Source organism: Notolepis coatsorum (assembly GCF_963971535.1).
Source record: "Notolepis coatsorum genome assembly, chromosome: 7".
Taxonomy (NCBI): Eukaryota; Metazoa; Chordata; class Actinopteri; order Aulopiformes; family Paralepididae; genus Notolepis; species Notolepis coatsorum.
Window position 1 is genome coordinate 114,713,938 of NC_140171.1, and position 119,604 is coordinate 114,833,541.

Genomic DNA, 119,604 nt, shown 5'->3' on the forward strand with positions numbered 1-119,604 from the left:
GGATGATGGCACTCAAGGACATTAATCAACGTTATGGCTGGCACTGAAAGTGTTAAGAGTCACATTAGTAAAATAACGTGAGCATCAAATTGTGTTTTTATTGCTGTTCACATAATATGACCTTTTGTTCAAAACATTCATCATTTATCATCAGATTTAGAAGGCTAGTAACGATATAGGTAGATTGTGAGTGGAAGGAAGCATTATTTTTAAATGTATTTATGAGTAACTTTTCCCTAAACTAAGAAAAATGGAAAAGATAAAAAAAAAACATTTTAAATATTTAAGCACTTTGAGCTGCAATTCTTGTATTTCTATATATTGTAAAGGTGCTATACAAATAGGTATTGTTAAAGTATTTTGTTAAAGACTATTGTGCATTTGAATACAATATATTTCCTCTTCTTATTGAAATCGGCTGAAATAAAAGGAGAGAAGCAAAGAACAAAAGCTGCAGTCAGACGGTGGCGTCAAGTCCTTTTCAAACACCACCGAATCTGACCAAAGAGGAAGAGGAGGATATGAGAGAAGCATCCAGCTGCACAGCCGTGTTATTTTTTTTCGTAGCCGCAGTTTGCGGAGACGCTCTCTGATTGGCCACTGACGTTTCTGGTCATGTGACATGTGCGCCCAATTGTGTGACACCTGTTTCTTTCACCGGTTAAGCTTAGGCACTCTTTCGAAGTTGGTTAAGGTTAGAGTTTGTCTTAGAGCAGGGCGATAGAACACCAGCCAAACTTAAAACCAGATTCTCAAACATAAACATAAAGACAGACAACACGCTCATCACAGACGAGCTGGGTGTAGCCAATTACTTAAACAGTTTCTTCACAAACATAGCCACAACACTGGTAAACAAACTACCCTCCCACTCAGGGCATTATGGGGTAGAACACATAGTAGCATACTACAAGAACCTAGGGGTCCACAAAGACTACTTCAAACTGGAAATGGTAACAACAGATGAGGTACTCAAAAAACTGAGCGCCCTCCAACCTAACAAGGCCACAGCAGCCGCCATCACCCCAGTCATCACACGCATAATAAACCTCTCCATAAAACAGGGACACGTCCCCAAGGACTTCAAAATTGCGAGAGTAACACCCCTGCACAAAAAAGGCAGTAAATTAGACTCAGGCAACTACCGCCCTGTTTCTATCCTTACCTCCATCTCGAAAGTCATGGAAATTTTTTTATACGAACGGGTCGAAAAATACCTTGCGGGAGAAAATCTAATCTACGAATTCCAATCTGGCTTCAGAACATCCCACTCCACTGACGCATGCCTTCTCTATTTAAACGACCACATCAAACAAGAGGTGGACGCGGGTAAATACTGCGGCATGGTCATGCTGGACCTACAAAAGGCCTTCGACACTGTCAATCACACCATTCTGATTGACAAGCTAAAAGCAATTGGTTTTGATAGTCTTATCAGTGAGCTGGATGCAATCCTACCTGGAGGGGAGAGAGCAGATGGTGGAGGTAAACGGTACCCTATCCCCCCCCCCCTCACAGTGAGCTGTGGTGTTCCACAAGGACGCATACTAGGTCCGCTACTGTTCCTAATTTATGCAAATGACATGTAGTCAGCTTGTGACTGCAACTTGTTCCTGTTTGCGGACGACTCAGCCCTGCTGGTCTGACGAGAACAAGTTACAGGTTGAAAAAACCCTTGGCTCAGAACTAGGCAAAATCTGCATATGGCTCGCTGATAACAAACTATCATTACACATGGGCAAAACAGAGTCCATTCTCTTCAGTTCAAATAACAAACTCAGCAAGACCGACGGCTTCTCAGTTACAGTGGGTGACAGAACTAGGCAAAATCTGCATATGGCTCGCTGATAACAAACTATCATTACACATGGGCAAAACAGAGTCCATTCTCTTCAGTTCAAATAACAAACTCAGCAAGACCGACGGCTTCTCAGTTACAGTGGGTGACAATATTGTCACAAGGAAAGAAGATATTACCTACCTGGGTTCCATCTCCTCACTGGTAAACAAGAATACCCTGAAGACTCTGGCAGGAGCACTCATTCAAGGGTACTACGACTATGCTTGCACCTCATGGTACCAAAGCACCTCAAAGGCGCTAAAAACAAAATTACAAACATCTCAAAACAAACTGGTCCGACTACTGCTTGACCTTACTCCTAGAACCCACCTCACCCCTGCCCACTTTGACAACCTAGGATGGCTTAGAGTAGACGACAGAGTACAGCAACTTGCAATGGGCCTGGTCTACAAGATACACTACACGACCAAGGTACCCATGTACATGTCAAAATACTTCCCAAAGGTCCGTGAATACCACGATCACAACACCAGAGGGAGCTCCACAAATCATGTTAAACCCAGATTCGGCTCAAACAAGGGACTAAACACGTTTCGCAATTATGCCACATCAATGTGGAACGCCCTACCCAAAGCTGTAAAGGAATGTGAATCGCTACCCACTTTCAAAAACACTCAAAACACCTACGGGAGACTGCAATTCGAAACTGGCCCCTGCAAATGTCCTAACACAACCCCCTCCAATGTACAGTAAATTACCAAGTATGGTCTTGTCAATATTCCAATGTACAGTTTTGCTTGTACAGTTGTACAGTGTCCCCCACCTACCCAACCTCCCCCCACCCACCTCCAATGTACAGTGTCCCCCCCCCCACCCAGTGGTGCAGTCCTAATATGGGAACTGGTAACACGCCACGTGCACACGCGCGCGGGTACGTGCATGCGCACAGAACTGATTTATACACACACGCATGCACACACGCACACACACACAAGCGCATATACGAAGTGCAATCTTTCTATCATACAAGCTCTTCTTGCTCTCTATTTGTGTGAATGTGCGCGTGGAAAGCTGGCGCGCAGCACAGACGCTTGATTCAAGATCATAAGCAGGTAGACCCAGTGGTGCAGTGGCAAATTGACAGTAGGTCAAACGCTCCACGCGCGTGCGCGCGCATGCACAGTTTTTTGGGCTGCTCTCGTCCTGCAGCTGGATACTATTGCCTCACAGCGCGGCCGTCAGCGTGCGGCCCAGAGAGCGCCGCTGGCTCTGCGGCTCTGCAGCTGCATGCTTCTCCGGGAGTCCGGTTGGATAATGCCATGTAAAAAGCGATTGCGCGTACTTCAGCCTCAGTGACCGAGGTATAACGCCGTTATACCGAGTTATACCAGCACTGCACCACTGGGTAGACCCCCCATCACGAATTCCGACCCACATTAGTATTCACCTCCACTGCCTGTGTCACACACAATGAAGGGGGAGATGCATTCAGATAGCCAACACCCAGACACTTAGTCTACCTGCGCTTTTTGTTATGTAAAACGGTGGCCGGGTACTAGTCACAACGAATGGATACAGCGCATTTTTGTATGCGCGTACACGCGAGTACACATCTGTGCGCGATCGCGCGTACTTCTGCCTCAGTGATCTGGTAACACGGCGTGTAACCGGGTGTGACCGCGACTGCACCACTGCCCCCACCTACCCAACCTCCTCCAATGTACAGTTTCTACGTCAAATGTATATACTCTTTTTTTCTGGACTCTTTTCGTATCACAAACAGTACGAGGGTAAACAATCGAAAGTACCAGAGGCCTAACTATGGAAACCATACCACTAGCGTAGTATAAGAACTGAGGAGGGCAGTAATACGCCTGAGGGAAATTCAAAAGAAGAAAGAAGAAGAAGAAGAAGAGCTCATCAAAAGAACTGCGGAGGGCAGTAATACGCCACGATGCGTCTACACTGCCGGAAATTCTAAAGAAAAAGAAGAAGATCTCAGATTGCAGAAGACCAAGTGAAGATATCACTTGTTGTTTCAGGCTACTTGTCTGTAAGCTTGAATATATTCTGTAGATACAATTTAAAATCCCCACATGGAAAAGGAAACAATGTCCTGTACAATCCTTAATGAGCTGCCTCTGGAGGGAAGGTTCTGTGATGTGGTGCGGCGTGACTCAGGGGTAGAGCGGGTCGTCCAATGATCGAAGGGTTGGTGGTTCGAATCCCGCTCAAGCCCATGTCCATCCCACTGCCGTTGTGTCCTTGGGCAAGACACTTAACCTACTTGCCTCGTATGAATGTGTATGCATGTGAATGAATGTTGGTGGTGGTCGGAGGGGCCGTAGGCGTTGATTATTCGCCACGCTTCCGTGAGTCTGCCTCAGGGCAGCTCTGGCTGCAATTGTAGTTTACCACCACCGGTATGACTGTGTATGAACGAATAATGGACTCTGTAAGCGCTCTGGGGTCTCTGGGGTGTCACGAAGAGCGCTATATAAATCCAATCCATTATTATTATTATGTGGACAGCGACTCCTACAGGTCGGTTGGTGCGCCTGCGCAGTAGAATCAGGAAGTGTCGGGGGCAGCGTGAGCCTCCCACGCGTTACTCCTCGCCACTGAGAGATCGAGCTGCGCAGGTGAAAAGATGCGACTGCTGTTACCTCAAGTACCGGAGGGGACTTGTGCTATGTATGACTTAGTCCACATTGCAGCCGGCTTGTGGGAGGCAAGAAACAGCGTTCGTGACAGGGGAGGGTTGAATTGGATGATACGAAATTGGGATGGGAATTATTTTATTTTCTTCTGTTTAATGTTATCTGTTCTATGTGGACAATGACAATACAACAATGTATATATACAGACATATACTTATAATGTCTATGTCCTCAAAAAAGTATAATAAACAAAAAAGTGAAAAAAAAAGAAATTGGGATGGGAGAAAATATAGAAAAAAAATGGGAGAAAAAGTGGATTAAAAAAAAAAAGTCCCGGACTATTCTATCTATCATTAGAGCCTTTAGCACAATATATAAGACAATCCCAATCCATAGAACCAATCGTAATCAAGGGCACACAACACAAAATTAGTTTATATGCGGACGACGTAATACTGTTCATGCAAAACCCCAACACCGCATTGCCTCATCTTCTCAAGTTGATTGAGGACTTTGGAGATTTATCGGGATTTAGGATAAATTGGCCGAAGTCGGCCTTCCTCCCACTTAACGCCCCTGCAAAAAGAAATATAACCCTCCCAGAAGAGATACCGATGGTAAAACACTTTAGATGTTTGGGAGTTGAAATATTCCCTACCATAAGCCAAATGGTGAAGCACAATTACATAAAAATCCAAAACAAAATCAAATACGACCTTGTCAGGTGGTCAACTTAAAAACTCAGTACAAGCACGGATATCAATAATTAAGATGGACGTCCTACCTAGAATCAACTTCTTCAGCTCAATGCTACCGTTACCCCCTCCAAAGGGTTACTGGAAAGAATTACACTCCTCCACATACAAATTTATTTGGAATAACAAACCACCACGTATAAAAAGATCCACCGCACAGAGAAACAAAGCAGACGGTGGTATGGCATTTCCAGATTTCCACCACTATTTTAAGGCATACACTTTAAGACCACTGACAACATGGTTTGATCCCCAAGCATCAGTATCCTGGAGAAATTTAGAAGAAAATATAGTAGCTCCACATAGGCTGAAGGACATAGTGTACACCAAATTATCAATTAAGCAATGCGAATGGAAATTTGGCCCCATAATCACTCATGCAATCCGGATATGGCGTGAAACACAAAAAAAAGACTCTATCCCACATAAATGGCATAATCATACTACCTTATTCAATAACAATGCACTCTTGATTGGAAAACAACCAATAAGATTCCCTAGATGGGAAAAGCAAGGCATACACACATTAGGAGACGTTTTCAACAAACAGGGTTTTTGTAGTTTTGATGAGATATGCAAAAAATTTAATCTCACCAAGTCCTCATATTATTTTTACGCACAGTTATTGGCATGTTTGAAGGCTCACGGTGTTCCATTAAGGATACCAATTGTACACCACAGATACCACAAATTCTTCTATGAAAGAGAGACATCGAGAGGTTTTGTTTCAGATTTTTATCATCAATTACTAACGGCCTCGTATGAAACCCTACATCTAGACTCAGTCTGGAGGAGGGATATACCAGACCTGGAGATAGACTTTGACTGGCAAGAAGCCTGGGCAAATGTACGCCTTGCATCAAGGAACCCGGACCATCAACAAATCAATCTTAACTATATTCACAGGACATACTTAACTCCTATAAGACTGAACAAAATGGGTCTTAAACAAGACTCCAAATGCTCCTTATGTACAAATGGGGACGAAGGGACATTTATGCACATGTCCTGGGACTGACCACCAGTTAAGATATTTTGGAAAGAAGTGACCCAGCAATTGTCAAATCTCTTAACTCTGGATATACCTGTACACCCCTCTGTATTACTGCTGAATGATGTCTTTGAGCATGCAGTACCTCCACAGCTAAAGAGATTGGTTTTATCCGGTATCACAGTGGCTAAAAAGCTGATAGCATCACGATGGTTTCAACCGGAAAAAATGTGCCGTAAGGTCTGGATTCTTACATATCTCGATGTGATTTATCAAGAAATATCAACAGCTAGAATTTTGGGTCTCAATGAATCCAAAATGGCAATGTGGTTAGAAGTGGTGGAGAGAATAAAAGCCAGCATATAATGGTAGTGTCTGGTTAGGAACAAATTATAATGGTTGAATTATCCAATGGGGGGTCCGGGAGAGGGGGGTACGAGCTGGAGCATATGTGTATTTGTATATCCTATTGTGTGTTGTCATGTTTGTTTATGTGTTTGTTTAAAAAATAATTAAAAAAAAAATACAAAAAAAAAAATGTAGCAGTACTGTCTCTGTATGTCATGTGATGTATGTCATATTATGTTACGATGAATTGAAAATGGGGGACCCTGATGTAAACAAGACGAAAGTCTTTCTCTGGTCTGCATCCCCTTAACAATTGTATTGAGCTGTACTGTACTAGTCTGTACCCATTCTGCAATCTGTTAATAAAGTTGTCAATCAATCAAGCCCTGATTCCAAACTCTAACCTTAACCAACTTCGAAAGTCGCCTAAGCTTAACCAGTGATAAACTAGGCGTTTGTAGTTTGCATGCTGTTCGAGGCGGAAATGGGCAAAGACACAGCTCGTCACGCGATTCGGCGCACATGTCACATGACCAGAAACGCCAGTGGCCAATCAGAGAGCGTCTCTGCAAACTGGCTACGAAAGAAAAATAAGGCTGCACCGCTGGCCGCATAGATATCTATATAGAACATATAGATATCTATGGCTGGCCGCGCTCTGAGGGCCGCTCAGCAGCGCCACCCACCCAATGGCTGAATTGGTTGGAGTATAGAGTGTTTGCACCGAAAACACTCCATTACAGCTTGGTCTCTGTGCGCGAGACTGTAAGGGATGCGCGAAAACAATCGAAACTAAGTAACGTTACGTTAGCATAAGCATAACTAACACTTGAATAACTACAAATTAATATAAATATAGGAGAATTTGACAACAAAATTAACGATATGATTCCGCAAGTACTAATGGCACTGACTTCAACGTAAACTTTGTAGCCTAAGTAACTTGCAGCCCTGCAAAACTAATTGTTAGTCCAACATTAGTTTAAAGTTCTGTTATATTTCAATTGCCTTACTTTACATAAATATAGGGGAACAGTATACTTTTGCTATGCTATACACTACAGTATGTGGGTATGATGGTAATTAAGGAATGGTGAATACCGGTATTATGTTTAATGTAAATATGTGTATACTGGCTATGAACAGCAGTATTATAGGCCTACAGCAGTATTGTACAGCCAGAAATAGTGTGCATTATTATACATGACTATTCTATGCAAGTAGGCTATCTAAGCTATTTTACAGTAGGCCTATTATTATTTCTGTCTCTCAGGGGAAGGAGTCGGAGTACCTGGGCACTGCATAGCTGTTCCTCCATCCATCCACCTCTATCTATTCTTCCCTACCTCCTTGTCAATAAAGAAATATAAACAAATAAACCTGTTCCGTCCTCTGAGCTTTTAAAATTGACAAACTGGTTTAGGCAACTTAGATTACAAGTCAGTTTGGGGAAAGTTATGTGAACACAGAAGAGCTTGTGATAACGGCTGCAGTGGCTACTTTTGTGTTAGTGTTAAGATATTGTGTGAGCAAATAAAAAGAAAAATGCATTTTATGAAGTATAGTTAATTTACTCATACAGTATGTACATCCTCTGGCCTGTTTGTAGAACTTCCCTGTGTTGTTGACAAAGCTGAAGTCTAATGCGGGAACATGAGAGGATTCAAGATTGTTTATCGTCATGTGCACAGTTAACAGACAGTTTGCCATACAATGAAAATCTTACTTTGCTAGTCTCTGTTCAGTATTGCACTATACTGAGTTATTTGCTGCTATGTTTTTAGCATGGAAAAGCAAAGAAACGTGATTGTCAGTTGTGTATTTCAGTTTGTGGAGTGAGTCTGTGGAATGGTTTGAGTGTGGAATTAAAACAAAGCACAAATATAAATTACTTAAAAAAACATATAAAAGGATTATATCTCAAAGGTATGGATGAGGAGGCGTTGTGTTGATCGCTTGAGCCCTGGCGTCCCTGTCCAGGGTCTAGTGCTCGGCGGGATTGTCAGTAGTATAATAATTACTGATGACTGATTTTCTTTTCATAATATTTTCTTTTCATTGTGTGGACATTTGGGTTGTATGAAAATGAGCTAATGAGTTGCATAGGATAGTGTAAAGGGGGTAGGAACACATACATTTACACTTCATCCTACTCCTTTTCGAACATTACTGTTTTGCTCATTTGTTTTTTAATCTCTATTACTTCATTGTTTTATAAAAAAAAAAAATCATTTGTGTTTAACATCCTCTGGCCTGTTTGTAGAACTTCCCTGTGCAGAACTTCCCTGTGTTGTTGACAAAGCTAAACCCTATTGATAGGAAGTCTACCGTTGGTAAATCAGCCACCCCAGGCGCTCAGATGTGAAAAGCGCCTCCTATCGTCTCCCAGATGGTAATTCACCCTTTTGGATTGGACTCAATGAAAATCGATGAGAAAAAAAAAACCCGAATCCACGTTTTACTTCTCACGCACGTAACCGGCGCCGATCAGCTTCATGCTGGACCCTCAGCACAGCGTGGTTACTGTGTTTTACAGTATACGCGTGGGATCAATAAAAGGATCGATTTTTGGAATGGCGATCAGGAATTGGAATAATCCATTTGGATACCATCTGATCTCGGGTAAGGAATCTATTTTACCAGTCTTGGGATGATCAGACCCGTTTTCACAGAGATATAAGCTTTTCCCATATGTGTCCCCCAGGCTGTTTGACTGTGCGAGCGGTCAGGAACTAGGAGAATCGATTTTCAGCGCGCGGCACCAGCGTGCATGCGTACACATATACTATCGATAATCTAGCGTTTATTTGAAAATGATTCATAAATAGGTCGAAAAATGACAACGTTCTAGAATATTACAGTACATCAGTGTTTATCAGGGATTCTTTTTTTTTCTCTTGAAAACGAGGGATTTTCCAAATGCTAGAAAATGGAAATGAACCGATAAAAAAACAACCTGCTTCGACAATGTTGACTGGAAAATGAGTCTTTGATAAGCGACGGGCAGATTAGACACATAGCCATAATTTAAAACATAGATTAGGCGATATTAACGTTAACATTGGAGTGGATGGTGGGCATTCAAGCACTAAATGTGCGCCCCCTGCTGGGCACTGAAAGTGTTAAGATGACACGCACGTTATGAACCATGGATTGTGGTTGTGGTTTGGTCGACAAAATGTTTGATAAAAACGCTAAAACTGGGTAAATTTCAATACTTTTTTTCCCCCTCTTCATGAAAGTCACCGTTGCCCTAGTCACATTATTTATTGAACAAAAATACAACCTGCAAGTTGGCCTTTAAACTCGTTCAGAATAAGTAGGTCAAAGGTTTGCATTGCTCATTAATTTTCTCAAGTCACGTCCACGTCATCAAATCAAACGGCGCATCTCCTCAAACATTTTAATCCCAGTTACAATATCACAATAACGTGTGAGTGACAGTGACAATTCAACAATCGACATATTCAGATTCGTCGTAATTCATATCCACAATCCACGCATGAAGACTTCAATTTATGCTTGAATGAAACCAAATCCAGGCGCTCCGTTAAACATCCACAGCGGAGAATATGAAAGGAATCAGCCAAACGAGCGATGGGTTTCATTCATTAAAAACATCCCCGCGAGATTCACATTTGCAATGCTGCGCGTTATTAAAATAACCACATAATGTGTATATCGCACCTCACGAGCGCCGTATGCGTATATAACGTGCATTATTTAGGAGAAAGTTAATTTAGTATCAGCATTTTAGGTCTATTATTTTACATTTCAAAAGCCCCCTCTAGAAAAACGAAGCACAAACATAATTCAGAATGGTATAATGGGATCTAGACTGTGAGAATTATTGCAGGAAGCGAGCTGGGATTTCTTTGCGAGGGTGTGGCCATGCAGTTTATCCAGCTAACTGAACTAAACGCGCGGCCAATCAGATCGTGGAACCCGAACGCGGAACTGCAAGTGTGTTGGTAAAAGACTACACGCGGCCGGGGCCTGTACTGTGCATCGGGGCCTGTACCGTGTGGTGCACTACTGCGCATGCGGATGATGGTGGGGGGGGGGGCTCTCCCTCTCGCTACGTGTTACTGGTGCGACATTAGCGCATTTTCAATTCATAATGACATTTATGACATACACAACATACGGATATACAAATATAAGAATCTAATCTACTCATCTAATCTAATGACATTTATCATATGACATACAGATACAGTACTGTTACATTTGTGATTGATTGAAAATTGTATTAACAGATTGCAGAATGGGTACAATACAGAGTACAGCTCAATACACAATTGTTAAATTAAGGGGATGCAGACCAGAGAAAGACTTTCGTTTTGTTTACATCAGGGTCCCCCATTTTCAATTCATCATAACATATATGACACACACGACATACAGATAGACAGTACTGCTACATCTATACATTTATGACATACCAGATTTGCAAATACAGTACTGTTTGTGATACAAAAAGAGTCCAGAAAAGAGAGTATATACATTTGACGTAGAAACTGTACAACTGTACAATATGGTTAGAGTTACATAGATGAGAGATTAATGAACTGGTTAGAGTTACATAGATGATTAGAGTTACATAGATGAGACTAATGAACTGGTTAGTTACATAGATGATTAGAGTTACATAGATGAGACTAATGAACTGGTTAGAGTTACATAGATGAGATTAATGAACTGGTGATGAGTACCAGTCTTCTCAGACATAAAATCAGTTTTTCACATTAGGATCTAACATCCCAACAGGCCACCTTGTTTATGGTTTGATTCAGTTTTAGTAGAATGTGAAAGACATGAATGACATTGATGTGACATACTATAAAATCAATTTATTTACAGTGCAATGAAATAGTTCTGGATTACTGTTACTGTACAGTTCAAAGTCATCATTACTGTAACTGAGGGGTTACAAAACCCTGACTGTATTAAAGATTGTGATAGATTAAACCACTGCTAGTTATGTACTTTAATTACTGGCCAGACAGTACATCAAATATAGATGAACACCCACAAGAACACGGCATTGACACAGAAATACTATTGGAGGGTAATTTATTATTATTAGGCAACGTTAGGTTACAGAATGAGAATTAGGGTCGCGCTTGTATGGCGAAGAATATACGTAAAGTCAGTCAAGAGCATAAGTCACTAAGAATAGCAGGAATCCTATGATGGGTCTAAGCTGACGCCACCTGTTGTATAGTAGCAATTATATAGGGCAACACCGGTACCAACTGGAGACAATGGGTTCCCTCCGGGGTGTAAGGCCTGGAGGGTAGAGGAATGTTCGGGTACTCCGTCTGATTCAATGGGGAATAAAGAGACTCCAGGTACAGGAGTCGGTGCTTGTACTCCCTTGATCAGCAGACGAAAGCAATAGTTGTAATCCAAGATGCTCGACAGCATTGACGACAGCTAGCCAGCCCCGTCCACGAGGCTGGCCCGAGTCGTAATCCTCACGAGGTTAAATCCCAAACGATAGTGGAAATCAACGGTGCTCTTCTCCGGTAGTCACGTCCCAAATCAATATAATCCAACCAGGAATGGTTCTGCAATCGCCGGCGCCGATTCTCCTGTGTACATGTCCAACGGTTTTCGCCTAGGACTCCTCGGGTGTGGGCGACGTATTTAGGCCACACAGCCTGGATAAGTGCACTAGCTAAAGACACGACGAACCGATGGGTAATGCTACACACGGAAGAACTGTGGCCGCACGATATACAATAAATGATCGACTATTTACTTCACATTAGATTAAGTCGAACTCAACGTTACTTCATTAAACTCTGACACTTTAACATTCTATTCGCACGCGGTTCTCAATGCTCTATTTAGACGCAAGGTTGCTCACTTCACTGCACGTTGACTCGTGGTGAAGGTGGGTAAGGTTTAGGTAAGGTACTGCTGTTTACACCTGCGCCGTATTTATACTTAAGTGAATATCTAGTCCCAACCTCAGTCCTTGTCTCGTATTACTACGCTGACTCTGGGCATGTTCTGACATGCCTGCAGTTGTCTTTGAACTTGCCGTTGGGGGCTTGCGCGTTGGCGCCTGGGGGCGCTGTCCAATAGGAGAGCGAATATTACTCTGGTCTGTACGCAGGTAAAGGGATATTCCGTGTATATATATAAATAATATACAAAGTATATCAAACGATACATATATCTATTCAGTTTAATCTGGCCCTTCACAACAGCCGCCTCCTAATTAGTCCGCACCTAATTAGTTAAAAGGAAGACAGATTAATAGTCCAGTCAACTGCTCAATGTCTGTTGTGGGGAGTAGGGCAATCTACAAAGTCAGTGGGTCATGATCGTCATCAAGGGAGTCAGGGAGCCTCGGCAATTCTATCAGCCTCGCCACGGGTCGGGTGTAGGTCCGTCCCTGGACAATAACTTCTGCCGCTCTGACCTTTCCGTCGGCACCAGTGATCACTTTGCTTACGCGGCCGGCCGGCCACATAGCTCGGGGTAGTGACTGGTCTATGATCATAACGACTGTGCCCACTTGTAAGTTGTCTCTATCTTTTACCCATTTCTGGCGGGTTTGGAGAGACGGTAGGTAGTGGAGGAGGAAACTGTTCCAAAACTTGTCAGCCAATACTTGACTGTACCTCCACATTCTTCGGCCGTTCGCTTCTTCGGGTCTGTACACCGTCTGTGGAAGCGCAGGGTCCAGCCGCCCCATCAAGAGTGTGTTGGGGGTGACTGGGTCGACATCTGCTACATCACTTGAGACGTAACCGAGGGGCTTTGAGTTCAATACTCTCTCGATCTCCGTGAGGACTGTCGCGAGGACTTCTTCAGCCACGGTCTGGGCCCCAAGCACGGCGTACAGAGCTGTCTTTATGGAACGTACTTCTCTTTCCCAGGTTCCCCCGAAGTGAGGGGCGTTCGGGGGGTTAAACTGGAAGTCGATCTGAGAAGGAGCGAGGTGGGTCTTAAGTTCTGGACCCATGGCTTGGAAGCTCTCTCTCAGCTCTCTTTCTCCGCCTTTGAAGTTTGTCCCGTGATCAGACAACAACGTAGACGGTTTTCCTCTTCGCGCTGTGAATCTCCGGAAGGCCATGAGGAATGAGTCCGTACTCATGGTCGGAAGGAGTTCTATGTGTATTGCTCGGGTGGTCATGCACTTGAATACAATGCACCTCTTCTCCGTCCCTCTTCCTTTCTTCACGTAGAGCGGGCCGAAGCAGTCCACGCCAGTGGAGTGAAAGGGCTTATCGCCGAGTCGGAGGCGACAGGGAGGCAGGTCTGCCATCATGGGTATACTGGGCTGTGCTCGCCACTTGCGACAGTCTAGACAGGTCCGCTGGAAGCGTCGTACTGCTTCTCTTCCTTGCAGTATCCAATAGCGACGTCGGATCTCAGCGAAGACTCTCTCTGCCCCAGCGTGGTGCACATCCTCGTCGTATTTCTTTATGATGAGCTCAGTGACCTTGTGTCGGCTGTTGAGGACTATAGGAAACTTGACGTCATCCGTTAAGTCCGGGGCCCGTCTCAGACGACCACCCACCCTGATGAGGCCATGGGTGTCGCGCTCGGGGGCCAAGTGGAGCAGTCTGCTGTCTGACGGGACTGGCTTTGTTCCCTGCAGGCAGTCTAGCTCGTCGGGGAACAAGTCTCTTTGGGCTCGCTGTAGCAGAAGGAGTTCTGCCTCTTCGTAGTTAGCTGCGTTAATGTCGGTAGTGGGGGGAACCTCAGGGTGGTGCCACAGGAATGTCTTTAGCTGCGCACTCTCAAAGGTGAGGCAGTCGTCTATGTTAGGGTCAGTGGGGGCTGGGGTGTGCGTCAACCCACAGAACATAGATTTCTTGATCTCTGCCTCCTCTTGACTAGCCTCCCGAGGGGTGGGGTTAGGCCACTCTTCTTCCGGGAGCTTGAGGAACTCAGGACCGTCACTGTAGATATTGTGACATGTGAGGTCATCTAGGGACATCCCCCGTGTGATGACATCTGCTGGGTTCTGTTTCGTGTCCACGTACCTCCAGCACGCTGATCCCACTAGGTCTTGGATCTCTGCGATTATGACTCCCACGAAGACCTTGTATCTACAAGAATCGGACTGGATCCATGTGAGTACGGTCATGGAGTCTGACCACAAGATTGTTCTTTGCACCGGGATGGTGAGTTCACGTTGGATTAACGTGGCGAGTTGCGCGCCTACCAGAGCTGCGCAGAGCTCTAGACGCGGGATCGATTGTTGCTTGCGGGGGGCTATCCTTGAGCGAGCCAGGATGAAGGCTGTGTGTATTTCTCCTCCCTCCTCTCGGGCCCGCAAGTAAGCCACCGAGCCGTAGGCCACTTCTGAGGTGTCGCTGAAGACGTGCAGGTCCATCTGGCACGTCTCCAGCCGCACTGTGGGTGGGAAGTAGCTTCGGCGTATATTCACATTTTGGAGCGAGTTGAGTTCTCTCTCCCACTCTCTCCAGGTGGAAGCGAGGTGGTCGGGTATGGGGTCGTCCCAGCCCTGTTCCTTGTCCCACAGCTCTCGTACAATCATTTTTGCCCGGGTGGTGTAAGGTAGGATACACCCCAGCGGGTCGTATTGCCTTGCGAGTGTTCTGTATATGCTCCGTCTGGTGGTCGGTAGAGGGGTCGACCTTCCCTGCTCCGTGGTCAGGGGTGTGTATTTGTAATGGAGCGAGTCTGTTTTGAAGCGCCAGACTAGGCCCAATGTCATTTCCTGTGCTTCACCTGGGATGGTCGCCATCCAGGTCTCGCTGCTTGCTGCCTTTGTCTCTGGGGAGAGGCTGCGAAGTACTTGAGGGTCACTGCTGGCCCACTGCCGGAGATCAAAGCCGCCTTTGATCAGTGAGGCGCGGAGCTTGAGTAGGAGGGCTTCGGCTTCTTCTGGCGTCGAGACGCTTTGCAGACAGTTGTCCACATAGAAACTCCTCTCTACACTTTGTCTGACCTCCTCGTCAGCTTCAGGGTCTTCTGTCACATGTTTTTGCAGTGCGAACGTAGCACAGCATGGGCTGCATGTGGTTCCGAAGGGGAGGACCTCCCATTGGTAGATGGATGGTTGCTCATCTTTGATCCTCTCTCTCCATAGGAACCGCAGCAAGGACTTGTCCTCCTCCACTAGTCTCACCTGCAGGAACATCCCTTTGATGTCGCCGCTGATGGCCCCCTTGTCTTGGCGGAAACGTAGTAGTACGCCGAGTAGAGAGGGGCCGAGTGTTGGGCTGGGCAAGAGTTCTTTATTCAGATTCTGTAGTCCGATCTGGTAGCTGCAGTCGAATACAATGCGATCCTTGCCGTTGTGGTGGACCTTGTGGTGGGGCACGTTCCATGATTCGATCGTCTGGTCGGCCTCTTGAATGTCAATTTTCTTTATGTGTCCCGCTGTGATCAGCTTGTCGATCTCAGCGCGGTACACAGTGGCTTGAGTGGGGTCTTTGGCTAGACGCCGCTCGGTGTTCAGTAGATATCGCTCTGTCGCTTCTTTTGAGGCGTGGAGGGTGGGCATACCCTCTCGCCTCAAGAGTGGAGTTGCGTATCTCATCACTCCATTGACCTCGACTCTCTTTGTCCTCTGCTCGAGGAGGGTTATGGCATAAGTGTCTTCCTTTGAGCGAACGAGTTTCTTTTCATTCTTAAAGGGCATCGCGTCTAATGTCCATAGCCTCTCGACGTGCTGTAAGAGGGTGGTGTCTTCTTCGTTTATCCTTGAGTGGAGGCAGCGAGTGGCTGTCGGTCGGTTGGAAGACCCGGAGAGGGGGCCTTGTAGTGTCCAACCCAGGCGGGTCTCGACCGCTGCTGGACAGCCTCTGGGCCCGATGTGGACCCGGTCCGTTGGGACGATGAGGTGTGCGTGGTCGGATCCTATGAGCAGGGTCGGGGTGGCGTCGTCGATGAGCGGTATAGGTAGTTGACGTAGGTGCACGTATTTTTCCATCAGCTTTGGGATGGGGTAGGTGTACTGTGACAGGCCTATGTCGTGGCTGGTGAAGGCGTTAGTAATGCTATACTGCTTCTCGGGCTGCCCGACCGCTGCTATCGTGAAGGAGACATTTTCACCCTTTATGGTCTTCAGGTCTCTTCTAATGGTACGGATTGTCATTGTTTCTTCGCTCCCCCGCAGACCCAGCCGGGCTGCGGCGGATGCGAGGAGGAGAGTCTTTTCTGACCCATCGTCTAGGACGGCGTAAGTGTCCATGACCTTGTCCTCGTAGCTTAATATCACTCGGACCCCCTTCAAGAGCACTCGGGAGCTCCCGCTCTTCGCAGGGTCTATATACATGACGTTCACTCTCGAGCTGCTTGGGGGTACGGGTTTCTTCTTGTTGCTGTCGTGTAGGACCTCCAAGTGGACGCCGTCGCACTTGCTGCATTTCTTCTTTAAGCGGCACTCAGCTGCCATATGGCTGCGCGCGCAGCGGAAGCAGCGGCGGTTGGCTTTGATCCACTGACTCACCTCGTCAGCGGTCAGCTTCTTGAAAGTGTCACATTGAGACAGCCAATGTTCCTTTTCACAGTACTGGCATACAATCTTCCACTTCCCCTTGGTCGGGGGGGTGCTGTGGTTCTTGTGCTGCGGCACTGACTCGGCCTGGTGCATAACGGTCACTGACCGGCGGTTATCGTTGGACCTCCGAGGTCCATCTCTTGGGCTAGATCCACTCCACACGAATGTGTCCAGTCGTAGGCTGCTAACTTCCCTTGCGAGGAAAGCGGCCAGGTCTAGGAGGGATGGCTCGGGGCCGCCGGGATCACGGTGGTCTCTCTGCCGCCGAAAACGCTCTTGGCGGGCTGGAGGGAGCTTCTCCAGTATTCGCTCCACATTAGAATTTGCATACAGTTCATATCTCCCCTTCTCCTTTTGGGACCCCAGCATCCCTACTAGGGATTGTACCTTGATAGAGAGGTCATCCAGTGCTCTATTGTCTTTGGCTGGGGGGAGGCGGTCGATATCCCGTATTTCTTGGATCACGTAATCCCATATGCGTCCATAACGCTGGTCGAGGGCCACTAGAGCCGCGGAGTATGGGGTGCTTGAGTTGGAATATGCCAGCGCTATGTTATGCGCTCTGGGCACCTTGAGATGCTTGAGGAGGATGGCATATTTGTACGACTCGTCGGGAACGTCGTACATCATAGTCTCCAAACACATGCGTAATTCCGTGTACTGTGCTCTGTCCTCGCGCGTAAAGTCTGGGAACGTCGGTGTGCCAAGGTACGATGCCATGGATGGCTGGCACATTGGTGAGCGTAGGGGAAGAGGCCTCCTGGGCGAGTCTCCCCGTACGTGTGGTCGTGGGTTAGTACTTGGTGGGTACCAGAGGCCGGGTCCCCAGGTGCTGTTCCTCGGTGCTGACTGTACGTCAAACTCACCCGTGAGTTGAGTCGGGGGTTTGTAGTGCAGTGACTCGGGGCTGAAGTCGGGGCTGTACTGGGCCTCCTGGTCCAGAGTACGTTGCTGCTGGTGGGCTTGACATTCCTCCTCTTCCTCTTCCTCTTCTAGGTCCTGGAGTCTTCTAGTCAGTCTCTCGGCGACGTAGGCCGGTTCTTCCCGTTGGCTGGGTCTCGTATGGACCGGTCGGGGAGGGGGGTCGGAGACGTAGACAGGTTCCTCCTGTTGGCCGGGTCCCGGGTCGCTTCGTCGGGTAGGGGAAGGTGCCCTAGACCCTTGTCGTGATGATCTCCGGGAGCTCCGTGCGGAGAGAGGGGGTGTCTCCCTGGCAATCAATTGTTCTATCATCTGCGCCTGCAGCCGGTCGCGCTCTGCTTCGCGCTGGGCATTGGCGGCGTCGTGCTGTGCATTGGCGCGGTCTCGTTCGATGTTCTCTTCCGTCTGAAGGCGCCTCTCCTCCAGTCTTATGCGGTCGTCCTCACTCCTTTGCTGCGCCTGGAAGCGCTCTCGTTCAGTTGCAGAGTGTTCGCGCTCACTAAGGGCTTGCGCTTGGAGTTGCGCGTAAAGGCGCTCTCGTTCCGCTGCAGAGTGTTCGCGCTCGCTTAATTGTTGCGCCTGGAGGCGCTCTCGTTGTTCGCGCTCGCTCATCTGTTGAGCCTGGAGGCGCTCTCGTTCCATGGCAGAGTGTTCGCGCTCACTTAATTGTTGCGCCCGGAGGCGCTCTTGTTCCACGGCAGAGTGTTCGCGCTCACTAAGGGCTTGCGCTTGGAGTTGCGCGTGGAGGCGCTCTCTTTCCATGGCGGAGTGTTCGCGCTCACTAAGCGTCTTTGCTTGAAGCCGGTCGCGTTCGGTGGAGGCTGTCAGTGTGGCGATCAAGGCTTGCGCCAGTATCTGGTCCGCCTCGCTGGGGGATGACACTGACGGAGGTGATCGGGTGCTGACAGGGCTTGTTGGAGATCTGTTCTCCTGGCGCGCTCCGAGGTCTATCTCCTGGGCGCGGTTCTCTTCTCTTGGTTGTGTGTCGGGTTCTATCCCTGGAGCGCTTTCTTTATCCTGGAGCGCTCCGGGGTCTATCCCGGTGACGCTGTCTGGAGGTATAGTCATGTCCCACCTGGTCCCTCCCGTGAGCTGAGTCAGTTTTGTTTGAACCCACTGGGGTCTCTACTGGCAGGGTCGCCAAGTCGATAGGATTGGACATGCTTAGACTATCCGCTTTATCCGTATTTAACGTCTGTTTAGATAAGCTAGGGGGTAGAACGAAAGCGAATTCCTCCAGATATGGAGGTGGCTGACGTTTGCGCTGCGGGCGTTCTAGCTTAGGAGAGCCGCTTGGGGAGTGTTCACCGCTGGCCATGGTTAATATTAATATTATATTAAATATTACACTGATACCATCCGGCTCGAAGGACCAATTGTAACTGAGGGGTTACAAAACCCTGACTGTATTAAAGATTGTGATAGATTAAACCACTGCTAGTTATGTACTTTAATTACTGGCCAGACAGTACATCAAATATAGATGGTGAACACCCACAAGAACACGGCATTGACACAGAAATACTATTGGAGGGTAATTTATTATTATTAGGCAACGTTAGGTTACAGAATGAGAATTAGGGTCGCGCTTGTATGGCGAAGAATATACGTAAAGTCAGTCAAGAGCATAAGTCACTAAGAATAGCAGGAATCCTATGATGGGTCTAAGCTGACGCCACCTGTTGTATAGTAGCAATTATATAGGGCAACACCGGTACCAACTGGAGACAATGGGTTCCCTCCGGGGTGTAAGGCCTGGAGGGTAGAGGAATGTTCGGGTACTCCGTCTGATTCAATGGGGAATAAAGAGACTCCAGATACAGGAGTCGGTGCTTGTACTCCCTTGATCAGCAGACAAAAGCAATAGTTGTAATCCAAGATGCTCGACAGCATTGACGACAGCTAGCCAGCCCCGTCCACGAGGCAGGCCCGAGTGGTAATCCTCACGAGGTTAAATCCCAAACGATAGTGGAAATCAACGGTGCTCTTCTCCGGTAGTCACGTCCCAAATCAATATAATCCAACAAGGAATGGTTCTGCAATCGCCGGTGCCGATTCTCCTGTGTACATGTCCAACGGTTTTCGCCTAGGACTCCTCGGGTGTGGGCGACGTATTTAGGCCACACAGCCTGGATAAGTGCACTAGCTAAAGACACAACGAACCGATGGGTAATGCTACACACGGAAGAACTGTGGCCGCACGATATACAATAAATGATCGACTATTGACTTCACATTAGATTAAGTCGAACTCAACGTTACTTCATTAAACTCTGACACTTTAACATTCTATTCGCACGCGGTTCTCAATGCTCTATTTAGACGCAAGGTTGCTCACTTCACTGCACGTTGACTCGTGGTGAAGGTGGGTAAGGTTTAGGTAAGGTTTAGGTAAGGTTTAGGTAAGGTACTGCTGTTTACACCTGCGCCGTATTTATACTTAAGTGAATATCTAGTCCCAACCTCAGTCCTTGTCTCGTATTACTACGCTGACTCTGGGCATGTTCTGACATGCCTGCAGTTGTCTTTGAACTTGCCGTTGGGGGCTTGCGCGTTGGTGCCTGGGGGCGCTGTCCAATAGGAGAGCGAATATTACTCTGGTCTGTACGCAGGTAAAGGGATATTCCGTGTATATATATAAATAATATACAAAGTATATCAAACGATACATATATCTATTCAGTTTAATCTGGCCCTTCACAACAATTACCTTCTGTTTGGTATCCACAGTTTAAAACCTGACAGTCTTCCCTCTTGTCTGACACCCACTCTAATGGTTTATATGGTATATATCAGTAAACACAATGGGTTTGATAAGCGATTGTTTTGATAAGGACCCCACAGAGATGCAAATATTCGAATCCAGGTACTTTCTGTGTGGAGTTGGCATGTTCTCCCTGTGTCTTTGTGGGTTTCCTTCAGTTTCCTCCCCGCAACTGACTGTGGTGTTTTACAGTTCAGACCGATCTATAGCTCTGACTGTGGGGTTTTACAGTTCAAACATACACAGCCTCCATCAGAGGAGAGGATAAAGGCTCTGTCGGGCAGCTGACCATATCTCCTCCATCACACACAGATGACCAGATACACATTCCACACGGGTTCAAGTTGAAGTTTAATTTTAATGTACTGAATAATACAGGTACTTAAATGAATGTTCAATTCATCAAGACATTTAGAGACATACAAATATACAGTACTATACAATAACAGAATGTGCCTCTAGGTTCCATCCTAGAGGCAAGTCTTTCCTGTGACAAAATGGCATCAAATGTAATAAAAAAAGTCAACCAACTAACTAGATTCTTGTACCGGATCTCCTTTCTGGTAAACAAGAATACCCTGAAGACTCTGGCAGGAGCACTCATTCAAGGGTACTACGACTATACTTGCACATCATGGTACCAAAGCACCTCCAAAGGCGCTAAAGACAAAATTACAAACATCACAAAACAAACTGGTCAGACTACTGCTTGACCTTACTCCTAGAACCCACCTCACCCCTGCCCACTTTGACATCCTAGGATGGCTTAGAGTAGACAACATAGTACAGCAACTTGCAATGGGCCTGGTCTACAAGATACACTACACGACTAAGGTACCCATGTACATGTCAAAATACTTCCCAAAGGTCAGTGAATACCACGACCACAACACCAGAGGGAGCTCCACAAATCATGTTAAACCCAGATTCGGCTCAAACAAGGGACTAAACACGTTTAGCAATTATGCCACATCAATGTGGAACGCCCTACAGCTGTAAAGGAATGTGAATCACTACCCACTTTCAAAACCACTCTCAAAGAGCACCTACGGGAGACTGCAATTCGAAACTGGCCCCTGTAAATGTCCTAACGGTACCCAACCCCCTCCAATGTACAGTAAATGTAACCCAATAATACACAAGACCCTCTTCTTGGGACCAAGTACGGTTTCGTCGATAATTCAATATACAGTTACCCACCCAACCACCTCCAATGTACAGTCCCCCCACCCCACCCACCTACCCAACCCACTCCACCCCACCTACCCAACCTCTAATGTAGTTTCTTTTTTTTTATATTTGATATTTTTATTAGTTTTTTTTAGACATTACAGTAGACAATACGAACGTGACATACATACACTTATTGACAAAAAAAAAACAGACTAACACCAAAAAATATGTAAAAAGAAATATATATATATAATAATAATATATATAATATATAATAATAATATATATTTTTTTATATATAATAATAATAATAATAATAATAATAATAATAATAATAATAATAATAATAATAATAATAATAATAATAATAATAATAAAAAATAATAATTTTTTTATCCACTTTTTCTCCCATTTTTTTCTATATTTTCTCCCATCCCAATTTCGTATCATCCAATTCAACCCTCCCCTGTCACGGACGCTGTTTCTTGCCTCCCACAAGCCGGCTGCAATGTGGACTAAGTCATACATAGCACACTTACCGGTGGGTCCTCCGGTACTTGAGGTAACAGCAGTCGCATCTTTTCACCTGCGCAGCTCGATCTCTCAGTGGCGAGGAGTAACGCGTGGGAGGCTCACGCTGCCCCCGACACTTTCCTGATTCTACTGCGCAGGCGCACCAACCGACCTGTAGAAGTCGCTGTCCACAACGCCCGATCCCCACCCATCAGTTTCCCACCCCCTAATACGGCCAATGTGTATTAGTACGGACAACCAGCTAAACTGAAAGCAAATGTGGAGCGCTGGGCTCGAACTGACGAGCCCAGCGTCTCCAGCATTTCGTGGCGAGCGCCTTGCCCACTACGCCACGTAGCCGCCCTAATAATAATAATTAAATAAAAATAAATAAAGATATATATCATATATATATATGAATTAAAAAAAAGATCAAAAAATAAAAAGTTCTCAGAGTATTTCGTGTTACAGAGTCGTTCCTATACAGTGTCCTTGTTTCAGGAGGTGAGAGACGTAACGGAACGTAGGCCAAATGCGTCCACATTTTTATAGGATTCTATCACATTTTCATAACAATAGCACCCTGCGCTGTTTTCATTGAGGTTTCTTACAAATTAACGATGCTCTATGTTGTCCTTTATATGCCGATTATCATTAGAATCTTAAATTGTGATTGATTGATTGAAAAGTTTATTAACAGATTGCAGCATGGGTACAGTACAGTACAGCTCAATACATATAATTGTTAAGAGGATGCAGACCTGAGAAAGACTTTCGTCTTGTTTCCATCAGGGTCCTCCATTTTCAATTCATCAGGACATATATGACATACATGACATACAGATAGACAGAACTGCTACATCTATACATTTATGACATACCAGATTTGCAAATACAGTACTGTTTGTGATACAAAAAGAGTCCAGAAAAGGGAGTATATACATTTGACGTAAAAACTGTACATTAAGATTAAGATTAAGATTTGTTTATTAAGAGGGCGGCTAGGTGGTGTAGTGGGCAAGGCACTCGCCACCAGTGTGGAGACGCTAGGATTCGCGTGTTCGAATCCAGCTCTCCACATTGTTTTCAGTTTAGCTGGTCGTCCGCAGTAATACACATTGGCCGTATTACGGGGAGGGAAACTGAAGGGTGGGGATCGGGCGTTGTGAACAAGCGACTCCTACAAGTCGGTTGGTGCGCCTGCGCAGTAGAATCAGGAAGTGTCGGGGGCAGCGTGAGCCTCCCACGCGTTACTCCTCGACACTGAGAGATCGAGCTGCGCAGGTGAAAAGATGCGACTGCTGTTACCTCAAGTACCGGAGGGGACTTGTGCTATGTATGACTTAGTCCACATTGCAGCCGGCTTGTGGGAGGCAAGAAACAGCGTTTGTGACAGGGGAGGGTTGAATTGGATGATACGAAATTGGGATGGGAGAAAATATAGAAAAATGGGAGAAAAAGTGGATAAAAAAAAAATTTGTTTATTAAGGACAATGCAAATTAATGAACATCATTTACACGAGTGTATGCATAACATCACAGCATGATAAGGACGTAAATATGCCGGGAATAGCACAGGGCTAATTTCCACCCGTAGTCCTAACATAAAACAAACACAAAACGGACCATACAACGTTCATTCATAACTGACATGACCACACTAACATGACATTCAGTCAGTACAACATCACTAACATCCCTAATGAGTGCATATTTGGCTGTCTAACAGCCATTTCCTGAGTTGGCCCCTAAAGGTGGACAGGGTGGTACATTCCCTTAAGGGGACCAGAAGGATGTTCCATGTTCCACTTCCCTTTATCGATAGAACATTTTTGCTGAAGGCGGTCTTTCTAAAATGGACCTCACAATCCCCTCTGGTGTTTGACCTAGTGGCTAATCCAGTGTTCCTTTTCTCGTGGATAAACTCCTTGAGAGGGGGAGGGGCTAATCTGTGCTGGCATTTATATACAAAGCAAGAACTTTTATAACGTCTGAGGTTTTCAATTTTTTTTATTTGATGCTTATCCAGGATTTTACAGTGGTGGTATGAGTACTGTTTCCTGTCATATACCTCCAATGCTCTGTTGTAAAGTTGTTCTATGGGTTTCATGGCTGTGGCCCCAGTAAATGACCAGTTTAGAAGGCAATATTCAATGTGGGAGAAGACCACAGTGTAGGTATGTCTTTGCGGCTTCAAGTGTTAGGAAGGGCCGTATTTGTTTGAAGTTGGAAATGTTGAAGTTGATGGTGTACCTCACTTTCTTTGTGTTTCTTAAAGGTCTGGTTTGAGTCCAAGATGACCCCAAGGAATTTGAAGTGGGAAACAAGTTCTAGTTATTTCTTCCTTCCCTCCTTCCTCAGGAACACATTGGACCGCTTGATGGTTTCTGGACACTTGCTAAAGAACATGCACACAGTCTTTTTCGCATTAAGTAGGAAACAGGTGCTGTTTAGCCAGCATTGTACCGTGTCTAGTGCGCATGTGAGCCTAGATGTAATCAACTCTATGTCCTTGCCCTGTGTGTAGATGACTGCGTCATCAGCATACATCTGTACATTGAGTTCGGGACACACATTTGGCAGGTCATTGATATACAGGGAGAATAGCAGGGGCCCAAGGATTGATCCCTGAGGCACACCTACAGGGTTGTCTAGATATGGGGACTTGGCGCCATTGACCGTGACACATTGTTTTCGGTTTGATAAGTAGGATCTAAACCATTCTATTGTAGCAGCTGAGAAATTGAAGTGAGTTAGTTTGGTTAGGAGGATATTATGGTTGACACAGTCGAAAGCCTTGCTAAGGTCTAAGAAGACAGCACCAACATACTTGTTGCTATCTAGTGCACTCTTGACCTTTTCAACAAATAGACAGTTGGCTGACTATTGAGTGAAGGGCACGGAATCCAAACTGCATTGGGTTAAGTGGGGTGGGGCCCAAGTCGAGATGTTTAGTCATGAGATTCGACACCCACTTCTCTGCAACTTTGGATATGACAGGAAGTATACTGATGGGCCTATAATTGGTCACCAGTGCCTTGTTGCCAGATTTAAAGATAGGGGTCACCATGGCCATCTTCCAGGATGATGGAACTTCCCTGGAGGTGATTGATTGATTCACTAGTAGAGTGATGGGTTTAATGAGTGCATCAGAGTTTTTTTTTTTTTTTTTTTTAATCTTTTTTCCCCCTCCTTTTTCCTCCGATTTTCTCCCATCCCAATGTTAGTCGTTATGCCAATTCCCAATCCCCTTCCTGGTCGCTGCGCACTTACCCCCCACAGTCGGTCTGGGAGAGTGGAGGCTATCACGTGCTTCCTCCGACACACGTCTAGCCAATCAACCGCTTCTTTTCACCTGGCAGCGCGGACTCTCACTGAGAGGGCGTAGCGTGTGGAAGGATCACACTATCCCACTTAGATCCTATCCGCGCTTAGCAGGCGCCCCGACCGAACTGTAGGAGTCGCTGTTTACAATGACCCGGACCCACCCCGCCAGCTTCTCCCACCCTCTAATACTTCCAATTGTATTAGTGTGAACGGCCAGCCAAGCTGGTGACAACCCCGGAGCTGTGAGCTGGATTCGAACAGGCGAATCCAGCGTCTCCGGGGTTGGTGACGAACGCAATCTCCGCTACGCCACCTGACCGCCCTACATCAGAGTATGTTTTGAGGAAATCAGTGTCGAGCCACGCCACCTGACCGCCCTGCATCAGAGTATGTTTTGAGGAAATCGGTGTCGATCCCGTAGGCGTCCTTGGCTTTGGAGCCTTTCAGAGCCAGAATGATCTTTTTCACTTCAGGCTCTGTTATCTCCTCCAGTTCAAAGAGGGGCTGGGTGTTGGTTACTGGGTTTGGTAGGATACTGGAGGGGGCAAAGTGTTTGGTGCCGTCTAGAACACTATTTAAGAAGTGTTCGTTGAGGGTGCAGGCCAGTATGAGTAGTATGTCATTCACATTCAGTTCTAGGGGGTCTTTTTCCCGATTGTGGTGTTTGCCTAGGAGTTTATTCAAGGTTTGCCAGATTTTTTTGCCGTTCCCTTTTCCTGCTTCAATTATACTAATAAAGAAGTTTGCTTTGGCCTTTCTGAGGGTCTGTGTGACCTTGTTCTTAGCATGCGTGAATCTCTGTCTGTCGATAGACAGTCCAGACTTTAAGCTCTGTTTGAGGAGTGAGTCCCTGTCTTTCAATTGCTGTCTGCAGCTGTGATCTAGCCATGGGAGGTGGGTTTGTTTTTAGACTTTTTGGCTCCCCTTCCTAGAGAAGGAGGCCATCGTCTCCTTGATTTTTGCTGTGAAGAGGGTGCAGTTTTTCTCTGTGGTATTGGAGGATAGTATCTCCTGCCAGTCAAGCTTTTTCACTGCATCCTCAAAGCTCTGTTGCAGGTTTTTTGGGATGTAGTTTGATGAGGTGGCAGATTTTTTGGATGTTTTTAGAAAGCGAGTTTTATTGAGTTTCCTGGTGAAACAGATGAAATTGTGGTCAGATATACCGGTCAACATGTTGGTCTTAGTGATTCTATCCGGTTGGTTGGTGAAAACTAGGTCTATTTTGGTCTGGGAGGTTTTGGTAATTCTAGTTGGCTGTTTGATTATTTGTTCAAAGCTGTGGGCATCCATGGATTGTTTTAAGTTTTTTCTAGCCTGTTTACTGTCCCAATTGACATTGAAGTCACCTATGATTATTGTTTCATTATTTATTTATTTATTATTTGAGGGGGTTGGGTGGGTAGGAGGGGTTGGGGGGGGGGAACACTGTACAACTGTACAAGCAAAACTGTACATTGGAATATTGACAACCATACTAAGTAATTTACTGTACATTGGAGGGGGTTGGGGGGGGGGACACTGTACAAACAAGCAAAAACCGTACATTGGAATATTGACAACCAACCATACTAGGTAAATTACTGTACATTGGAGGGGGTTGGGTTGGGACATTTACAGGGGCCAGTTTCGAATAGCAGTCTCCCGTAGGTGTTCTTTGAGAGTGGTTTTGAAAGTGGGTAGTGATTCACATTCCTTTACAGCTTTAGGTAGGGACCCTGATGTAAACAAGACTAAAATCTTTCTCTGGTCTGCATCCCCTTAACAATTGTGTGTATTGAGCTGTACTGTACCCATTCCGCAATCTGTTAATAAAATGTTCAATCAATCAATCAGCTAGAAACTCATACAAACATATTTGCGTGTAGTGCTCGCACTATGAAGCCCCGCCCAACATCGCATGCGCAGTAGTGCACCGCACAGTATAGGCCCCGACGCACAGTACAGGCCCCGGCCTGCGGCACTGCAGATTTATCCTACTCCATTTTCCAGCTAACGCGATTGTCGTATTCAGTTTAGTTCGATGCCTTCGGTTCAAGCAACCTTGCATCATCGTACCGTATTTGCACGTTCACAGCTGATAAGAAAGTTTATTCGAGTTTCACTCTAGAACGAGACTTTCGAGAGGCCTTCGATGTGCAATTGAACCTATATAAGTCAGTGGATTGAAGCGGTCTGAGCATCCACACCAGGTAAACAATCTAGCTAGCTACTGGGTTCATAATATTATGACCGCAAGCGAATCTAAAGTCTACTTGCGCTGTGTTAAGTTTGAGTGACTATCAAGTCAGTCACTCGAGCTGCCTGTTTTATAGCTGGGTGACGCTAGCTAGCTAGATGTAACGTTAGCTTAACTCGTTTTTCGACTGCTAACTAATGGTTTTCCTGCACTGCATGTTTTAGCTTGGTGGCTAGCACAGGCCTTCGTTAGGAAACATTAACGTTGAAAACAGGCAATGTATCTCAGTAACACCACCCACACTGACACTGTTTTTATGTGTCATTATTGGGTAGCCAAACGTTACTCATTGTACTGGATGCTAACTAGTACGCCAAAGGACCGATCTGTAATTTATTTGACTGATTAATTTAGGCAGTATTGTTGTGGAAAATCCGGAGAATAAGAGAAATTGAGATCGAGTCAATGGATAAAAGGAATAAAAGATTCTGTGCACAGAGTCTGATTGATTGAAAACTTTAACATTGCAGAATGGGTACAATACAGTACGCCTCATTAATTAAATACACACTATTGCAAACCAGAGATAGTCTTTCCTTTCGTCTTGTTTACATCAGTGTCTCCCATTTTCAATTCATAATGACAATTATGACATATGAATGAATTAAAACTTTATTTAACAGATTGCAGAATGGGTACAATACAGTACGGCTCAATACAATTGTTAAGGGGATGCAGACCAGATAAAGGCGTTTGTCTTGTTTACATCAGGGTCCCCCATAGTCAATTCATAGTGACATTTATGACATACACAACATACATGACATTTATGGCATAGGGACATACATGACATACATATAGTACTGGTAATGATAACAAACTATCATTACACATGGGCAAAACAGAGTGCATTCTCTTCGGTTCAAATAACAAACTCAGCAAGACCGACGGCTTCTCAGTTACAGTGGGTGACAATATTGTCACAAGGAAAGATGAAATTACCTACCTGGGTTCCATCCTAGAGGCTAATCTTTCCTGTGACAAAATGGCATCCAATGTAATAAAAAAAAGTCAACCAACGAACTTGATTCTTGTACCGGATCTCCTCTCTGGTAAACAAGAATACCCTGAAGACTCTGGCAGGAGCACTCATTCAAGGGTACTACGACTATGCTTGCACCTCATGGTACCAAAGCACCTCAAAGGCACTAAAAACAAGATTACAAACATCACAAAACAAACTGGTCAGACTACTGCTTGACCTTACTCCTAAAACCCACCTCACCCCTGCCCATTTTGACAACCTAGGATGGCTTAGAGTAGATGACAGAGTACAGCAACTTGCAATGGGCCTGGTCTACAAGATACACTACACCACTAAGGTACCCATGTACATATCAAAATACTTCCCAAAGGTCAGTGAATACCACGACCACAACACCAGAGGGAGTTCCACAAATCATGTTCAACCCATATCCGGCACAAAAAAGGTCTAAACACGTTTAGCAATTATGCCACATCAATGTGGAATGCCCTACCCACAGCCGTGAAAAAATTTGAATCCCTACACAGTACCCACCTTCAAAACCGCTCTCAAAGAGCACCTACGGGAGGCTGCAATTCTAAACTGTCCCCCGTAAATGTCCAAACACACCCTCCCACCCACCCACCCCCTCCTAATGTACAGTTTCCTCCCCCTCCTATGTATATATTATCTGTTAGGATCTCTGTTTAACAGTACTGTATTGCATATCTTGTATGTCACAAATTTAACGGTACTGTATACCAGTATGTCATGTATTGTTGTCATAAATGTCATGATATATATCTGTATGGCCCCCGTAAATGTACAAACACACCCACCCCCTCCTAATGTACAGTCTCCTCCCCCTCATATGTATATATTTTCTGTTAGGATTTTCTGTTAGGATAACAGTACTGTATATTTGCATATCTTGTATGTCAGAAATGTCAAGATATATATCTTTATGTTGCGTATGTCATTAATGTCATTATGAATAGAAAATGGGGGACCCTGATGTAAACAAGACGAAAGTTTTTCTCTGGTCTGCATCCCCTTAACAATTGTGTGTATTGAGCCATACTGTATTGTGTACCCATTCTGATCAATCAATAACTGTGTGGGATGAATACTGATAAGCTTGCACCTACAGCAGGACCTGGGTGCCTAACATTTTGTTATGCGAGAGTTGGTCGTTCCATACGAATTGCTCTCTGTACGCTAGATACTGTAAGCTGGTTTATCTTAAATGGAGTAAAGGAATATGCCTAATACAAAGAATGTATGAGGGTGAACATGTGATTGTTCCACAATTGTATTCAATTGCAGACATCTTGGTGGTGTGATCACATCTTGATAGGTGATTTATTTTTAAATTACAACCTGTATGGTCATGATATTACTATTATTAAATACAGATTTGTTTTAAGAGCTCACTCAATCAATTTGAGAATGGAAATCTTCAATCCCATTTGGTTTTCAGTGGTGGGACTACTACTACCCATTTGTTTTACATTTGCATTACAGATTGCCATAAAATGCAGTCATGGACAAAGTCAATCTGTTGGTTAACCCCCCTCACATTGACCTCTTTCTGATATGCAGTGAGTACTAAAACCCAGAAGTAAGACCAATGAATTCAACTGACCAGGAATACTTCGACTGGAGACAACGGAGAGACATGGACTCAATACAACAGTGGACTGGTTTAGGGGAAACCGCTGGTAATGCTCTGAGGACTCCCAACGGCGCAGGGAGGACTAACAGAGACTGGGAGCAGCGCAGCCCTTCCTCCCAGAGGAGATATGGTGTGGACTCTGCTGCCTTCACCCAAGACATCAACATGGACCCAGACGGAGAGCCTGTGACGGACCCAGATGGAGAGCCTGTAACGGACCCAGATGGAGAGCCTGTGACGGACCCAGATGGAGAGCCTGTGACGGACCCAGATGGAGAGCCTGTAACGGACCCAGATGCACACCAGGAGCTGGCGAGAAAGAGAAAAGAGCTTCAGCTGATAGAGGAGCGGATCCTCCTCAAGAAAGGTTCCATTGCTATGAAAAAGATTGTGCCGCTGCTACATGCGGACGCCATATATAAGGTCTTTAATTTGCAGAGGGAAGAGGGCCTTTCACACAGCGAAGCTCCCGTTGCTCCGCAAAGCAATGAGCCATCGATCCGTTTTTTTGGAGAAAGAGAAGCGGAACTTTCCTATGATAAACGGCCCGCTTCAAACCACGATTTACCTGTTCGTAAGGGGGAACCTCTGAAGGATAGGGTGAATGGGATTTTGCAGCAAAGGAGGCCTGCTGGGTTTGCTGTTGGTTTTCTGAGAAAGGTGGGTAACGTTAGGTTGATCGCAAATATTTCAAAGCAGTCCTATCTCAAACCCCGCCCTCTTTCCTTGATCCTCCAATTGCAACTGATGCTTGTGATTGGAAGATCAAGAAAAGAGGGCAGGCTTGAGATGGGTCAATTGTCTTAGATCTGTGGGGTAATGGTATGTCCTACATTGAAGATAAGATTGTGTTAATAATGCACTTCTTTTGTTTATTGAGCTTGTTGAGTACCATCAACTATAGTCAAAATATTATGTTTGACCAGTAGGCTATTTTCTCCTGTGTAGGTCCACTCCCAACCATCTGACCACATGTCTCTCGTTCAGCCCCCCAAAGTGGCCAAAAGAGAGAGGATGAACAAATATATCTCGAGCAAAGATGTTCCGTCATTGGGCGACCACCCCCTGAAATGCAGAGTGAAGGCTTTGATGACGCAAAGACGTAGTTACGCCTGTGTATCACAGTCAGACGGGAAGGTTTGTAGCCTTTTTCATATGTTAAACAACAACAACAACAACAACAACAACAACAACAACAACTGTTGATTCTCTTGTGCAGGAAGAAGGCATAAGGAGACCAAAGACTAAAATCAGTGGAAATATATTTTGGCACAGATTATCCCTGCTTCATATTGTAATTATAGAGCATTGTACTGTGTAAAGAGTGTTGGGGCTATTTTTGGCATTAGATAGAATGTGGCTGCCCAGATACCTTTTTGAAGCTTGCTGCATTTTTTTATTAACGTGATGCATGTCTTACACTCCATTGTGAACAGTTATGTCTCTGTATATCTTTGTTAGGTCCCTGGTGTTGAACCACCTCCTCCCAGCCAGACACTTTCTCCCACTGCCCTGAAACGGAACGCAGTTGCCAGGGGCTTGGAGCGTTTACTGAATGTGCTCGACAAAGGGGTGGATATCAATTTGGTTTGTAGCCTTTTCATATGTGAAACATGAACAAAACTCGTCGTAAGAGATACTCTTTTAAGTCAAGTGTTCCTTTATTAATCCCCTTCGGGAAATTAAAGTGTCATAGCAACATATGGGGGGGGGGGGGAGTACAGTTAGGGTGGGTACATAGAATAATAGTGCAAAGGCAAGTAATAATGACAATAGTAATAACAGTGCTACACCAAGGCCCCAGTCAACAGCTTCACAATGTGGCCCGAAAGGCGGAGCGAATTGGGCGCATTCGTGTGTGTGATAACGTGAATGTGTTTGTGTGAGGCCATCTTCAAGGCGGCGCACGAGCGCTAGCAAGGGAGCGGAGGCATAGAGGGAACGCTTCAGCAAATACAACATCCTTTTTTTAAACTCTGGGTCTTTAATAAAAAAAATATCATTATTTTTGTTCTATGCATGCTCTTTAAATAACACAACCTAGTTAAAACTAAATGGAAATGCTATGAAAAGAGTTCAAATGTCTGCTCCTGGCTACATTTGACCAGAGATAATGCAAGGCAGACACCATCATTTGTCACATAATATATGGAGTCAGGCCTCTGTATCCATTAATCAAAACTATGCACAACCAAGCTTTGGAAACTGATCAAAACAGATGGCATCATTGTTGGATATTGAAAAAGTTCTGACATTTGGTGAAAACATGAAATCACAGTTCAAAAGTGTATCCCTGTAGCTCTATGACGATGCGGATTGCACTCAACTCATAATGCCCACTGCACTCCAACCTGCTTCTGTGTCAGCGAAGCTGAAGGGTTAAGATAAATGTCATGTATAGGTATTTCTTTATTAGAGCTACGCTCCTTTGCTCAGAATAACCCCTTCCGTGCCAGCACATTTGCGAACGATTAAACTATATCTTAAATTATGGCTATGGGTCTAATACACCCGTCGCTTATCAATGACTTGCTTGCAGTCAACATGTACGAAACGGATTGTCTTTTTATCAGTACATTTCCGTTTTATACCGTTTTGAATAAGAGTATAGTTTGAGATTTCTAGAAAGAAAAAAGGATTCCGTGGTAATGGCCCTTTACTGGAATACACAACACGTTGTAATTTTTCGGATGATTTATGAATCGTTTTCAAATAAACGCTAGATTATAGAGTATTTGTGTTCTTATGCACGATACAAAAGCGGGCTGAAAAATTATTTATTCGTGACTGGCTCAGTGCCTAACGCCACACACACACGCGCACACACACGTTGTGATCGCTGTAAAAAAAAAAACATCTGATTAACCCTATACTGGTAACATAGAGTCCTTACCTCAGATCAGATGTTCTGCAAAAAGATTAATCCAATTCCTGATAGCCATTCCAAATATCGATTGCGTTTATTGATCCAACGTTATAGTCCGGAACAGATAATCGACGCTTCTTCCAGTCCCCTCAGTGAATGCAATAGTATCCAGTTGCATGCCCCAGAAGTAAAACGTGGACCGGAGTTATTTTTTCGATGCACATTCTGAGCCAATCCAATCCAATGATGTGCAATACCATCCGGGAGACGATAGGGGGCGGTATTTGCCCTTTTGCGAGCTCAGACCCATTCCCAATGATAATATCAGGTTGGATGGATAAAAATGAATGGATATCGCTAATAAAATAAATAACGGGGGCGCCCCAGTGGCGAACCACATAACGCGCTTAAAAATAACGATTAAAACACGACTCGTATACTCGTGATTGGCACTGAACCGACCGTTAACCCGACTTTACTTGTGGTTGGCACTGAATGTGTTAATGTGATACAAATCTAACCGTTATGTCTCTGTATATCTTTGTTAGATCCCTTGTGTTGAACCACCTCCTCCCAGCCAGAGACCTGCTCCCACTGCCCTGAAACAGGACACGGTTTCCAGGGGCTTGGAGCGTTTCCTGAATGTGCTGAACAAAGGGGTGGATATCAACTTGCTCACTAAGATAGTCAATGAAGACAGCGTGGTTCCCCCTGTGGTCGGGGAGCTCCCCCCGCTTGGCCTTTTGGAGAACGGGCCCGACCTCGCGCTCTGTAGAAAAGAAAGCCAGGAGTCCCACGGCAGAGTTCCACAAGGCCACAGTCGGTCCTGCAGTTTAGAGAGAAGGACCGGATCACCTGATCCAAATGGATCCCATACACAAATTCCGGGTGTTTCCGAGGCTAATGAGAAATCTCTCCGGAGTGACGGCCGAGGAGTCGGACGCTTGGTCTCCGGCGGTAGACCTGTGGCTTCCCCGGACGGGGTGGTGGAGGAGGAGAAGGAGAAGGAGGTAAAGCCGGAGAACCTCCAGCTCCAGAACCTCGTGAAGACGCTCGGGTTGAGCCTCGAGCCGGAGGAGTTGAGCAAACTGACGGACCGGACTCAGGAGAGGCTGTACGGGAAGAAGACAGAGGAGAGGAAGGAGGCGGAGAACGCGAGGGAGAAGGAGAAGGAGGAGAGACTACGCGAGCGCCTGCTGAGACTTCACAGGGGTTCTTCTTCATCTTCATCTTCTTCCTCATCTTCGGGCAGCTCTAGTGCGAGCCCTCCTCCTCGCCGCCGCTCGTCCTCCTCCGGCAAGGCCTCCGGGCCCAGCCGAGAACGAGGGGCAACTGTTGAATCCAGCCGCGGGGACAGGGAACGAGCCAAGCCTGACAGGGAACAAGCCAATCACGTCGGGGACAGGGAACGAGCCGAGCGGAGAAGAGACATAGACGAGGAGAGAGCCGGCGGCAGGAAAGGTTACCTCGGTCACCATCCGTACCCAGAAAACACAACAAATCCCTTTCCCCGCCCTGCTGCTGGGTTTGCTGCTGGGTCTGCTGCTGGGTTTGCTGCTGGGTTTGCTGCTGGGTCTGCAGTAACGGGTTACTCTGCACCCGAGGTCTCTCAGTACAGTGCCTACCACAGCAGCACTTACAACGGTGCCTCACCTTGGGCGTATGATTCTGCTTCTGTAGCCCCCCTGGCCTCTTATCCCCCTGGATCTTCTCCTTACATTCCCTTATATTCCCCACATCACCTTCCCGGCTCAATGAATGTATCCAACCCTATTTTTCAGACCAATTACAACTATGCGCTTGATAATCCTCTCTATCTGCGTAACCCAGACCTGTCGACGAGCGAGGGCCAAGGAAATCCGACTTCGGCCTCCTACTGTCTGCAGGTCAGAACTCTTGCGCGTCCAAAGGGGAGCAAAAAAAAGGCTTACTTGAAGTGGCTTACAAATTACGCCTGGTAAAATCACTGTTTATTTTCTCTTTTTACATAGTATTACATTCCTATAAACAATCAAATTCCCACCATAAAATCTATGGCCTCATACGGGTCCATTAAACCTTGTTGTTTAGCGTATTTCTTGTCTTGAACTGAACTGTCAAACTGTCAAAAAAAGTGACCGCGATAAAACACTGTTGTCTCGCGACATGGATTTAAATAAATTAAAGTCACATACACATACATAGGCTTCTATCAATTCTAATAATAAAAGTCCTGGATATTCCTAAACATTAATTGACATAGATCTCTATAAAACCATCCAACACATAATTACAAAAAATATAATTACTCTAAAAATAATAAAATGTTCATGACGTTATTTACAGTGAACATCCTCCTGTGAAACAACGTCCTGTGAAACAACGTCCTGTGAAACAACGTCCTGGGAACCAACGTCCTGGGAACCAACGTCCTGTGAACCAACGTCCTGTGACGCATCGTCCTATGACCCTTGTGGTGTTGTCTAGTGTCCCTGCTGACGGTGACCAAGAGGTGGAGCAGCCACAAGAGGTGGAGCAGCCGCAAGAGGTGGAGCAGCCGCAAGAGGTGGAGCAGCCGCAAGAGGTGGAGCAGCCGCAAGAGGTGAAACAGCCGCTAACGGAAGAGCAAATCAAGTTAAACCTAAAGAAAAAGGTGCGTGGAATTTGTAGTATACCTCTTTCTCTAATGCCAAAAGGAAATCTCGTTATCTCGTTCTCTAGTCCATATGAGACTGGAGAATCAATCAATCAACCCATCACACACGCTTGTCTGCATGTACTACTTTCATGTGCTACTTTAATTCCAGGCGGTGCTCGCCTCGGGCTATGTGCGAGGAGAACTCGTAGCGGATTTACTCGAACACGTGACATTTACTTGATCTACTATCAAACAATGATATGTTACAATGTTGTCCGTCTGTTATTTCATTGTAGCTGTCAGTAGAATGGTGTATTTTCAAAGCATGTTTCAATGAACAGATTTTTATTTTTTTTATTTATCCTGAACAGATAGAGGGCACAATATAACTATGATGACGAGGAAACATAGTCTGGAAAAGAACACGAACAACGCCAACTTGCTAAATTAAACAGGCTAAGGGCTTGTGTCCACAGCGGATGTTTTTTTCAAGGCGGACCGCTTTGAAAATCTAAAATATGCATGCTCAGAGCGTTTGATGAGCGACGCTTCTCTCCAAAAGTTGAACTATTTTCAACTTTATGCGCTGGGAGCGCTCCGCCCAAAAACGCTTGCCGCCGAGAGCGCTAAAACGCAAAGCGCGGCGCTGGGAAAACGAGCGCGCCTGTCGCGTCTTTAGCATAGAAATGAATGACAGAAAGGAGCTGGCAACTCATAAAAGGCTGGCTGTCGACACGGCCCCTTAAGAGAAGTGTTGATTTTGAGCTGCAACCCACAACGGGCCGAAAAAACTTGCCGGGTCAGACTGCGCATGTATCGAAAACGGCATGATTGGTATGGTTGAGAAGGATAGGCCAAATGATGCACCTACTTGAGCCAGTGTACCATCCCATCCTGAGGCACAATTGCCTCGCGCACCGGTACACTGATGCCAAGTTCAGAGTTGCTCACGCAGCTAGCTAACGTTACCGCTGCTCGCAAGGTTGACGACAGACTGCTGGACTGCCCTGACGACCGAAAACTGTTACGTCACTTGCCAGTTGCCGTTGTTGCTAACTAGAAGTTTACCAGGTCGGCATATGGCAGACCACCTCACGTTAAAAGAAGCCATTCCCCATCCCTGGATAAAAATCTGACTGACTGGTGGAAAGTCAATCCGCTTAAGGTCGACACAAATGTGTTTTAATATGTCTAGGCCTCTACATTTCTATATGTTTCATATGCCATGCTGCAATATGTCTCTGCTGTGGAAATAAACCTTTTGATTGAGAAAACAAATATATTTTAGTTATTGGTTGTTAAATTTGGTATATTTTAGTTCCAATTACTTGATTAATTCATCGTTAACGTTATCAATGATCGAGTAAGGAACGTGCTTACAATTTGCAACCCGAATCGGAATACATCTGAATGTATTCAGGCCATTAATTAATCCGTTTTGTTTCTGCAATGTTCAGCTTGAAGCCTTCAACCAGAAGATGAAGCGAAAACCAGCGAAAACCCCAGCCATCAATGTAAGTAAAATATCTTAAAGGTCCCCTGTTTTGCTATTCCTTTCACTATTTGGGCAATTTTACACAATTCCTGTGAGTCTATGGAACACATCTGTAAGCTTTTCCCCCCAAAAAAATCATTGTTTTGCATTTCTAATCAAGTACTCTAATGCAGCATTTTTCCACTTCAAGATTTCAAGCTGTTTTGGGCTGGGCTCCACCCATACTCGCAAAGTGCTTTGAGTGACGGTCACCAACCAACGTTACATCCAGCCTGTTTGAAAATACTAGAATCCAACATAGTCTGGTGAAAACGCACCTTATGTTATGGATGGATCATCACTGTTTGTCCTCTTCCTCTTCATAATAATATTCAATAGTTCGCTCTAGCAGGGCTGTACACTGCGACGAGATTATCGCAAATTGCCCCTTAATTTGGCCCGTGCGAGTGGAAAATAATATTAGGGCGCAACCTTGCGAGTAGTGATTTCAACCCTTCATTCGCATTTCACTCCTAAATTAATCCATACAAATTGGATAAAAAATAATAATAAAACATTAGCCTACAACCAGGGCTGTACAGTGCGACATAATGTCACGCCGGTGCTATGAAAGAATCTGTCGGCGATGAATGAACTTACTCCAATAGCCTGTGTGGAAAAAAAGATTTGCGTGTGGAGTGAATCTGGGCCACGCAACTTTGTAGTTGTAGTCTATCGTGCAATTAAATACCATTTCCCTGTCTGGTAGAGTCCATACATCCAACACCAAATCCCATAATTCCTAGCGAACAATCTAAACGAAACTGAATGTGGGCTATTGCATCGCCAAAGAAGAACTTCCTTTCAATAAGTTTAAGCCGCTAATTTTGCTCTGCTAGAACAATGGAGCGGATATCAGTCCATCTTATGACAACCACGTCCGATGTGGAGAGATGATAAGAGACCATAGCCGATTAAATTAAGTCTGATCTGGCAGTGATGATTACAATGACGGGGACACGGACACTTCTAACGTTCAGCCATGCATTAGGTGAGTCGCCCACAGGAAATTTTTCAATACTTAAATACTGTCTACTTAAATTTCACTCCGGGGATCAATAAACTATCAACCTATCTATCTAATAATGAGACAATATGCAAATAAGATAATACTAATAATTGTCACGGTTCCCCGTATGAAAGTGGCTTGCAACTTACTGCTGGTAAAATCACTGTTTATTTCTCGTTCTGCATAGTATATTACATTCCTCTTCTATAAACAATCAAAGTCCCACCGTAAGAGCCTCATACGGGTCAATTAAAGCTTTTTGATTAGCGTCTTTCCTTCGAGCTGAACTGAACATTTCACTGTCAAAAGCACAAACGTAAACAAGGTTGCGTTGCAACACGGTTTTCAAAATAAAGGTCACATATTCACATACCATAGTAGGCCTCTCAATTCTTATAAAAAAAAGTCCCGGATATACATTAACATTAATTGGCATAGATCTCTATAAACGGCCCAACACATTGATCACTTTAGGCACACCCTGAAACCAGTAACATCACAAATATGATGCGGGTAATTACCCATAAAAATAATAAACCTTTCATGGGGTTATTTACAATAATAACACTTTCTTCGCCAGGCTTATGTACATCATTATACCATCCTCTGCCAGCTCTATTTGTCTATGGAGAAGTTCCCCTTCTTTGCAGGGCTATAACTTTTTAAATTGTATTGCTAAATTGACATTACTAACATCAAGTATCTATTGTTCAGGGTGTGGCAACGTTATACTTTTTCATTCACATATTCATACCAAAATACGGTCTAAAGTATAAATATGTTTTTATCGTAGGGCGGCTACGTGGCGTAGTGGGCAAGGCGCTCGCCACGAAATGCTGGAAACGCTGGTCTCGTCAGTTCGAGCCCAGCGCTCCACATTTGCTTTCAGTTTAGCTGGTCGTCCGTACTAATACACATTGGCCGTATTAGGGGGTGGGAAACTGATGGGTGGGGATTGGGCGTTGTGGACAGCGACTCCTACAGGTCGGTTGGTGCGCCTGCGCAGTAGAATCAGGAAGTGTCGGGGGTAGCGTGAGCCTCCCACGCGTTACTCCTCGCCACTGAGAGATCGAGCTGCGCAGGTGAAAAGATGCGACTGCTGTTACCTCAAGTACCGGAGGGGACTTGTGCTATGTATGACTTAGTCCACATTGCAGCCGGCTTGTGGGAGGCAAGAAACAGCGTCCGTGACAGGGGAGGGTTGAATTGGATGATACGAAAATTGGGATGGGAGAAAAATATAGAAAATGGGAGAAAAAAGTGGATACCAAAATTTTTTTATCGTTTTCTGCAGCTTTCTGCAGAACGTGATTTATAGCCCTAAATGCATTATATTGATGATTGTATACAGTTTGATAGCGATCGGCGAGAGATAAAAAATGTCAAATTGACGTGCTTCTAGAAGTTACTACTTATCATCTGATGTTGACCGGATGGGGGGAGGGTCGTTTATAATTCCGTGGCCAACGTTAGATGATTCATCTAGTGTGGGTGATATGATCATTAGAGCAGTTTGTATCGAACACGGTAAAAAGAACGCTGAAACTCACCCCAGTCTCCTCGGGCCGTTGGGCGATCAGCGTGGAGCAGAAATATTCCTATTATGGGATGTTGAAATATGCGATCCATCTCCAGGTTGTATAATAGTATATACGTCCAAATCATGTTGTTTATCGAGTTATTGGTAACGGATTGCTATCCATTGTGTCTAGCTTGAGTCCCGGGACCTATAGCGAGTGATCGGACCGAATTTGGATGAGTTTCCGGTTTGGGCGATCCGCCGATCGGCCACCAGATGGCGCTCTTGAACCGTTGGAGAGTTGAGAGGGGATCAACAGTAGATCTCAAGTCTCCGCGGGAGAAATATGATTGCGATCACAGATTTTTGAAATATTGATCTCAATGACGTGTTACGGCGTCATTGGCAGAATTAGCATGGCGGGGAATGACTAGTTTAGGCGTCCTTGGCAGAGAAAGTGATAATAATTCATTTTATTTATAAAGCACTTTTCATTGTGAAACAAAGGTATGCAGAGTTTCTTGTCCTCCTGATTAATGCAATGGTGTGTGTGTGTTGTGGTAATCTCATTCAAGGAGCACTACAAGCGTGTGCACACACACAGTTTGTTGTTTTTGTTCTATTAGTGATAACGGGACCACTTGGCGGGTCAGGTTAATAAGACATAATCACACATATTAAAGGGATACCTTGAAACTTCAAATTTGTCATTCGTCTTCATCAGGCGCTTGTCACTTTTGCTGAAAAAAAGTTTCTACATTGGTTAAATGCTGATTTGGTTTATTGTAAAATAATGCAAATAATGTACAGAGCTAAAGCAAAGTTACTCCCGGACTGTGTGCAACATTACTTTTCAATACAGGAGGGCAAATATGATTTGAGTGTTTGTAAGTGTACTGTTCAAAAAGCTAAGGAAGGGATTAAAATTAGATGTCTTTCTATTGTTGGGGTTAACTTGTGGAACAATGCTGATCTAAATTCTAAGAATAAGTCATTCGCTTTTGGTTTTCAAAAAAAATTGTATAGCTATTCACAAATGTGCATTTTTATTTAGTAATTTCTTTGTTTTTGTTTTGCAAGCTCAATTTGATAAGAATACAGAACAGGCATATATAAGCATTATGCTTCAGACTGTACCTTTTCAGTCACTGCCAAAATCAAAGAACGTTGACATTCTGGAATGGTTGTTGTGCATTATTGTATTGTGTGTGATGACTGATTTCTGCGCCAATACACACTGTTTTAATGCAATGTTACCAGTGCTTGGATATAAAAAGAATTCCAAGAACTTGCTTTAACAAATTTGAACTCTTCCTCCTTTTTAGATGTTCGCAGAGCTTCCTGACCTCCTTAATTTTGACTCTACCACAAAGCCCAGCTAGACCGTGTGGACCTTGTTGAACTGCATTCACGGTTTGATTCATTGAAATTTGTATTAACAGATTGCAGAATGGGTACAATACAGTATGGCTCAATACACACAATTGTTAAGGGGATGCAGACCAGAGAAAGACTTTCGTCTTGTTTACATCAGGGTCCCCCATTTTCAATTCATCACGGTCTGCTAGAATGCCTCAGACCTGTTACCACCCCAATCTAGTCATAGGTTTGTACCGACTCTCAAAAAAAGTAAAAAGTTAAATAACAGACAAGTATTTCAGTCTCTTTTAATTATGGTGCAATCTTTTATTGCAAATACTTTGTGTTAAGACTTATCGTTCCTTACTCCTGTGTAGTCCATACTGTGGCTTTGAAGATTTTAAGGGTTTTGATTTTTTGAGGGACACTATTCCAAAACAACTTGTCATCGATTTGGCACACCGTGGTGCTTGTAGGGTCATTCGTTGCTGTGTCCATAACGGTTGCTCGTAAAATCACTGCTAATTTGTGTACAGATACGGCTTAAGGTAGAGCCGAATGGTTGTGGCACAATAGTAGAGTTATCACACAAGATGTCAGAAAATAAAAAATAAAAGTAAACGTTTTTTTTTTAAATACACAAAACATAAAAACATTAAAAACAACAGGCCCTAGTGGAAGGCAGAATAAAATAAATGGTTTTAAGGATGGCCTTGAAGGCAGCAAGGGAGTCTGAGGCCTTGACGGATCCCGGCAGCTGATTCCACAGGCGTGGCCCCAGTGCAGAAAAAGCACGGTGCCCCATGTTTGACAGCCTGGTGCGTGGGATGGCGAGGAGGTTTTGGCCTGAGTGACCTGGATGCAGGTTAAGGGGAGAGGAGGTCCTGGAGATAGGTCGGGTCAGTTATCTACTGAGTTTGATACAGGCCACCCTCTCGCTCTTTTTTCTCTTATTCAAGTAGAGCTTTTACTTTTGAAATGGCCTGACTTCCATGTGCGCCTGTACGTAGGAAGTAACATCACCAGGAAACTTGGATCAGCCATTATCAACAGAGTATTGTGCCGCAAAAGTTAACATTGTGGAAAAACTAGACCATTACTCATCAAATCACAACTAAAACGTAATGGTACACACGTTGCACGTTGGAGTGACCACAGAGCAACCCGTATGGACGCGTATTGTTCCCCCAATCACAACCGTTTCCCGAGGGAAGTGATCAGGAAGCAACAGTTGTGATTGGAGGATCAAGAAAAGAGGCAGCACTTGAGATGCGTCACTTCACACTCCTATGCAGAGTTGCCTGTACGTCACAGCCTGCTAAACAGTGGAACGTTGTCCAGCTCCGCATAGGAGAAAGTTTGGAATTCATATTATTCTCATGACATGTTTTGGCATTCAATATGGCACAGGGCCACAGCTCAATGGCCACAGTTGTCCCTTAATGATAATCACCTATTTTATTACAATCTGTTTGCAGCCTAGATATGAATAGTGTCCTGATTAATCCAAATATCGGAACACTATCTTCCGAGCCACGGTAGGGCCTGATCCTGTGTGATCAACCATCTTAATATTTTCGCCACTTTGTTGGTTAATTCCATTTTGATTGACCTTTGTTTCACTTTGTATTGACTGAACATATATTTCTTTGTCTCTGAAATAATATTTGTTGACCAAATAAATCTTTCAATCTAAAAGTGATATTCTAGTCATGTGGTAAATTATTTCTATTTCACATTTTGCATGCTTTAGGAGTATCATCAGTGAGGTTAGCTAAGATTGATATGAGAGCTTTGTGGGACACACTTATTCCCATTAGCCTATATCTTACCATAATTTCTATATAGTTTTAGTCAGTGCCGTAGAGAGAGAGTTAAGACACTCCCATAGGACTGTGTTGTTATCGTGGAATGCGGAAGTACAGCGCCTCAGGGGGGGGTACGTAGTTCAAGTCTCAGCTCAACGCCATGCATTTTCATTGTTGCCGAGCGGCACTCGCTGGTAAGTTTACTTTACTTACTTTGTACATTTTAACGCATTAGCAGACCACTCATGGATTTAGTCAATATTGGTATTTTATGTAGCAAGTTTTAGTTAATGTTGATCGTAAGTTAATAGCTTGTTAGATTCTAAATGCAGTTAGAACGTTACCATACTGACATTGGCTGGCCTAACGTTATATTTACCAAATTATTTGCAGTTATTGGTGTTCATTAGTTTATCATTGTTTATTAGATTTATTGTTCAAGTGAGCAACACGAGAGACTCGTCTTCATATAAGGTACAGTAAGGTTATAATATGACAATAACGCATGACACTAGATAGACTGGTCTTCATATAAGGTACAGTAAGGTTATAATATATAGACAATAACACATGACACTATAGACTGGTCTTCATATAAGGTACAGTAAGGTTACATAATATAATATATAGACAATAACACAGTGGATACAGACCTGTCTGGCTCTCCTCTCGTGGTCTTGACTCTAATGAGAGACGTGCCCCAGTCATTTGGAGTTGTGAGGTTCAAGTTTCAAGTTTCTTTAATAGTTGTCATACAGAAGTACAGAATACTTTTATACAAAATGCTTCTTACTGTTACGCTCCAGAGACTGTGCTAGACAAGATAAGTATGAAATAACATAGTATAGCATGTAAATTAGAAGAAAAAAAATGAGGTCACAGTGTTCAGTATAGACATATGTACAATGTTCGATGCAGAATAGACGTAACTGAGTTACCATATAATATACAATATACTATGCAGTGTACTAATATATAATACTATATAGTGCAAAGCAGAAATGGGATGAGGTACAATTTACAGTAAGGTGTACGAGTTGTAGTGCAAATCCTTTATCAATCAATATAAAGTGTGGAGAGTGGGTGCTGCAGTGTGTTTGTTTAAAGTGAGTGTGTGCGTGTGGATGTGTGTGCTATGTGCATTTGATGGTTGTTGTGTAGTGTTTATTGTTCGTTGAGCAGCCTGATGGCCTGGGGATAGAAGCTTCTTCTGAGTCTTTCTGTGCTCGCCTTGAGACAACGGTATCGCTTGCCTGACCGCAGCAGTTCAAAGAGGCAGTTGTTCGGGTGGCTGGAGTCCTTAATGATTCTCTTAGCCTTGCCCCTGCACTGCTTGTTGTAAATGTTCTGGAGGGTGGGGAGCCCCCCTCCAATTGTGCGTTCGGCTGAACGTGTCACTCTTTGTAGTCTGCTTCGGTCTTGTGCAGTGCTATTCCCAAACCAGGAGGTGATGTTGCCAGTCAGGATGCTCTCTATTGTACATGAGTAGAAGTTCTTAAGGATCTTCTGACTGACTTGGAACTTCCTTAGGCGCCTGAGGAAGTAGAGGCGTTGTCGTGCCTTCTTCACAACACTGTCAATGTGTGTGGTCCATGTCAAGTCCTCGGATATGTGGGCTCTGAGGTACTTAAAGCTGTTCACTCTCTCAACCGGTGCCCCGTCGATGTTGAGGGGGCTGTAGTCCTTGACCCCCGACCTCCTGAAGTCCACAATCATCTCCTTTGTTTTGCTGACGTTCAGAGGTTGATTATTATTAGTAGCAATGTAGTTTGTATATTATTAGTAGATATGTAGGTTGTATATTATTAGTAGAAATGTACAGTCTCCTCCCCACCGTATGTATATTTCTCTCCCACCCACCCCCTCCTAATGTACAGTCCCCTCCCCATCATATGTATATACTCTGTCAGGATCTATGGGTAACAGTACTGTATATTTGAATACCGTTTGTCACAAATGTATCGGTACTAAATACCTGTATGTCCCTATGCCATAATGTCATGTATGTTGTGTATGTCATAAATGTCAATATGAATTGAAAATGGGGGACCCTGATGTAAGGTAAGGTACATTTTATTTATATAGCGCTTTTCCAGATTAAAATCACAAAGTGCTTTACAGGCAGTAAAAGGTTAATCAGAATAGAATAACCACACATGTTACATCACATACAAGATTGTAGAATACTTCAAAAATAAATGAATTAAAATACAATCACACATGTTATACCACATACATGATCAGATCAATTAAATAAAAATGTAAACAAGACAAACATCTTTCTCTGGTCTGCATCCCCTTAACAATTGTGTGTATTGAGCCGTACTGTATTGTACCCATTCTGCAATCTTTATTGCAGAATGCACAGTTTAAAATTTGACAAATTAAGATGACAAATTAATAACAGATAATGACAAGAAAGGTAAACAAAGGTGCGATAATGGGTTTTGTCGTATCTGTCACAAGATTGATATGAAGACAACGAGAAAAAGAACATGATGTGATTTACTTGGACATGTCATATCGTTAGGTTATGTAGATAACCAAGTTCTGTTAGTTATGGTGCGCTCAGCACCAGTTGCATATATCTCGCTTCAGCATATATACACTGAATAATTTCACAAATGTACCTTTAAATGCCAGCATTCATCTGGCCACACCCCCATCCGCTTACCTATATAAGCAGGGATGGTGCCACACACTCATCTCCTTCCCAACAAATTTCATCACAATGAAAAATCAAGGGCCGCAGCGGCGTCCTGGTGCTGAGCGCACCATAACTAACAGAACTTGGTTATCTACATAACCCAACGTTCTGTTCCGTTATGGCTTCGCTCAGCACCAGTTGCATAACAGGAGCTGAGCGGGAGCCATAGCTCGACAAATACACCCCGCTGAGGCCCCCCACAGCCATCAGATCAGGGAGGGCCGAGCCCCCCCGACCCACCCTAATGGAGGGCACCCCCCCTATTGGTGGCTTCACGGGAGGGCAACGGACCCGACCGTGCGAAGAGGCACTCAAGCAACTCAACGCACAGGGTGAGCAGAGCGTGGCTTGACCCCACGACTACACACACGCACAACCCGCATGCCACCCGGGAACGAACGGAGGAAACAACCTCGTTACTGCCCCCAGAATCACGGGGTCAAGGGCAAACCCAACCCTGTGGCAAGGCCGTAGCAGCGGAGCGCGAAGGAAGACCCAGACCCACCAAAAGGGCTGGACTCCCTGGAATGGGGGCCCGGAGAAGTCCATGATGCCAGCATCAAGACCCCACCAGGTGGGCACGTAGTGCCCCGCCCCCCACATCGCCAGCGTATTCGGACAAAGGCCCCTCATTAAAGCTTACTGCACCTGGTATTCCCAGGCGGTCTCCCATCCAAGTACTAACCAGGCGCGAACCTGCTTAGCTTCCGAGATCAGACGAGATCGGGCGTGTTCAGGTTGGTATGGCCGTAAGCCGAGCGGGCCCTGTCCCCCCAATAGTACACCGCCTGGCACACTGACCCTGCAGAACAGGCAGTCAGCATGGCCGTAAGCACACAAAAAAGGTTAACCAACGGAAGCAGGCAGCGCACCGGGGAAAAACCAGGCAACAGGCTGTTAACCCTAGCCTGGAGACTGCAGACGAGACAGGCGCCAGAGGGGACACAGCTGAACACAGCCGCCCCGGCGGAAGGGGCGTATGCTGGCGTTGTTGCATGACCAAGCCTCCATTTAAAAACCCCCACCCAGAGGGGTTGAGGCCGAGAAGGCTGACACGACTGGCAGACGTCATGAACGTGCAGGGGCACCCTCAACCGGCGAACCCGAGAGTTGACACTGCTCCAACACACCAGGGAATCAACCACCTTGGCGTTACCCAATGTACAGTAAATGTAACCCAATAATACACAAGACCCTCTTCTTGGGACCAAGTACGGTTTCGTCGATAATTCAATATACAGTTACCCACCCAACCACCTCCAATGTACAGTCCCCCCACCCCACCCACCTACCCAACCCACTCCACCCCACCTACCCAACCTCTAATGTAGTTTCTTTTTTTTTATATTTGATATTTTTATTAGTTTTTTTTAGACATTACAGTAGACGATACGAACGTGACATACATACACTTATTGACAAAAAAAAACAGACTAACACCAAAAAATATGTAGAAAGAAATATATATATATAATAATAATATATATAATATATAATAATAATATATATTTTTTTATATATAATAATAATAATAATAATAAAAAATAATACTTTTTTTTTATCCACTTTTTCTCCCATTTTTTTCTATATTTTCTCCCATCCCAATTTCGTATCATCCAATTCAACCCTCCCCTGTCACGGACGCTGTTTCTTGCCTCCCACAAGCCGGCTGCAATGTGGACTAAGTCATACATAGCACAAGTCCCCTCCGGTACTTGAGGTAACAGCAGTCGCATCTTTTCACCTGCGCAGCTCGATCTCTCAGTGGCGAGGAGTAACGCGTGGGAGGCTCACGCTGCCCCCGACACTTTCCTGATTCTACTGCGCAGGCGCACCAACCGACCTGTAGGAGTCGCTGTCCACAACGCCCGATCCCCACCCATCAGTTTCCCACCCCCTAATACGGCCAATGTGTATTAGTACGGACAACCAGCTAAACTGAAAGCAAATGTGGAGCGCTGGGCTCGAACTGACGAGCCCAGCGTCTCCAGCATTTCGTGGCGAGCGCCTTGCCCACTACGCCACGTAGCCGCCCTAATAATAATAATTAAATAAAAATAAATAAAGATATATATCATATATATATATGAATTAAAAAAAAGATCAAAAAATAAAAAGTTCTCAGTATTTCGTGTTACAGAGTCGTTCCTATACAGTGTCCTTGTTTCAGGAGGTGAGAGACGTAACGGAACGTAGGCCAAATGCGTCCAAATTTTTATAGGATTCTATCACATTTTCATAACAATAGCACCCTGCGCTGTTTTCATTGAGGTTTCTTACAAATTAACGATGCTCTATGTTGTCCTTTATATGCCGATTATCATTAGAATCTTAAATTGTGATTGATTGATTGAAAAGTGTATTAACAGATTGCAGCATGGGTACAGTACAGTACAGCTCAATACATACAATTGTTAAGAGGATGCAGACCTGAGAAAGACTTTCGTCTTGTTTCCATCAGGGTCCTCCATTTTCAATTCATCAGGACATATATGACATACATGACATACAGATAGACAGAACTGCTACATCTATACATTTATGACATACCAGATTTGCAAATACAGTACTGTTTGTGATACAAAAAGAGTCCAGAAAAGGGAGTATATACATTTGACGTAAAAACTGTACATTAAGATTAAGATTAAGATTTGTTTATTAAGAGGGCGGCTAGGTGGTGTAGTGGGCAAGGCACTCGCCACCAGTGTGGAGACGCTAGGATTCGCGTGTTCGAATCCAGCTCTCCACATTGTTTTCAGTTTAGCTGGTTGAAAACCTCAGACATTATAAAAGTTCTTGCTTTGTATATAAATGCCAGCACAGATTAGCCCCTCCCCCTCTCAAGGAGTTTATCCACGAGAAAAGGAACACTGGATTAGCCACTAGGTCAAACACTGAGAGATCGAGCTGCGCAGGTGAAAAGATGCGACTGCTGTTACCTCAAGTACCGGAGGGGACTTGTGCTATGTATGACTTAGTCCACATTGCAGCCGGCTTGTGGGAGGCAAGAAACAGCGTTTGTGACAGGGGAGGGTTGAATTGGATGATACGAAATTGGGATGGGAGAAAATATAGAAAAATGGGAGAAAAAGTGGATAAAAAAAAAAATTGTTTATTAAGGACAATGCAAATTAATGAACATCATTTACACGAGTGTATGCATAACATCACAGCATGATAAGGACGTAAATATGCCGGGAATAGCACAGGGCTAATTTCCACCCGTAGTCCTAACATAAAACAAACACAAAACGGACCATACAACGTTCATTCATAACTGACATGACCACACTAACATGACATTCAGTCAGTACAACATCACTAACATCCCTAATGAGTGCATATTTGGCTGTCTAACAGCCATTTCCTGAGTTGGCCCCTAAAGGTGGACAGGGTGGTACATTCCCTTAAGGGGACCAGAAGGATGTTCCATGTTCCACTTCCCTTTATCGATAGAACATTTTTGCTGAAGGCGGTCTTTCTAAAATGGACCTCACAATCCCCTCTGGTGTTTGACCTAGTGGCTAATCCAGTGTTCCTTTTCTCGTGGATAAACTCCTTGAGAGGGGGAGGGGCTAATCTGTGCTGGCATTTATATACAAAGCAAGAACTTTTATAATGTCTGAGGTTTTCAATTTTTTTTATTTGATGTTTATCCAGGATTTTACAGTGGTGGTATGAGTACTGTTTCCTGTCATATACCTCCAATGCTCTGTTGTAAAGTTGTTCTATGGGTTTCATGGCTGTGGCCCCAGTAAATGACCAGTTTAGAAGGCAATATTCAATGTGGGAGAAGACCACAGTGTAGGTATGTCTTTGCGGCTTCAAGTGTTAGGAAGGGCCGTATTTGTTTGAAGTTGGAAATGTTGAAGTTGATGGTGTACCTCACTTTCTTTGTGTTTCTTAAAGGTCTGGTTTGAGTCCAAGATGACCCCAAGGAATTTGAAGTGGGAAACAAGTTCTAGTTATTTCTTCCTTCCCTCCTTCCTCAGGAACACATTGGACCGCTTGATGGTTTCTGGACACTTGCTAAAGAACATGCACACAGTCTTTTTCGCATTAAGTAGGAAACAGGTGCTGTTTAGCCAGCATTGTACCGTGTCTAGTGCGCATGTGAGCCTAGATGTAATCAACTCTATGTCCTTGCCCTGTGTGTAGATGACTGCGTCATCAGCATACATCTGTACATTGAGTTCGGGACACACATTTTTTTTTTTTTTTTTTTTTTTTTTTTTTTTACATTTGTGAAATTATTCAGTGTATATATGCTGAAGCGAGATATATGCAACTGGTGCTGAGCGCACCATAACTAACAGAACTTGGTTATCTACATAACCTAACGATATGACATGTCCAAGTAAATCACATCATGTTCTTTTTCTCGTTGTCTTCATATCAATCTTGTGACAGATACGACAAAACCCATTATCGCACCTTTGTTTACCTTTCTTGTCATTATCTGTTATTAATTTGTCATCTTAATTTGTCAAATTTTAAACTGTGCATTCTGCAATAAAGATTGCAGAATGGGTACAATACAATTTTTTTTTTTTTTTTTTTTTTTTTTTTTTTCTTCTAATTTTTACTATGTTTTTATTTCATACTTATCTTGTCATGCACAGTCTCTGGAGCGCAACAGTAAGAAGCATTTTGTACAAAAGTATTCTGTACTTCTGTATGACAACTATTAAAGAAACTTGAAACTTGAAACATTTGGCAGGTCATTGATATACAGGGAGAATAGCAGGGGCCCAAGGATTGATCCCTGAGGCACACCTACAGGGTTGTCTAGATATGGGGACTTGGCGCCATTGACCGTGACACATTGTTTTCGGTTTGATAAGTAGGATCTAAACCATTCTATTGTAGCAGCTGAGAAATTGAAGTGAGTTAGTTTGGTTAGGAGGATATTATGGTTGACACAGTCGAAAGCCTTGCTAAGGTCTAAGAAGACAGCACCAACATACTTGTTGCTATCTAGTGCACTCTTGACCTTTTCAACAAATAGACAGTTGGCTGACTATTGAGTGAAGGGCACGGAATCCAAACTGCATTGGGTTAAGTGGGGTGGGGCCCAAGTCGAGATGTTTAGTCATGAGATTCGACACCCACTTCTCTGCAACTTTGGATATGACAGGAAGTATACTGATGGGCCTATAATTGGTCACCAGTGCCTTGTTGCCAGATTTAAAGATAGGGGTCACCATGGCCATCTTCCAGGATGATGGAACTTCCCTGGAGGTGATTGATTGATTCACTAGTAGAGTGATGGGTTTAATGAGTGCATCAGAGTTTTTTTTTTTTCTTTTTTATTATCTTTTTTCCCCCTCCTTTTTCCTCCGATTTTCTCCCATCCCAATGTTAGTCGTTATGCCAATTCCCAATCCCCTTCCTGGTCGCTGCGCACTTACCCCCCACAGTCGGTCTGGGAGAGTGGAGGCTATCACGTGCTTCCTCCGACACACGTCTAGCCAATCAACCGCTTCTTTTCACCTGGCAGCGCGGACTCTCACTGAGAGGGCGTAGCGTGTGGAAGGATCACACTATCCCACTTAGATCCTATCCGCGCTTAGCAGGCGCCCCGACCGAACTGTAGGAGTCGCTGTTTACAACGACCCGGACCCACCCCGCCAGCTTCTCCCACCCTCTAATACTGCCAATTGTATTAGTGTGAACGGCCAGCCAAGCTGGTGACAACCCCGGAGGCTGGTGACAACAGGCGAATCCAGCGTCTCCGGGGTTGGTGACGAACGCAATCTCCGCTACGCCACCTGACCGCCCTACATCAGAGTATGTTTTGAGGAAATCAGTGTCGAGCCACGCCACCTGACCGCCCTGCATCAGAGTATGTTTTGAGGAAATCGGTGTCGATCCCGTAGGCGTCCTTGGCTTTGGAGCCTTTCAGAGCCAGAATGATCTTTTTCACTTCAGGCTCTGTTATCTCCTCCAGTTCAAAGAGGGGCTGGGTGTTGGTTACTGGGTTTGGTAGGATACTGGAGGGGGCAAAGTGTTTGGTGCCGTCTAGAACACTATTTAAGAAGTGTTCGTTGAGGGTGCAGGCCAGTATGAGTAGTATGTCATTCACATTCAGTTCTAGGGGGTCTTTTTCCCGATTGTGGTGTTTGCCTAGGAGTTTATTCAAGGTTTGCCAGATTTTTTTGCCGTTCCCTTTTCCTGCTTCAATTATACTAATAAAGAAGTTTGCTTTGGCCTTTCTGAGGGTCTGTGTGACCTTGTTCTTAGCATGCGTGAATCTCTGTCTGTCGATAGACAGCCCAGACTTTAAGCTCTGTTTGAGGAGTGAGTCCCTGTCTTTCAATTGCTGTCTGCAGCTGTGATCTAGCCATGGGAGGTGGGTTTGTTTTTAGACTTTTTGGCTCCCCTTCCTAGAGAAGGAGGCCATCGTCTCCTTGATTTTTGCTGTGAAGAGGGTGCAGTTTTTCTCTGTGGTATTGGAGGATAGTATCTCCTGCCAGTCAAGCTTTTTCACTGCATCCTCAAAGCTCTGTTGCAGGTTTTTTGGGATGTAGTTTGATGAGGTGGCAGATTTTTTGGATGTTTTTAGAAAGCGAGTTTTATTGAGTTTCCTGGTGAAACAGATGAAATTGTGGTCAGATATACCGGTCAACATGTTGGTCTTAGTGATTCTATCCGGTTGGTTGGTGAAAACTAGGTCTATTTTGGTCTGGGAGGTTTTGGTAATTCTAGTTGGCTGTTTGATTATTTGTTCAAAGCTGTGGGCATCCATGGATTGTTTTAAGTTTTTTCTAGCCTGTTTACTGTCCCAATTGACATTGAAGTCACCTATGATTATTGTTTCATTATTTATTTATTTATTATTTGAGGGGGTTGGGTGGGTAGGAGGGGTTGGGGGGGGGGGAACACTGTACAACTGTACAAGCAAAACTGTACATTGGAATATTGACAACCATACTAAGTAATTTACTGTACATTGGAGGGGGTTGGGGGGGGGCACTGTACAAACAAGCAAAAACCGTACATTGGAATATTGACAACCATACTAGGTAAATTACTGTACATTGGAGGGGGTTGGGTTGGGACATTTACAGGGGCCAGTTTCGAATAGCAGTCTCCCGTAGGTGTTCTTTGAGAGTGGTTTTGAAAGTGGGTAGTGATTCACATTCCTTTACAGCTTTAGGTAGGGACCCTGATGTAAACAAGACTAAAATCTTTCTCTGGCCTGCATCCCCTTAACAATTGTGTGTATTGAGCTGTACTGTACCCATTCCGCAATCTGTTAATAAAATGTTCAATCAATCAATCAGCTAGAAACTCATACAAACATATTTGCGTGTAGTGCTCGCACTATGAAGCCCCGCCCAACATCGCATGCGCAGTAGTGCACAGCACAGTATAGGCCCCGACGCACAGTACAGGCCCCGGCCTGCGGCACTGCAGATTTATCCTACTCCATTTTCCAGCTAACGCGATTGTCGTATTCAGTTTAGTTCGATGCCTTCGGTTCAAGCAACCTTGCATCATCGTACCGTATTTGCACGTTCACAGCTGATAAGAAAGTTTATTCGAGTTTCACTCTAGAACGAGACTTTCGAGAGGCCTTCGATGTGCAATTGAACCTATATAAGTCAGGCCTGGTCTACAAGATACACTACACGACCAAGGTACCCATGTACATGTCAAAATACTTCCCAAAGGTCAGTGAATACCACGATCACAACACCAGAGGGAGCTCCACAAATCATGTTAAACCCAGATTCGGCTCAAATAAGGGACTAAACACATTTCGCAATTATGCCACATCAATGTGGAACGCCCTACCCAAAGCTGTAAAGGAATGTGGATCACTACCCACTTTCAAAACCTCTCTCAAGGGACACCTACGGGAGACTGCAATTCAACACTGGCCCCTGTAAATATCCTAACCCAACCCCCTCCAATGTACAGTCATTTACCTAGTATGGTTTTGTCAATAGTTCAATGTACAATTGTGTTTGTTTGTACAGTGTCTCCTCCCCCCCCCCCCTCAATGTACAGTGTTACTTGTTTATACAGTGTGCCCCCCGCCCCCCCCCAACCACCTCCAATGTAAATTACCCAGTATGGTTGTCAATATCCCAATGTACCCAACCTCCTCCAATGTACAGTTTCTACGTCAAATGTATATACTCCCTTTTCTTGACTCCTTCTGTATCACAAACAGTACTGTATTTGCAAATCTGGTATGTCATAAATGTATAGATGTAGCAGTACTGACTATCTGTATGTCATGTATGTCATATATGTCTATATGAATTGAAAATGGGGGACCCTGATGGAAACAAGACAAACGTCTTTCTCAGGTCTGCATCCCCTTAACAATTGTATGTATTGAGCTGTACTGTACTGTACCCATTCTGCAATCTGTTAAATAAAGTTTTCATTCATTCATTCATTCAGTGGATTGAAGCGGTCTGAGCATCCACACCAGGTAAACAATCTAGCTAGCTACTGGGTTCATAATATTATGACCGCAAGCGAATCTAAAGTCTACTTGCGCTGTGTTAAGTTTGAGTGACTATCAAGTCAGTCACTCGAGCTGCCTGTTTTATAGCTGGGTGACGCTAGCTAGCTAGATGTAACGTTAGCTTAACTCGTTTTTCGACTGCTAACTAATGGTTTTCCTGCACTGCATGTTTTAGCTTGGTGGCTAGCAGCACAGGCCTTCGTTAGGAAACATTAACGTTGAAAACAGGCAATGTATCTCAGTAACACCACCCACACTGACACTGTTTTTATGTGTCATTATTGGGTAGCCAAACGTTACTCATTGTACTGGATGCTAACTAGTACGCCAAAGGACCGATCTGTAATTTATTTGACTGATTAATTTAGGCAGTATTGTTGTGGAAAATCCGGAGAATTTAAGAGAAATTGAGATCGAGTCAATGGATAAAAGGAATAAAAGATTCTGTGCACAGAGTCTGATTGATTGAAAACTTTAACATTGCAGAATGGGTACAATACAGTACGCCTCATTAATTAAATACACACAATTGCAAACCAGAGATAGTCTTTCCTTTCGTCTTGTTTACATCAGTGTCTCCCATTTTCAATTCATAATGACAATTATGACATATGAATGAATTAAAACTTTATTTAACAGATTGCAGAATGGGTACAATACAGTACGGCTCAATACAATTGTTAAGGGGATGCAGACCAGATAAAGGCGTTTGTCTTGTTTACATCAGGGTCCCCCATAGTCAATTCATAGTGACATTTATGACATACACAACATACATGACATTTATGGCATAGGGACATACATGACATACATATAGTACTGGTAATGATAACAAACTATCATTACACATGGGCAAAACAGAGTGCATTCTCTTCGGTTCAAATAACAAACTCAGCAAGACCGACGGCTTCTCAGTTACAGTGGGTGACAATATTGTCACAAGGAAAGATGAAATTACCTACCTGGGTTCCATCCTAGAGGCTAATCTTTCCTGTGACAAAATGGCATCCAATGTAATAAAAAAAAGTCAACCAACGAACTTGATTCTTGTACCGGATCTCCTCTCTGGTAAACAAGAATACCCTGAAGACTCTGGCAGGAGCACTCATTCAAGGGTACTACGACTATGCTTGCACCTCATGGTACCAAAGCACCTCAAAGGCACTAAAAACAAGATTACAAACATCACAAAACAAACTGGTCAGACTACTGCTTGACCTTACTCCTAAAACCCACCTCACCCCTGCCCATTTTGACAACCTAGGATGGCTTAGAGTAGATGACAGAGTACAGCAACTTGCAATGGGCCTGGTCTACAAGATACACTACACCACTAAGGTACCCATGTACATATCAAAATACTTCCCAAAGGTCAGTGAATACCACGACCACAACACCAGAGGGAGTTCCACAAATCATGTTCAACCCATATCCGGCACAAAAAAGGTCTAAACACGTTTAGCAATTATGCCACATCAATGTGGAATGCCCTACCCACAGCCGTGAAAAAATGTGAATCCCTACACAGTACCCACCTTCAAAACCGCTCTCAAAGAGCACCTACGGGAGGCTGCAATTCTAAACTGTCCCCCGTAAATGTCCAAACACACCCTCCCACCCACCCCCTCCTAATGTACAGTTTCCTCCCCCTCCTATGTATATATTATCTGTTAGGATCTCTGTTTAACAGTACTGTATTGCATATCTTGTATGTCACAAATTTAACGGTACTGTATACCAGTATGTCATGTATTGTTGTCATAAATGTCATGATATATATCTGTATGGCCCCCGTAAATGTACAAACACACCCACCCCCTCCTAATGTACAGTCTCCTCCCCCTCATATGTATATATTTTCTGTTAGGATTTTCTGTTAGGATAACAGTACTGTATATTTGCATATCTTGTATGTCAGAAATGTCAAGATATATATCTTTATGTTGCGTATGTCATTAATGTCATTATGAATAGAAAATGGGGGACCCTGATGTAAACAAGACGAAAGTTTTTCTCTGGTCTGCATCCCCTTAACAATTGTGTGTATTGAGCCATACTGTATTGTGTACCCATTCTGATCAATCAATAACTGTGTGGGATGAATACTGATAAGCTTGCACCTACAGCAGGACCTGGGTGCCTAACATTTTGTTATGCGAGAGTTGGTCGTTCCATACGAATTGCTCTCTGTACGCTAGATACTGTATGCCCAGTAAGCTGGTTTATCTTAAATGGAGTAAAGGAATATGCCTAATACAAAGAATGTATGAGGGTGAACATGTGATTGTTCCACAATTGTATTCAATTGCAGACATCTTGGTGGTGTGATCACATCTTGATAGGTGATTTATTTTTAAATTACAACCTGTATGGTCATGATATTACTATTATTAAATACAGATTTGTTTTAAGAGCTCACTCAATCAATTTGAGAATGGAAATCTTCAATCCCATTTGGTTTTCAGTGGTGGGACTACTACTACCCATTTGTTTTACATTTGCATTACAGATTGCCATAAAATGCAGTCATGGACAAAGTCAATCTGTTGGTTAACCCCCCTCACATTGACCTCTTTCTGATATGCAGTGAGTACTAAAACCCAGAAGTAAGACCAATGAATTCAACTGACCAGGAATACTTCGACTGGAGACAACGGAGAGACATGGACTCAATACAACAGTGGACTGGTTTAGGGGAAACCGCTGGTAATGCTCGGAGGACTCCCAACGGCGCAGGGAGGACTAACAGAGACTGGGAGCAGCGCAGCCCTTCCTCCCAGAGGAGATATGGTGTGGACTCTGCTGCCTTCACCCAAGACATCAACATGGACCCAGACGGAGAGCCTGTGACGGACCCAGATGGAGAGCCTGTGACGGACCCAGATGGAGAGCCTGTGACGGACCCAGATGGAGAGCCTGTAACGGACCCAGATGCACACCAGGAGTTGGCGAGAAAGAGAAAAGAGCTTCAGCTGATAGAGGAGCGGATCCTCCTCAAGAAAGGTTCCATTGCTATGAAAAAGATTGTGCCGCTGCTACATGCGGACGCCATATATAAGGTCTTTAATTTGCACAGGGAAGAGGGCCTTTCACACAGCGAAGCTCCCGTTGCTCCGCAAAGCAATGAGCCATCGATCCGTTTTTTTGGAGAAAGAGAAGCGGGCCTTTCCTATGATAAACGGCCCGCTTCAAACCACGATTTACCTGTTCGTAAGGGGGAACCTCTGAAGGATAGGGTGAATGGGATTTTGCAGCAAAGGAGGCCTGTTGGCTTTCTGAGAAAGGTGGGTAACGTTAGGTTGATCGCAAATATTTCAAAGCAGTCCTATCTCAAACCCCGCCCTCTTTCCTTGATCCTCCAATTGCAACTGATGCTTGTGATTGGAAGATCAAGAAAAGAGGGCAGGCTTGAGATGGGTCAATTGTCTTAGATCTGTGGGGTAATGGTATGTCCTACATTGTAGATAAGATTGTGTTAATAATGCACTTCTTTTGTTTATTGAGCTTGTTGAGTACCATCAACTATAGTAAAAATATTATGATTGACCAGTAGGAAGGCGCTCGCCACGAAATGCTGGAGACGCTGGAGCCCAGCGCTCTACATTTGCTTTCAGTTTAGCTGGTCGTCCGTACTAATACACATTGGCCGTATTAGGGGGTGGGAAACTGATGGGTGGGGATCGGGCGTTGTGGACAGCGACTCCCACAGGTCGGTTGGTGCGCCTGCGCAGTAGAATCAGGAAGTGTCGGGGGCAGCGTGAGCCTCCCACGCGTTACTCCTCGCCACTGAGAGATCGAGCTGCGCAGGTGAAAAGATGCAACTGCTGTTACCTCAAGTACCGGAGGGGACTTGTGCTATGTATGACTTAGTCCACATTGCAGCCGGCTTGTGGGAGGCAAGAAACAGCATCCGTGACAGGGGACGGTTGAATTGGATGATACGAAATTGGGATGGGAGAAAATATAGAAAATGGGAGAAAAAGTGGATAAAAAAAAAAAATGATTGACCAATAGGCTATTTTCTCCTGTGTAGGTCCACTCCCAACCATCTGACCACATGTCTCTCGTTCAGCCCCCCAAAGTGGCCAAAAGAGAGAAGATGAACAAATATATCTCGAGCAAAGATGGTCCGTCATTGGGCGACCACCCCCTGAAATGCAGAGTGAAGGCTTTGATGACACAAAGACGTAGTTACGCCTGTGTATCGCAGTCAGACAGGAAGGTTTGTAGCCTTTTTCATATGTTAAACAACAACAACAACAACAACTGTTTATTCTCTTGTGCAGGAAGAAGGCATAAGGAGACAATAGACTAAAATCAGTGGAAATATATTTTGGCACAGATTATCCCTGCTTCATATTGTAATTATAGAGCATTGTACTGTGTAAAGAGTGTTGTGGCTATTTTTGGCGCAGACAAAGGACTAAAATCAGTGGAAATATATTTTGGCACAGATTATCCCTGCTTCATATTGTAATTATAGAGCATTGTACTGTGTAACGAGTGTTGTGGCTATTTTTGGCATTAGATAGAATGTGGCTGCCCAGATACCTTTTTGAAGCTTGCTGCATTTTTTTTATTAACGTGATGCATGTCTTACACTCCATTGTGAACAGTTATGTCTCTGTATATCTTTGTTAGGTCCCTGGTGTTGAACCACCTCCTCCCAGCCAGACACTTTCTCCCACTGCCCTGAAACGGAACGCAGTTGCCAGGGGCTTGGAGCGTTTACTGAATGTGCTCGACAAAGGGGTGGATATCAATTTGGTTTGTAGCCTTTTCATATGTGAAACATGAACAAAACTCGTCGTAAGAGATACTCTTTTAAGTCAAGTGTTCCTTTATTAATCCCCTTGGGGAAATTAAAGGGGAGTACAGTTAGGGTGGGTACATAGATAATAGAATAATAGTGCAAATGCAAGTAATAATGACAATAGTAATAACAGTGCTACACCAAGGCCCCAGTCAACAGCTTCACAATGTGGCCCGAAAGGCGGAGCGAATTGGGCGCATTCGTGTGTGTGATAACGTGAATTTGTTTGTGTGAGGCCATCTTCAAGGCGGCGCACGAGCGCTAGCAAGGGAGCGGAGGCATAGAGGGAACGCTTCAGCAAATACAACATCCTTTTTTTAAACTCTGGGTCTTTAATAAAAAAATATCATCTATTTTTGTTCTATGCATGCTCTTTAAATAACACAACCTAGTTAAAACTAAATGGAAATGCTATGAAAAGAGTTCAAATGTCTGCTCCTGGCTACATTTGACCAGAGATAATGCAAGGCAGACACCATCATTTGTCACATAATATATGGAGTCAGGCCTCTGTATCCATTAATCAAAACTATGCACAACCAAGCTTTGGAATCTGATCAAAACAGATGGCATCATTGTTGGATATTGAAAAAGTTCGGACATTTGGTGAAAACATGAAATCATTGTTCAAAAGTGTATCCCTGTAGCTCTATGACGATGCGGATTGCACTCAACTCATAATGCCCACTGCACTCCAACCTGCTTCTGTGTCAGCGAAGCTGAAGGGTTAAGATAAATGTCATGTATTGGTATTTCTTTATTAATGTGATACAAATCTAACCGTTATGTATCTGTATATCTTTGTTAGGTCCCTGGGCCCTCATTCATCAACGTTGCGTACGCACAGATATGTGCTTAACCCGTGCGTACGACAATTTCTAAGCAAAGTGTGGGATTTATCAATTTGAACGTGAACTTCACTTTGTGCGTATGTCTACGCACAGCCCAGAGCATGTGTAGCTGACGCCCTGTGGTAGAATATGGGGACTGCAGACGGACGGCATAGCTCTCATCAGTTGCATGCATTAGTTTCAACGCGGAAATAAGCTTCTGTGCATTACTCCCGACACTGGCGCGTGTTCTGTATGAACCGTAATTCATTATAGTTCATTGTGAAATAGCGACAGTAGTGTAATTATAACGGGCTCATGCGCGAACAATAGGTTTGTTTGCTTGTTTGGCACGGGGGCAGACGCAGAACGCCGACCTCCAAACGCGATTAAATATTGTTTCAAATAAAAAGCGACATACTATTATTTTGTGTCACAACGAAATGCTTTCTACTTCAATTTGTTGGTTAGAATAGATTACCTCGCTCCGTTGAAACTTCACTGAGACTAACACTGTGAAAAGACAGTATTTTTTCTTTTTTTGTGAGCTCCGCGCACAGACGTGATAATAGTAATAATAATAGCTTAATTTTATATAGCGCCTTTCAAGAGACTCATGCAAGGTCGCTTTACATAGATAGGGGGGGGAAATAACAAAGTAATAAACATAGTGGACAGACTATGTAAATATGATGATGGGATTCAATAGCCCCTTTCGTGACTGATGCACCGAGTGAATCCACAGTCACTTGCTCCTCAATGGGAAACCAACCTAGATTTACCATGAAGGACTGGTTCTGGCCGAACCGTTCGTTATACAAGAATCACAGAGACGTTTCAAAGGTACTCACAGTTGCACGAGGGTTTCGGACACAAATACGGGATGGTTTGAAAGCTCGGCGTTGCTAATAAACATTTTAAATATTTTTATAAACTGGTCAACACTGCATTATTTCCGGCGTTGGGTGCATGATGCGCATGCGCTGTGATCACAACCAGGCAGCCAACGCCGAAAATAATGCTGTTTTGAGCAGTTTATACAAAATATTTAAATGTTTATTAGCAACGCCAAGCTTTCAAACCATCCCGTATCTCTGTTCGAAACCCTCGTGCAACTCTGAGTACCTTTGAAATGTCTCTGTGATACTTGTATAACGAATGGTTCGGTTAGAAGTTAGAACCAGTCCTTCAGGGTAAATCTAGGTTGGTTTCCTATTGAGGAGCAAGTGACTGTGGATTCACTCCGTGCATCACAGTCACGAAAGGGGCTAGGGATTCAAGTTCGCGTTTTTATTGATCACATAGGCAGGCTATACATGGCTTATAGGCTACATCATACATGGCAGTGAGATTCATTGTTCTTGTATATGCTCTCGTATTATTGTTTATATAGGCTACCCAATACTGACATCAAATATGCCTCTAGAAATCATATGCAGCAGGTAGAAAAAAGACGGAAAATCCGTTGCGATTTGGAATAAAATTGAGGAGAACTTTAATCCCTGGGTATTAATCGAACAAAACGGGAAAAGGCAGTCATATTCCAGCACCGTCTTTATTAGTGTTTGCGCTGCCCAGGCAGCAATGGTTAATAGATACAGTATCATATCCGACATCGCCGTACGTGTACATGTCTGTCAGCCTGTCTCGTATTTCTCCATAACACCCTTCCCTCGGGTCAGTCCACTTTTCCACATTTCATGGGGGTGTTCCATTACCGTATATGGTTAATCGGGGCGGTTCTGGTATGCAAATACTAAAAACAGTGCACGAGCTCCAGCTTAGGAGCAAGGTGATATTTATCAAGACAGGTGTGCGTAGGACCTGTGTACGCACGTGTGATAAATCCCGTTTTTTTTGTGCGTGCACACATTCTAAATTCTGTGCTTAAGAACGAAAATAGAATACTTTCTAAGAACTTGATAAATGAGGGCCCTGGTGTTGAACCACCTCCTCCCAGCCAAAGACCTGCTCCCACTGCTCTGGAACAGAACATGGTTTCCAGGGGCTTGGAGCGTTTCCTGAATGTGCTTGACAAAGGGGTGAATCTCAACTTGGTTTGTAGCCTTTTAATATGTGAAACATGAATAAAACTCAACTTGGGAATCGGATGTTTACTGTCGTAAGAGATACTCTTAAGTCAAGTGTTCCTTTATTAATCCCCTTGGGGAAATTAAAGTGTCATAGCAACATGGGGGGGGGGGGGGGGGGGGGGGTGGACTACAGGTAGGGTAGGTACATAGATAATAGAATAATAGTGCAAATGCAAGTAATAATGACAATAGTGATAACGCTAGTAGTAGTGGGTGACCGGTTTCAATCAGACAGTAATAATAGTGACAATGGTATACATGGTCCAGTAACGCACTGCACCAGAGTCCGTGCAGTAAGATCAGATAAGATGATCCTTTATTAATCCCCTTGGGGAAATTCGGGTGTCAAAGCAGCATTGGGGGGGGGGGGGGGGGATACAGACCTTCACAGTCCGATATATACTATTATAAGATACAATATAAAAAGTACAAGATAGTACAAGGTAAGTAGGTATACCTACAGCAGAATTACACAAGGGAATACAGTGTATATATACCCATAATATTTGTATACCTGAGACTTTACTGTCTATAAATAAATATGACAGTGTTTATTATCAACAGTCAGTCTCAAGTTCACCAGTCATTGGTAGCAGTCCGTGTCCACGGTTGTGCAGCCTGATGGTTACTGGTACAAAGTAGTTTCTCATGGATTATCCTGTGTGGGGTAACAGGGAAGCTATATGGGGCACATCCGCTGTGCTACACCAAGGCCCCAGTCAACGGCTTCACAATGCGGCCCGAAAGGCGGAGCGAATTGGGTGCATTCGTGTGTGTGATAAAGTGAACGTTTTGTGTGAGGCCATCTTCAAGGCGGTGCACGAGCGCTAGCAAGGGGGCGGGGGCATATGATATTATTTTTTTCTTTCCTCAGGGTCTTTAATAAAAAAAATATTTCTGTTCTTCTATGCATGCCTTTTAAATAACACAACCTAGTTAAAACTAAATGGAAATGCTATGAAAAGAGTCAAATGTCTGCTCCTGGCTACATTTGACCAAGGCAGCATGCACACTTAATTTTTCACATAATATATGGAGTCAGGCCTCTGTATCCATTAATCAAAACTATGCAAAACCAAGCTTTGAAAACTGATAAACTGATTGATTGATTGAAAACTTTATTAACAGATTGCAGAATGGGTACAGTACAGCTCAATACATACAATTGTTAAGGGGATGCAGACCAGAGAAAGACTTTCGTCTTGTTTACATCAGGGCCCCCCATAGGTGCGGTTGGGTGGGTGGGTGCGGATGGGGGGGGGGGGGCTGTACATTGGAGGTGGTTGGGTGGGGGGGGGTCGGGTAGGAGGGGAGGGTGGGGGACACTGTACAACTGTACAAGTAAAACTGTACATTGGAATATTGACAAAACCATACTTGGTCATTTACTGTACATTGGAGGGGGTTGGGTTAGGACATTTACAGGGGCCAGTTTCGAATTGCAGTCTCCCGTAGGTGTTCTTTGAGAGTGGTTTTGAAAGTGGGTAGTGATTCACATTCCTTTACAGCTTTGGGTAGGGGCATAATTGCGAAACGTGTTTAGTCCCTTGTTTGAGCTGAATCTGGGTTTAACATGATTTGTGGAGCTCCCTCTGGTGTTGTGATCGTGATATTCACTGACCTTTGGGAAGTATTTTGACATGTACATGGGTACCTTGGTCGTGTACTGATGGCATCATGGTTGGATATTGAAAAAGTATTTGATAAATTCCGACATTTGGTGAAAATATGAAATCACTGTTCAAAAGTGTATCCCTGTAGCTCTATGACGATGTGGATTGCACTCGATTCATAATGCCCACTGCACTCCAACCTGCTTCTGTGTCAGCAAAGCTGAAGGGTTAAGATAAATGTCATGTATAGGTATTTCTTTATTAGAGCTACGCCACTTTGCTCAGAATAACCCCTTCCGTGCCAGCACATTTGCGAACGATTAAACTATATCTTAAATTATGGCTATGGGTCTAATACACCCGTCGCTTATCAATGACTTGCTTGCAGTCAACACCTATGAAACGGATTGTCTTCATCAGTACATTTCCGTTTTATACCGTTTTGAATACGGGTATAGTTTGAGATTTCTAGAAAGAAAAAAGGATTCCGCGGTAATGGCCCTTTACTGGAATACAAAACACGTAATTTTTCGGTTGATTTATGACTCGTTTTCAAATAAACGCTAGATTATAGAGTATTTGTGTTCTTATGCACGATACAAAAGCGGGCTGAAAAATAATTTATTCGTGACTGGCTCAGTGCCTAACGCCACACACACACGCGCACACAAACGTTGTGATCGCTGTGAAAAAAACATCTGATTAACCCAATACTGGTAACATAGAGTCCTTACCTCAGATCAGATGTTCTGCAAAAAGATTAATCCAATTCCTGATCGCCATTCCAAATATCGATTGCGTTTATTGATCCAACGTTATAGTCCGGAACAGATAATCGACGCTTCTTCCAGTCCCCTCGGTGAATGCAATAGTATCCAGTTGCATGCCCCAGAAGTAAAACGTGGACCAGAGTTATTTTTTCGATGCACATTCTGAGCCAATCCAATCCAATGATGTGCAATACCATCCGGGAGACGATAGGGGGCGGTATTTGCTCAGACCCATTCCCAATGATAATATCAGGTTGGATGGATAAAAATGAATGAATATCGCTAATAAAATAAATAACGGGGGCGCCCCAGTGGCGAACCACATAACGCGCTGAGTCGCGGCACGGCCGACCGGGTTCGATTCCCGGACGCCTCATTACTTTTACCAAACAGTTTGTGCGTTTTGCGAATCTGATTGGCCACTGACGTTTCTGGTCATGTGACATGTGCGCCCAATCGTGTGACGCAAGGTCTTTGGACGGTTAAGCTTAGGCGCTCTTTCGAAGTTGGTTATGGTTAGAGTTTGTCTTAGAGCATGGCAATAGAACGCCAGCCCTGATTCCAAACTCTAACCTTAACCAACTGCGAAAGAGCTTAACCAGTGATAAACTAGGCGTTAGGTCGTTTGCAGGCTGTTCGACGCGGAAATGGGCTAAGACACTGCTCGTCATGCGTTTGGGCGCACATGTCACATGACCAGAAACGTGCGTGGCCAATCGGAGCGCAAAACGGGAATGCGGAAACACGAACCGTTTGATAAAAGCATAGACGCTTCCCGGACCCGTCGTTATTTGCCGAATGTCTTCCCCCCCACTCTGTCTCCCGTTCCTCCTCTCTCTCTCTCTACTGGACTGCCCAGTAGCAAAAAGCGATAAACGCTAAAAAATGTATCGATTAAAACACAACTCGTATACTTGTGATTGGCACTGAACGGTCGGCTAGTTAACCCGACTTTACTCGTGGTTGGCACTGAATGTGTTAATGTGATACAAATCTAACCGTTATGTCTCTGTATATCTTTGTTAGATCCCTTGTGTTGAACCACCTCCTCCCAGCCAGAGACCTGCTCCCACTGCCCTGAAACAGGACACGGTTTCCAGGGGCTTGGAGCGTTTCCTGAATGTGCTGAACAAAGGGGTGGATATCAACTTGCTCACTAAGATAGTCAATGAAGACAGCGTGGTTCCCCCTGTGGTCGGGGAGCTCCCCCCGCTTGGCTGTTTGGAGAACGGGCCCGACCTCGCGCTCTGTAGAAAAGAAAGCCAGGAGTCCCACGGCAGAGTTCCACAAGGCCACAGACGGTCCTGCAGTTTAGAGAGAAGGACCGGATCACCTGATCCAAATGGATCCCATACACAAATTCCGGGTGTTTCCGAGGCTAATGAGAAATCTCTCCGGAGTGACGGCCGAGGAGTCGGACGCTTGGTCTCCGGCGGTAGACCTGTGGCTTCCCCGGACGGGGTGGTGGAGGAGGAGAAGGAGAATGAGGTAAAGCCGGAGAACCTCCAGCTCCAGAACCTCGTGAAGACGCTCGGGTTGAGCCTCGAGCCGGAGGAGTTGAGCAAACTGACGGACCGGACTCAGGAGAGGCTGTACGGGAAGAAGACCGAGGAGAGGAAGAAGGCGGAGAACGCGAGGGAGAAGGAGGAGAGACTACGCGAGCGCCTGCTGAGACTTCACAGGGGTTCTTCTTCATCTTCATCTTCTTCCTCGTCTTCGGGCAGCTCTAGTGCGAGCCCTCCTCCTCGCCGCCGCTCATCCTCCTCCGGCAAGGCCTCCGGGCCCAGCCGAGAACGAGGGGCAACTGTTGAATCCAACCGCGGGGACAGGGAACGAGCCAAGCCCGACAGGGAACAAGCCAATCACGTCGGGGACAGGGAACGAGCCGAGCGGAGAAGAGACATAGACGAGGAGAGAGCCGGCGGCAGGAAAGGTTACCTCGGTCACCATCCGTACCCAGAAAACACAACAAATCCCTTTCCCCGCCCTGCTGCTGGGTTTGCTGCTGGGTCTGCTGCTGGGTTTGCTGCTGGGTTTGCTGCTGGGTCTGCAGTAACGGGTTACTCTGCACCCGAGGTCTCTCAGTACAGTGCCTACCACAGCAGCACTTACAACGGTGCCTCACCTTGGGCGTATGATTCTGCTTCTGTAGCCCCCCTGGCCTCTTATCCCCCTGGATCTTCTCCTTACATTCCCTTATATTCCCCACATCACCTTCCCGGCTCAGTGAATGTATCCAACCCTATTTTTCAAACCAATTACAACTATGCGCTTGAAAATCCTCTCTTTCTGTGTAACCCAGACCTGTCGACGAGTGAGGTCCAAGGAAATATGACTTCGGCTTCCTACTGTCTGCAGGTCAAAACTGTTGAGCGTCGAAAGTGGAGGAAAAAGGCAAAGAAGAAAAAGAGTATTTTGAAGGAGGCTGATCATTTTGTGAAAATGACTGATCATAATATAACGGATGCCCGTTTAGTGAAGTGGCTTACAACTTACTCCTGGTAAAATCACTGTTTATTTTCTCTTTTTACATAGTATTACATTCCTATAAACAATCAAATTCCCACCATAAGAGCTATGGCCTCATACGAGTCCATTAAACCTTGTTGTTTAGCGTATTTCTTGTCTTGAACTGAACTGTCAAACTGTCAAAAAAGTGACCGCGATAAAACACTGTTGTCTCGCGACATGGATTTAAATAAATTAAAGTCACATACACATACATAGGCTTCTATCAATTCTAATAATAAAAGTCCTGGATATTCCTAAACATTAATTGACATAGATCTCTATACAACCATCCAACACATAATTACAAAAAATATAATTACTCTAAAAATAATAAACCTTTCATGGGGTTATTTACAGTAAACATCTGAACCATCCTCCTGTGAACCATCCTCCTGTGAACCAACGTCCTGTGAACCATCCTCCTGTGAACCATCCTCCTCTGAACCAACGTCCTGTGAACCAACGTCCTGTGAACCAACGTCCTGTGAACCAACGTCCTGTGAACCAACGTCCTGTGAACCATCGTCCTGTGACCCTTGTGGCGTTGTCTAGTGTCCCTGCTGACGGTGACCAAGAGGTGGAGCAGCCACAAGAGGTGGAGCAGCCACAAGAGGTGGAGCAGCCGCAAGAGGTGGAGCAGCCGCTAACGGAAGAGCAAATCAAGTTAAACCTAAAGAAAAAGGTGCGTGGAATTTGTGTAGTATACCTCTTTCTCTAATGCCAAAAGGAAATGTATCTCGTTCTCTAGTCCATATGAGACTGGAGAATCAATCAATCAACCCATCACACACGCTTGTCTGCATGTACTACTTTCATATGCTACTTTAATTCCAGGCGGTGCTCGCCTCGGCTATGTGCGAGGAGAACTCGTAGCGGATTTACTCGAACACGTGACATTTACTTGATCTACTATCAAACAATGATATGTTACAATGTTGTCCGTCTGTTATTTCATTGTAGCTGTCAGTAGAATGGTGTATTTTCAAAGCATGTTTCAATGAACAGATTTTTTATTTTTGTATTTATCCTGAACAGATAGAGGGCACAATATAACTATGATGACGAGGAAACTAAGCGAGAGGAAAAAAACACGAACAACGCCAACTTGCTAAATTAAACAGGCTAAGGGCTTGTGTCCACAGCGGATGTTTTTTTCAAGGCGGACCGCTTTGAAAATCTAAAATATGCATGCTCAGAGCGTTTGATGAGCGGCGCTGTTTTTTTTTTTTATCCACTTTTTCTCCCATTTTCTATATTTTCTCCCATCCCAATTTCGTATCATCCAATTCTACCCTCCCCTGTCACGGTCACGGACGCTGTTTCTTGCCTCCCACAAGCCGGCTGCAATGTGGACTAAGTCATACATAGCACAAGTCCCCTCCGGTACTTGAGGTAACAGCAGTCTCATCTTTTCACCTGCGCAGCTCGATCTCTCAGTGGCGAGGAGTAACGCGTGGGAGGCTCACGCTGCCCCCGACACTTCCTGATTCTACTGCGCAGGCGCACCAACCGACCTGTAGGAGTCGCTGTCCACAACGCCCGATCCTCACCCATCAGTTTCCCACCCCCTAATACGGCCAATGTGTATTAGTACGGACGACCAGCTAAACTGAAAGCAAATGTGGAGCGCTGGGCTCGAACTGACGAGCCCAGCGTCTCCAGCATTTCGTGGCGAGTGCCTTGCCCACTACGCCACGTAGCCGCCCGGTTGAGCGGCGCTGTTAATAGAACTCAACTATAGGGCGCCAATAATGTGGTCAAGAGGCATGGTTTCTATCTTGATCCTGAACTGGCGTGACTTCTCTTTATTCACATGGTAAGCAGCAGCAATACAACTCTTCTCTCTCTGAGAGACATTGGGGGAGAGAACGAAATGGGTGTATACCTTTGCTTTTATAGTTGCCATAAGGTAGAGTACCTGGGTGGCTCCGCCTAGAGCGCCCTCCAGTGGGAACAGATATATATGCAACTAGGCAATCACAGGTGGAGACAATTATATATGCAGGTAAACAGTTACTAGTGTAAACAGCCATATGTACAGTTAGACAGTTACTAACAATCCTACACAGAGCCTCTGATCTCAACAGGCGCTTCTCTCCAAAAGTTGAACTATTTCAACTTTATGCGCTGGGAGCGCTCCGCCCAAAAACGCTTGCCGCCGAGAGCGCTAAAACGCGAGGCGCGGCGCTGGGAAAAGGAGCGCGCCTGTCGCGTCTTTAGCATAGAAATGAATGACAGAAAGGAGCTGGCAACTCATAAAAGGCTGGCTGTCGACTAGGGCTGACCCCTATTAATCGATTAGTCGACTAATCGGTCGAAAGGGGCCGTAGTCGACTGGCCAACCTCTTAATCGAATATAATAATAAAAAAAATACAAAAAAATTGATATTTTCTTTTATATATATATATATATATTTTTTTTTATCATTTTTTCAAAAGAAAAGAGGCATAGAAGCGTGGCTAACGCTAATGGCACGCATACCAGAGGCAACTGCCTACGAAAACAGGCACAGAGGCACTGAAAGAGGATTTCACCCATCTAATGAACACACTATACTAGACAAATATCAAGATGTATCCATCAGTGGACCAATTGCATGCTTTTGCAGAGGACAAGAAGCCTTCAGTCGACTCCTTCAGACATTAAGCACCCCCCACAGCCCAAATGGAATGATACAAAAAAAAAGTATATATATATATTTTTTTAAGTCGACCAATAGTCGACTAACGGCAAATTTTGGCCAATCCTAGTCGACCATCCAAATCCTTAGTCGGGGACAGCCCTACTGTTGACACGGCCCTGTTACAACCCCAGTATGTCTAGGCCGGGAAGGGGTGAATAACATAAAGGATGATTGTGTTGTAATTAGTGATAAATTAACCAAATGATAAATAATTCAATGCCCACAAGTGTAGGTGAAAGAAAGTAATATATTGTGCCTTTTTATATATACAAACAAAACAGACTAATAGACAATGACTGGTGGATTTGATACACACAACCAAGGGGAAAAGGGGGGGGGGGAGAAGGGAAAAGGAGCTTGAATGATGCCAAAGGAATAAACTAAGTAAAACAAAACACAACTAACTAAGTAAGGAATATCTTGTCTACCTATACACAAACACAAAGGTCAAATAAAACCTACTGCTCACTACCTACACTGACTAACCAAACATATGTCCAAAACATACAATGAGTGGCATCACTCCTGACCTAGTGTGTCTAGACAATACTATCACTACGTGTAGCACCAAATGTGTTGGGCCCCTTACCTGCTCCAATTCCCAACCCACACACGCACTACCAAGTTGGCTAAATATATCAGAGTCAAACATTTAACCAACAGCCTAGAGACAAAAAGGAGGGGGAGAAACAGGAAGTGCTACATGGGTTTTAAAACAAGAGGAGGGCTTCCGATTGGTCAACTGGTGATTTGCTTGATGGCTGGGATGACTGGCTGGTTTCCAATTAGTGTCCTGATGAAGGACAGGAACCTGGATCAGAGTATAGCAGGTGGAGGGAGTGGGAGAGAGAGAAGGAGAGATGGAGAGAAAGGGGGGGGGGGGCACAAAAGTACAAACAACATACAACAGCCACATGCTGGAACATAACACCCCCATACACAAAAACAAACCCATCTCCCATTTTCTTTTGTACATACTATTTTTATCACACACATTTTACACTCGAGATAAGGCATCCGCAAACACGCTATTGGTACCCTTCTTATGGCGAATGTCCAGATCATAGTTTTGGACCATCAGGGACCAACGCATAAGGCGCTGGTTGTGATTGTATATATATTTACAATACTAGCGGGTTGTGGTCAGTATAAACAACCACAGGCATGGAACTAGACCCAACATGGACCTCAAAATATTGTAACGCAAACAACAAAGCAAGGGCTTCCTTCTCGATCGTGGAGTAATTCAGCTGGTGTTTGTTGAACTTTCGAGAGAAGTAACACACAGGATGATCAATCCCATGGACCTCCTGTTGCAAGACAGCACCAGCTCCCATACCACTGGCATCTACATCCAACTTAAATGGTAGTGCAAAATCTGGTGCCGCAAGACCAGGAGCACTACACAAAAGAGCCTTCACACTTTCAAAAGCATTCTGGCAGTCTGGGGTCCATTTAAACTCCCTAGAGGGACTAAGCAGGTTGGTGAGAGGGATAACCACAGTGGAGAAGTTTCTACAAAAACTCCTGTAGTAACCCACCATGCCTAGAAACCGCCGCAGCTCCCGCCTGGTGGTGGGTGCTGGGAAAGCTGTAATAGCAGAGACCTTAGCTTCCACAGGGCGCACTGCCCCACTTGCTTACCTAGATAAGTGACTGTGGCTTTACCAAATTCACACTTTGCCAGATTCACAGTCAAAGACGCTGCTGCTAGCTTCTCAAATACAGTACCAAGGGTTTCCACATGTTCCGACCAGCTAGAAGAATACACAACTAGGTCATCAAGATATGCATTGCAGTTTGGAACATTGGCTAGAACCAAGTTCACCAGTCTCTGAAATGTCACCGGGGCATTTCGCAGTCCAAAAGGCATCACATTATACTGTAGAAAATTATCTGGGGTCACAAAGGCAGAAATATCTGAAGCACGAGCGGTTAATGGGACCTGCCAATAACCTTTCAGCAAATCAAGCTTGCTTACAAACAATGCTGAACCAAGATTGTCAATGCAATCTTCCATACGAGGCAATGGATACGAATCTGGGACAGTGACTGCATTCACCTTGCGAAAGTCTGTACAGAACCTGTGAGTATTATCTGGCTTCGGGGTGAGAAGATATGGAGAACTCCAGGGGCTAGAGCTTGGCTTGGCCAAGCCATGTTCCTGAAGATACTCTACCTCCCGTTTCATAATACCCCTCTTGGTTTTATAGGTACAGCATTCCTAACATCAATATCATGTTTTAAGATGGTTGTCTGAGAAGGTACATCACCAAAAATAGATGGATGGTCTGTGGTTAATTGTACAATGTCAGCTCGCTGCTCCTCCGACAAGTAAGGCAAATGAGATGGTAGCTCAGCAAGCATCTCTGAATTAGACAACCTAGCACATTGCTGTCGAGCATTTCGAAGCACTAAACCATCCTCATCATCATTAACACCAGAAGCAATCACCTGAACCGAAGCAACTGAGGTGGTTGCTTTTTCCCTCTACCTCCTCTGGCTGAGGGTTCTCTCTAAGGTGATACAACTTCAACATGTTAATATGGCAAACACGAGGCTTGCGGTCAGGGGTACTTATCACATAATCAGTGTCACTGAGCTTCTCAACAACCTCATATGGACCAGAGAAACGTGCAGACAGTGCAGAACCTGAAATGGGCAACAACACTAAAACCTCATCACTTGTTTTGAACGAATGAGAAACAGCCTTCCTATCATAATGGCCTTTCATAGTGGACTGAGATGAAGACAAGGCCTCTTTAGCAAGAGAGCAGGCCTGATGTAGGCGCTCTCTGAACTGGCTGACATAGTCAAACTTTAGTCTTTGGACTAGACTCGGACATAAACGTTTCTTTTAGAACCTTCAATGGGCCTCGTACAGTATGGCCAAAGACAAGTTCTACAGGGCTAAACCCCAATGACTCTTGCACACATTCTCTAGTGGCAAACAACACAAATGGGACAGCATCATCCCAACTTTTCCCTGTCTCCAAACAATATTTACGAAGCATCGACTTGAGGGTCTGGTGCCAACGTTCAAGCGCACCTTGTGTTTCAGGATGATATGCACTAGAGACCTTGTATGTCAGGGAGGGGCAACTGGCGGCCCGCGGGCCGCATGCGGCCCTCACCGACGTTCCATGCGGCCCCAGGCCAATATTAAAAAAAAAATATATATATATATTAATTTTTTATTTTTATTTTTTATTTTTTTTATTTTTTTATTTTTTTTTATTGTATTCGACTAAGAAGAGTTGGCAGTCGACTATGGCTCCTTTCGATCGATTAGTCGACTATTTGACTAATAGGGGTCAGCCCTAGTGTGGACATATGAAACGCTGTTGAAAGTGCCGTGCAGCAATATGGGGGTTTTGATAAACTGTCGGCTGTTGTTACCGATGGAGCACCGGCAATGAAAGGAAAACGCACAGGATTCGCCGGGCTTCTAAGGCAGAGTGGCGTTGAGTGTCCAATGCTGCACTGCATTATACATCAGGTTAGTTCGCTAACATAATTTCCATCTATTGTGGGTCACTAATAATGACCAATGCGAGTCGAGTGTAGTCAAATTATATGCGAGAGTCGTTAAATCGTTTTTCTTTTTTTTTATCTGATATATTTAGAAGGCTCTCTGTGCCAAGAAGCTTGACTACTACTACAGCCATGTTATGGATTTGGTTACCAAGGTTACCAATCTAATTCGTGGAGGCAACAGGTCACTAAACCATAGAAAGTTTGTCTCCTTTTTGGAAGAGATGGACACTGATTATGACGACTTGCAGCTACACACAGAAATCCGATGGCTGAGCCGTCGGAAAGTACAGGAGCGACATTGAAACACTGCAAATGCAATTCAATGATCGGTTTGAAGATTTCAGCGGCATGCAGTCACGGATGCCTATTCTTTAATTGGAGCCAAAGAGTGCTGCCACGCGCTTCCGCGTTTTCCCTGATTGGCTGCGACACGCCCCGCGGCAGCCGCAGAGCGGAGCTCTGCCGCGGAGCGGAGCAGCAGAGCTTGCGGCATTATGTAGCCGTAATCCCCAATGTTTTTCATTTGACGCTTAGCTCAACTGGTATGCCGCTGTGCTGTGGAGCCTGCGGTGCGGTTGGTCACAAGTTTGAATCACTTCAATTTTATTTTATTTTTTATTTTTTACGGCTATCATCTCTCGCTATAAACGTGCATTCTTCCGCTGGTTAAGTTTAGGCATTCTTTCGGAGTTGGTTAAGGTTAGGGTTAAGTTAAGGTTAGGCATTATTTCGGAGTTGGTTAAGGTTAGGGTTAAGTTAAGGTTAGGCATTATTTCGGAGTTGGTTAAGGTTAGGGTTAAGTTAAGGTTAGGGAGGGTTAAGGTTAGGCATTATTTCGGAGTTGGTTAAGGTTAGGGTTTGTCACAGAGAATGCCTGTCTGTCTTTCTTGACGTGGAGGATGCAGCCTATTTCCGCACTGCCGCTCTCTCGCGCTGCCGCGGTCACATGGGCATCATGGCCAATCAGAGAAACGCGACGCACTCTTCCGCTGGGATTAAGCTACACGCGTCACGGATAGCGCTGTTTGCCGGCCCCCTCACCGCTACAGTGTCAGAGCAGCCCCCACCGTTGCAGCTTGAACTGTGCGAGCTACAGTCAGATCCTTTTTTTCAAGCAAAGAGAAATGAGAGGGGAATTTCGTTTTGGAAACTGCTACCTGAGCCCCGCTTCCCACTCCTCAGGGACTTTGCCCTCTCTATGGCCAGTATGTTTGGGAGCACATACATATGTGAGAGCAATTTCTCAAACATGAAGCACATCAAGTCAAAGGAGAGAAACAGGCTGTCGGATGAAACATTATTTCATCTGATGCAGATTGCATGCACAAACATTGAAGTTGACATTCCTGCTATTGTGCGCCAAATGGAGAGACCACAAGTGTCTCATTAAAGACAGGGGGGAGGAGGAGATGATGAAGAGGTGTAGAGGGGGGGAAGGAGATGATGAAGAGGTGTAGAGAGGGGGGAAGAGATGATGAAGAGATGTAGAGAGGGGGGGGGGGGTGATGGAGAGGTGTAGAGAGGGGACCATTATTATTATTATTATTATTATTACAATAATATTATTATTATTATTATTATTATTATTATTATTATTATTATTATTATTATTATTATAACCATTATTGACCCACTGTGGGGTGAGGGTGAATGTCATGCCAGTTTGATAAAGGGTCAATGGGAGGCATGTAGTATTGCACTTTACTTTACTTGCACTTTACTTGTTTACTTTTGTAGTGTTCAGATAACACTAATAACACAAACACAAAGCAGCATTCCTGCTGCATTTCACTACAACAGTAAATCAAAAGTGCAATAATAAATGATTTTGTTAAATGTATACACTTTTATCCTGCTACTAAACAAAACATTCCTGAGTGCTTCATATCCATAACATGCATTTCAGTGTTATAATGTTTTGTTTAGTAGCAGGATAAAAGTTTATACATTTAACAAAATCATTTATTATTGCACTTTTGATTTACTGTTGTAGTGAAATGCAGCAGGAATGCTGCTTTGTGGTTGTTGAGCAGTGGGCTTTAAGTTCATACATTTATTTTATTAGAAGCCTTAATTATAATTGATCATTTTTGTATATATTTGGGGTTACACAGCAATACTTTTAAATTCAGCTGTTTATAAATTCATAAAGTTGAAATTGCATTACTAAATGCATTTGAAATGGAATAAAAACAAAGTTACAACAAATTATAATTGTTTATATACCTTGTGACTATTAGGGCTATTTGAGTGATGGGGTACTACTGGCGGGACTGCCGATAAACAATGCGGCCCCCCAGATTGATTGTGGACATTTTGTGGCCCTCACCATATACAAAGTTGCCCACCCCTGTTGTATGTGATAGCCAAAGACTGTAACACTTGCTTGAAGACTTGAGAGAAAATTTGTGCCTTGATCAGTTTGTATAACCTTTGGGAAACAAAGTAGAAAAGAACTTAGTCAAAGCTTTCCGAACAGCTGTGGTGGTAATATTACGAAGAGGAATTGCTTCAGGAAACCTGGTAGCAGTGCACATTATGGTGAGCAGAAACTGGTTACCAGACTTAGTCTTTGGCAGGGGTCCAACACAGTCAACAATTACTTTCTCAAAAGGTTCACTCATGACAGGTATTGGGCAGAGAGGGGCCGGAGGAATTACCTGATTTGGTTTTCCTGTGAGCTGGCAAGTATGGCAAGTCCTACAGTACTGAGCTACGTCTGTTTTCAACCCAGGCCAAAAGAAGTGTTTCAAGATTCGATTGTATGTTTTTGTGATCCCTAAGTGACCTGACCATTGGTTATCGTGGGCCAAACTCAGTACTTGCTGACGATAGGCGGTGGGTATAACGACTTGATACACAGCACCCCAGTCTAGGCCTCTAGCAGCAGGGGAGGACCATTTGCGCATCAAAATACCTTCATCTAGCAAATACATGACCCTCTTCTCTGCAACATGTTCAGGACTGACCACTAATGCAAAACACTTAGCCAGGGTTGGATAATTTTTCTGTGCCGGAATCAGTTTTTCACAAGTCACAGATAAATGAGGACTACAGCCACTCTTGGTCTGGTCGGTATAGTTTGGGTGACCTTTGGTCTCTTCCAATGGGCACCTAGAGACATCAGGGCTTGCTGTTAGAATGTCATCACTGACAAACAAGGGTGTTAGCACCGAGTCAGCCAGATCAACCATATCACCCATTTCTTCCCCTATTCGTAACTGAGCGCGGGTGACCACGCAGGCAGGGAAAGCCTCAGGGAATGACTGACCCAGGTCTAACATAGGACACGGTTCTGGCTGATCCAATACTTCTAGTACTGGCATCACCTTTCCTCCAGCTATGTCATTACCCATTATGAAGGCAACACCTTCGATTGGCAATGCATGACGCACAGCAATGTCAAAGAACCCAGAAGCCAAAGCTGACTGGACGTGGACGTTATGCAACGGCACAGGAATGAAACCCATTTCAATTCCCTGCACTATAACACTAGAGCCACAGGACGTTTGGTCAGAAAAGGGCAGAACGTTAGCAAGCAGGAAGGACTGCTTAGCACCAGTATCCCTTAGGATATGAACAGACTTCTGATCACTCGGATTTCCAGTGAGCGAAATTAACCCATCAAAAATGAATGGCTTAAAACTAGGATCCGGTTCGGTGGGCTGACCTGAGACGGATGTTCTAATTGTCTTAACAAAGCCTACCCCTTTTGTCTGGCCTGAACTCTGACCTTGCTGTTTACGTTTAAGAATGTTGCAGTCAGCAAGGAGATGCCCAGTCTTATGGCAGTAATAACATTCACGGCCGGTTTGTGAGGGGGCCGGTGTCAGTTTCATATAGCTTGATTGTGACACGGGGCCTTTAGGAAGTGACCCTGCAAACGTATCACTACGGGATGGTGTAAAGACAGTTTTGTGAATAAGCGTGAACTCATCCGCAAACACTGCAGCCTGTGACAAAGAAGTTACCTTCTGCTCATTTAAGTAGACCACAATGCGTTCAGACACACTTCTTAAATTCCTCCAACAGTATCAGTTCTCTAAGAGAGTTGTAGTCAGTAGACTTGTTAGCACTACACCACTTGTCAAAGAGAGTTCCCTTCTCTCTGCCGAACTCAACAAATGTCTGACTTGAGGACTTCTTGTGATTCCTGAATCGTTGCCTATAGGCCTCTGGCACCAACTTGTATGCACGGAGAACAACAGACTTCACAATGTCATATTGCAATGAATCATCAATGGACAGAGAAGAAATCACCTCCTGAGCTTTTCCACTCAGTTTACACTGTAACAATAGAGGCCATGCCTCCTTCGGCTACTGAAGGGATGTAGCAATACGCTCAAATGCACTGAAGTAGGCATCTACTTCGGTCTCCCAAAAAGGTGGAACTAGAGATATATTTTTACTTATGTCAAATGACGGAGACAGAATTGATTGAGATGAAAATTGTGCCATCGGAGACTGGAAACCATCTCTTGCATTTTCCAACTCCAGCTGTCGTATTTTAACAGCCGTTTCAGCCTCGATTTCCAGCTTGCGTACTGCTAGCCTGAAATCAATTTGTCGTGCCTCAGCCTTCTCTTGAGCTTCCATGTGAAGCAGAGTCAAGCGAATTTTCATTTGTGCGTCAACCACTGAACTGTTTTTTTTATTTATTTTTTTATTATCTTTCTTCCCCTCCTTTTTCCCGATTTTTCTCCCATCCCACCCTTCCTGGTTGTTGCGTACTTTCCCCTACTGTTGGTCCGGGAGACCGGAGACTGTCACATGCTTTCCTCCGACGCATGTGCAGCCTGGGGCAGGCCACGCGCAGGTTCTCACCGGGGAGAGTGTAGCGTGTGGGAGGCCACACTATCTCTCCTCAGATCCAACCCTCGCTGAGCAGGCGCCCCGACCGAACTGTAGGGGTCGCTGTCCACAACGCCCAGGACCCACCCTTCACCTTCCCACCCCCTGATACAGCCAATTGAATCAGCGTGAGAGGACAGCCAAGCTGATAGCAACGCCGGGAGCTGGATTCGAACAGGCGAATCCTAGTGTCTCCCGGTGTTGGTGACGAACGTAATCTCCGTGCGCCACCTGCCCCCCAACCACTGAACTGGTTGAGCTAGGAGAGAGCGGGTCAAAGCGAGGTAAGGTAGCAGGTGGTTTCACCTCTGCCTTCGCACCCAAGCCAACCGGTGACTTTTGTTGCTCCTCCTGAAACAAAGGAGAACTAACTTCTGTAGTCCCCTCTTCCTCCAAGGCACTAGAACCAGGCTGCTCTGGCAACACAAGTATCTCCATCTCTACCAATTTGTCCAACACCATAGACCTAATCTCTTTTTTAAGCAGAGACCTTGATATCTGGAGACCATAGTGCTTGCCTATCGGTAACAAATCATCCTTTCGGCACTTAACAAAAATTTCAACAGAGGTATTCTGAACAAACTGATCTATGGTAAACTGTGCCATGTCAGCAGTGGACAGCAACAGTACACCAATCACAAAATACCAATAACAGTAGGAAAGAATTAATTATGTGGATCATCACCACAAACAATCAGCAAAACCAGGAACCCTTTACAGGAGATCCCGGACTGAGCCCCCATTTTATGTTACAACCCCAGTATGTCTAGAGGAAGGGGTGAATAACATAAAAGATGATTGTGTTGTAATTAGTGATAAATGAACCAAATGATAAATAATTCAATGCCCACAACAAGTGTAGGTGAAAGAAAGTAATATATTGTGCCTTTTTATATATACAAACAAAACAGACTAATAGACAATGACTGGTGGATTTGATACACACAACCAAGGGGAAATGGGGGGGGGGGGAGAAGGGAAAAGGAGCTTGAATGATGCCAAAGGAATAAACTTAAGTAAAACAAAACACAACTAACTCAGTAAGGAATATCTTGTCTACCTATACACAAAGGTCAAATAAAACCTACTGCTCACTACCTACACTGACTAACCAAACATATGTCCAAAACATACAATGAGTGGCATCACTCCTGACCTAGTGTGTCTAGACAATACTATCACTACGTGTAGCACCAAATGTGTTGGGGCCCCTTACCTGCTCCAATTCCCAACCCACACACACACATACACTTGTACCAAGTTGGCTAAATATATCAGAGTCAAACATTTAACCAACATCCTAGAGACAAAAAGAAGGGGGGGAAACAGGAAGTACTACATGGGTTTTAAAACAAGAGGAGGGCTTCCGATTGGTCAACTGGTGATTTGCTTGATGGCTGGGATGACTGGCTGGTTTCCAATTAGTGTCCTGATGAAGGACAGGAACCTGGATCAGAGTATAGCAGGTGGAGGGAGTGGGAGAGAGAGAAGGAGAGATAGAGAGAAAGGGGGGGGGGCACAAAAGTACAAACAACAGCCACATGCTGGAACGTAACAGGCCCCTTAAGAGAAGTGTTGAAGGGGCGCCCCAGTGGCGAACCACATAGCGCGCTCAGCCGCGACACGGCCGACCCGGGTTCGATTCCCGAACCCGTCGTTATTTGCCGAATGTCTTCCCCCCACTCTGTCTCCCATTCCTCATCTGTCTCTCACTACTGGACTGCCCAGTAGAAATAAAGCGATAAAACACCAAAAAATTAATCTTAAAAAAAAGAGAAGTGTTGATTTTGAGCTGCAACCCACAACGGGCCGAAAAAACTTGCCGGGTCAGACTGCGCATGTATCGAAAACGACATGATTGGTATGGTTGAGAAGGATAGGCCAAATGATGCACCTACTTGAGCCAGTGTACCATCCCATCCTGAGGCACAATTGCCTCGCGCACCGGTACACTGATGCCAAGTTCAGAGTTGCTCACTCAGCTAGCTAACGTTACCGCTGCTCGCAAGGTTGACGACAGACTGCTGGACTGCCCTGACGACCGAAAACTATGTTACGTCAGTTGCCGCTACATCACCGAGGACTGGCGAGTCACCACTGCGTTGTTGCTAACTAGAAGTTTATCAGGTCGGCATATGGCGGACCACCTCACGTAAGAGTTAAAAGAAGCCATTCCCCATCCCTGGATAAAAATCTGACTGACTGGTGGAAAGTCAATCCGCTTAAGGTCGACACAAATGTGTTTTAATATGTCTAGGCCTCTACATTTCTATATGTTTCATATGCCATGCTGCAATATGTCTCTGCTGTGGAAATAAACCTTTTGAATGAGGAAACAAATATATTTTAGTTATTGGTTGTTAAATTTGGTTTATTTTTGTTCCAATTACTCTATTAATTGATCGTTAACGTTATCAATGATAGAGTAAGGAACGTGCTTACAATTTGCAACCCGAATCGGAATACATCTGAATGTATTCAGGCCATTAATTAATCCGTTTTGTTTCTGCAATGTTCAGCTTGAAGCCTTCAACCAGAAGATGAAGCGAAAACCAGCGAAAACCCCAGCCATCAATGTAAGTAAAATATCTTAAAGGTCCCCTGTTTTGCTATTCCTTTCACTATTTGGGCAATTTTACACAATTCCTGTGAGTCTATGGAACACATCTGTACGTTTTTTCCCCCAAAAAATCATTGTTTTGCATTTCTAATCAAGTACTCTAGAGCAGGGGTTCCCAAACTTTTCAGGCCGGGACCCAGAAAATAAGGCATCAGAGAGCCGCGGCCCAATGCACATCGTCGGGCTTTTTTTTATTTATTTTTTGCCAGGCGACCGATTTTTTAAGCCAAATATCACTTCAATCCTATTAAGTTAGTTCAAGTTAGTTATTCATTTATATGTGCTATTTATGAGAGGGCTAACTTGTTGCAAAATAATAATGATAATAATAATAGCATCATTAAAATACTATTGTTGCTTCGGTTGTTTTCAGCGTTTTATGTGCATAATCTGTTATTTAGTTTGAAATGTTCGTTCAAATAAGTAGATTTTTCGTTTTTGTTTATTTATTAACACTTTGGGTGCCGGGAAACGCTTAAACACGTCATTCCCGGCCATGCTCAAGTTGCCGAAGACGCTTTACAGCCTCTTTAATATCAATATTTCAAAAATCTGGGATCGGATTCATATGTCCCCTCCGCTGGCCTGAGATCCACCAGGAGGACCCACTGAGCTCTCTGGCGGTTCAGGAGCGCCATCTGGTGGCCGATCGGCGCAATCGCTTAACAGGAAGTGCCGTAGAGGTTGTGCTGGACGGCCGTATTACTTCCGGGCACTCGGTACATGTCCCGGGACTCTGGCTCGTCACACTACATAGCGATCGATTGCCAATAACTCGATAAACAACATGATTTGGACGTATATACCATTATACAAGCTGGAGATGGACCGGGTAAATCTACATCCCATAATGATAAAATTTCTACTCTACGATGATCGCCCAACGGCGCGCGGAGACTGGGGTGAGTTTTAGCGTGTAAAGTTACCGTCTTCGATACTAACTGCTATTATCAACATTTGACCCACATTAGATGATTGGTTTAACGCTGCCCACGGAATTATAAACGCCCCCTAGCCCATCCGGTCAACATCAGATGACGTGTAGTAACTTCTAGAAGTACGTCTAGTTGGAATTTTTTATATCGCGCTGATTGCCATAAAACTGTATTGCATCATCAATATAATGTATTTGGGGCTATAGATCACGTTCTGGAGAAAGCTGCAGAAAGAGATGAAAACATACTTATACATTAGACCATACTTTACTATGAATACCGTAATTCCTCTAATAGTAACCGGGTCTCAAATACAAGCCGGGTCTCTATTAATGGCCGGGTGCGCTCTTGAGCTAAGCAATTATAAGCCGGCCTCCTAATACAAGCCGGGTTACTAATATACTGAGCTGCATACTGAGCTAGTTACTTGATTTCACTTTGAAAACGTTGAAATGACCAGTGACCACCTGTAATTGCACTGTTTACTATTTCATACAGTACTTGGTTTCAATAAATGAACCCAGTACATTTTACTGGGTTCAAACTGACACAAAATGTTGATTTATTCATTATGATCCGTTTAAAAATTTGAAATATAGGCCTCCCTCTTATACAGGCCTCCTCCTAATACAAGCCTGGTACCCGCTACAGTTGAAACAAATACAAGCCGGGGTTACTATTAGAGGAATTACGGTATGTGAATGAAAAAGTTTAACGTTGCTACACAATGAACAATACATATAGGACTTTGAATGGGCCCTAATAATGGCAATGTAGCAATAGAATTTAAAAAGTTATAGCCCTGCAAAGAAGGGGACTTTCTCTATAGACAAATAGAGCCGGCAACCTACGGTTGATAATGAATTTAACCCATGGCAGCCAAAGTGTTAAGTTAATATAAAACCATATAGTCACATTTTAGAATACAATAGAATAGAATCTTAGAATACAACTAGAAACACTGTCCTGGCCTGCTTCTAAGTTCAGTGGCCTGACAAAAAAATAAAAAATAATTTTTTTTTTTTTTTTTTTTTTTTTTTTTTTTTTTTTAAATCATCTCACGGCCCTCCCGTGGCTGCTCGCGGCCCACCTTTGGATTGCGACCCCGACTTTGGGAACCACTGCTCTAGAGCAGCATTTTTCCACTTCAAGATTTCAAGCTGTTTTGGGCTGGGCTCCACCCATACTCTCAAATCGCTTTGAGTGACGGTCACCAACCAACGTTACATCCAGCCTGTTTGAAAATACTAGAATCCAACATAGTCTGGTGAAAACGCACCTTATGTTATGGATGGATCATCACTGTTTGTCCTCTTCCTCTTCATAATAATATTCAATAGTTCGCTCTAGCAGGGCTGTACACTGCGACGAGATTATCGTAAATTGCCCCTTAATTTGGTCCATGTGAGTGGAAAATAATATTTGGGGGCAACCTTGCGAGTAGTGATTTCAACCCTTCATTCGCATTTCACTCCTAAATGAATCCATACAAATTGGATAAAAAAAATTGTAAAACATTAGCCTACAACCAGGGCTGTACAGTGCGACATAATGTCATGCCGGTGCTATGAAAAAATCTGTCTGCGATGAATGAACTTACTGCGATAGCCTGTGTGGAAAAAAAGATTTGCATGTGGAGTGAATCTGGGCCACGCAACTTTGTAGTTGTAGTCTATCGTGCAATTAAATACCATTTCCCTGTCTGGTAGAGTCCATACATCCAACACCAAATCCCATAATTCCTAGCGAACAATCTAAATGAAACTGAATGTGGGCTATTGCATCGCCAAAGAAGAACTTCCTTTCAATAAGTTTAAGCCGCAAATTTTGCTCTGCAAGAACAACGGAGCGGATATCAGTCCATCTTATGACCACCACGTCCGATGTGGAGAGATGATAAGAGACCATAGCCAATTAAATTAAGTCTGATCTGGCAGTGATGATTACAATGACGGGGACACGGACACTTCTAACGTTCAGCCGTGCATTAGGTGAGTCGCCCACAGGACGTTTTTCAATACTTAAATACTGTCTACTTAAATTTCCCTCCGGGGATCAATAAAGTATCAACCTATCTATCTATCTAATAATGAGACAATATGCAAATAAGATAATACTAATAATTGTCACGGTTCCCCGTATGAAAGTGGCTTGCAACTTACTGCTGGTAAAATCACTGTTTATTTCTCGTTCTGCATAGTAAATGTGGTAATATTGCCTTGGAATTTCATAATTAATATGTGTGAATAAATTGGAGAACCATAAATATAAAGCCAGATGTACCTTTCAATAGCAGAGTGGACTCGGTGGCTAAAACAGTCTCAACTGTCAGTTGAGACAGCTGCATCAGATAACAGCTGCAACAGTTACTTCAACCCCCACTCAAGCAATGACTAAATTAGAGAACTAACGACACCTTCTCGAACTGACTGTATGTAAATGCTGATCAGAGAAAGCTGGGTTGACCACAAGGCAGACCAGTTTAGACTTGTTGAAGCATGAACACTAACTCACAGACAAAGTAATCTATTAATCAACTGTTTAGTATCAAAAAGTATCATAAGATGTCTGGTATCAGTCTTAGAAAGCACTGACTGTACTTGGATGATATTAGACATCTATAGCCATATAGAAGGAATGTTAAAGTTATATATTATTCATTTAAGAGGAGATTTCTGTAGGGACAGACCCAATCAGGAAGACACTGACGGGGGCCACTAGCGTCCCCCTCTGGGTATTGAGTCAAGATCCACACGGGAGATCAAAGGGGGGGGGCAGCCAGCCTCCCCCCAGAGAAACCCAGAGGGAGGGGCTGCCAGCGCCCACCGGACACCCCCACAAGAAGACGCCGCTGGATTGGACCAGCCATATGTATTATTGGCTAGAAATTATAGGATATAAGGCCCTACATAGGGTTATTCTGGAGCTCTCGGACCCAACCAGGGGTCTGGGGGCTCCCCCACCGCTGAACCACCCAGAAACAACCGTGAGCTGATGCATTGTACGTGAGTAACTCATGGGAAACACCAAATGGTTGTTTATAGATTAGAGTAATGTTGTACAGATCCCTGATCTGTAAACCAGATTTACTCATGTATCATGTGTACAGTAAACCATGTATGTTCAAATTATGTTAACCAAGTGACTGTTTGATGTGCAGTATTTAGGTTTGAAGATGCAAACCTGATTGTGATATTTCTGTACAACAGACAGCTGTTAAATATTATCTGATCATCTTTTGTATGTAGAAGTCAACCTTTTATTCACCTTGGACTCCTGGCTCTAATCAAATAAATCAGCTGAGTTGAACTACAATTCTGGTTTGTCTGGCGTACACGTTTTATTCTTCATCTGCATTAAGCCAGATGAGGAGACCAACCATTCTATCAAGTATGAATCTTTCCTCCTCCTTTCAGACAATCAATCTCATTGTATTGTGCTACAATAACCACAAATTATTGTAGGAAGTCTGTGGGATTTTACTACAGAAATGGTGCCGTGTTGCCCTACCCTTCGTGTCTCCCCCTGAAAAGGTGCGGTAGGGTCTTGTTATATGTATCATATCTGGATCTTGCTGTGTGTTGGGGACACGGGGCGAAGAGCTGGGGTGTTGCTGCGTTTGAAGTGATTAACGATGGGCTTGTTGTCTGAATGGATGAGGGAGAGGAGAAGGATGGAGGTTGGTTGTGTACGCCACTGTTTGGGGCCCGCGGTGAATATGGCGTCTGCATGCAGGGTTGGGGGTTGCGGTGGGAACAACTGGAGCGGTAAATGCAATATTATTAACAATAGAGCTTTGTTTTGTCAGCCAGGACAACAGAGACCAGCTTTATACTGGAAACAGACTATAACAACAACAACAATATCTTAGCTTGTGTGTCCGGAGGTATGACGATCGCGCTTGTTGTGCAGTGAACATGCAAACGTAGGCTTTTTGTGTTTGTGTGTTCATTCAGACACAGGAGGCCGGTCTCGGCCCAGCGGGCCACGGGGGTTAGTTAACTCGTATGGAATGTACGTTGTGAACTATACGGGGGAGTTGCACCAAGAAGGGTGGTGGCGCACAGACTATCTGGTCATGTTGTGGAAGATAGCGTCGCATGACGGCAGGTAAAAGGCTTTTCTTGCTAGGAAGCACGGTTATTCTGTTGTATACGACAGGGGCGCGTTCTGAGTATATAATTGCCCTAAAATTATTCTCAGGAAGAGGGCGCAGGTAAGACGAGGAGATTTGACTGTTCTGAAATGGAAGGGGAGCTGGGTCCAAGGTGCATTGTGTCCCTGCTTGTAGTCACAGATAGCGGGACGGGGACCGTGAGTGGCGGGTCAGTATGGGCATAATTGCGTCGGGCTAAGGGTTCTGTTACTATTTCAGAACATACGAGTCAAGTATGGTGAAAGGTTGTTAGACCCCGGCATGATCAGCGCAGAGGTCTGTGCGATTGCAGGATTAAAACGTAGTAGTTAATGGGAATGTAGGGTGCCGGCGTGTTCAGGGTGCGTTATCCTTTTTAAGCTTGAGCGAAACCGGCCTGTTGATTAATTACGTTCGCTGTGATACAAAAACGATTCGGTCGAACTGACTGATAAGTACTTAATGGTTTTGTTATGATATTTTAATGACCGACGGACATATTATGTTTGAGGCGAGTCCCTGCTGTTGGTTGGGGCTAGCTGGCTAGCTCTGTGGAAAAGTCCGCGGTGAAGCTGGGGACGTTACGATGGCGTTATGAGAGAATTGATTAAACACTGTGGCGGCGATTACAGGTAAGAGGCGGTTGAGACGCAGGGTGGCAAAATTGTGGCCGTTTTGAGGGTTATTATTAATGCGGTAATGTGGTAAATGATATTGAGGATTCGCTGCTTGGTGACGTCATGGTGTTGTGGAGAGTATGTAACGTTCGCGGTGCTATGGAGTGAGGCGGAGAAGGTAGGAGAAAGGGTTCGTGTTGAACTATGTGTGCGGCGTTGGTTGGTGTGAATGTTTTAAAAATTGTTTTCTATTGGAGTGGTTGGCTATTTGAAGCTTGTGTGAATTGTTTATGCTTTGGATGGTACTGAGCGAATTGCGTGGATGAACGGATCTTGAAAAGCACGGCTCCCGTGAGGGCCTTGAACGTCGCATTAGAGCTGGCTAAGACTAGTTAGCTTGCATGCCGTTGTTTTGTGGCGTTTGGGGGCGGCAGATTTCACGTTTCGAGTTTTGAGAATGATGTTGGGGAAGGGGTAGAGAAGCGTGATAGATGTCGTGGCAGATTATGGATATCGGGGCATGTTATTATGTTGTCGTGGCAGACCTTGGTTGTCATAGCAACGTTAACAGCCGCTTCGGTTGCCACTGCGCATGCGCGGTACAACGTGGATGGGGTCTCGTGCATTCGGAATAGTTCGCTCAGAGGATAGAAACGGGTAAGAGGATTTTCTGCATTATGTAATATGGCGGTGTTTGTATATGTGTGCATTGTATTTTTGTGTAAGCAGGGGAAGGGATGTAACATGTATAGTGGTTAGGTTAGGGGTGATGGTACAGCTCAATACACACAATTGTTAAGGGGATGCAGACCCAAGGAAGACTTTTGTCTTGTTTACATCAGGGTCCCCCATTTTTCAATTCATCAGATAGTCAGTCACCCGTGTTAGGATACATCATAACTTTTATTGCATACATGATATAAACGGTAGTTTGAGAGTAGTTATAGGAAAATGGCTCTACACTAAAGTTACACAATGCTTGCAGTAAAATCAATTTATCACATGTGTATGAAGAAAGGAGCATTTAGGGCTAACCACTACAAAAGTTATGCTGAAATGGAGGATGCCTACATGTATGATAATTAGAGTTGATGGACATTTCCAGTTTTTTAAATTTGTGTAACGTGTACAATGGTAAGCTTGAGGATAATAATGTTGTGTTTTATGTAGCTTGAATTAAGAATGCATTGATGTTGAAATGTCTGATGTTGATACTTGATATGGTTTTAATGACACCATTGATTTAAATAGGAGAATGTTTATATTATTTACTAAATGTTTTTGTAGTGGAATTTGATACAAGCCCGGTTGTGAAGCAGGATAATTTACTGATGCTTGTTTTAGATTGCTAAATCTTTAATACACTGTTGATATGGTTATGACATGTGTTTATGCTTGTTTTAGATTGTTATTAATCCTTAATAATTTTATACGCTGGGGAGCGGGTTCGATCCTTCTCCCTGGGAATGTGTGATTAATTCAAAAACCTGGGGGCGCTTGCCTCTGGGAAGATGAGAAGTGTGATTAACCGTTTAATGATTTACAGATGAAGGGTTGTATTACCCAGGGGGGTAGGAATCCTTTTGAGGCGGGCCAATAGGCCCAAGGGGGGTCAGGATGTACAGCTGTTGTTTACAATGGCTGTTTGTTCTTTTATGACAGGATGACGTGAGATTAGATGCAACAGGAGAGAGAGGGTCAGAGGTGGAGATGAAGGAGACAGTTGTAGAGTGAGAGAACAGTTGGCAGTTATTTTTATGACGAGGGAAATGTTGAGACAGGAAGCGTGCTAATACAGGACACAGCTGATGGAGGAGTGAGCACAGTAATTGAATTAGGATAGCCAGCTCAGATGAGGTTAATTACATTGGGGGGCTACCTGTTTGATTAGAAGGAATAGCGGTAGACTCTCAGGGTACTAGGACTGCTTTGAGGTTCTGTCGTTGAGGGAGAGTTCCTAGACTCTCTCTGGCAGTAGGTAGGAGTGTAGAAATTAAGTGTGAATTGTATTAGCCAGGGATGGGTGTAGCCGGATGAGAGAGTAGAAGAGATGAGCGCAGGGGCACTAACCCATTGTCGGTCTGTGGTTGATTAACGAGTGTATGAGAGAAATATATGTTTAATATGAATGATTACTGGAGCTCGTAATTTTGGTTGAGCTGGTACAGATGGTATTTTTTATTTGAATTTAATTTTTGTATGTATGTGTGAGATTGAGATGTCCTTTAGTGAATGATTGAGCGGGGGATGGGGGCAAAGAGGGCTTTGTCTACCCATTCACACACAGGCACACACACACACACCCATTCACATTCACACACACACACACACACACACACACCCATTCACATTCACACACACACACACACACACACACACACACACACAGACACGCACACACACACACACACACGTACACACACAGACACACACACACACACACAGACACACACAGACACACATTCACACAATTTGGTCACACATGCATGCACAACAAAATGTGTTTAGGTAAGGAGTGTATCGAACCACTTGGGTTATACCATTATCGTTTGTTTCATATCATTTGTTTTACTGCATTTGATTTGATTTCTGTTGAATGTTTTGTAGGGATTAGGGAGGGGATTAGGCACCCCGAACCTCTAGTCCTTAACAGGCGGCAGTGGGCTCGCAAGAGTCTGGGCGCACGTTAAACACAAATCTATAGTGCTGGGGAGAAACTGAAGGCCCTCGTGCGTAACGAGGTATGAAATAACATACCACTGTGGTACCGTCTAGTCGGCCCTGATGTCGCATGTAAGGTAAATGTTGGCACTGGGTGGTACGTGGGCGACAGTCCACACCTAGGAGCAGGGCGGTGCACCGGAGGGGGCACAGCTCCTGCCGTGAACAGGCAAGGCTGGCGAAAACGGTCAATATTTCCATGCCCAGAGCAAGCGGGGTGGGGACAAGACCGTCGGTTTCTAAACTGAGTGGCTGATAGGTACTACGGACAGTCAGCCGCTTGGGGTCCTGACTTGATGACGGACTATGAGGTCGCTATCGACTGGGTCGTCAGCCGGTTGGGAGAGCGTTATGGCAGAGACCATAAATGCACCTGGCTCAATGTACAGTCAGGCCACAGTAACCTTACTAGCCGATACAGGGTTAGTAGGCGAGTTGTGCTTCTGTGATCAGTGTTTTTGAAAAGAAAATGCTGGGAAGCAGAGGGATGAGGGGTGTCAATTCAGAGGAATCTGGATTGTCTCTCCTAAGATTGGAAAGGGGCCCAGCCTTAAACTGCACCTGAAGGTAAAATAAGGGGACTTCTTCCGTTCATGTGAGGAGACCTTACCGCCGGAAGTGGAGACCTGCATCTCTGTTGGGGGAGAGGGGCCGGCGTCGGACAAGGCAGCCCTAAGAAAGGAGCTGGTTGTACCGTCGTAGCGGACTGCCTAAACCTTACGGGGAGAGGTGCATCTAAGTAGGGGAAGGAGTGCATCCGAACGGGAGGAGGGTACTCTTAACTGGAAGGAGGTTAAAAGGGTCAAAGCGGAGGTATTGAATTTAAATTTTTGGATTTCTTTTCTATTTTTATCTATGATTGTGTGGCCTGAATGGGTGTGAATGGAGCCTGTAGAGGGTGACTGTGCTGGCTTGAAAGGTTTTAAATTTCTTTTCTTTTCTTTTTTAATAACCATTGAGGTGGTCTACATGTGACATCTGTTGGAATGTTTTTTTGATTATTTGCGTTTTGTTTGTTGTTTCTCTATGATCTGGGGAGAGGACGGTTGGAGCGTGAGATACATTGGATCAGATCAATGACAGTTAAGTGGTCCCATTACGTTTTGCATAATGATTAACCATTTGGCGTCTCTTGAGAAATATTTGACATATTGTATAAGGAAAATTTGTTCTGTGTTTTTGTTCCCTTGCAGTTCGGTCGGAGAGGGAGGATGGACCATCACGAGTGGGGGGATCATGGGGAAAATGTGTAGGAATACATTTCATTAGATTATGACACGATGGTGTGACCCGTTCAGTCAGTTCCTGTGGGAGATTGTTGGATTATGAGGAGAGGTCGCTTGGGACTCTACCCCTCCTTCAATATAGCCCCAAATACGAAGGCCGGAGGTTGAGACATACCTCCAGACTGACGGAGTCGTTCGTCTGTAGATCCATGGAAATACAGTCATGGGACAGAAAATGACGAGGTCCGGGCCTAAAAACAGTGGCTTCAGCTGAGGCTGGCCGACATGGGGTGAAGGGGGGGGGGGCGAAAACGGTCGGAGACTGTGCAACCAAAGCGTTGAACAAGGGCCTCTGTGTGATTGATTGGTGTGTTGGACGGGAAGTGACTGAACGGTAATGACTGATATAGATTATGACACAACGCAAGAGTACTAAACTAAACACATACACATAGTTAGAGTAAAGAGTAAGGTGTAGGTTATGGCCGACGTGGTGGACATTTTTTTTCCCTTGCGTGATGCTCCTCCCTCCCTGTCCGTCTGTGCGCAAAGCGGGTAAGGTTTATGTCCATAGGGATGTTCATAAAAGGGGGGAGAGGTGAGAAGACCAACTGGGTTGATTATGCAAAATGTGATTGGGCTGACTTGGAAAAGGAATTAACAGGAGAAGAGAAGCAAAAAATGTATGAAAGAATGAAGAATAATCACTGTGTCTCCACAGATCATGTCAACGGATACCATAATTTTAAAAAATTGTGTTTTACTTTAATGTGTAATGTTTAGATTACATTGTTTTAATTGTTTTCAACAAATAAGCCTCTGGCTGTGAGCCCAGAGGAACAGAGCCTGATGATAGTAGGTGGTAAACACTGTTTCATCAAAGGCAGAATATGTTAATTGGGGAGCTGGATGAATGGGTCACCAGGATTCCCCGGGAGGGGGCCATAGTCAGGGGAATGTGGGGGAGAAAAGAAGAAGACAAGAAGAAACTAATTGATGATATGTACCAAAGAATAATGAAAAAGAAAAAATATGAGAAAAAAGAAAAATTGGGAAAAATATGATTTTTATTATTATATTGTATGGTTAGTATGTATAGAAAATCAAGTCAATATACAGTATGTGACAATGAGAATTGTCAAAGTGGGGAAATGTGGTAATATTGCCTTGGAATTTCATAATTAATATGTGTGAATAAATTGGAGAACCATAAATATAAAGCCAGATGTACCTTTCAATAGCAGAGTGGACTCGGTGGCTAAAACAGTCTCAACTGTCAGTTGAGACAGCTGCATCAGATAACAGCTGCAACAGTTACTTCAACCCCCACTCAAGCAATGACTAAATTAGAGAACTAACGACACCTTCTCGAACTGACTGTATGTAAATGCTGATCAGAGAAAGCTGGGTTGACCACAAGGCAGACCAGTTTAGACTTGTTGAAGCATGAACACTAACTCACAGACAAAGTAATCTATTAATCAACTGTTTAGTATCAAAAAGTATCATAAGATGTCTGGTATCAGTCTTAGAAAGCACTGACTGTACTTGGATGATATTAGACATCTATAGCCATATAGAAGGAATGTTAAAGTTATATATTATTCATTTAAGAGGAGATTTCTGTAGGGACAGACCCAATCAGGAAGACACTGACGGGGGCCACTAGCGTCCCCCTCTGGGTATTGAGTCAAGATCCACACGGGAGATCAAAGGGGGGGGGCAGCCAGCCTCCCCCCAGAGAAACCCAGAGGGAGGGGCTGCCAGCGCCCACCGGACACCCCCACAAGAAGACGCCGCTGGATTGGACCAGCCATATGTATTATTGGCTAGAAATTATAGGATATAAGGCCCTACATAGGGTTATTCTGGAGCTCTCGGACCCAACCAGGGGTCTGGGGGCTCCCCCACCGCTGAACCACCCAGAAACAACCGTGAGCTGATGCATTGTACGTGAGTAACTCATGGGAAACACCAAATGGTTGTTTATAGATTAGAGTAATGTTGTACAGATCCCTGATCTGTAAACCAGATTTACTCATGTATCATGTGTACAGTAAACCATGTATGTTCAAATTATGTTAACCAAGTGACTGTTTGATGTGCAGTATTTAGGTTTGAAGATGCAAACCTGATTGTGATATTTCTGTACAACAGACAGCTGTTAAATATTATCTGATCATCTTTTGTATGTAGAAGTCAACCTTTTATTCACCTTGGACTCCTGGCTCTAATCAAATAAATCAGCTGAGTTGAACTACAATTCTGGTTTGTCTGGCGTACACGTTTTATTCTTCATCTGCATTAAGCCAGATGAGGAGACCAACCATTCTATCAAGTATGAATCTTTCCTCCTCCTTTCAGACAATCAATCTCATTGTATTGTGCTACAATAACCACAAATTATTGTAGGAAGTCTGTGGGATTTTACTACAGAAATGGTGCCGTGTTGCCCTACCCTTCGTGTCTCCCCCTGAAAAGGTGCGGTAGGGTCTTGTTATATGTATCATATCTGGATCTTGCTGTGTGTTGGGGACACGGGGCGAAGAGCTGGGGTGTTGCTGCGTTTGAAGTGATTAACGATGGGCTTGTTGTCTGAATGGATGAGGGAGAGGAGAAGGATGGAGGTTGGTTGTGTACGCCACTGTTTGGGGCCCGCGGTGAATATGGCGTCTGCATGCAGGGTTGGGGGTTGCGGTGGGAACAACTGGAGCGGTAAATGCAATATTATTAACAATAGAGCTTTGTTTTGTCAGCCAGGACAACAGAGACCAGCTTTATACTGGAAACAGACTATAACAACAACAACAATATCTTAGCTTGTGTGTCCGGAGGTATGACGATCGCGCTTGTTGTGCAGTGAACATGCAAACGTAGGCTTTTTGTGTTTGTGTGTTCATTCAGACACAGGAGGCCGGTCTCGGCCCAGCGGGCCACGGGGGTTAGTTAACTCGTATGGAATGTACGTTGTGAACTATACGGGGGAGTTGCACCAAGAAGGGTGGTGGCGCACAGACTATCTGGTCATGTTGTGGAAGATAGCGTCGCATGACGGCAGGTAAAAGGCTTTTCTTGCTAGGAAGCACGGTTATTCTGTTGTATACGACAGGGGCGCGTTCTGAGTATATAATTGCCCTAAAATTATTCTCAGGAAGAGGGCGCAGGTAAGACGAGGAGATTTGACTGTTCTGAAATGGAAGGGGAGCTGGGTCCAAGGTGCATTGTGTCCCTGCTTGTAGTCACAGATAGCGGGACGGGGACCGTGAGTGGCGGGTCAGTATGGGCATAATTGCGTCGGGCTAAGGGTTCTGTTACTATTTCAGAACATACGAGTCAAGTATGGTGAAAGGTTGTTAGACCCCGGCATGATCAGCGCAGAGGTCTGTGCGATTGCAGGATTAAAACGTAGTAGTTAATGGGAATGTAGGGTGCCGGCGTGTTCAGGGTGCGTTATCCTTTTTAAGCTTGAGCGAAACCGGCCTGTTGATTAATTACGTTCGCTGTGATACAAAAACGATTCGGTCGAACTGACTGATAAGTACTTAATGGTTTTGTTATGATATTTTAATGACCGACGGACATATTATGTTTGAGGCGAGTCCCTGCTGTTGGTTGGGGCTAGCTGGCTAGCTCTGTGGAAAAGTCCGCGGTGAAGCTGGGGACGTTACGATGGCGTTATGAGAGAATTGATTAAACACTGTGGCGGCGATTACAGGTAAGAGGCGGTTGAGACGCAGGGTGGCAAAATTGTGGCCGTTTTGAGGGTTATTATTAATGCGGTAATGTGGTAAATGATATTGAGGATTCGCTGCTTGGTGACGTCATGGTGTTGTGGAGAGTATGTAACGTTCGCGGTGCTATGGAGTGAGGCGGAGAAGGTAGGAGAAAGGGTTCGTGTTGAACTATGTGTGCGGCGTTGGTTGGTGTGAATGTTTTAAAAATTGTTTTCTATTGGAGTGGTTGGCTATTTGAAGCTTGTGTGAATTGTTTATGCTTTGGATGGTACTGAGCGAATTGCGTGGATGAACGGATCTTGAAAAGCACGGCTCCCGTGAGGGCCTTGAACGTCGCATTAGAGCTGGCTAAGACTAGTTAGCTTGCATGCCGTTGTTTTGTGGCGTTTGGGGGCGGCAGATTTCACGTTTCGAGTTTTGAGAATGATGTTGGGGAAGGGGTAGAGAAGCGTGATAGATGTCGTGGCAGATTATGGATATCGGGGCATGTTATTATGTTGTCGTGGCAGACCTTGGTTGTCATAGCAACGTTAACAGCCGCTTCGGTTGCCACTGCGCATGCGCGGTACAACGTGGATGGGGTCTCGTGCATTCGGAATAGTTCGCTCAGAGGATAGAAACGGGTAAGAGGATTTTCTGCATTATGTAATATGGCGGTGTTTGTATATGTGTGCATTGTATTTTTGTGTAAGCAGGGGAAGGGATGTAACATGTATAGTGGTTAGGTTAGGGGTGATGGTACAGCTCAATACACACAATTGTTAAGGGGATGCAGACCCAAGGAAGACTTTTGTCTTGTTTACATCAGGGTCCCCCATTTTTCAATTCATCAGATAGTCAGTCACCCGTGTTAGGATACATCATAACTTTTATTGCATACATGATATAAACGGTAGTTTGAGAGTAGTTATAGGAAAATGGCTCTACACTAAAGTTACACAATGCTTGCAGTAAAATCAATTTATCACATGTGTATGAAGAAAGGAGCATTTAGGGCTAACCACTACAAAAGTTATGCTGAAATGGAGGATGCCTACATGTATGATAATTAGAGTTGATGGACATTTCCAGTTTTTTAAATTTGTGTAACGTGTACAATGGTAAGCTTGAGGATAATAATGTTGTGTTTTATGTAGCTTGAATTAAGAATGCATTGATGTTGAAATGTCTGATGTTGATACTTGATATGGTTTTAATGACACCATTGATTTAAATAGGAGAATGTTTATATTATTTACTAAATGTTTTTGTAGTGGAATTTGATACAAGCCCGGTTGTGAAGCAGGATAATTTACTGATGCTTGTTTTAGATTGCTAAATCTTTAATACACTGTTGATATGGTTATGACATGTGTTTATGCTTGTTTTAGATTGTTATTAATCCTTAATAATTTTATACGCTGGGGAGCGGGTTCGATCCTTCTCCCTGGGAATGTGTGATTAATTCAAAAACCTGGGGGCGCTTGCCTCTGGGAAGATGAGAAGTGTGATTAACCGTTTAATGATTTACAGATGAAGGGTTGTATTACCCAGGGGGGTAGGAATCCTTTTGAGGCGGGCCAATAGGCCCAAGGGGGGTCAGGATGTACAGCTGTTGTTTACAATGGCTGTTTGTTCTTTTATGACAGGATGACGTGAGATTAGATGCAACAGGAGAGAGAGGGTCAGAGGTGGAGATGAAGGAGACAGTTGTAGAGTGAGAGAACAGTTGGCAGTTATTTTTATGACGAGGGAAATGTTGAGACAGGAAGCGTGCTAATACAGGACACAGCTGATGGAGGAGTGAGCACAGTAATTGAATTAGGATAGCCAGCTCAGATGAGGTTAATTACATTGGGGGGCTACCTGTTTGATTAGAAGGAATAGCGGTAGACTCTCAGGGTACTAGGACTGCTTTGAGGTTCTGTCGTTGAGGGAGAGTTCCTAGACTCTCTCTGGCAGTAGGTAGGAGTGTAGAAATTAAGTGTGAATTGTATTAGCCAGGGATGGGTGTAGCCGGATGAGAGAGTAGAAGAGATGAGCGCAGGGGCACTAACCCATTGTCGGTCTGTGGTTGATTAACGAGTGTATGAGAGAAATATATGTTTAATATGAATGATTACTGGAGCTCGTAATTTTGGTTGAGCTGGTACAGATGGTATTTTTTATTTGAATTTAATTTTTGTATGTATGTGTGAGATTGAGATGTCCTTTAGTGAATGATTGAGCGGGGGATGGGGGCAAAGAGGGCTTTGTCTACCCATTCACACACAGGCACACACACACACACCCATTCACATTCACACACACACACACACACACACACACCCATTCACATTCACACACACACACACACACACACACACACACACACAGACACGCACACACACACACACACACGTACACACACAGACACACACACACACACACAGACACACACAGACACACATTCACACAATTTGGTCACACATGCATGCACAACAAAATGTGTTTAGGTAAGGAGTGTATCGAACCACTTGGGTTATACCATTATCGTTTGTTTCATATCATTTGTTTTACTGCATTTGATTTGATTTCTGTTGAATGTTTTGTAGGGATTAGGGAGGGGATTAGGCACCCCGAACCTCTAGTCCTTAACAGGCGGCAGTGGGCTCGCAAGAGTCTGGGCGCACGTTAAACACAAATCTATAGTGCTGGGGAGAAACTGAAGGCCCTCGTGCGTAACGAGGTATGAAATAACATACCACTGTGGTACCGTCTAGTCGGCCCTGATGTCGCATGTAAGGTAAATGTTGGCACTGGGTGGTACGTGGGCGACAGTCCACACCTAGGAGCAGGGCGGTGCACCGGAGGGGGCACAGCTCCTGCCGTGAACAGGCAAGGCTGGCGAAAACGGTCAATATTTCCATGCCCAGAGCAAGCGGGGTGGGGACAAGACCGTCGGTTTCTAAACTGAGTGGCTGATAGGTACTACGGACAGTCAGCCGCTTGGGGTCCTGACTTGATGACGGACTATGAGGTCGCTATCGACTGGGTCGTCAGCCGGTTGGGAGAGCGTTATGGCAGAGACCATAAATGCACCTGGCTCAATGTACAGTCAGGCCACAGTAACCTTACTAGCCGATACAGGGTTAGTAGGCGAGTTGTGCTTCTGTGATCAGTGTTTTTGAAAAGAAAATGCTGGGAAGCAGAGGGATGAGGGGTGTCAATTCAGAGGAATCTGGATTGTCTCTCCTAAGATTGGAAAGGGGCCCAGCCTTAAACTGCACCTGAAGGTAAAATAAGGGGACTTCTTCCGTTCATGTGAGGAGACCTTACCGCCGGAAGTGGAGACCTGCATCTCTGTTGGGGGAGAGGGGCCGGCGTCGGACAAGGCAGCCCTAAGAAAGGAGCTGGTTGTACCGTCGTAGCGGACTGCCTAAACCTTACGGGGAGAGGTGCATCTAAGTAGGGGAAGGAGTGCATCCGAACGGGAGGAGGGTACTCTTAACTGGAAGGAGGTTAAAAGGGTCAAAGCGGAGGTATTGAATTTAAATTTTTGGATTTCTTTTCTATTTTTATCTATGATTGTGTGGCCTGAATGGGTGTGAATGGAGCCTGTAGAGGGTGACTGTGCTGGCTTGAAAGGTTTTAAATTTCTTTTCTTTTCTTTTTTAATAACCATTGAGGTGGTCTACATGTGACATCTGTTGGAATGTTTTTTTGATTATTTGCGTTTTGTTTGTTGTTTCTCTATGATCTGGGGAGAGGACGGTTGGAGCGTGAGATACATTGGATCAGATCAATGACAGTTAAGTGGTCCCATTACGTTTTGCATAATGATTAACCATTTGGCGTCTCTTGAGAAATATTTGACATATTGTATAAGGAAAATTTGTTCTGTGTTTTTGTTCCCTTGCAGTTCGGTCGGAGAGGGAGGATGGACCATCACGAGTGGGGGGATCATGGGGAAAATGTGTAGGAATACATTTCATTAGATTATGACACGATGGTGTGACCCGTTCAGTCAGTTCCTGTGGGAGATTGTTGGATTATGAGGAGAGGTCGCTTGGGACTCTACCCCTCCTTCAATATAGCCCCAAATACGAAGGCCGGAGGTTGAGACATACCTCCAGACTGACGGAGTCGTTCGTCTGTAGATCCATGGAAATACAGTCATGGGACAGAAAATGACGAGGTCCGGGCCTAAAAACAGTGGCTTCAGCTGAGGCTGGCCGACATGGGGTGAAGGGGGGGGGGGCGAAAACGGTCGGAGACTGTGCAACCAAAGCGTTGAACAAGGGCCTCTGTGTGATTGATTGGTGTGTTGGACGGGAAGTGACTGAACGGTAATGACTGATATAGATTATGACACAACGCAAGAGTACTAAACTAAACACATACACATAGTTAGAGTAAAGAGTAAGGTGTAGGTTATGGCCGACGTGGTGGACATTTTTTTTCCCTTGCGTGATGCTCCTCCCTCCCTGTCCGTCTGTGCGCAAAGCGGGTAAGGTTTATGTCCATAGGGATGTTCATAAAAGGGGGGAGAGGTGAGAAGACCAACTGGGTTGATTATGCAAAATGTGATTGGGCTGACTTGGAAAAGGAATTAACAGGAGAAGAGAAGCAAAAAATGTATGAAAGAATGAAGAATAATCACTGTGTCTCCACAGATCATGTCAACGGATACCATAATTTTAAAAAATTGTGTTTTACTTTAATGTGTAATGTTTAGATTACATTGTTTTAATTGTTTTCAACAAATAAGCCTCTGGCTGTGAGCCCAGAGGAACAGAGCCTGATGATAGTAGGTGGTAAACACTGTTTCATCAAAGGCAGAATATGTTAATTGGGGAGCTGGATGAATGGGTCACCAGGATTCCCCGGGAGGGGGCCATAGTCAGGGGAATGTGGGGGAGAAAAGAAGAAGACAAGAAGAAACTAATTGATGATATGTACCAAAGAATAATGAAAAAGAAAAAATATGAGAAAAAAGAAAAATTGGGAAAAATATGATTTTTATTATTATATTGTATGGTTAGTATGTATAGAAAATCAAGTCAATATACAGTATGTGACAATGAGAATTGTCAAAGTGGGGAAATGTGGTAATATTGCCTTGGAATTTCATAATTAATATGTGTGAATAAATTGGAGAACCATAAATATAAAGCCAGATGTACCTTTCAATAGCAGAGTGGACTCGGTGGCTAAAACAGTCTCAACTGTCAGTTGAGACAGCTGCATCAGATAACAGCTGCAACAGTTACTTCAACCCCCACTCAAGCAATGACTAAATTAGAGAACTAACGACACCTTCTCGAACTGACTGTATGTAAATGCTGATCAGAGAAAGCTGGGTTGACCACAAGGCAGACCAGTTTAGACTTGTTGAAGCATGAACACTAACTCACAGACAAAGTAATCTATTAATCAACTGTTTAGTATCAAAAAGTATCATAAGATGTCTGGTATCAGTCTTAGAAAGCACTGACTGTACTTGGATGATATTAGACATCTATAGCCATATAGAAGGAATGTTAAAGTTATATATTATTCATTTAAGAGGAGATTTCTGTAGGGACAGACCCAATCAGGAAGACACTGACGGGGGCCACTAGCGTCCCCCTCTGGGTATTGAGTCAAGATCCACACGGGAGATCAAAGGGGGGGGGCAGCCAGCCTCCCCCCAGAGAAACCCAGAGGGAGGGGCTGCCAGCGCCCACCGGACACCCCCACAAGAAGACGCCGCTGGATTGGACCAGCCATATGTATTATTGGCTAGAAATTATAGGATATAAGGCCCTACATAGGGTTATTCTGGAGCTCTCGGACCCAACCAGGGGTCTGGGGGCTCCCCCACCGCTGAACCACCCAGAAACAACCGTGAGCTGATGCATTGTACGTGAGTAACTCATGGGAAACACCAAATGGTTGTTTATAGATTAGAGTAATGTTGTACAGATCCCTGATCTGTAAACCAGATTTACTCATGTATCATGTGTACAGTAAACCATGTATGTTCAAATTATGTTAACCAAGTGACTGTTTGATGTGCAGTATTTAGGTTTGAAGATGCAAACCTGATTGTGATATTTCTGTACAACAGACAGCTGTTAAATATTATCTGATCATCTTTTGTATGTAGAAGTCAACCTTTTATTCACCTTGGACTCCTGGCTCTAATCAAATAAATCAGCTGAGTTGAACTACAATTCTGGTTTGTCTGGCGTACACGTTTTATTCTTCATCTGCATTAAGCCAGATGAGGAGACCAACCATTCTATCAAGTATGAATCTTTCCTCCTCCTTTCAGACAATCAATCTCATTGTATTGTGCTACAATAACCACAAATTATTGTAGGAAGTCTGTGGGATTTTACTACATATATTACATTCCTCTTCTATAAACAATCAAAGTCCCACCGTAAGAGCCTCATACGGGTCAATTAAAGCTTTTTGATTAGCGTCTTTCCTTCGAGCTAAGTTGAACTGAACATTTCACTGTCAAAAGCACAAACGTAAACAAGGTTGCGTCGCAACACGGTTTTCAAAATAAAGGTCACATATTCACATACCATAGTAGGCCTCTCAATTCTTATAAAAAAAAAGTCCCGGATATACATAAACATTAATTGGCATAGATCTCTATAAACGGCCCAACACATTGATCACTTTAGGCACACCCTGAAACCAGTAACATCACAAATATGAAGCGGGTAATTACCCATACAAATAATAAACCTTTCATTTTATCATTATTTTCAAATAAAATAATTTTCTTTATATAAAAAAAAACTGATTTGGTCTTCAAAAACAGGTCTCGTCTTATGATCAGGGCCAACACGGAATATCAGTGAATGTTGCTAATGTCTAATTGAATTTTGTCAAATCTTTGTATTTTCGTATACATCCCTTTTGAATCCTATCCTTTTTTGTTTTGTTTTGTATTTTATTTTTTTATTTTTTAAACAAACACATAAACAAACATGACAACACACGATTAGATATACAAGCATTGTAAAACAGTGTACATCAGTTAACTCACTGTTTGGATAAATGTCTTATACAAGATATACCCCTAATACCTGCTATCTATTCCCCTACACATATGCTCTTGCTCGCACCCCCCGCCCTGGACCCCCCAATGGATAATCCATCCATTATCCTTCGCTCCTAACCAGACACTACCATTAAATGCTAGCTTTTATTCTCTCCACCACTTCTAACCACATTGTCCATTTGGATTCATTGAGACCCAAAATTCTTGCTGTAGATATTTAGATAAATCACATCGAGATATGTAAGAATCCAGACCTTTCGGCACATTTTTTCCGGTTGAAACCATCGTGATGCTATCAGTTTTTTAGCCACTGTAATACCAGATAAAACCAATCTCTTTTGCTGTATAGGTACTGCATATTCAAAAACATCATTCAGCAGTAATATAGAGGGGTGTACAGGTATATTCAGAATTAAGAGATTTGATAATTGCTGGGTCACTTCTTCCCAGAATATCTTAACTGGTGGGCAGTCCCAGTACATGTGCATAAATGTCCCCTCGTCCCCATTTGTACATAAGGAGCATTTGGAGTCTTGTTTAAGACCCATTCTGTTCAGTCTTATAGGAGTCAAGTATGTCCTATGAATATAGTTAAGATTGATTTGTTGATGGTCCGGGTTCCTTGATGCAAGTCGAACATTTGCCCAGGCTTCTTGCCAGGCTTCTTGCCAATCAAAATCTTTTTCTAGGTCTGGTATATCCCTCCTCCAAACAGAGTCTAGGTGGAGGGTTTCATACGAAGCCGTTAGTAATTGATGATAAAAATCTGATACAAAACCTCTCGATGTCTCTCTGTCATAGAAAAATGTGTGGTATCTGTGGTGTGCAATTGGTATCCTTAATGGAACACCGTGAGTCTTCAAACATAACAATAATTGTGCGTAAAAAAGATATGTGGAACCGGTGAGATTAAAAAAAAATTCTATTTCATCATAGCTACAAATACCCTGTTTGTTGAAAACATCTCCTAATGTATGTATGTCTTGCTTTTCCCATCTAGGGAATCTTATTGGTCGTTTTTTTTTTTTTAATCCTATCCTATATGTTTAATGTAGCTTAACCCCAGATAATTGTGTTCTGTACTGCATGTATTTCAATCGAAATTGACATTGCAGCATGCTATTAGACATTAACCCTGCAGGCTGCTAGCTTCACAAGATCACGCGAGAATTCATTTTGTCAAGCTTCAAGTTATGCACTTGTGCCCCCGAACCACAGTGGTTCTGACCAATCAGCGACCTTTGAGGAACTATTGCTACGGGCGAAGATACTCTGTCAAGAATAAGTGCCGGCCCTATAACAAAAAAAGTTTCAATGGATGACTTCCCAGATCATTCCGTAACTAATGGGACCACTTGGCGGGTCAGGTTAATAAGACATAATCACACATATTAAAGGGATACCTTGAAACTTCAAATTTGTCATTCGTCTTCATCAGGCGCTTGTCACTTTTGCTGAAAAAAAGTTTCTACATTGGTTAAATGCTGATTTGGTTTATTGTAAAATAATGCAAATAATGTACAGAGCTAAAGCAAAGTTACTCCCGGACTGTGTGCAACATTACTTTTCAATACAGGAGGGCAAATATGATTTGAGTGTTTGTAAGTGTACTGTTCAAAAAGCTAAGGAAGGGATTAAAATTAGATGTCTTTCTATTGTTGGGGTTAACTTGTGGAACAATGCTGATCTAAATTCTAAGAATAAGTAATTCGCTTTTGGTTTTCCAAAAAAGAAATTATAGCTATTCACAAATGTGAATAATTTTTATTTAGTAATTTCTTTGTTTTTGTTTTGCAAGCTCAATTTGATAAGAATACAGAACAGGCATATATAAGCATTATGCTTCAGCCTGTACCTTTTCAGTCACTGCCAAAATCAAAGAACGTTGACATTCTGGAATGGTTGTTGTGCATTATTGTATTGTGTGTGATGACTGATTTCTGCGCCAATACACACTGTTTTAATGCAATGTTACCAGTGCTTGGATATAAAAAGAATTCCAAGAACTTGCTTTAACAAATTTGAACTCTTCCTCCTTTTTAGATGTTCGCAGAGCTTCCTGACCTCCTTAATTTTGACTCTACCACAAAGCCCAGCTAGACCGTGTGGACCTTGTTGAACTGCATTCACGGTTTGATTGGTTGAAAATTGTATTAACAGATTGCAGAATGGGTACAATACAGTATGGCTCAATACACACAATTGTTAAGGGGATGCAGACCAGAGAAAGACTTTCGTCTTGTTTACATCAGGGTCCCCCATTTTCAATTCATCACGGTCTGCTAGAATGCCTCAGACCTGTTACCACCCCAATCTAGTCATAGGTTTGTACCGACTCTCAAAAAAAGTTAAAAGTTAAATAACAGACAAGTATTTCAGTCTCTTTTAGTTATGGTGCAATCTTTTATTTATCGTTCCTTACTCCTGTGTAGTCCATACTGTGGCTTTGAAGATTTTAAGGGTTTTGATTTTTTGAGGGACACAATTCCAAAACAACTTGTCATCGATTTGGCACACCGTGGTGCTTGTAGGGTCATTCGTTGCTGTGTCCATAACGGTTGCTTGTAAAAGCACTGCTAATTTGTGTACAGATACGGCTTAAGGTAGAGCCGAATGGTTGTGGCACAATAGTAGAGTTATCACACAAGATGTCAGAAAAGAACAAATGTAAAGTAATTTTTTTTAAATACACGAAACATAAAAACATTAAAAACAACAGGCCCTAGTGGAAGGCAGAATAAAATAAATGGTTTTAAGGCTGGCCTTGAAGGCAGCAAGGGAGTCTGAGGCCTTGACGGATCCCGGCAGCTGATTCCACAGGCGTGGCCCCAGTGAGGAAAAAGCACGGTGCCCCATGTTTGACAGCCTGGTGCGTGGGATGGCGAGGAGGTTTTGGCCTGAGTGACCTGGATGCAGGTTGAGGGGAGAGGAGGTCCTGGAGGTAGGTCGGGTCAGTTATCTACTGAGTTTGATACAGGCCACCCTCTCGCTCTTTTTTCTCTCTTATTCAAGTACATTTACATTTACATTTAGTCATTTAGCTGACGCTTTTATCCAAAGCGACTTACAAGTTCTGTACGACAAGCCATCAGGAAGGGCACAACTCTATCAGCTGAGTAACAATGTTCATCAAAGTGTTGAGTGCTACAGTGTAGGTTAGTTTATTAGGACAAGTGCATGACAGTATGGTTAGTTAGGGTTAGATTAGTTAGTGCGTCTTTAGTCGACGGCGAAAGATTGGACGTGTTTCGGCTGTCCTAACTGGGGTGGGTAGTTCATTCCACCATTGTGGGGCAAGGATTGAGAATAGGCGACTTCTCTTTGATGACCCTCCCGGAGCTTGGATAGGAGTAGGTCTGAGGCGGCCAGAAGATGCAGAGCATAGGGGTCTTGAGGGTGTGTAGTTAGAGACCATTGACCGGAGGTAGGCGGGAGCAGTTCCCTTTGCCGCACGGTATGCTAGGTCGAGGGCCTTGAAGCGGATTCGTGCAGCAATGGGGAGCCAGTGCAGGTCCCTAAGAAGTGGGGTGACATGGGCCGACTTCGGTAGGTTTGAGATCAGGCGGGCCGCTGCGTTCTGAATGAGTTGAAGAGGCTTAGTGGCAGTGGCCGGGAGGCCAGCGAGCAGTGCGTTGCAGTAGTCGAGGCGGGAGATGACTGTTGATTGGACGAGGAGTTGGGTGGCTTCTTTTGTCAGGAAGGGGCGGATCCTTCTGACGTTGCTCAGGAGGAATCGGCAGGTTCTGGTTGTCGCTGCGATGTGAGCAGAGAAGTTCAACTGGTCGTCGAGGACAACACCAAGGTTCTTGGCGGTCGGGGACGCGGTCACAGCTGCATTCTCGACTGTGATGGAAAGGTCTGTCGGGGGAGGATTTGGCCGGCAGGTGGAGCAATTCTGTTTTGCTTAGGTTCAGTTTGAGGTGGTTGGTCGTCATCCAGGCGGAGATGTCGGACAGACAGGCCGAGATCCGCTCAGAGACGTGGATATCTGAGGGAGGGAAGGAGAGGAAGAGTTGAATATCGTCGGCATAACAGTGGTAGGAGAAGCCATGAGACGTGATAATGTTACCCAGTGATTTAGTGTAGAGGGAGAAGAGAAGGGGTCCTAAAACCGAGCCCTGGGGGACACCCGTCCGCAGGGGGCGGGTGGCCGACAGGGTCCCTCTCCATGACACTTGGTAGGAGCGGTCATTGAGGTATGATGACAACCATGTCAGCGCAGAGCCAGCCACTCCCATTCCTGCGAGGGCCGCGAGGAGGATCTGGTGGTTGACTGTGTCGAAGGCTGCAGAAGTAGAGCTTTTACTTTTGAAATGTCCTGACTTCCATGTGCGCCTGTACGTAGGAAGTAACATCACCAGGAAACTTGGATCAGAGTATTGTGCCGCAAAAGTTAACATTGTGGAAAAACTAGACCATTACTCATCAAATCACAACTAAAATGTAATGGTACACAAAGTAGTAGTACTTTCTCAGCAAGTTGAAGTGACCACAGAGCAACCCGTATGGACGCGTATTGATCCCCCAATCACAACCGTTTCCCGAGGGAAGTGATCAGGAAGCAACAGTTGTGATTGGAGGATCAAGAAAAGAGGGCAGCACTTGAGATGCGTCACTTCACACTCCTATGCAGTGTTGCCTGTACGTCACAGCCTGCTAAACAGTGGAACGTCGTCCAGCTCCGCATAGGAGAAAGTTTGGAATTCATATTATTCTCATGACATGTTTTGGCATTCAATATGGCACAGGGCCACAGCTCAATGGCCACAGTTGTCCCTTAATGATAATCACCTATTTTATTACAATCTGTTTGCAGCCTAGATATGAATAGTGTCCTGATTAATCCAAATATCGGAACACTATCTTCCGAGCCACGGTAGGGCCTGATCCTGTGTGATCAACCATCTTAATATTTTCGCCACTTTGTTGGTTAATTCCATTTTGATTGACCTTTGTTTCACTTTGTATTGACTGAACATATTTTTCTTTGTCTCTGAAATAATATTTGTTGACCAAATAAATCTTTCAATCTAAAAGTGATATTCTAGTCAAGTCACTTTCACATTTTGCATGCTTTAGGAGTATCATCAGTGAGGTGAGCTAAGATTGATATGAGAGCTTTGTGGGACACACTTATTCCCATTATTTCTATATAGTTTTAGTGCAAAGGTGATGTCCAGCACGCCTGTGTCAGAGGAGCGGAGATTCCGGGAGGTTGGTGTAGGTGTGGAGAAGGTCTGATGGGTTTTGAGGGGGGGTGGTGTGTAGGGATTTCTATGTCAGCAGGAGGATTTTGAAGGTGACACGATATTTTACAGGAAGCCAATGGAGGTGAATATAAGCAAGCTTTTCACCTGGGCACTTCAAATAGATGAACCAAAGCAAGACACTGAGCACTCATACCATCATACACGTTTATTGCAGGGTGGGGGGTGACTGACGTTTGGACAAGTGTCTTCCTCAGAGTCGACGGCAGAGCAAAACAGGGGGATGTATAGCCTCTCACATAATTAAGTAATTGACAGCCATTTTAGAAAATCATGAAATGAAGAAAAATCTAAAATAAATAATGGCACTTATCACAATTAGTAAATGATGTAGAGATATCAATCTCATAATATAAATTGACATAATATACATAACAATACAATACATACATAATCAATATCATTAGAAGTCAAATATTCATTAAGAAAAAAGCATCCACATTAATAAAGAGGAGGGTGGTGTATTTGATCTAAAGCAGCATGTATCATACGTTGCTCCATTCATAAAGAGGAGGGCGGTGTATTTTATCTAAAGCACCATGTATCATACGTTGCTCTATTCATAAAGAGGAAGGCAGTGTATTTGATCTAAAGCACCATGTTTCATACGTTGCTCCATTCATAAAGAAGAGGCCGGTGTATATGGTGCCTATCATTTAAAGTTCATCCCTCTCTTCTCCTTCACAAAGGCAGGATGCCCTCTGGCTGTTCATGTAGGGCCTGCAGCCTAGAGTCCAGACCGTGTTGAACAAGGTGTCCGCTACTGTTTCACATGCTGAGAGAGAGAGAGAGAGAATTATTAAGGTATTCAATATCTATACTACTATGCACTTGGAGTGTAACACTAAAATTCAACACTATTTGACGAACAACGCCACTGACCCTTAGCTGCCAGAGATGTACCCCTCCTGCTGGCTTGTTGTTCACAATTTGTAAGACGCTTTAGATAAAAGCATCAGCTAAATTACTAAATGTAATTGTATAATCATACCAAACAGTTAATTTTACACAACTAAATGTATGAACAAGTGATGAAAAGATTTTTAGTTTGACTGGCCCCGGTATTCACTGACATATTTAACCTGTCCTTAGAACAGGCTGTCATCCCCACCTGTCTGAAGAAGTCCACCATTATCCCTGTACCCAAAAAATCCAAGCCTGCTTGCCTCAACGACTACCGCCCTGTAGCTCTCACCTCCATAGCCATGAAGTGCTTTGAGAAGCTAGTGAAGGGCTACATCTGCTCCTCCCTCCCCATCAACCTGGACCCCCTGCAATTTGCATACCGCCCCAACAGGTCCACGGAGGACGCCATAGCCCATGTGATGCACACAGCAGCATCACACCTGGACAAGAGGCAGGGGAACTATGTGAGAATGCTATTCATCGACTACAGCTCAGCATTCAATACCATAGTCCCCTCTAAACTCATAGCCAAGCTCAGGGACCTGGGCTTGAACTATGACCTCTGCCAGTGGGTCTTGGACTTCCTGACGGGCAGACCCCAGGTGGTGAGAGCAGGCAACTGCACCTCCTCATCCATCACTCTCAACATAGGGGCCCCCCAGGGCTGTGTTCTGAGTCCCCTCCTCTACTCCCTGTACACACATGACTGCGTGGCACAGCGGAACACCAACACAATCATCAAATTGGCTGACGACACAGTAGTGGTGGGCCTGATTTCTGCAAACTACGAGAGGGCCTACCTAGAGGAGGTTAAGGTTCTAGCGGGATGGTGTCAAGAGAACTGCCTCTCCCTGAACGTCAGCAAAACAAAGGAGATGATTGTGGACTTTAGGAGGTCGGGGATCAGGGACTACAGCCCCCTCAGCATCGATGGGGCACCGGTTGAGAGAGTGAACAGTTTTAAGTACCTCAGAGTCCACATATCCGAGGACTTGACATGGACCACACACATTGACAGTGTTATCAAGAAGGCACGACAACGCCTCTACTTCCTTAGGCGCTTAAGGAAGTTCAACGTGAGTCAGAATATCCTCAAGAACTTCTACTCATGCACAATAGAGAGCATCCTGACTGGCAATATCACCTCCTGGTTTGGGAATAGCACTGCACAAGACCGTAGCAGACTACAGAGAGTGGCCCGTTCAGCCGAACGCACAATTGGAGGGGGGTTTCCCACTCTCCAAGGCATTTACAACAAGCGGTGCATGGGCAAGGCGAAGAGAATAATCAAAGACTCCAGCCACCCAAACAACTGCCTCTTTGAACTGCTGCGGTCAGGCAAGCGATACCGGAGTCTCATGGCAAGCACAGAGAGACTCAGAAGGAGCTTCTATCCCCAGGCCATCAGGATGCTCAATGAACAATGATTGCTCAATGAACAAGGATTGAACAATGAACAATCGTAACAACCATCAAATGCACTCACAGCACACACATCCACACGCACACACTCACTTTAAACAAACAACTCACTGCTGCACCCACTTTACCCACTTTAGAACACCTAAACACACTTTATATTTATTGGCAAAGAATTTGCACTACAACCCATACCTCATTACACCTTACTGTAAATTGTACCTAAATTGTACCTCATCCCATTTCTGCATTGTACTGTATAGTATATAGTATATTGTATTGTAACTCAGTTACTTTTCTACTCTGCATTGTACATTGTATATATGTATATTGAACACTTTTATACGTACTTGACTTCTATTTTATACTTACTATACTTTTTATACTTATCTATTTTTATCTAGCACAATCTCTGGAGCAAAACAGAAAGAAGCATTTTAGATAAAAGTATTCTGTACTTCTGTATGACGACTAACAAAGAAACTTGAAACTTGAACTTGACTTTACAAAAATATCAATATAATAGATATTCCACAGATATATTAGAAATAACAAGTTTGGTCTTTCATGCTCGGTACCTTTTTTGGGGGTAGTTGGGGGTAGTTGAAAGACCAAACTTGTTATTTCTAATATATCTGTGGAATATCTATTATATTGATATTTTTGTAAAGTCAAGTTCAAGTTTCAAGTTTCTTTATTAGTTGTCATACAGAAGTACAGAATACTTTTATCTAAAATGCTTCTTTCTGTTTTGCTCCAGAGATTGTGGACAACTTGGTGCAATGTGTGGGGGGGCGTGTGCGACTTGGGAGTGAGTGAAACCAACATTACAATTCTATACTTTAAATACCCAGGGTTCGCACAAGGTCCTTGAAGTGCTTAAAGTGATACATTTTTTACAAAAAAAAAGTCGAGGCCTGGGATTCCTTGAAAACAGCCAATTTTTTAACAAGGTGCTTAAAAAGACATTGAAATTCAAATCAACCATTCGCATTGAAAGTTTTGTTCATCCATGATAAAATTGTTCTGAATCAAGAAAAAAAATATTATTTAAAGTGTAACTAATTGTCGGAAATTGGTTTTAAGCCATACATATTGGATCAGATTTTTTTTTCTATAAAAAAAACCATTTAAAAGTGAATCCTTTTTTAATTGAAAAAGAGTGCTTGGAAAAGTATGTGAAAGTCCTTGAATTTAATGTTTCAATGTCTGTGGGGGAACCCTTGGCGTGTGCGACTTGGGAGTGAGTGAAACCAACATTACAATTCTATACTTTAAATACCTGACTGACCTTCAACCTTGGACACGAAGCCCAGGCTTTTCTTGAGGTCTGAGCAGATGCTGTGGAGACACCAGCGGAACTTGGAGTCACAGCGGTACTTGTTGGAGCCACAGTTGTCATAACACCTGTCCAGTTGGTTGCAGCACTTTGTCATGGCAGGAATACCCATCTCCATCTGGGAGAGGGGACAAAGGTGATCAGGGTGGGCAAATTATGTGGTGCTCGACTACCCTTTTTTTGAAAGAAAAAATTATTGGATTAGATTCAAATATATTGTCATTATACAGCACAAGTACAGTACAACAAAAAGAGGTTTGGCATCCAACCAGAGTGCAAATGTAAAGTGCAATAGTAATTAAACTGGGTATCAAATGTATAAATTAGTACTACCGAGTATAGTGCTCATCAGATGTATGTACAGAGTTGTAGTATTAATATGTACAGTGATACAGGTATTAAAGACACTATGGTAGTGAGTCATACTGGCCAGCAGCGTAACTAGTAAGAGTAGGTAAGGAATATGTACAGATATATAGTATCTACAGATATGTAAAGAGGATTATATGCAGGTATGTGCAGATAGATGTGGATAGATACGATACGAATACATATGTATATATATACAAAATTCTGGTGTTGATTGCTTTTTTAATATATTTTTCTTTACTATGATTTACGATACATACACCAGTTGGAATAGGAAGGCCCAAGAAATAGGAGTTGCAACCATCAGGTTCTGGCATCTGGTAGTCGGGACGTGGAACAGGAGCTTTACCTGAAAATGAAACGGAGAGGTATGATGATAGTAATCCTGATGGGACAACAGGCACAGGAGAACATTAAAGGGTTAGTTTTAACCTTAGTCCTAATTGATACTTACTGTACTAATGCTGATATTGATCGGTAGAGTCCTTTCTCTGTGCTATCCATGCTGTTCTTCATACTAGCTTTGGCTAGTTAGCCACAAACCAATGTAAAGTCAATGGAGTCAAACTCTTGTCTGTACAAGCTGACTGAAGACTGCACATCTACTGAAATCTACTTTATGTGGACTCAACTGTGGGGTAGATTTAAGTTGTCTTCAGTCAGCTTGTACAGACAGGAGCCTGACCCCATTGACTTTGCATTGGTTTGTGGCTAACTAGCCAAAGCTAGTATGAGGAACCGCTTGGATTGTGCGGAGAAAGGACTACCAATCAAAAACATCATTGGTAAGTATAGCAAACAGGGCTAGGGTGCCAAACATTGTATTTATCCCTTTAAGGTGTTGGGAACTAAACCCAATTTCATCTGCAGAGAAAAGGTGAAAATCTATGTTTTCACAATTGACTAGTTCACTCTCTACCCTTAGCTCATAGTCCGCCTTTCAGGGTGTAACCAAGTTGATAATGAAGGTGATAATTGACAGAGAAATTCACACTATCAGTTTGATAAAGATCAGGTATCATTCCAGATCATAAAAATAATTGGTTTAACTGGTAACACGAATACCGCAAACGGTACTGTAGTCTCAAGGCCCAGACCAGCAGACTCGGAAAGCCCCCCCCCCCCCCAAACTTGTGTCCTTATGATCATTTAGTGTTCTTATTGAAAACATGCTATGTATGGACTGTTCATGCTTCTCTTAGCTGTTAACTTAATGTCAATTATTATTATCTTTAATTTAGATGTTCCTTCTCCCTGCAATTCCTTATTTAACATGATGTATGTATGTATGTGTGTGTGTGTGTGTGTGTGTGTGTGTGTGTGTGTGTGTGTGTGTAACGGATGGTATCGTGAAGCGCAGTCAAGAAGGGCTGGGGTGAGTAGCGGTGCTATGGGTTAAACTCACTCTCACATCCTCAAAAGACGCATAGACGGGGCGGTCAGGTGGCGTAGCGGAGATTGTGCTCGTCACCAATGCAAGAGGCTGCGGTCTCGACTCCCGGAGAGTCAGCATTGCCTTGGCTCGGGCTGATCGCTATACTAACTCGTTTGGCTGAGTTAGGGGGAGGGGAGCCGTGGGTGGGTCCTGGGCGTTGTGGACAGCGACCCCTACAGTTCGGTCGGGGCGCCTGCTCAGCGAAGGTAGAATCTGGTGAGAGGTAGTGCGGCCTCCCACACGTTACACTCTCCCAGTGAGAATCTGCGCGGCCAGGCTGGCTGCCGGCTGGCTGCACATGCGTCGGAGGAAAGCATGTGACAGTCTCCGGCCTCTCGGACCAACAGTAGGGGAAAGTGCGCAACAACCAGGAAGGGGGTTGGGAATTGGCATAACGACTAACAGTGGGATGGGAGAAAAATCGGAAAAAGAAGGAGGGGGAAAAAGATAATAAAAAAAAAAAAAAAGTGGATTCACCTCTTGGTATAGCGGTCTGTGTTACTGCCTGCGGTGTGGGAGACCGGGGTTCGACTCCCACTCCCACATCGAAGTTTGAGGTGACGTTGTCACAACCGTTACATATGTATGTATGTATGTATGTATGTATGTACTATGTGCGTTCTATGTCCAACTGCTGTAATTAGGGTGATGTTGAAAAAGAGCTTGCTCTCAACTCTCTTCCCTGTATAAATAAAGGTTTCAAATCAAATCAAGCAGTCGGACTCATGAACAAATAACACTAACAGCTGGCTGCCTGCCTGCCCATTACTCTCAAACACACACACACACACACACTATATCCACGCTAGTCTTGTATCATATTTACACAGTATTATATACTGTGTTATATATTTGTAATGCTATTTTGTGCTGCTTCTATTGTTTGTTTTATTCTATTACCATTGCTGCTGTGAGGTTGAGGAACCAAACCAAAGAATGTCACCCTCCTGTACTCTGTATATGATGATGTGACAATAAAGATTCTATTCTATTCTATTTCCCTAAAAACTAGTTGGAAAGGTTGCGACGAAGCCTATTCGTGCCAAAGCACCATATTTCGTATATATATTGGAGTGTATTTATTGTGAATCTTGATAAAGGTTCATATTAAGTTACATGTCTTGCAAAATACATTTTAAATATTTGCGAATGTCCATAGAAAATCTAGTTTGATATCACTTCCCATTATCATGCTGTCAAATACAATGAACATCAATTGGATTATTTGTGGATTGTGTTTTGTTTTTGTCATGCCTAAGAAGATTCACATGGATAGAAAAAGAATCCCTGGTGTATTTTTCCCCATATTGCCCAGGCTTATCATTGTATCTAAAGCAATGCCACCCGACCCCCAATGAACTTGAGCTAACTCACCATGTCGACAGCGGTATTGGCACACTCCATCGCGTCCTCCCATGAGTTCTAGCATAGAGTCAAAGTATCCACCGACGGATTCGAAACCCCCTCTGAGGCTGTTCAATCCCCAGTCACCGTCCTCCTCTGCCTCTGGACTCTCAGGGGTCTGGCTGGGTGCTTCTGTTGGGGCACCATCGTCTTGACTGAGGATTCCATGGATAGACAGGCCCAGAAGGAACAGGACGGTAAGGGGGCACCGGCGTTGCATGCTACAGGCTGGATAGGTAGAGAACTAAAGGACACCGAAATGATTGAGAAACAAACAGAATACTGAAACTGTCTGCGTGACCTGGACTTTGAGCCCGACACTGGGACAACCTCCACTGTGGAAGAACAAAGGTCAGGCGCTATCAAGATTTTGCTAGTCAGTGTTGTTATTTTAAGGATTAATGACAGGGTGTGTTTATCATTTTGGATAAGAGTACTCTATATCAATTTTAATCATGAAACTCGGAGTTAATCTCCTCACAGCCTGTTTAAAATCAACTATCATCGCACCTATTCTTCCCCCAATCAGAATGGATCATCGCTATGCCACCCTGCTTGGCTACAGTATATCTGCCTGGGGAACAGCTCATAAATCTGTGAATACAGGTGACTGTGTGTTACGGTGTGATGCTAAATGCACTGCATTTATATAGTACTTTTGTCCAAATCGCTTCACAATTTATGCCTCGCATTCATCCATTCACTCACGTCCACACACAAAATGGCAGAGGCAACCGTGCAAGGTGGCAACCTGCTCATTGGGGGTACTTATGGGTTAAGTATCTTGCTCAAGGACACTTTGACACACTGCCAGGAGGCGTCTATACTTTTACCAACAAACTTCCAGTTCTGCGATCTGATTGGCCACTGACGTTTCTGGTCATGTGACATGTGCGCCAATCGCGTGACGCCTGTTTCTGCACCTATTTCCGCCTCTAACAGCATGCAAACTACCTAACGCCTAGTTTATCACTGGTTAAGCTTAGGCGACTCTTTCGAAGTTGGTTAAGGTTAGAGTTTGGAATCAGGGCTGGTGTTCTATCGCCATGCTCTAAGACAAACTCTAACCTTAACCAACTTCAAAAGAGTGCCTAAGCTTAACCGGTGATAGAAACAGGCGTCACACGATTCGCGCAGATGTCACATGACCAGAAACGTCAGTGGCCAATCAGATTGTGGAAAAATGCAAGTTAGTTGGTAAAAGTATTGACGCTGCCAGGAGGAGCCGTTGTAGTTCTGTATGTATTCTGATCTGTATGTCAAAATTACTGACTGCTCACTGTCACCACCTACTCAATTGTAACTTTTACATATGACATTTAAACAGACTACACTGAATATATTTTTCACTCGCCATACAGATCGAACATTATATAAGCAGTATATATAAATCATTTGACTTTTATTTGTAAGAGTTTGAGGGGTGGCGACTGGCTCCTGAAACGAAAGTTTTTCAAAGATTCACGTTGGCGAATCAACTTGAGGTCATTTGAACGGGATGTTCGATTTTCGTAGTGGAGTTTGACGTGCGGAGCTACGTTAATTTAACTGGAAGGCTAACTCGAAAACAAGATGCCTAAGAAGAAGAAGTCTTCATTGGAGATAGAGTCAGAGTCATTTAAGAGATTGATCGATGACTCGAAGGGGAGTGAGCGGTGGTGGGAGGCGTACAGATCAGTTTTTGAAAACCACAGTTTTAGTGGTTGGCCCCGGCCCATGGAAGAATGTCCGGGGTTTTGGGTGGATGAAGATGGGAGCAAGTGGAGTGAGGACTTGGAAAACAAGTGGAGCTGGAAGGAGTGGGACTTGCTCATGGAGAGCTATCTCAAGGAGGGGAAGAACGACAGCGATGGGGGTGAGAATAGCCAGGGCAAAGGAAAGGGGTCGGGTGGTGACAGTATGGAGTGTAGTGAGGGGGAGGAGAGTGAGGGAGAAGGGTGGGAAAAGGTGGGGAAGAAGAGTAGGGAAAGTGAGGGGAAGGGGAGTAAGAGGAAGAAAGAGAGGGGAGATAGCTTGAGTGGTTCAGAGGATGAGGGTAAAGGAAAGGGTTTTGCAGAAGGGTTGAATGTAGTGGTGCGATTTGAGGGAGAAGAGGGAGTTAGGAATATAGAGCCGGGTCAGCTGTCAAAACTCATTAGAGCGCAGTTAGGAGAGGTGAGGGTGTTGGGAACTTGTTTATAGGGTGTGTGAGTTTAGAGCAGGTATAAAAGCAAGGGAAGTGAGGAGCATTGGCAAAGTGAAGGTCTATAGAGTAGTGAGAGTAGGGGAGAAAATGGAAGGTGGTTGCAAGGGGGTAATTACTGGGATTACTGGGTTCAGAATCCGCTGAGATGCTATAGGTGCCAGGAGTTTGGCCATATAGCCATTGCGTGTAGGAGGAAGCTGAGGTGTGGCGGGGAACATGATTATGGGAAGTGTGGAGAGGGAGTGGGACCGAAGTGTGTAGCTGTGGTGGGGAGCATAGTGTAGCGTTTAGGGGTTGTGAGGTGATGAAAAGGGAGGTAGTGGTTCAGAGAGTGAGAAGGGAAGGAAAGATGTCGTATGCAGAGGCAGCTATAGGGTGGTAGGTCAGGGAGATCAAGGTAAGGGACGGGGTTGGGGAAGGGCATTTTGCCGAGAGGGTGGTGCAGGAGGTTAAAAAGAGGGTGTGGGAGGAGAAATTTAATTTTGTGGCAGGAGTGGTCAATGTGACAGCTCTGGTTAAGAGTAAAACGGAAAGGATCAAGTTGGTAGTTAAAGTGGCAATTCAACACTTGGGTATGGAGGGTCTGAGGTGGGAGGAAGTGATTAGTGAGTTAGATAAGGGGATTGTAAGTAACCAAGAAGGTGCATCACAGAGGGGGGCCTAGCCCCTTTTGTGACTGCGGTTTGCAAGCCTGGGGCTTTTGTGACCGCAGTCACTTGCTGGTGGGACGCGACCACTTTAGAAAATACCAACCAAGCGTGAACGCGGGCGTGGGGGTGTGTCAAAAATATATCAGATATGAATTTCAAAGATACCCAGCGTACAATATGGGTTTAACACAGCTTTACAGTGGGGTCTGGAAGCTCGGAGTTGCTAATAAACAGTTTAAATCATTGTTACTCCACGAGTGGTACTCACAGAGCGAGCTGTGTATTTCCGCCTGTAATGCCTGGACCAGGCAGCCAAATGCCTGGTGCGCATGCGCGGTGACACCAATGGCGGAAATACACGGCTCGCTCTGTGAGTACCACTCGTGGAGTAACAATGATTTAAACTGTTTATTAGCAACTCCGAGCTTTGCATACTAATGTTCTGTGTCTTGAGTCGTACTTGTATTGAAAAACTGATTTTATATGTCTGAGGAGAAGACTGGTACTCATCATCTTCGTCTCCACAAAGTACTGGGGGTCTACTGTATAAGAAAAATGACATGTGAAGTATGTTGTGTGCCAGGTTAATGTACTCTACTATTTTTGATTGAAAAACTGATTTTATATGTCCGAGGAGAAGACTGGTACTCATCATCTTCGTCTCCACAAAAAGAAAAATGACATGTGAAGTATGTTGTGTGCCAGGTTCAAACAGTGCTGTATATGTACAGTTTATTCCTACTCCTATCCAAGCTCCGGGAGGGTCATCAAAGAGAAGTCGCCTATTCTCAGTCCTTGCCCCACAATGGTGGAATGAACTACCCACCCCAGTTAGGACAGCCGAAACCCGTCCAATCTTTCGCCGTCGACTAAAGACTCACTTCTTCAACCATTATCTGAATAAAAAATAAAAAATCTAACCCTAACTAACCTTACTGTCATGCACTTGTCCTAATAAACTAACCTACACTGTAGCACTCAACACTTTATGAACATTGTTACTCAGCTGATAGAGTTGTGCCCTTCCTGATGACTTGTCGTACAGAACTTGTAAGTCGCTTTGGATAAAAGCGTCAGCTAAATGACTAAATGTAAATGTATTCCCCCTCAAATGTATATACCCGGTACTCTATTATTACTATATTTTTGTATCAAACAGTGCTGTATATTTGTAGATCTGGTATGTCATAAATGTCTAGATGTAACATTACTGTCTATGTAAACGAGACGAAAGTTAAGTTGAAAATGGGGGACCCTGATGTAAACGAGACGAAAGTTAAGTTGTGTATGTGTGTCGTAAACGAGAGAGGGAGCGAGCGAGAGAGCCCCCCCCCCCCTCATCCGCATGCGCAGTAGTGCAAATACTTGTGCAGGCCGCGTGTATCACTTCCGCAACGGATTTGATTTCCGGGGTTGGCCTGATTGGCCGCGACGGCCACGTGACACGCCGTGGCACGCCCCCGTGGCAGCCGCAGCGGCAAGCGCGCTGCTGCTGGAGTTCACTTCGCCTTTCACATCGCTGCTGTTTAATAATATTGTTGCGTTGGCGAAAGCAGGATGAGAGAGCGTAGATTTCGCTGTGTATCATTTAATCATTTATCATTTAACATTTGAAAGGCATACATTGTTGTCATACAGAAGTACAGAATACTTTTATCCAAAATGCTTCTTACTGTTACTGTTAGAGACTGTGCTAGACAAATGAATGACTAATTCGGTCAGAAATAGCGTAACTAATAACGTTAGTAAGCACTGCTTATATGCTTATTATGTCTGCGGGGTACAGTAAACGTTTCTCCCGGTACATTCTGAAGAGCACACCGCTGTATGTTGGAGAACCAGCGGTCTTCCGCTCCTCCTCACTCGAGTGAGAGCAAAGCCGTGCGAGGGGGGCGGCACCTCGGCACAGCTCAGCCCTGTGTGACGCGAGCAGGAAGGAGGAGATGGGAGTTGTTGTGAAGGGCCAGATTAAACCGAATATATATATTTATTTATATATATATATTTAATTGTATTTGTATATTCTCTAATATTCCCTGATATCCCTTGTATATTCCTTGTACAATATGCATTGAATATCCATTCTAGCCTACTGAACATCCCATAATAGTCTCCATTCTACTATTGGTCGAGACCTTGGTGCCAGGCTGCCATACCCCTCAGACCCAGTTCAAACGTACCGCTCCACATGTACGAACAAGTCCTAGTTCCGCGTAGGAATCTGGCACTAATGGGACTATTTGTTCATAGTGCGTATATATACTGCGCTACTAAAGTAGGACTTTCTTTTCAGTCCAGTTTCTTACCCTCCAATAGAGTCACAGACGTAAAGCCTCCCCGCGACGCCACGTGTGGGAGTAAGGCCAAGTTCGCCTACCATCGGTATTGAGACATCGTGTATATTAATATTTGAATAGTCATATTTGGCACTATATCATCGAGTTGGACGTAGTCTATTAAGCTAATAATAGTCTGTTAATATATAGTGCTTCGTGCGGTGAGAATACTACCGTAGTCAGTACCCCATCGTTTCGGGCAGAGAACTGGCTGCTTACCCAGGGTGGTTGACCCCATGTGAAGCTGCACCCGAGGAGCCCCAGAGCCGACGAGCGAGTGGACCTGTATACCGGATTATTCTGCCGACGACAGCCCGCCTTCCCAGGCACGGATTATGCTTTGTATACTTTGATTATTCCATGGATAAAGACCCCCGACACTGCCGTGTGTTGGAACCCCCCCCCCTGGAGAGGACGCAAGGTGAGGAGACGCTCTGCAAGACGAGGTCGCTTCACGTCTCTCCCCCGTGGACCGGAGAGAGCCGGCCCACAAAGAGTCCACCTGCTTTCATCTGTGGTCCAAGGATCGCCGGCGCATTGAACGGCACTACAGTGGGTTCACCTGGGATACCCTTGGCCGGACGAGGCAGCCGGATTCTACCCCCCCCCCCCTCCTACTCCTGTCGGCTTACAAGCGACCGGATTAACCCCCTCTAGTGTATCTAGTATATAATCATTAAAGTATCATTGCTGTTATTCCTTAACTATTCCAGGTCGTATATTTACCACCTGCGCCTTCAGAGATTGGACATTCTCTATTGATATACCGACGAATACTCTTTGCCATAAAAGTGCATACTATTTCAATTCATAAATGTAATTAAGTGATTAAGTGGTTGTTCTACACACCATCGCTGTGTAGAAATAAAGACCTGTTTCGACTTCGTACATTTGTGTTGGATCCGTTTCATCTACGTGAGAGTGTTTATGATAATATATTTATGCCGTGTACTGGGTGGCCGAATATTAAGTACAAAGGTAGTGGTAGTAAGTATCATATCTAGTAATACAGTCAGGGAATTGTACCCCTCAGTTACAATTGGTCCTTCG

At 44.2% G+C, this 119,604-nt stretch overlaps 3 protein-coding genes across 6 annotated transcripts; 2 read left to right on the forward strand and 1 right to left on the reverse strand.

The window, feature by feature from the left end:
• The first annotated feature begins 27,762 nt into the window (after positions 1-27,762).
• LOC311231490 (uncharacterized protein) lies at positions 27,763-50,068 on the forward strand. 4 transcript variants are annotated; one of them, XM_084318098.1, is made up of 9 exons: positions 27,763-27,940; positions 30,554-31,286; positions 31,575-31,763; positions 32,088-32,213; positions 34,041-35,449; positions 35,818-36,124; positions 37,567-37,623; positions 41,497-41,584; positions 49,955-50,068. In XM_084318098.1, the coding sequence occupies exons 2-8, from the start codon at positions 30,582-30,584 to the stop codon at positions 41,551-41,553; spliced, it is 2,850 nt and encodes a 949-aa protein (XP_084174224.1). In that variant the 5' UTR covers positions 27,763-27,940; positions 30,554-30,581; the 3' UTR covers positions 41,554-41,584; positions 49,955-50,068. The 4 variants fall into 4 exon arrangements, with proteins under 4 accessions (XP_084174224.1, XP_084174223.1, XP_084174222.1 ...); XM_084318097.1 differs by lacking the exon at positions 49,955-50,068 and having other exon boundaries at positions 30,476-31,286; positions 41,497-43,199; XM_084318096.1 differs by lacking the exon at positions 49,955-50,068 and having other exon boundaries at positions 41,497-43,199.
• Positions 50,069-58,660: 8,592 nt separating this feature from the next.
• LOC311231376 (uncharacterized protein) lies at positions 58,661-104,720 on the forward strand. Its single transcript, XM_084317947.1, has 6 exons — positions 58,661-58,752; positions 59,172-59,297; positions 65,676-67,150; positions 67,518-67,842; positions 80,752-80,808; positions 103,288-104,720. The coding sequence occupies exons 1-6, from the start codon at positions 58,705-58,707 to the stop codon at positions 103,342-103,344; spliced, it is 2,088 nt and encodes a 695-aa protein (XP_084174073.1). The 5' UTR covers positions 58,661-58,704; the 3' UTR covers positions 103,345-104,720.
• A 2,447-nt stretch (positions 104,721-107,167) lies between these two features.
• On the reverse strand, positions 107,168-113,603 carry LOC311231725 (group XIIB secretory phospholipase A2-like protein; the record flags this gene model as incomplete). Its single annotated transcript, XM_084318350.1, has 4 exons — positions 107,168-107,286; positions 110,128-110,293; positions 110,805-110,893; positions 113,354-113,603. 4 exons carry the CDS (start codon positions 113,601-113,603, stop codon positions 107,168-107,170), a joined length of 624 nt encoding a protein of 207 aa, XP_084174476.1.
• Between the last annotated feature and the right edge of the window lie 6,001 nt (positions 113,604-119,604).

Excerpts from the sequence above, each read along its gene's own strand:
- LOC311231490 (XM_084318098.1), top strand. The coding sequence starts at position 30,582 with ATGAATTCAACTGACCAGGAATACTTCGACTGGAGACAACGGAGAGAC. Across the intron at positions 31,764-32,087 it reads TATCACAGTCAGACGGGAAG|GTCCCTGGTGTTGAACCACC; the intron begins GTTTGTAGCCTT and ends TATCTTTGTTAG. Across the intron at positions 35,450-35,817 it reads TGGCTTACAAATTACGCCTG|TGAACATCCTCCTGTGAAAC; the intron begins GTAAAATCACTG and ends CGTTATTTACAG.
- LOC311231376 (XM_084317947.1), top strand. The coding sequence starts at position 58,705 with ATGACACAAAGACGTAGTTACGCCTGTGTATCGCAGTCAGACAGGAAG. Across the intron at positions 59,298-65,675 it reads AAGGGGTGGATATCAATTTG|ATCCCTTGTGTTGAACCACC; the intron begins GTTTGTAGCCTT and ends TATCTTTGTTAG. Across the intron at positions 67,151-67,517 it reads TGGCTTACAACTTACTCCTG|TAAACATCTGAACCATCCTC; the intron begins GTAAAATCACTG and ends GGTTATTTACAG.